Source organism: Eptatretus burgeri, unplaced genomic scaffold, assembly GCF_056783735.1.
Source record: "Eptatretus burgeri isolate ZD-2024b unplaced genomic scaffold, Ebu_testis_v1 Ebu_testis_scaffold_3175, whole genome shotgun sequence".
Taxonomy (NCBI): Eukaryota; Metazoa; Chordata; class Myxini; order Myxiniformes; family Myxinidae; genus Eptatretus; species Eptatretus burgeri.
In genome coordinates, this window is record NW_028225123.1 from 38,895 (window position 1) to 183,073 (window position 144,179).

Genomic DNA, 144,179 nt, shown 5'->3' on the forward strand with positions numbered 1-144,179 from the left:
CAGACAGTCCATATAAATGTTTCTCACAAACAGCCCACATAAATGTTTCTCACAGACAGTCCACATAAATGTTTCTCACAAACAGTCCATATAAATGTTTTTCACAGACAGTCTATATAAATGTTTCTCACAAACAGTCCATATTCATGTTTCTCACAGACAGTCTATATATAAATGTTCCTCACAAACAGTCCATATCAATGTTTCTCACAGACAGTCCATATATAAATGTTTTTCCATATCAATGTTTCTCACAAACACTCGATATAAATGTTTCTCACAAACAGTCCATATAAATGTTTTTTCACAGACAGTCTATATAAATGTTTCTCACAAACTGTCCATATTAATGTTTCTCACAGACAGTCTATATATATATGTTTCTCACAAACAGTCCATATAAATGTTCCTCACAGTCTCTAGAAATGTTTCTCACAGACAGTCCATATTATAAATGTTTCTCACAGACAATCCATATTAATGTTTCTCACAGACATCCCATATTAATGTTTCTCAGAGACAGTCCATATAAATGTTTCAAACAGACAGCCTATAAAAATGTTTCTCACAGACAATCCATCGAAATGTTTCTCACAGACTGTCTATATAATGGTTCTCACAAACAGTCCATATAAATGTTTCTCACAAACAGTCCATATTGATGTTTCTCACAGACAGCCCATATACATGTTCCTCACAGACAGTCCATATAAATGTTTCTCACAGACAGTCAATAGAAATGTTTCTCACAGCCAGTCCATATAAATGTTCCTCACAAACACCCATATAAATGTTTCTCACAGAAAGTCCACATAAATTTTTCATTCTCACAGACAGTCCAGCATAAATGTTTCTCAAAGACAGTCCATATAAATGTTTCTCACAGACAATCCATATAAATGTTTCTCACAGACAGTCCATATTATAAATGTTTCTCACAGACAATCCATATTAATGTTTCTCACAGACAGCCCATATAAATGTTCCTCACAAACAGTCCACATAAATGTTTCTCACAGAAAGTCCACATAAATGTTTCTCACAAACAGTCCACATAAATGTTTCTCACAAACAGTCCATGTAAATGTTCCTCACAAACAGTCCACATAAATGTTTCTCACAGAAAGTCCACATAAATGTTTCATTCTCACAGACAGTCCACATAAATGTTTCTCACAGACAGTCCATATTATAAATGTTTCTCACAGACAGTCCATATTAATGTTTCTCACAGACATCCCATATTAATGTTTCTCACAGACAGTCCATATAAATGTTTCAAACAGACAGCCTATAAAAATGTTTCTCACAGACAATCCATCGAAATGTTTCTCACAGACTGTCTATATAATGGTTCTCACAAACAGTCCATATTAATGTTTCTCACAGACAGTCCATATATCAATGTTTCTCACAAACAGTCCATATAAATGTTTCTCACAAACAGCCCATATAAATGTTTCTCACAGACAGTCAATAGAAATGTTTCTCACAGACAGCCCATATACATGTTTCTCACAGACAGCCCATATACATGTTCCTCACAGACAGTCCATATAAATGTTTCTCACAAACAGCCCATATAAATGTTTCTCACAGACAGTCCATATAAATGTTCCTCACAAACAGTCCATATAAATGTTTTTCACAGACAGTCCATAGAAATGTTTCTCACAAATAGTCCATGTAAATGTTCCTCACAGTCTCCAGAAATGTTTCTCACAGACAGTCCATGTTATAAATGTTTCTCACAGACAGTCCATATAAATGTTTCACACAGACAGCGCATATAAATGTTTCTCACAGACAATCCATATCAATGTTTCTCACAGACAGCCCATATAAATGTTCCTCACAAACAGCCCATACAAATGTTTCTCACTGACAGTCCATATAAATGTTTCATTCTCACAGACAGTCCATATAAATGTTTCTCACAAACAGCACATATAAATGTTTCTCACAGAAAGTCCACATAAATGTTTCATTCTCACAGACAGTCCACATAAATGTTTCTCACAGACAATCCATATCAATGTTTCTCACAGACAGTCCAGCATAAATGTTTCTCAAAGACAGTCCATAGAAATGTTTCTCACAGACAGTCCATATCAATGTTTCTCAAAAACAGCCCACATAAATGTTTCTCACAGACAGTCCACATAAATGTTTCTCACAAACAGTCCATATAAATGTTTTTCACAGACAGTCTATATAAATGTTTCTCACAAACAGTCCATATTCATGTTTCTCACAGACAGTCTATATATAAATGTTTCTCACAAACAGTCAATACAAATGTTTTTCACAGACAGTCTATATAAATGTTTCTCACAAACAGTCCATATAAATGTTTTTTCACAGACAGTCTATATAAATGTTTCTCACAAACTGTCCATATTAATGTTTCTCACAGACAGTCTATATAAATGTTTCTCACAAACAGTCCATATAAATGTTCCTCACAGTCTCTAGAAATGTTTCTCACAGACAGTCCATATTATAAATGTTTCTCACAGACAATCCATATTAATGTTTCTCACAGACATCCCATATTAATGTTTCTCAGAGACAGTCCATATAAATGTTTCAAACAGACAGCCTATAAAAATGTTTCTCACAGACAATCCATCGAAATGTTTCTCACAGACTGTCTATATAATGGTTCTCAAAAACAGTCCATATAAATGTTTCTCACAAACAGTCCATATTGATGTTTCTCACAGACAGCCCATATACATGTTCCTCACAGACAGTCCATATAAATGTTTCTCACAGACAGTCAATAGAAATGTTTCTCACAGCCAGTCCATATAAATGTTCCTCACAAACACCCATATAAATGTTTCTCACAGAAAGTCCACATAAATTTTTCATTCTCACAGACAGTCCAGCATAAATGTTTCACAAAGACAGTCCATATAAATGTTTCTCACAGACAATCCATATAAATGTTTCTCACAGACAGTCCATATTATAAATGTTTCTCACAGACAATCCATATTAATGTTTCTCACAGACAGCCCATATAAATGTTCCTCACAAACAGTCCACATAAATGTTTCTCACAGAAAGTCCACATAAATGTTTCTCACAAACAGTCCACATAAATGTTTCTCACAAACAGTCCATGTAAATGTTCCTCACAAACAGTCCACATAAATGTTTCTAACAGAAAGTCCACATAAATGTTTCATTCTCACAGACAGTCCACATAAATGTTTCTCACAGACAGTCCATATTATAAATGTTTCTCACAGACAGTCCATATTAATGTTTCTCACAGACATCCCATATTAATGTTTCTCACAGACAGTCCATATAAATGTTTCAAACAGACAGCCTATAAAAATGTTTCTCACAGACAATCCATCGAAATGTTTCTCACAGACTGTCTATATAATGGTTCTCACAAACAGTCCATATTAATGTTTCTCACAGACAGTCCATATATCAATGTTTCTCACAAACAGTCCATATAAATGTTTCTCACAAACAGCCCATATAAATGTTTCTCACAGACAGTCAATAGAAATGTTTCTCACAGACAGTCCATATAAATGTTTTTCACAGACAGTCTATATAAATGTTTCTCACAAACAGTCCATATCAATGTTTCTCACAGACAGTCCATATATAAATGTTCCTCACAAACAGTCCATATAAATGTTTTTCACAAACTCCATATTAATGTTTCTCACAGACAGTCCATATTATAAATGTTTCTCACAGACAATCCATATTAATGTTTCTCACAGACATCCCATATTAATGTTTCTCAGAGACAGTCCATATAAATGTTTCAAACAGACAGCCTATAAAAATTTTTCTCACAGACTGTCTATATAATGGTTCTCACAAACAGTCTATGTAAATGTTTCTCACAAACAATCCATATAAATGTTTCTCACAGACAGTAAATAGAAATGTTTCTCACAGACAGTCCATATCAATGTTTCTGAAAAACAGCCCATATAAATGTTTCTCACAAACAGTCCAAATAAATGTTTCTCACAGACAGCACATATAAATGTTTCTCACAGACAGTCCATATAAATGTTTCTCACAGACAATCCATATAAATGTTTCTCACAGACTGTCCATATATATAAATGTTTCTCACAGACAATCCATATAATGTTTCTCACAAACAGTCCATATAATGTTTCTCACAGACAGTCCATATATTCAATGTTTCTCACAGACAGTCCATATAAATGTTTCTCACAAACAGTCGATATAAATGTTTCTCACAGACAGTCAATAAATGTTTCTCACAGACAGTCAATAAATGTTTCTCACAGACAGCCCATATACATGTTTCTCACAGACAGCCCATATACATGTTCCTCACAGACAGTCCATATAAATGTTTCTCACAAACAGCCCATATAAATGTTCCTCACAAACAGTCCATATAAATGTTTTTCACAGACAGTCCATAGAAATGTTTCTCACAAATAGTCCATGTAAATGTTTCTCACAGTCTCCAGAAATGTTTCTCACAGACAGTCCATGTTATAAATGTTTCTCACAGACAGTCCATATAAATGTTTCACACAGACAGCGCATATAAATGTTTCTCACAGACAATCCATATCAATGTTTCTCACAGACAGCCCATATAAATGTTCCTCACAAACAGCCCATACAAATGTTTCTCACTGACAGTCCATATAAATGTTTCATTCTCACAGACAGTCCATATAAATGTTTCTCACAAACAGCACATATAAATGTTTCTCACAGAAAGTCCACATAAATGTTTCATTCTCACAGACAGTCCACATAAATGTTTCTCACAGACAATCCATATCAATGTTTCTCACAGACAGTCCAGCATAAATGTTTCTCAAAGACAGTCCATAGAAATGTTTCTCACAGACAGTCCATATCAATGTTTCTCAAAAACAGCCCATATAAATTTTTCTCAAAGACAGTCCACATAAATGTTTCTCACAGACAATCCACATAAATGTTTCTCACAGACAATCCATATAAATTTTTCTCACAGACAGTCCATATTATAAATGTTTCTCACAGACAATCCATTTTAATGTTTCTCACAGACAGCCCATATAAATGTTCCTCACAAACAGTACAGAGAAATGTTTCTCACAGAAAGTCCACATAAATGTTTCTCACAAACACTCGATATAAATGTTTCTCACAGACAGTCCACATAAATGTTTCTCACAAACACTCGATATAAATGTTTCTCACAGACAGTCCATATAAATGTTTTTCACAGACAGTCTATATAAATGTTTCTCACAAACAGTCCATATCAATGTTTCTCACAGACAGTCCATATATAAATGTTTCTCACAAACAGTCCATATAAATGTTCCTCACAGACAGTCCATATTATAAATGTTTCTCACAGACAATCCATATTAATGTTTCTCACAGACATCCCATATTAATGTTTCTCAGAGACAGTCCATATTAATGTTTCAAACAGACAGCCTATAAAAATTTTTCTCACAGACTGTCTATATAATGGTTCTCACAAACAGTCTATATAAATGTTTCTCACAAACAGTCCATATTGATGTTTCTTACAGACAGCCCATATACATGTTCCTCACAGACAGTCCATATAAATGTTTCTCACAGACAGTCAATAGAAATGTTTCTCACAGACAGTCCATATAAATGTTCCTCACAAACAGCCCATATAAATGTTTCTCACAGAAAGTCCACATAAATGTTTCTCACAGACAATCCATATAAATGTTTCTCATAGACAATCCATATCAATGTTTCTCACAGACAGTCCAGCATAAATGTTTCTCAAAGACAGTCCATATAAATGTTTCTCACAGACAGTCCATATCAATGTTTCTCAAAAACAGCCCATATAAATTTTTCTCAAAGACAGTCCACATAAATGTTTCTCACAGACAATCCACATAAATGTTTCTCACAGACAATCCATATAAATTTTTCTCACAGACAGTCCATATTATAAATGTTTCTCACAGACAATCCATTTTAATGTTTCTCACAGACAGCCCATATAAATGTTCCTCACAAACAGTCCATAGAAATGTTTCTCACAGAAAGTCCACGTAAATGTTTCTCACAAACACTAGATATAAATGTTTCTCACAGACAGTCCATATAAATGTTTCTCACAAACAGCCCATATAAATGTTTCTCACAGACAGTCCACATAAATGTTTCTCACAAACAGTCCATATAAATGTTTTTCACAGACAGTCTATATAAAGGTTTCTCACAAACAGTCCATATTAATGTTTCTCACAGACAGTCTATATATAAATGTTCCTCACAAACAGTCCATATCAATGTTTCTCACAGACAGTCCATATATAAATGTTCCTCACAAACAGTCCATATAAATGTTTTTTCACAGACAGTCTATATAAATGTTTCTCACAAACTGTCCATATTAATGTTTCTCACAAACAGTCCATATAAATGTTCCTCACAGTCTCTAGAAATGTTTCTCACAGACAGTCCATATTATAAATGTTTCTCACAGACAATCCATATTAATGTTTCTCACAGACATCCCATATTAATGTTTCTCAGAGACAGTCCATATAAATGTTTCAAACAGACAGCCTATAAAAATGTTTCTCACAGACAATCCATCGAAATGTTTCTCACAGACTGTCTATATAATGGTTCTCACAAACAGTCCATATAAATGTTTCTCACAAACAGTCCATATTGATGTTTCTCACAGACAGCCCATATACATGTTCCTCACAGACAGTCCATATAAATGTTTCTCACAGACAGTCAATAGAAATGTTTCTCACAGACAGTCCATATAAATGTTCCTCACAAACAGCCCATATCAATGTTTCTCACAGAAAGTCCACATAAATGTTTCATTCTCACAGACAGTCCAGCATAAATGTTTCTCAAAGACAGTCCATATTATAAATGTTTCTCACAGACAATCCATGTTAATGTTCCTCACAAACAGTCCACATAAATGTTTCTCACAGAAAGTCCACATGAATGTTTCTCACAAACAGCCCATATAAATGTATCTCACAGAAAGTCCACATAAATGTTTCATTCTCACAGACAGTCCACATAAATGTTTCTCACAAACAGTCCACATAAATGTTTCATTCTCACAAACAGTCCACATAAATGTTTCTCACAGACAATCCATCTAAATGTTTCTCACAGACAGCCTATATAAATGTTCCTCACAAACAGTACATAGAAATGTTTCTCACAGAAAGTCCACATAAATGTTTCTCACAAACACTCGATATAAATGTTTCTCACAGACAGTCCACATAAATGTTTCTCACAAACACTCGATATAAATGTTTCTCACAGACAGTCCATATAAATGTTTTTCACAGACAGTCTATATAAATGTTTCTCACAAACAGTCCATATCAATGTTTCTCACAGACAGTCCATATATAAATGTTCCTCACAAACAGTCCATATAAATGTTTTTCACAAACAGTCCATATTAATGTTTCTCACAGACAGTCCATATATAAATGTTTCTCACAAACAGTCCAGAAATGTTCCTCACAGTCTCTAGAAATGTTTCTCACAGACAGTCCATATTACAAATGTTTCTCACAGACAATCCATATTAATGTTTCTCACAGACATCCCATATTAATGTTTCTCAGAGACAGTCCATATAAATGTTTCAAACAGACAGCCTATAAAAATTTTTCTCACAGACTGTCTATATAATGGTTCTCACAAACAGTCTATATAAATGTTTCTCACAAACAGTCCATATTGATGTTTCTTACAGACAGCCCATATACATGTTCCTCACAGACAGTCCATATAAATGTTTCTCACAGACAGTAAATAGAAATGTTTCTCACAGACAGTCCATATCAATGTTTCTCAAAAACAGCCCATATAAATTTTTCTCAAAGACAGTTCACATAAATGTTTCTCACAGACAATCCATATAAATTTTTCTCACAGACAGTCCAGATTATAAATGTTTCTCACAGACAATCCATTTTAATGTTTCTCACAGACAGCCCATATAAATGTTCCTCACAAACAGTCCATAGAAATGTTTCTCACAGAAAGTCCACGTCAATGTTTCTCACAAACACTAGATATAAATGTTTCTCACAGACAGTCCATATAAATGTTTCTCACAAACAGCCCACATAAATGTTTCTCACAGACAGTCCACACAAATGTTTCTCACAAACAGTCCATATAAATGTTTTTCACAGACAGTCTATATAAATGTTTCTCACAAACAGTCCATATTAATGTTTCTCACAGACAGTCTATATATAAATGTTTCTCACAAACAGTCCACGTAAATGTTTCTCACAGAAAGTCCACATAAATGTTTCTCACAAACAGCCCATATAAATGTTTCTCACAGAAAGTCCACATAAATGTTTCATTCTCACAGACAGTCCACATAAATGTTTCTCACAAACAGTCCACATAAATGTTTCATTCTCACAAACAGTCCACATAAATGTTTCTCACAGACAATCCATCTAAATGTTTCTCACAGACAGTCCATATAAATGTTTCTCACAGACAATCCATATAAATGTTTCTCACAGACAGTCCATATTATAAATGTTTCTCCCAGACAATCCATATTAATGTTTCTCACAGACAGCCCATATAAATGTTCCTCACAAACAGTCCATATAAATGTTTCTCACAGAAAGTCCACATAAATGTTTCTCACAAACAGTCCATATAAATGTTTCTCACAGAAAGTCCACATAAATGTTTCATTCTCACAGACAGTCCACATAAATGTTTCTCACAGACAATCCATATAAATGTTTCTCATAGACAATCCATATCAATGTTTCTCACAGACAGTCCAGCATAAATGTTTCTCAAAGACAGTCCATATAAATGTTTCTCACAGACAGTCCATATCAATGTTTCTCAAAAACAGCCCATATAAATTTTTCTCAAAGACAGTCCACATAAATGTTTCTCACAGACAGTCCACATAAATGTTTCTCACAGACAGTCCACATGAATGTTTCTCACAGACAGTCCATATAAATGTTTCTCACAGACAGTCCATATAAATGTTTCTCACAGACAGTCAAAATAAATGTTTCTCACAGACAATCCATTTTCATGTTTCTCACAGACAGCCCATATAAATGTTCCTCACAAACAGTCCATATAAATGTTTCTCACAGAAAGTCCACATAAATGTTTCTCACAGACAATCCATATAAATTTTTCTCACAGACAGTCCATATTATAAATGTTTCTCACAGACAATCCATTTTAATGTTTCTCACAGACAGCCCATATAAATGTTCCTCACAAACAGTACATAGAAATGTTTCTCACAGAAAGTCCACATAAATGTTTCTCACAAACACTCGATATAAATGTTTCTCACAGACAGTCCATATAAATGTTTCTCACAAACAGCCCATATAAATGTTTCTCACAGACAGTCCACATAAATGTTTCTCACAAACAGTCCATATAAATGTTTTTCACAGACAGTCGATATAAATGTTTCTCACAAACAGTCCATATTAATGTTTCTCACAGACAGTCCAGCATAAATGTTCCTCACAAACAGCCCATATAAATGTTCCTCACAAACAGTCCATAGAAATGTTTCTCACAGAAAGTCCACGTAAATGTTTCTCACAAACAGTCCATATAAATGTTTCTCACAGACAGTCCATATATAAATGTTTCTCACAAACAGTCCATATAAATGTTCCTCACAGTCTCTAGAAATGTTTCTCACAGACAGTCCATATTATAAATGTTTCTCACAGACAATCCATATTAATGTTTCTCACAGACATCCCATATTAATGTTTCTCAGAGACAGTCCATATAAATGTTTCAAACAGACAGCCCTATAAAAATGTTTCTCAGAGACAGTCCATATAAATGTTTCAAACAGACAGCCTGTAAAAATGTTTCTCACAGACTGTCTATATAATGTTTCTCACAAACAGTCCATATTGATGTTTCTCACAGACAGTCTATATATAAATGTTCCTCACAAACAGTCCACATAAATGTTTCTCACAGAAAGTCCACATAAATGTTTCATTCTCACAGACAGTCCATATTATAAATGTTTCTCACAGACAATCCATTTTAATGTTTCTCACAGACAGCCCATATAAATGTTCCTCACAAACAATCCATAGAATTGTTTCTCACAGAAAGTCCATATTATAAATGTTTCTCACAGACAATCCATAAATGTTTCTCACAGACAGTCCATATTATAAATGTTTCTCACAGACAAGTCCATATAAATGTTTCTCACAGACAGTCCCATATAAATGTTTCTCACAGACAGTCCACATAAATGTTTCTCACAGACAGTCCATATCAATGTTTCTCACAGACAGTCCATATAAATGTTTCTCACAGACAGTCCATATAAATGTTTCTCACAGACAGTCCATATAAATGTTTCTCACAGACAGTCCATATAAATGTTTCTCACAGACAGTCCATATAAATGTTTCTCACAGACAGTCCATATAAATGTTTCTCACAAACAGTCCATATAAATGTTTCTCACAGACAGTCCACATAAATGTTTCTCACAAACAGTCCATATAAATGTTTCTCACAGACAGTCCACATAAATGTTTCTCACAAACAGTCCATATAAATGTTTCTCACAGACAGTCCATATAAATGTTTCTCACAGACAGTCCACACAAATGTTTCTCACAGACAGTCCATATAAATGTTTCTCACAGACAGTCCATATACATGTTCCTCACAGACAGTCCATATAAATGTTTCTCACAAACAGCCCATATAAATGTTTCTCACAGACAGTCCACATAAATGTTTCTCACAGACAGTCCACATAAATGTTTCTCCCAGACAGTCCATATAAATTTCTCACAGACATTTCATATAAATGTTTCTCACAGACAGTCCATATAAATTTATCTCACAGACAGTCCATATAAATATTTCTCACAGAAAGTCAATATAAATGTTTCTCACAGAAAGTCCATATCAATGTTTCTCACAGACAATCCATATAAATGTTTCTCACAGACAGTCCAAATAAATGTTTCTCACAGACAGTCCAAATAAATGTTTCTCTCAGACAGTCCAAATAAATGTTTCTCACAGACAGTCCAGATAAATGTTTCTCACAGACAGTCCACATGAATGTTTCTCACAGACAATGTTTCTCACAGACAGTCCAGAGAAATGTTTCTCACAAACAGCCCATATAAATGTTTCTCACAGACAGTCCACATAAATGTTTCTCACAAACAGTCCATATAAATGTTTCTCAAAAACAGCCCATATTAATGTTTCAAACAGACAGCCTATAAAAATTTTTCTCGCAGACTGTCTATATAATGGTTCTCACAGACAGTCCACATAAATGTTTCTCACAAACACTCGATATAAATGTTTCTCACAAACAGTCCATATTAATGTTTCTCACAGACAGTCCATATATAAATGTTTCTCACAAACAGTCCATATAAATGTTCCTCACAGTCTCTCGAAATGTTTCTCACAGACAGTCCATATTATAAATGTTTCTCACAGACAATCCATATTAATGTTTCTCACAGACATCCCATATTAATGTTTCTCAGAGACAGTCCATATAAATGTTTCAAACAGACAGCCTATAAAAATGTTTCTCACAGACAATCCATCGAAATGTTTCTCACAGACTGTCTATATAATGGTTCTCACAAACAGTCCATATAAATGTTTCTCACAAACAGTCCATATTGATGTTTCTCACAGACAGCCCATATACATGTTCCTCACAGACAGTCCATATAAATGTTTCTCACAGACAGTCAATAGAAATGTTTCTCACAGCCAGTCCATATAAATGTTTCTCACAGAAAGTCCACATAAATTTTTCATTCTCACAGACAGTCCAGCATAAATGTTTCTCAAAGACAGTCCATATAAATGTTTCTCACAGACAATCCATATAAATGTTTCTCACAGACAGTCCATATTATAAATGTTTCTCACAGACAATCCATATTAATGTTTCTCACAGACAGCCCATATAAATGTTCCTCACAAACAGTCCACATAAATGTTTCTCACAGAAAGTCCACATAAATGTTTCTCACAAACAGTCCACATAAATGTTTCTCACAAACAGTCCATGTAAATGTTCCTCACAAACAGTCCACATAAATGTTTCTCACAGAAAGTCCACATAAATGTTTCATTCTCACAGACAGTCCACATAAATGTTTCTCACAGACAGTCCAGATTATAAATGTTTCTCACAGACAGTCCATATTAATGTTTCTCACAGACATCCCATATTAATGTTTCTCACAGACAGTCCATATAAATGTTTCAAACAGACAGCCTATAAAAATGTTTCTCACAGACAATCCATCGAAATGTTTCTCACAGACTGTCGATATAATGGTTCTCACAAACAGTCCATATTAATGTTTCTCACAGACAGTCCATATATCAATGTTTCTCACAAACAGTCCATATAAATGTTTCTCACAAACAGCCCATATAAATGTTTCTCACAGACAGTCAATAGAAATGTTTCTCACAGACAGCCCATATACATGTTTCTCACAGACAGCCCATATACATGTTCCTCACAGACAGTCCATATAAATGTTTCTCACAAACAGCCCATATAAATGTTTCTCACAGACAGTCCATATAAATGTTCCTCACAAACAGTCCATATAAATGTTTTTCACAGACAGTCCATAGAAATGTTTCTCACAAATAGTCCATGTAAATGTTCCTCACAGTCTCCAGAAATGTTTCTCACAGACAGTCCATGTTATAAATGTTTCTCACAGACAGTCCATATAAATGTTTCACACAGACAGCGCATATAAATGTTTCTCACAGACAATCCATATCAATGTTTCTCACAGACAGCCCATATAAATGTTCCTCACAAACAGCCCATACAAATGTTTCTCACAGACAGTCCATATAAATGTTTCATTCTCACAGACAGTCCATATAAATGTTTCTCACAAACAGCACATATAAATGTTTCTCACAGAAAGTCCACATAAATGTTTCATTCTCACAGACAGTCCACATAAATGTTTCTCACAGACAATCCATATCAATGTTTCTCACAGACAGTCCAGCATAAATGTTTCTCAAAGACAGTCCATATAAATGTTTCTCACAGACAGTCCATATCAATTTTTCTCAAAGACAGTCCACATAAATGTTTCTCACAGACAATCCACATAAATGTTCCTCACAAACAGTCCATATAAATGTTTTTCACAGACAGTCTATATAAATGTTTCTCACAAACAGTCCATATTCATGTTTCTCACAGACAGTCTATATATAAATGTTCCTCACAAACAGTCCATATCAATGTTTCTCACAGACAGTCCATATATAAATGTTCCTCACAAACAGTCCATATAAATGTTTTTTCACAGACAGTCTATATAAATGTTTCTCACAAACTGTCCATATTAATGTTTCTCACAGACAGTCTATATAAATGTTTCTCACAAACAGTCCATATAAATGTTCCTCACAGTCTCTAGAAATGTTTCTCACAGACAGTCCATATTATAAATGTTTCTCACAGACAATCCATATTAATGTTTCTCACAGACATCCCATATTAATGTTTCTCAGAGACAGTCCATATAAATGTTTCAAACAGACAGCCTATAAAAATGTTTCTCACAGACAATCCATCGAAATGTTTCTCACAGACTGTCTATATAAATGTTTCTCACAAACAGTCCATATAAATGTTTCTCACAAACAGTCCATATTGATGTTTCTCACAGACAGCCCATATACATGTTCCTCACAGACAGTCCATATAAATGTTTCTCACAGACAGTCAATAGAAATGTTTCTCACAGACAGTCCATATAAATGTTCCTCACAAACAGCCCATATAAATGTTTCTCACAGAAAGTCCACATAAATGTTTCATTCTCACAGACAGTCCAGCATAAATGTTTCTCAAAGACAGTCCATATAAATGTTTCTCACAGACAATCCATATAAATGTTTCTCACAGACAGTCCATATTATAAATGTTTCTCACAGACAATCCATATTAATGTTTCTCACAGACAGCCCATATAAATGTTCCTCACAAACAGTCCACATAAATGTTTCTCACAGACAGTCCACATAAATGTTTCTCACAGTCCATATAAATGTTTCTCACAAACAGTCCATATTAATGTTTCTCACATACAGTCCATATAAATGTTTCTCACAAACAGCCCATATAAATGTTTCTTACAAACAGTCCATATAAATGTTTCTCACAGACAGTCCATATTATAAATGTTTCTCACAGACAATCCATATTAATGTTTCTCACAGACATCCCATATTAATGTTTCTCAGAGACAGTCCATATAAATGTTTCAAACAGACAGCCTATAAAAATGTTTCTCACAGACAATCCATCGAAATGTTTCTCACAGACTGTCTATATAAATGTTTCTCACAAACAGTCCATATTGATGTTTCTCACAGACAGCCCATATACATGTTCCTCACAGACAGTCCATATAAATGTTTCTCACAGACAATCCATATAAATGTTTCAAACAGACAGCCTATAAAAATGTTTCTCACAGACAATCCATCGAAATGTTCCTCACAAACAGTCCATATAAATGTTTTTCACAGACAATCCATATAAATTTTTCTCACAGACAGTCCATATTATAAATGTTTCTCACAGACAATCCATTTTAATGTTTCTCACAGACAGTCCATATTAATGTTTCAAACAGACAGTCCATATTATAAATGTTTCTCACAGACAATCCATATTAATGTTTCTCACAGACATCCCATATTAATGTTTGTCAGAGACAGTCCATATAAATGTTTCAAACAGACAGCCTATAAAAATTTTTCTCACAGACAGTCCACATAAATGTTTCTCACAAACAGTTCATATAAATGTTTCTCACAAACAGTTCATATAAATGTTTCTCACAGACAGTCCATATAAATGTTTCTCACAGACAGGCCATATAAATGTTTCTCACTGACAGTCCATATTATAAATGTTTCTCACAGACAGTCCATATTAATGTTTCTCACAGACAGTCCATATAAATGTTTCTCACAGACAGTCCATATAAATGTTTCTCACAGACAGTCCATATAAATGTTTCTCACAGACAGTCCATATAAATGTTTCTCACAGACAGTCCATATAATGTTCTCACAAACAGTCCATATAAATGTTTCTCACAGACAGTCCATATAAATGTTTCTCACAGACAGTCCATATAAATGTTTCTCACAGACAGTCCATATAAATGTTTCTCACAGACAGTCCATATAAATGTTTCTCACAGACAGTCCATATAAATGTTTCTCACAGACAGTCCATATAAATGTTTCTCACAGACAGTCCATATAAATGTTTCTCACAAACAGCCCATATAAATGTTTCTCACAGACAGTCCATATCAATGTTTCTCACAGACAGTCCAGCATAAATGTTTCTCAAAGACAGTCCATATAAATGTTTCTCACAGACAGTCCATAGAAATGTTTCTCACAAATAGTCCATGTAAATGTTCCTCACAGTCTCCAGAAATGTTTCTCACAGACAGTCCATGTTATAAATGTTTCTCACAGACAGTCCATGTTATAAATGTTTCTCACAGACAGTCCATATAAATGTTTCATACAGACAGCGCATATAAATGTTTCTCACAAACAGCCCATACAAATGTTTCTCACAGACAGTCCATATAAATGTTTCATTCTCACAGACAGTCCATATAAATGTTTCTCACAAACAGCACATATAAATGTTTCTCACAGAAAGTCCACATAAATGTTTCATTCTCACAGACAGTCCACATAAATGTTTCTCACAGACAATCCATATCAATGTTTCTCACAGACAGTCCAGCATAAATGTTTCTCAAAGACAGTCCATATAAATGTTTCTCACAGACAGTCCATATCAATGTTTCTCAAAAACAGCCCATATAAATTTTTCTCAAAGACAGTCCACATAAATGTTTCTCACAGACAATCCACATAAATGTTTCTCACAGACAATCCATATAAATTTTTCTCACAGACAGTCCATATTATAAATGTTTCTCACAGACAATCCATTTTAATGTTTCTCACAGACAGCCCATATAAATGTTCCTCACAAACAGTACATAGAAATGTTTCTCACAGAAAGTCCACATAAATGTTTCTCACAAACACTCGATATAAATGTTTCTCACAGACAGTCCACATAAATGTTTCTCACAAACACTCGATATAAATGTTTCTCACAGACAGTCCATATAAATGTTTTTCACAGACAGTCTATATAAATGTTTCTCACAAACAGTCCATATCAATGTTTCTCACAGACAGTCCATATATAAATGTTTCTCACAAACAGTCCATATAAATGTTCCTCACAGTCTCTAGAAATGTTTCTCACAGACAGTCCATATTATAAATGTTTCTCACAGACAATCCATATTAATGTTTCTCACAGACATCCCATATTAATGTTTCTCAGAGACAGTCCATATAAATGTTTCAAACAGACAGCCTATAAAAATTTTTCTCACAGACTGTCTATATAATGGTTCTCACAAACAGTCTATATAAATGTTTCTCACAAACAGTCCATATTGATGTTTCTTACAGACAGCCCATATACATGTTCCTCACAGACAGTCCATATAAATGTTTCTCACAGACAGTCAATAGAAATGTTTCTCACAGACAGTCCATATAAATGTTCCTCACAAACAGCCCATATAAATGTTTCTCACAGAAAGTCCACATAAATGTTTCTCACAGACAGTCCATATCAATGTTTCTCAAAAACAGCCCATATAAATTTTTCTCAAAGACAGTCCACATAAATGTTTCTCACAGACAATCCACATAAATGTTTCTCACAGACAATCCATATAAATTTTTCTCACAGACAGTCCATATTATAAATGTTTCTCACAGACAATCCATTTTAATGTTTCTCACAGACAGCCCATATAAATGTTCCTCACAAACAGTCCATAGAAATGTTTCTCACAGAAAGTCCACGTAAATGTTTCTCACAAACACTAGATATAAATGTTTCTCACAGACAGTCCATATAAATGTTTCTCACAAACAGCCCATATAAATGTTTCTCACAGACAGTCCACATAAATGTTTCTCACAAACAGTCCATATAAATGTTTTTCACAGACAGTCTATATAAATGTTTCTCACAAACAGTCCATATTAATGTTTCTCACAGACAGTCTATATATAAATGTTCCTCACAAACAGTCCATATCAATGTTTCTCACAGACAGTCCATATATAAATGTTCCTCACAAACAGTCCATATAAATGTTTTTTCACAGACAGTCTATATAAATGTTTCTCACAAACTGTCCATATTAATGTTTCTCACAGACAGTCTATATAAATGTTTCTCACAAACAGTCCATATAAATGTTCCTCACAGTCTCTAGAAATGTTTCTCACAGACAGTCCATATTATAAATGTTTCTCACAGACAATCCATATTAATGTTTCTCACAGACATCCCATATTAATGTTTCTCAGAGACAGTCCATATAAATGTTTCAAACAGACAGCCTATAAAAATGTTTCTCACAGACAATCCATCGAAATGTTTCTCACAGACTGTCTATATAATGGTTCTCACAAACAGTCCATATAAATGTTTCTCACAAACAGTCCATATTGATGTTTCTCACAGACAGCCCATATACATGTTCCTCACAGACAGTCCATATAAATGTTTCTCACAGACAGTCAATAGAAATGTTTCTCACAGACAGTCCATATAAATGTTCCTCACAAACAGCCCATATCAATGTTTCTCACAGAAAGTCCACATAAATGTTTCATTCTCACAGACAGTCCAGCATAAATGTTTCTCAAAGACAGTCCATATTATAAATGTTTCTCACAGACAATCCATGTTAATGTTCCTCACAAACAGTCCACATAAATGTTTCTCAAAGAAAGTCCACATGAATGTTTCTCACAAACAGCCCATATAAATGTTTCTCACAGAAAGTCCACATAAATGTTTCATTCTCACAGACAGTCCACATAAATGTTTCTCACAAACAGTCCACATAAATGTTTCATTCTCACAAACAGTCCACATAAATGTTTCTCACAGAAAGTCCACATAAATGTTTCTCACAAACACTCGATATAAATGTTTCTCACAGACAGTCCACATAAATGTTTCTCACAAACACTCGATATAAATGTTTCTCACAGACAGTCCACATAAATGTTTCTCACAAACACTCGATATAAATGTTTCTCACAGACAGTCCATATAAATGTTTTTCACAGACAGTCTATATAAATGTTTCTCACAAACAGTCCATATCAATGTTTCTCACAGACAGTCCATATATAAATGTTCCTCACAAACAGTCCATATAAATGTTTTTCACAAACAGTCCATATTAATGTTTCTCACAGACAGTCCATATATAAATGTTTCTCACAAACAGTCCATATAAATGTTCCTCACAGTCTCTAGAAATGTTTCTCACAGACAGTCCATATTATAAATGTTTCTCACAGACAATCCATATTTATGTTTCTCACAGACATCCCATATTAATGTTTCTCAGAGACAGTCCATATAAATGTTTCAAACAGACAGCCTATAAAAATTTTTCTCACAGACTGTCTATATAATGGTTCTCACAAACAGTCTATATAAATGTTTCTCACAAACAGTCCATATTGATGTTTCTTACAGACAGCCCATATACATGTTCCTCACAGACAGTCCATATAAATGTTTCTCACAGACAGTAAATAGAAATGTTTCTCACAGACAGTCCATATCAATGTTTCTCAAAAACAGCCCATATAAATTTTTCTCAAAGACAGTCCACATAAATGTTTCTCACAGACAATCCATATAAATTTTTCTCACAGACAGTCCATATTATAAATGTTTCTCACAGACAATCCATTTTAATGTTTCTCACAGACAGCCCATATAAATGTTCCTCACAAACAGTCCATAGAAATGTTTCTCACAGAAAGTCCACGTAAATGTTTCTCACAAACACTAGATATAAATGTTTCTCACAGACAGTCCATATAAATGTTTCTCACAAACAGCCCACATAAATGTTTCTCACAGACAGTCCACATAAATGTTTCTCACAAACAGTCCATATAAATGTTTTTCACAGACAGTCTATATAAATGTTTCTCACAAACAGTCCATATTAATGTTTCTCACAGACAGTCTATATATAAATGTTTCTCACAAACAGTCCACGTAAATGTTTCTCACAGAAAGTCCACATGAATGTTTCTCACAAACAGCCCATATAAATGTTTCTCACAGACAGTCCACATAAATGTTTCATTCTCACAGACAGTCCACATAAATGTTTCTCACAAACAGTCCACATAAATGTTTCATTCTCACAAACAGTCCACATAAATGTTTCTCACAGACAATCCATCTAAATGTTTCTCACAGACAGTCCATATAAATGTTTCTCACAGACAATCCATATAAATGTTTCTCACAGACAGTCCATATTATAAATGTTTCTCACAGACAATCCATATTAATTTTTCTCACAGACAGCCCATATAAATGTTCCTCACAAACAGTCCATATAAATGTTACTCACAGAAAGTCCACAAAAATGTTTCTCACAAACAGTCCATATAAATGTTTCTCACAGAAAGTCCACATAAATGTTTCATTCTCACAGACAGTCCACAAAAATGTTTCTCACAGACAATCCATATTAATGTTTCTCATAGACAATCCATATCAATGTTTCTCACAGACAGTCCAGCATAAATGTTTCTCAAAGACAGTCCATATAATTGTTTCTCACAGACAGTCCATATAAATGTTTCTCACAGACAATCCATATAAATGTTTCTCACAGACAGTCCATATCAATGTTTCTCAAAAACAGCCCATATAAATTTTTCTCAAAGACAGTCCACATAAATGTTTCTCACAGACAATCCACATAAATGTTTCTCACAGACAATCCATATAAATTTTTCTCACAGACAGTCCATATTATAAATGTTTCTCACAGACAATCCATTTTCATGTTTCTCACAGACAGCCCATATAAATGTTCCTCACAAACAGTCCATAGAAATGTTTCTCACAGAAAGTCCACATAAATGTTTCTCACAGACAATCCATATAAATTTTTCTCACAGACAGTCCATATTATAAATGTTTCTCACAGACAATCCATTTTAATGTTTCTCACAGACAGCCCATATAAATGTTCCTCACAAACAGTACATAGAAATGTTTCTCACAGAAAGTCCACATAAATGTTTCTCACAAACACTCGATATAAATGTTTCTCACAGACAGTCCATATAAATGTTTCTCACAAACAGCCCATATAAATGTTTCTCACAGACAGTCTATATAAATGTTTTTCACAAACAGTCTATATAAATGTTTCTCACAAACAGTCCATATTAATGTTTCTCACAGCAGTCCATATATAAATGTTTCTCACAAACAGTCCATATAAATGTTCCTCACAGTCTCTAGAAATGTTTCTCACAGACAGTTCATCTTCTAAATGTTTCTCACAGACAATCTATATTAATGTTTCTCACAGACATCCCATATAATGTTTCTCAGAGACAGTCCATATAAATGTTTCAAACAGACAGCCTATAAAAATGTTTCTCACAGACAATCCATCGAAATGTTTCTCACAGACTGTCTATATAATGGTTCTCACAAGCAGTCCATATAAATGTTTCTCACAAACAGTCCATATTGATGTTTCTCACAGACAGCCCATATACATGTTCCTCACAGACAGTCCATATAAATGTTTCTCACAGACAGTCAATAGAAATGTTTCTCACAGCCAGTCCATATAAATGTTCCTCACAAACACCCATATAAATGTTTCTCACAGAAAGTCCACATAAATTTTTCATTCTCACAGACAGTCCAGCATAAATGTTTCTCAAAGACAGTCCATATAAATGTTTCTCACAGACAATCCATATAAATGTTTCTCACAGACAGTCCATATTATAAATGTTTCTCACAGACAATCCATATTAATGTTTCTCACAGACAGCCCATATAAATGTTCCTCACAAACAGTCCACATAAATGTTTCTCACAGAAAGTCCACATAAATGTTTCTCACAAACAGTCCACATAAATGTTTCTCACAAACAGTCCATGTAAATGTTCCTCACAAACAGTCCACATAAATGTTTCTCACAGAAAGTCCACATAAATGTTTCATTCTCACAGACAGTCCACATAAATGTTTCTCACAGACAGTCCATATTATAAATGTTTCTCACAGACAGTCCACATAAATGTTTCTCACAGACATCCCATATTAATGTTTCTCACAGACAGTCCATATAAATGTTTCAAACAGACAGCCTATAAAAATGTTTCTCACAGACAATCCATCGAAATGTTTCTCACAGACAGTCCATATATCAATGTTTCTCACAAACAGTCCATATAAATGTTTCTCACAAACAGCCCATATAAATGTTTCTCACAGACAGTCAATAGAAATGTTTCTCACAGACAGCCCATATACATGTTTCTCACAGACAGCCCATATACATGTTCCTCACAGACAGTCCATATAAATGTTTCTCACAAACAGCCCATATAAATGTTTCTCACAGACAGTCCATATAAATGTTCTTCACAAACAGTCCATATAAATGTTTTTCACAGACAGTCCATAGAAATGTTTCTCACAAATAGTCCATGTAAATGTTCCTCACAGTCTCCAGAAATGTTTCTCACAGACAGTCCATGTTATAAATGTTTCTCACAGACAGTCCATATAAATGTTTCACACAGACAGCGCATATAAATGTTTCTCACAGACAATCCATATAAATTTTTCTCACAGACAGTCCATATTATAAATGTTTCTCACAGACAATCCATTTTAATGTTTCTCACAGACAGCCCGGATAAATGTTCCTCACAAACAGTCCATAGAAATGTTTCTCACAGAAAGTCCACATAAATGTTTCTCACAGACAATCCATATAAATTTTTCTCACAGACAGTCCATATTATAAATGTTTCTCACAGACAATCCATTTTAATGTTTCTCACAGACAGCCCATATAAATGTTCCTCACAAACAATCCATAGAATTGTTTCTCACAGAAAGTGCACATAAATGTTTCTCACAAACACTCGATATAAATGTTTTTCAAAGACAGTCCATATAAATGTTTCTCACAAACAGCCCATATAAATGTTTCTCACAGACAGTCCACATAAATGTTCCTCACAAACAGTCCATATAAATGTTTTTCACAGACAGTCTATATAAATGTTTCTCACAAACAGTCCATATCAATGTTTCTCACAGACAGTCCATATATAAATGTTCCTCACAAACAGTCCATATAAATGTTTTTCACAGACAGTCTATATAAATGTTTCTCACAAACAGTCCATATTAATGTTTCTCACAGACAGTCCATATATAAATGTTTCTCACAAACAGTCCATATAAATGTTCCTCACAGTCTCTAGAAATGTTTCTCATCGACAGTCCATATTATAAATGTTTCTCACAGACAATCCATATTAATGTTTCTCACAGACATCCCATATTAATGTTTCTCAGAGACAGTCCATATAAATGTTTCAAACAGACAGCCTGTAAAAATGTTTCTCACAGACTGTCTATATAATGTTTCTCACAAACAGTCCATATTGATGTTTCTCACAGACAGCCCATATACATGTTCCTCACAGAAAGTCCACATAAATGTTTCTCACAGACAATCCATATAAATGTTTCTCATAGACAATCCATATCAATGTTTCTCACAGACAGTCCAGCATAAATGTTTCTCAAAGACAGTCCATATAAATGTTTCTCACAGACAGTCCATAGAAATGTTTCTCACAAATAGTCCATGTAAATGTTCCTCACAGTCTAAAGAAATGTTTCTCACAGACAGTCCATGTTATAAATGTTTCTCACAGACAGTCCATGTTATAAATGTTTCTCACAGACAGTCCATATAAATGTTTCATACAGACAGCGCATATAAATGTTTCTCACAGACAATCCATATCAATGTTTCTCACAGACAGCCCATATAAATGTTCCTCACAAACAGCCCATACAAATGTTTCTCACAGACAGTCCTTATAAATGTTTCATTCTCACAGATAGTCCATATAAATGTTTCTCACAAACAGCACATATAAATGTTTCTCACAGAAAGTCCACATAAATGTTTCATTCTCACAGACAGTCCACATAAATGTTTCTCACAGACAATCCATATCAATGTTTCTCACAGACAGTCCATATAAATGTTTCTCACAGACAGTCCATATCAATGTTTCTCAAAAACAGCCCATATAAATTTTTCTCAAAGACAGTCCACATAAATGTTTCTCACAGACAGTCCATATAAATGTTTCTCACAGACAATCCATATAAATGTTTCTCACAGACAGTCCATATTATAAATGTTTCTCACAGACAATCCATATTAATGTTTCTCACAGACAGCCCATATAAATGTTCCTCACAAACAATCCATCTGAATGTTTCTCACAGACAGTCCATATAAATGTTTCTCACAGACAATCCATATAAATGTTTCTCACAGACAGTCCATATTATAAATGTTCCTCACAAACAGTCCATATAAATGTTTTTCACAGACAGTCTATATAAATGTTTCTCACAGACAGTCCATATAAATGTTTCTCACAGACAATCCATATAAATGTTTCTCACAGACAGTCCATATTATAAATGTTCCTCACAAACAGTCCATATAAATGTTTTTCACAGACAGTCTATATAAATGTTTCTCACAAACAGTCCATATTAATGTTTCTCACAGACAGTCCATATATAAATGTTTCTCACAAACAGTCCATATAAATGTTCCTCACAGTCTCTAGAAATCTTTCTCACAGACAGTCCATATTATAAATGTTTCTCACAGACAATCCATATTAATGTTTCTCACAGACATCCCATATTAATGTTTCTCAGAGACAGTCCATATAAATGTTTCAAACAGACAGCCTATAAAAATGTTTCTCACAGACTGTCTATATAATGGTTCTCACAAACAGTCCATATAAATGTTTCTCACAAACAGTCCATATTGATGTTTCTCACAGACAGCCCATATACATGTTCCTCACAGACAGTCAATAGAAATGTTTCTCACAGACAGTCCATATAAATGTTCCTCACAAACAGCCCATATAAATGTTTCTCACAGAAAGTCCACATAAATGTTTCTCACAGACAATCCATATAAATGTTTCTCATAGACAATCCATATCAATGTTTCTCACAGACAGTCCAGCATAAATGTTTCTCAAAGACAGTCCATATAAATGTTTCTCACAGACAGTCCATATCAATGTTTCTCAATAAAGCCCATATAAATTTTTCTCAAAGAGAGTCCACATAAATGTTTCTCACAGACAATCCACATAAATGTTTCTCACAGACAATCCATATAAATTTTTCTCACAGACAGTCCATATTATAAATGTTTCTCACAGACAATCCATTTTAATGTTTCTCACAGACAGCCCATATAAATGTTCCTCACAAACAGTCCATAGAAATGTTTCTCACAGAAAGTCCACGTAAATGTTTCTCACAAACACTAGATATAAATGTTTCTCACAGACAGTCCATGTAAATGTTTCTCACAGACAGTCAATAGAAATGTTTCTCACAAACAGCCCATATAAATGTTTCTCACAGAAAGTCCACATAAATGTTTCATTCTCACAGACAGTCCAGCATAAATGTTTCTCAAAGACAGTCCATATAAATGTTTCTCACAGACAATCCATCTAAATGTTTCTCACAGACAGTCCATATTATAAATGTTTCTCACAGACAATCCATATTAATGTTCCTCACAAACAGTCCACATAAATGTTTCTCACAGAAAGTCCACATAAATGTTTCTCACAAACAGCCCATATAAATGTTTCTCACAGAAAGTCCACATAAATGTTTCATTCTTACAGACAGTCCACATAAATGTTTCATTCTCACAAACAGTCCACATAAATGTTTCTCACAGACAATCCATCTAAATGTTTCTCACAGACAGTCCATATAAATGTTTCTCACAGACAATCCATATAAATGTTTCTCACAGACAGTCCATATTATAAATGTTTCTCACAGACAATCCATATTAATGTTTCTCACAGACAGCCCATATAAATGTTCCTCACAAACAGTCCATATAAATGTTTCTCACAGAAAGTCCACATAAATGTTTCTCACAAACAGTCCATATAAATGTTTCTCACAAACACTCGATATAAATGTTTCTCACAGACAGTCCATATAAATGTTTCTCACAAACAGCCGATATCAATGTTTCTCACAAACAGTCCATATAAATGTTTCTCACAAACAGCCCATATAAATGTTTCTCACAGAAAGTCCACATAAATGTTTCATTCTCACAGACAGCCCATATAAATGTTTCTCACAGACAGTCCATATTATAAATGTTTCTCACAGACTCCATATTATAAATGTTTCTCACAGACAATCCATATCAATGTTCCTCACAGACAGCCCATATAAATGTTTCTCACAGAAAGTCCATATAAATGTTTCTCACAAACACTCCATATAAATGTTTCTCACAGACAGTCCATATAAATGTTTCTCACAGACAGTCCATAAAAATGTTTCTCACAGACAGTCCATATAAATGTTTCTCACAGACAGTCCATATAAATGTTTCTCACAAACAGCCCATATAAATGTTTCTCACAGACAGTCCATATAAATGTTTCTCACAAACAGCCCATATAAATGTTTCTCACAGAAAGTCCACATAAATGTTTCATTCTCACAGACAGTCCATATAAATATTTCTCACAGACAGCCCATATAAATGTTTCTCACAGACAGTCCATATTATAAATGTTTCTCACAGACAGTCCATATTATAAATGTTTTTCACAGACAATCCATATCAATGTTCCTCACAGACAGCCCATATAAATGTTTCTCACAGAAAGTCCATATAAATGTTTCTCACAAACACTCGATATAAATGTTTCTCACAGACAGTCGATATAAATGTTTCTCACAGACAGTCCATATAAATGTTTCTCACAGACAGTCCATAAAAATGTTTCTCACAGACAGTCCATATAAATGTTTCTCACAGACAGTCCATATAAATGTTTCTCACAAACAGCCCATATAAATGTTTCTCACAGACAGTCCATATAAATGTTTCTCACAGACAGTCCATATAAATGTTTCTCACAGACAGTCCATATAAATGTTCCTCACAAACAGTCCATATAAATGTTTTTCACAGACTCCATATAAATGTTTCTCAAAGACTTCCTCCCGATGGCCGCCATTTTAGGTCCGATGGCCATCATTTTAGGCCCGATGACCGACATTTTAGGCCCGATGACCTTCTTTTTAGGGCCGATGGCCGCCATTTTGGGCCCGATGACCGCCATTTTAGGCCCGATGACCTTCTTTTTCGGGCCGATGGCCGCCATTTTAGGACCGATGACCTTCTTTTTAGGGCCGATGGCCGCCATTTTAGGACTGATGGCCGACATTTTAGGCCCGATGGCCGCCATTTTAGGCCGAGTTACGCTAAGGCTATAACAAACCCTCAACACGACGAGACAGGAGTGAAGTGAGATGATATGATGACCTAATGTGAGGGAGGATGAGATTTTAAAAAAACCTTCAGGGATTCCACGTCAGCCATCGACGAACCAGCGTTCCTCCTCTTCTGAAATGGCTGCTCGAAGTGGGCGGGGCTTTGTGGCCATGGCGACGGTTTTCGTGAGTTGGAAATAAATAATGACAGAACCTGAAGTTGCGACATGATGAGACTCAGGGTTGTTGGAGGTACGATAACTATCGCATCTTAAAACGTTGTGGACGAGTTATGACGAAACGAGAAGGATGAGTTGGTTTGGTGACAAGAACAAGACGATTCGATTTTTGGTTCAGGTCGGAATCCAGATCCGACCTATCAGTGGGATGTTCAGCCTGGCAGACGTTCCACCAACATCGTGTCATCAACTCGATCTGTTACGTGAGTTGTGAAAGAAAACACAGTAAAAGATGTATTTGTTCTCTTCCGGAGTTGTGTCGTTACATGAATGTGGAGAGGAAACCCCGGAGAGAATTAATCGAGATCAATCGGAGGAACAAACTGAATCACGACTGCAAGGAGTTACAAAACAATGTGGACGAGCTGGTTGGAATCAAACGTGATACCGACGCCATGAACTTCAGCGAAGACACAAAACTTGTGGTCAAGCTCAAAGAGACAGAGGATCAAGCTCATGGAAGAGATACATCGGCTGCACCTGAGACGGAACTTCCTGATCCCGGCAAAGGCAGCACTTGAATGGGAACAGGGAGTTCAGATAACAACAAGGGAATGTCAGGTTTGGAATAAGGGAGTTCAGATTACAACGAGGGAATGTCAGATTTGGAATAAGGGAGTTCAGATTACAATGAGGGAATGTTAGGTTTGGAAAAAGGGAGTTCAGATTATGAGGGAATGTCAGGTTTGGAATAAGGGAGTTCAGATTACAATGAAGGAATGTCAGGTTTGGAACAAGGGAGTTCAGATTACGAGGGAATGTCAGGTTTCGAAGAAGGGTGTTTAAAATAGAAAGAGGGAATGTCAAGTTTGGAAAAAGGGAGTTCAGATTACAATGAAGGAATGTCAGGTTTGGAACAAGGGAGTTAGATGACGTGGGTACTTAGGTATATTGAAATTAGGCAATTAACCCTACCCCACGCAGTCGAAATATTGGCGACCACGGTCTGCGAAGGGACCCGTGACCTTTGGAGTTGTCCAAAGGTTACGACCTGCAATTCCAGGTGTTCGGTGGGAGACGCTCTACTTCTCCACCTGGCGGCTGTTCCTCGCCACCGACCCCCGCCCCACAATATATACATACATATATACATATATATATATATATATATATATATATATATATATATATACATAAAAACACACAAATATGTAGATATAATATACTCTGTATATATATGCAATTGATGACTGATGACCATCAAAAAAAAATTCTGTGGATCATTTTCGTTCTGTGCAGAAAAAATACTAATGTTCTGTGCGGACAAACAAACAGACAGACAAACGGACCCAAATGCAATTCCCTATCGTTCAGCGAGAGGGTAACAATCAAAACTGGGTTTCATCCAAACCACAAAACAAAGTTTCCTTCAGTGAAGGTCCACTTACGGCAATCTTCTTCATCTCTTCCATCACCACAGTCCAATCGGCCGTCACAACGCCAGGTTGCAGTCACACAGTGCCCATTTTGACATCTGAAGTGGGTCTTCTCATCACAAGAAAAATCTACACAAAGGTCAAAGTTCATGTTTCAGCTTTTAGCGTCCAATTAAAATATTCTATCAACATGTAAAACTCCATCAAAATCTGCAGAGGATGTGTGTGTGTGTGTGTGTGTGTGTGTGTGTGTGTGTGTGTGTGTGTGTGTGTGTGTGTGTGTGTGTGTGTGTGTGCGTGTGTGTGTGTGTGGGTGAGTGTGGGTGAGTGTGTGTGTGGGTGAGTGTGTGAGTGTGTGGGTGAGTGTGTGGGTGAGTGTGTGGGTGAGTGTGTGAGTGTGAGTGTGGTGTGTGGGTGAGTGTGTGGTGTGTGTGTGGGTGAGTGTGTGTGTATGTGTGTATGTGTGTGTGTGTGTGTGCGTGTGTGTATGTGTGTGTGTGTGTGTGTGTGTGTGTGTGTGTGTGTGTGTGTGTGTGTGTGTGTGTGTGAGTGTGGGTGAGTGTATGTGTGTGTGTGAGTGTGTGAGTGTGTGTGTATGTGTGTCTGAGTGAGTGTGTGTATGTGTGTGTGTATGTGTGAGTGAGTGTGTGTGAGTGTGTGTGTGTATGTGTGAGTGTGTGTATGTGTGTATGTATGTGTGTATGTATGTTTGTGTGAGTGAGTGTGTATGTGTGTGAGTGAGTGTGTGTGTGTGTGTGTATGTATGTGTGTATGTATGTGTGTGTGTGTATGTGTGTGTATGTGTGTGTATGTATGTTTGTGTGAGTGAGTGTGTGTATGTGTGTGTGTGTGTGTGTGTGTGTGTATGTGTGAGTGAGTGTGTGTGTGTGTATGTGTGTGTATGTGTGTGTGAGTGAGTGTATGTATGTGCGTGCATGTGTATGTGTGTGTGTGTGTCTGTGTATGTGTGTGTGTGTATGTGTGTGTATGTGTGTGTATGTGTGTGTATGTGTGTGCGAGTGTGTGTATGTGTGTGTGTGTGTGTGTGTGTATGTGTGTGTGTGTGTGTGTGTATGTGTGTGTGTGTGTGTGTGTATGTGTGTGTATGTGTGTATGTGTGTGATGTGTGTGTGTGTGTGTGTGTGTGTGTGTATGTGTGTGTGTTTGTGTGTATGTGTGTGTAAGTGAGTGTGTGTATGTGCGTGTGTATGTGTGAGTGAGTATGTGTGTGTGTGTGTATGTGTGTGTATGTGTGTGTGAGTGAGTGTGTGTGTGTGTGTGTGTGTGCGTATGTATGTGTGTGTGTGAATGAGTGTGTGTATGTGTGTGTGTGTATGCGAGTGTGTGAGAGCACTCAAGGTCATGAGCAATAAGAATCCGAACTTGCACAACCAGAACCACTCTCGTCCCACGTAGGTGTGGGAAGAACTCAGCGCACACCCGTACAGCACACACACCACTAGCACATGGAATGACGGAACTCAAGGAAACTCAAAAGGAAAACCAGGAGGATTGCAAAGGAGAAATATCCCAGCCACATTGTTCGGGAAAACATCCCTTGTGCTCGAAGGAGAGAACGAAAGGAGCCCACAGCACCACTCAAGAGAACAAGGGTGAAGATGCTCAATAAAACCCGAAACCTGAGATTCAACAAGAAAGAAAAAAATAATCTCCTCACAGATTCAGCAAGAAAGGAATAATCTCCTCACAGATTCAACGAGAACAAAAAATAATCTCCTCACAGATTCAACAAGAAAGAAATAATCTCCTCACAGATTCAACGAGAACAAAAAAATAATCTCTCAATTTCAAGAAGAACGAAAAAAATAATCTCCTCACAGATTCAACGAGAAAGAAATGACCTCACATATTCAACGAGAACAAAAAAATAATCTCCTCACAGATTCAACGAGAAAGAAATGATGTCACATATTCAACGAGAACCAAAAAATAATCTCAATTTCAAGAACGAAGAAAATAATCTCCTCACAGATTCAACAAGAACGAAAAAATAATCTCCTCGCAGATTCAACGAGAACGAAAAAATAATCTTCTCAGGGATTCAAGAACAAAAAAAAACCTGAAAACATCACGAACGGGATTAGACCAATCGAGCTGAAGCAAACGATACTGAAACTGCACTGCTCCTGATTGGTCAAAGGACACCACGTGTGTTGTGTGGGCGGTGTTATACATGAGGATTTCAGCAAACAGGACTGGACCAATCACGTTCGGTGATGTACCTTGTGCTGCATCGCTTACCCTCGCGGCACGTGATAGCATTGGACCAATCACGTTCGGCGATGTACCTCGTGCTGCATTCCGACAACCTTTGGATCAGAACGATCTTTGATCAACGATAAAAAGCTTCAGAAACAGCTTTCGACATTTTTAACGATGATTCATTGAGAGTACCAGCTTCCGCGAGTCTTCATCGATATTTGTGTAAATTTGATTTCCGTGGGAATGTGATCTCATTGTGAACGGCTGTCCTGGTCACGCGGGGGTGCCGCATCGCGAAGCACGCACTCATTGTGACGTTCGGTCCTTTTCCAACTGCAATGGTTCAGGCTGGACCTGAACTTGTGATGAATATCAAGAAATCGGTAAACTTCTAAAGTAGGGATGGCCCGGACACTCGATTGGCTCAACACAACATAAATCCTCAAAATGATCCACCAAGAGAGAACTAAAAACCGATCAATTGGCGACCAGTCATGTGTGGAGAATCCCTCATCCGATCACACTCATTAGACTTTGGGACATCATCGCTGGACAAGAACAATGAGACCCCATCGGTGCCCGTTTGTCATTCTTCTTATTCTTTTCTGACAGCTGAACTCAAAATTGATTTCAGCTACAAACTCGGTTTAAACACTAACCTGGTGTATTTTATAGTGGGGACTTGTAAACTGATCGAAATATTAATACATTGACAGGATTCCACAAAAAATGCATTCCTTTGTTGAGATTACAATGGGGGAATATCAGGTTTGGAAGAAGGGTGTTTAGAATAGAAAGAGGGAATGTCAGGTTTACAATAAGGAAGTTCAGATTACAATGAGGGAATGTCAGGTTTGGAACAAGGTGGCGGACCTTGAGCGCCCTTTGGAAATATGGGGGAGACATATCTCAGACAGTGCGGGTGGGTGAGGTCGACAGAAAGACCACCGACCTGTCTGTGCTGAGAGTGAGAGACCCAAAGACTCAGCTTCCACAGCGTGAAGCCGAGAAAGATGAGAGGTGGGAGCTCCAGCCCATAGGGGAGAGCAGTACTCCATGAGGCTGTGGATGAAAGCTTTATATGTGGTCAGGAGCTCAGGTGTGTCAAGGAAGGACTTTGCATGACTGAGGATGCCCAGTCGGCGATGTCATCAACTTGGAACATGTCATAAACTCCTCATGGGGTGGAAAGAGTGATAACGATGATGCCATCGGTGAAGTGGTATCCCAGCCATAATAAAATTTATTTTTTTATCCACCGTGGAGGATCATTAGAGAGCAAACACACAGAAACGCACAACAAGGGGAGCATACACATGCAAATCCCAAGAAGCATAGCAGGATTACACTGACAAGATTGAACAAATTGTTTCACTCAAATGTTTCCTTCGCATGTTCAAAGTAATTTGGATACAATCAGAGTCAAGACAATCACATTTGGCAGCAGCAGTGCAAAACATCAATACAATTTCCATGTGGATGTAAATTTACTCCGAAAATGAGAAATTACAACTCTGTACACACTTTGGCCGGGGTTTAGTGGCATGGTATGTATATATATATATATATATATATATATATATATATATATATATATATATATATATATATATATATATATATATATATGCATATGTATACACAGCAGACCCTCCTCATTCGTGGGTTTATGTTCTTGGAAAAACCCAGCGTTGGGCAAAACCACAATGTGTAACGTTAAGACCTTGTGAGAACAAGGACAAATGTGTCCAAGAGCCGCGTCCTAAAGGTTTTGTCTTCACCAGAACAAGAACAAGAAGAGGAAGAAGAAGAAAAACAACAAAAAAACAACTTCCGATATTTCGTCACGTGCCTTGATTGAGCCAATAGCGAGACCCATCATGGACGATCGTCGTTCATGACGAGAAAATAGTGTATTTACGAAATTACAATACATTAAATGGAATAATCTTTAAATAGCAACGTGAACTTTTCGAAACTTAAAAGCAAATGTCCGAATATATTTCAAAGTTCATGATAGACGCTCTCAAAAGGCACCGTCTATGTGAGGATGTGTACAGGTGTTTAGTTTAGTATTTAAGGAGATCCGGATCCGGTTTAGTATTTAAGGCGATAATGGAGGGCGTTGTTGGTTATTGAGATGACGTCCATGTCCCTGGTCGAGGATTGTCAAGTCATCAGACTTTGTGAAGAAGGAGGTGATCTTTTTCTTCTTTTCCTTGGTCTGCACGTCCTTATAGACCTCCGTATAAGGTGCCATGACCACGTCCATCTCACAGTTGGATTTTCAATAACTTCTCCATGAAGATTTGTGAAAACCTCCTGAAGATATGTGCTTCATTTGGCTTTATCCCAAGTGTTCTCTTCTGCACTCCTCATCTTTCTCTAATTTCCCCTCCTCGCTTCAAAACAAACTATTTTTGCTCAGTTGGGCGAGGGGGAAATCAGAACTCATTCTGCCTCTTATTTTGTTAGATTATTGTGAGAATTAAGATTATTCCATTTAATGTATTGAAATTTCGTAAATACACTATTTTCTCGTCATTAACGACAATCGTCCATGACGGGTGTCGCTATTGGCTCAATCAAGGCGCGTGACGAAATATCGGAAGTTGTTTTTTTCTTCTTCTTCTTCTTCTTCTTCTTCTTCTTCTTCTTCTTCTTCTTCTTCTTCTTCTTCTTCTTCTTCTTCTTCTTCTTCTTCTTCTTCTTCTTCTTCTTCTTCTTCCTCTTCCTGTTCCTCTTCTTCTGGTGAAGACAAAACCTTTAGGATGCGGCTCTTGGACACATTTGTCCTTGTTGAAAGATCATGCAATACAGTGCAATATCGTTTTTGGCCCTATCTCTCAATGGTGAAGGATCATTTTAAAAATTCCATAAATTCTCGTGTCCAGATCCAGACTCAGATCGTCACCAAAATCGAATCAAGTCGTCCTTGTCACACACCCAACCTGTCCACCAAGTTTCATCCAAATACGTCTCAACTTTTTGAGATATCGTGCTATATATATATATATATATATATATATATATATATATATATATATATATATATATATATATATATATATATATATATATATATATATATATATATATATATATATATATATATATATATATATATATATATATATATATATATATATATATATATATCGGTTTCGCCCAATCTATCAACGGTGAACAATTACTTGAAAAATTATCAGATCCGGATCTTCACCAAAATTGAATCAATTCTTCCTTGTCACACACCCAACATGTCCATCAAGTTTCTTCCGAATCCATCCACAATTTTTGAAATATCCTGCACACAAACAAACGGACAGAAAGGTGTGAAAACATCACCTCCTTCACCTTCGGTGCCGGAGGTAACTAGTTCTCTTCCTCAGAGGCTTTGAGAGTGGTGCGGTTGTGACACCGTTAAGTTCTGTATGGGACAGTTTGCATCATGGATTGGTCCAAGTCCTCATCAATCACAAGGCTTCCCTGCATTTGAATGACTTCTGTTTTTGTTGATGTTGCAATTGATTGCATATAGTGATGTGCATGTTGTATGTAAGGAAGTGCTGCTGTGTGTGTGTGTGTGTGTGTGTGTGTGTGTGTGTGTGTGTGTGTGTGTGTGTGTGTGTGTGTGTGTGTGTGTGTGTGTGTTGGTGCGGTTGGACTGTTGTTTCTGTGGTTGGGTTTCCGACGACAGGATTTGATGAATGAATTAGGGTAGTGGTTTTCTCACACTGGTAGAGTGATGTGCAGTGTCTCCATCTGGCATTGTTCACGGTCACTGGAGTGTCCTTTTTTTATGGTCAACTAAGCTGCACAACTTATTTTGTGACAGGTGGGATGGCCACTTGGGTAGTCCATTTAGTTTGACCATGTGTGAGGGTTTACAGTACGCTGGTGAGTACAACTCGCCGTTTCTGTCCCTGGGGAGATGCACGTCCAGGAATGGCAGACATCCGGCTTGTTCTTCCTCACACCTGAATTGTATTGCTAGCCATGTTTAATTGATCTTTTTGATTCGCTCTTCGTGGTGCAACCACCATCCAACAACTCACATTTTCTACATGAATGCCATCGGTGTGACCTGCACCCTGCAAGCCTACATTACAAACCACCAGTCAATTGCAACTTTACACGCTTTCGCAGATAGATTCTGCACACTGATCCAAGACGTACATTCGAGACGGTCCTATTATGAAGCGGAGACAATTTCATCCCAGCTTAACTGCCTGATGATCCTCAATAACGACCTAATCATGCAAATCGAGAAAGCCATTCAAAAGACGTCTCAAATATGCCATGATTCCAATCCCCCACATCCCCAGGAATACCACTGGCTACGGCTTCCCCTCCACTCCCACCTCATGTTGATATGTGTATTGTTCCGTCCACCAAACAGTGATTACTCCATTTACATCTCACTCTCCGAAAACATGGACCAACTTATAGCCTCTCATCCCAACTCTCTCTTCCTCAAATGTGGTGACTTTGATTGTCATCATGCCAGTTGGCTGGGTGTGGGTACCTCTCTCACCTTTCATGGCACTTCAGCAAAAGACTTCTGAGACTCATTGGGACTGACTCAATCTGTCAACTTCCCGACCCGGATCTCAACCAACAGCACTCCTCTTCTGTATCTGATTTTGGCCAATTTCCCTGAAAATATGTGCTGTTCTTCCTCCACTCCACTCGGTTTATCTGACCACATGCTTGTCAAAGTAGACGTCTCTCTGGCTATTATTAGTGCCATTGAGTCTGGCATTTGACTTGGACTGACTGGCAGGGTCTCCAAGCAGCCATCAAACTGCTCGACTGGTCTCCCATCTGTACCTTCTCCAAGATAAACTCATCCTGGGAATTCTTTCAAAGAAACTTGCTCTCTCGTCTTCAGTTGTCATATCCTTCCTCCCGCCCTTGGTTTACTGAAGCTTGTGGCGAAGCAGTTGTCCTGAAACAACTTGCCGTCGCCTCATGGAATGCAAATCCAACTGAAGACAATCTCCGTTCCTTCCACAAAGCTCAGAACAAACGTGTGTCTACCCTCAGGAGAGCCAGAAAACAACATCTTTCTCATCTTGAGTATGAACTCTCAAATCTGTCTCCGTCCTCCAAATGCTGGTGGCATTCAGTTAAGTCTGTGTCTGGTGTATGTTCCCCCTCCATCCCCTCCCTTACCTCAAATGGCCACACAGCAGACACTGCGCGTGAAAAGCTTTAATGCCAAAACTTCATCTTTGCTTCTAAATCTTGTGTCCCAAACCCATCGCTTTCTGTACCCACCTTACCCAGTCACACCCAGCTGTTTCTGGACTGTGTCCATTTCTCCTGACAAGGTGGAGAGCTTGCTGTCACACCTCGACTCAGATTCTGCAACCAGTCCAGATGACATCAGCCCACGTGTCGTAAAAACCTGCTCTGCTGCTTTTGCTCATCCTCTCTCTGTTCTATTCACCCTCTCATTTGCTCAAGGTCATCTGCCATCTGCTTGGAAATCAACAAATGTTACTGCTCTGCATAAAATGTTTGTTTTTTGTGCAAAAACAGATCCTTGCAGCTGTAGACCCATCAGCCTTCCCCAATCAGCAAGGTTATGGAATCCATCATCGCCTCAGATATTAAATCCTACCTCTTCTCGAATGGCTTGATTTCGGATCATCAATTTGGTTTCAGACCAGGTCACTCTACCCTGAATATGGTGCTTCTGGTCTCCCAATAATGGATGGAGGTCCTCAATACCAGACATGAAATCAGAGCCATCTCCCGAGACATATCACGTGCTTTCAATCCAGTCTGGCATCCTGCCCTGCTCACGAAACTCTCTTCCTATGATATCAGAGGTCATCTCCACTCATGGCTCGCAGACTTCCTCTCTTATCGCAGCCAATGTGTGGCCTTAAAGAGAGTTCTCCCATCCCCTCTTCCTGTCCAGGCTGGAGTTCCTCAAGGCAGTGTTCTGGGTCCTGTGATTTTTCTGGTTTTCATCAATTATCTCCCCAACTGGAAAATCCTCTTCATCTCTTTGCTGATGACTCCATCCTCTACCATGCCATCTGTCATATCTCTGATTGGCAAGAAGCAGCCTCTCCACTCTCTGCAGATCTGGATAAAATCACAAGCTGGTCCAACACTTGGAACATGTGTTCCAATTCTGACAAATGTCACACTTTCACTATGCGTCTCCAAAAGGACTGTCTGGACCTCCCCCCCCCCCATATACTTTCTCAACAATCCTCTTGAAGAAATCCTTTCATTTAAGCTTCTGGGCTCCACTATCTGCCATGATCTTTTCTGGAGAGCTTGCTTTCCTGGGAAAAGCCACATTTCCAACATGGCCTCCAAAGCCAGTCGCTGACTGGGTATCCTCCATCACACAAAGTCCTTCCTTTGCACATCTGAGCTCCTGACCACTTACAAAGCTTTCGTCCGCAGCTTGATGGAGTACTGCTCTGCACTCTTGCCTGGTGCTCCTGCCTCTCACCTTTCTCGGATTCACGCTGTGGAAACCAAGGCATTTATCATCATACGTATCTCCCACGATGAGGCTGAGTCTTTGGGTTTTTTTCCCACCTTTGGAACAAACTCCCACACTCTCTTCAATCGCACTCTTCCCTCCAGGTCTTCAATACAGCTGTTCACCACCATTTCTTATCTGCTCCCATCCAAAACTATGATCGTTTCTACCCCTGTTTATTCACCCCAAACCCACCTCTTTCAAATCCCATGCTTTCCTACCTGAAAGTCCCTGTAGTGTCCCATCTTGTTTACCCCGTGCACCCCACCCTGTCGCTCACCCTTCGACAGATCTAATGTCTCGGTTCTCCACGGTTGTGTCCTTCCCTCTGCCACCCCTCTTGTCTCCTGCTACCCTTGTTGTACGTTCTGTGTGTTGGCGCTCATGCAAGCCTTGATATTGCACCCCCCCTCCAAAAAGGGGGTCTCGACTCTTGGCAAAACTAAATCGGTTATGCACAAGATCAACAACAGAAAAACGATGGATGCACAACTTTTATGGCGGTCACCTAACCACAACACAAATCCATTTTTTTCGAACGCGGCCTTTACTTCAATACAAGTGACTTCCAATTTCCAGAAACTACGAGATGTAAACCTCCTCTCAAAACAGGAAAGGGACGCGATGAGACCAACTGACTGTCATTCCACGACTCTACAGGTTAAAAAACCACGATTCTACAGGTTCTACAGGTGTCATTCTACGAGCCACATGTCCATACAGCCACAGCTGATGCTCACGCACTATGCAGGTAACAAATCTCATTTGAGTCTCCATCAACAACCTCTCATTGGACACGAAGTACGACCAGCGATAGCCAAGGATTCTCCGAAGAGACCTGGAACCGAAGGAAATAAGTCAACGTCTCACATCCGTAGAGCAAGACTGGAAGCACCAAGGACCAGAAGACTCGGATTTTTTGTCATTCTGCACAGGTACCGGCAGTGCCACACCCCATGATCGATTCAATCCATGACTCCCCAAGCCTGACCCAGATTTCTCTTGAACACCGAGCTTGAACGACTGTCTGCCAAGGATCTTCAAAACAACGTCCACATCAAACATCCTGTGTCCCTGGAGCAGGTTAGTGGTATCAAAATGGGATAGTGCTTGGCATGAGGGAGGGTAGTGGCAAGTGACACATTTTTGGTTGTTTAGGTTGATACCCTTAAACTTGTAAATAAACTGTAACCACTTTTGAAAATCCAACATTTAATAATGATGATGTGCCACTAAATTGTCAATTGGGACTTTGATACCATCGACTTATTCGGGGGTGTTGGTGTTAGTCAAGAGAGAGAAATCGAAAAATGAACGATTTTATTGAGTAAAGTTAGGGTAGGTTATATGAGGGAAGCAGAAGGGAAAAAAACCGATAAACTTGGCATTTAATAAGAGGAGAGGGAAAGGGAGGAAAGGGCAAATTTGTATAGTGGAAAGGTCAAAAATTGTCATTTTATTTGTTTATAGCAGGGGTCTCCAACCTGCGGCCCGCGGGCCACATGGGCCCCTTCGACGGATTTATGCGGCCCGCGGTGCCATATTAAGTTTGCATTACAATGCGTCCCGCGTTACTGCCAATTTGTCAGGGTCAATGATCAAAGCGTTCTGTAATTTTTATTATGATTTTGATTCATATTAGACACATGTGTTTTTAACACGATTATTCATTTATCATATTCGTTGGCAAGAAAAATATATTCAGCACTAATTTTTGTTGAAATTTCCGCATATTAATTATTATTTTTTTCGGAATTTAGCGTCCTTTTTTGGGGTACGCCCCTCCGCCCCTCACCACTTTGGTTTTGTGGCCCACTGCCTAAAAAGGTTGGAGACCCCTGGTTTATAGTATTGAATTGTATCCAATATGAACTTCTTTAATATTTTATTGATTTTATTCTCTATCAAATTTTGATTCAGTGCGGTAAAGTTATCTTATGCTCATTGAAGGCGATGGGCAGGTTCAGGCAAAAAAATATTTCTCAACTGTATTTACTGTTTGTAATGTTCAAATGTGTAAGGCACCTGACAAGGTAAGCAAAATGACTGTCTTCCTATCTGTGCAGTCTCATTAAGATTGACAGCCTTTCAGACCGATTTCCCCCAAACTAATCACATATGGGTGTTCGGCCTTTTTTTTGGTTTTGTTTGTTTTCTCTGACAAAGGGTTGACGCCTGAAACGTAAGCCTCTCCTTGCTGCCCACAGTGGTTAGCATACCTCTATCAATGTCCTGTTGATTTCACCCATTGTTCTATTTTCACTGGCACAGATTGACACTCATCTTCACCAGCAAGACTTGTTCTTTATTGTAATCTCATTAATTTTGGTCCTATTTATTTATTCATTTATTTATTTATTTATTTTAATAAAAATTGCTCACAAACACCACTGATCTTGAGAAGACGTCACCATTGACACATTGACTATTTTTGACAGCTATTAAACCTGGTGTTGGCTTAATGGTTAAGGCAGCTGGCTTAAGATCTTAGGGTCCTGTGTTTGAGCCCCTGTTTTTTCTCCCATTAAATAACACCAGGTGGTGTGACTCAGTCTGCCATCCTGCCAAGGTCGGCAAAAAGAGTACTAGCTTACTGGGAAGAATGAGCCATTCGCGTCGGAGTGGCGACCCATCCAGGATTGTGCCCAATAGCCAAGGAGACTGCTTAAGCATCACCAACGGTCCCGCACAGAGTATGGTCCTGATGGAAGGGAATGGAATAGCTCGCCCATATTTATGTATGACTAAAGTGGCCACCAGTCGGCTATCTTTTAATCAGATCATAAAATAAATTGAGGAGCACGTGTATGCCATCATGTGCTGTGCTTGTGCCAAGTTTGAACAAAATCGGACCATGCATGTCTGTGAAATGGTTTGGGACACATTTAACTAACAAAATGGCCACCAGTTAGCCATATTGGATCTGATATTTAAAAAAAAAATAATAATAACGCGTGCATATATAAGCCATCATTCATTATCTGTGTGCCAAGTTTGAACAATATCGGTAAATGCTTGTCTGAGAAATGGTTGAGGACGTGTTCAGCATCAGGTTTTTTACAACTAAGTTGGCCATCTTGAATCTGATCTCAAATCAAAATGGCGTGCATATGTAAGCCATCATTCATTATCTGTGTGCCAAGTTTGAACAACATCGGAAAATGCTTGTCTGAGAAATGGTTGAGGACATGTTCAACATCAGGTTTTTTTAACATCGAAAATGGCCGCTAGTCGGTCATTTCGAAAAAAAAAAAAAAAGACGTGTATATGTAAGCCATCATTCATTATCTTTGTGCCAAGCATTAATATTGTTGCGAATTTGCGCCCGCCGGCGTGCAATCGGCCACGTGACTCGAATCGCGGCACGTCGCCCACCGGACGGACAATTCTGTCGTGACCCTCTCGGACTAACGCCTTTCGGCCTCACCACGATCGTGCCAATCGGCCACCCGCGTGGGATAGGGTTGTTCGCCAAACTCGACCTACCTAAGTACCCACGCGGATGGTAGACCGGGCGATCGCACCTCGCCGCAGGTCGACTCCAGACACGGGCCGCTTAAGCGGTCCGTTCCGTACTATCGGGATAACCGAGCGGTGTTATCGTCGGCCTCGACGGTTCCGATTAATTATCGGGCGTATTAAGCCCACGACGAACCCGTTACGTGAAGCAAGGTGGATATTCAAACAAAGGAAAGGACGCAGCGAAACGGGGAACAATTCAACATGCAAGCACTTTATTCACACAGACACAGACACAAAGCACACGTATAGTCAAACAGAATCAGAATGCACATAAAGTTATTTTAAACAACAACAACAATGCAGAGCTACGACCGAATACGCGAACACACGGAAACACTTAAAACAATATAACTTGACGGACGGCGCCACCCACAGACATTTACACCAAACCCCAAAAGAAAATGGAAGAGCGACTTCCCTGATCGCGTCGAGTCCTCCTTTTGCGACCGCAACTCCGAGCCCCTCCGGCGTGCTCCGCGAGCTCGTGCCGCGTGTCGCTCGTGTGGTCCGCTCGACGGTACGGACGGGGTTTTCGGGGAAACAGACGGGGTTTGTTCGGCGCTGTTTTCCGCGCTCGCGCACGGATCACCGAAGCAAGGCAGGAACAACAAGCTCGCGACTCGAACCAGAAGACGACCATGAAGACCAACCCTCGACCAACCACTCACTCCAGCTCTCGACCAACCAACTCTTGACCAACCAACTCTTGACCAACCAACTCTTGACCAACCAACTCTTGACCAACCAACTCTTGACCAACCAACTCTTGACCAACCAACTCTTGACCAACCAACTCTTGACCAACGACTCCCTCAAGGTCCGTCCTGTCCGCCTTTTGTAGCGTGGGGCTCCGCCCTTCGCTCCGCCCCGTTTTCGGCCCCGCCTCCCTTCGAGCTTCTTGGAGAAGCCTCTCGAAGGGGGGGCGTGACCTCTCGCTTTCCCTCCACCCTGCGCCATGCGGGGGCCAGGGGAGTCAGTCTTGGCTCAGAGCCAGGGAATTATTCCCCCAAAAAGAAGCCCCCACCTTTTCTCACCTTTGACCCCTGCATCGCCCACAGAAAAAAATGGCTAACTCAAAGCGTCACAGCCCAGATGGATCACATAAATTCCCTCTATACAACGGGTTTGGGCTAACTACACATGTACTTACAGAGATATCTCACCTACGGGACCTGAATGGTGGTTTGCGAATTTCCACAACCATAACAATATAATTGGTAAATGCATATCTGATAAATGGTTGATGATGGGTTTGAAATGGTTATTTTTGTTTGTTGTTTTTTTACAACGAAAATGGCCACCAGGCGGCTATCTTGGATCCGATCTCGAAAAAAAATGACGTGCTGATGTTTCCCATCATGTGTTGTCTTTGTGCCAAGTACGAATAAAATCGGTCTCTACATGTCCGAGATATGGTTGCGGATGCACGCACGCACGCGTGCGAAAATTGACACCAAATCCATTAGCCCCCGTTGTGGTCTAAGTCCAACGGGGGCTCAAAATGTTCTTAAATGTGCATCGATGATTGTCAAGGACTTCTGCGAAACATGCATTCCTCCTTTCATGAAGAAAACTTGGACACGGTGGGATGCCATTTGCGCGATCATGTTTTTTGTGCCAAATCCACACCGCAATGCTGTCTTGCTGTAAATAAAGCTAATTAATTGGCCAACCCAATCGATGGATTGTCACAATTTGAGTTGGTTTTTTTGTTTCAAAATAAAACATATGTGGATCACAAGCTCGATGCAAATGGGACAGTCTGCTTTTATATTCCCATCCAAAGGATCCCTTGCTTTGATTTGGTGACATCTACTGGCTGACATTAAATTAGGATATCAGTTCAATTTAAATGTGACCTATCGGTGTAGAAAACCAGACGAATCACCCTGAAATAGGAGGTATTCGTCGACCTGCTCCTTAATCCTTTTGTTCACTTATTTTATGAGCCAAGACCAACGGTCTACAGACCCCCTTGGAATCTGTGAGACCATCAGTGTCTGAGGAAGTGGAGGAGGAGGAAGAGCAAGAGCAAGAAGGGGAGCCCTGTCACAAATCTATGAAAATTTTTTGCCGCATTCAAAGTGCAGCATCCAGGTGAAGTGCAAGGTATCATTAGAAACACATGAAAGGCTCTGAGTACAACAATGCGAGGACTTTCCTATCTTCACTCCAAGGGATGTCCTGACTAAGTGGATGTGTCACAATGATAGTTGTACATTGTGGTCATCATGTTTTCGGGAATTTGCCATGGGTCCACACACTCAAAAAGTTTCGGAACCACTCGCCTCGACACTTGTTTTTGTTAAAATTAAAAAAATAAAAAATATATCTTATTCAAAGAATAATTCCACCAAAAGTGGAAGTCGTGAGAAAACTGGGATGCCACTTCTGTTTAAAATTGGCTGTGGTTATGCTGTGATGAAAGGAAAGTGTGGCATCACCACCGTCATTGATGGAGTCATTGAGATGCAAAAGTAAGATGATCAACCAGGACCTGCGAAGTTGTCGAGCACGAGCAATAATTTTAACTTTTGCAAGTTTAACTTTTATCTTGCAAGTTTAACTTTTGATCGGTTAAGTTTAACCCATTTGCCCAAAATTTTTATTTGGATACTTAAGGCACAATCCAATTTGTATCCTTTGAAATTGACTTTCGTCTTTACTTTGCTGGAAATGAGATGGCCATCACTTGATGTGTTCAATTTCTTTTCTTTTTTTTTTGGCAGTATCTCATGGAAGGCAGTCACAACAAAGGATTTTTGGTGAAGGGGAATATCCCAGCAAGTAGCTGCACCTTTTTCATTGATATCCTTCTGGATACTCTCAGGTATGTTTTTCTTTTTCTTTTTTGTTTCCAGTGTTGAAGCTGGTGGAGGAGCTGGGATGTAGAATGAATCAGGACGTAACAGAACAAAAGGGCAATTCCACGGTAACTTGGGTTAGTTGCTTCACTATTTTAGTTAAATTCACATATTCTCAAAAGTCTGATTTTTTTCCCCTTTTTTATTCAGCTGTCCATTTTGTATTAGTTGTTACATAGTTACATGGTCTGTATAAACACTTGGAAACATTGTGTTGTTGTTCATTGCAATTGTTTACACGTTGATAACTTGCATTACACGGATCAGACATGCAGAATTATTTTTGAGGTTTTTATTCAAAAGTCTCTTCATACAGAGCACTCTGACAAAAGTAGATCCACATGTTTAAAATATCAAACATTTGTTGGTCACAAAAGTATGTGCTGGTTAAAGGTAATAAATGTGAACTAATTTATAATTCTGGCCAAATAGCAAAAAAATGGCAGTAACTTGCATTACTGTTTGTCCACTAATTGTCAAGATTAAATCCAACAATTTTTAAAAACAATTTTAATGATATAAAGTTCAGGTGTGCTGCATTCTACAACTTTTCGGGAAATTTGAAATGGCCATGGTTAATAGCTATAGTTTGTCCAATTTTACAATAGTTTTCCCTCTCAGGTAGAATATATCATGGTGTAGAATGGGCCATTTCCAAGTGCTCCCTGCTGGTTTCATCACTGAGACTCGGTACTCATTTCAGTGACCAAGAGCTACTACCTCCTCGAGAAACAAGATACCATCGTACTCCACCGCATACTGCTCTTCAACTTTGATTTGTGACGTTTCATCAGAGTGATTGCTTGGTACTTACTCTGCTGTACCATCCATTGTTAAAATGAAAACTGTCACTTTTTCCATTGACAAATTTCATGAAGTGATGACTGGCAATTACTCTAATTGGCACGGCTGTATTGAAGATAGCTTCGAGATGTAATATATCGTTGCGTTGTTGGATGTCTGATGAGGACAACTCTGATGGTCACATTCTGCATCCCAGAAGAGGCTGTCCATGACCGATCATTCTGCGGAGACAGATCCTCCGATGCCTTCCACTGGCCCTTTGGCATTGGAGTTTCAGAAAACGTTCCAATCCACCATCACTCTGTGCTTTCTCTCAACAAAAAGAATGGCTGCTGCAATTAATCGGTTCTTGAATTGGTATGCTTTCCATCTTCTGGTCAAGCCTCAATAAATAATCTTATCCAGGTCTGCAATAATTGTATTCTTTTGACTTGATCAGGCTGTCTGATGCAATCACACTTGAGTGATGTCATCCAGATTGCCACAAAGCAGCAGTGAAGAGACTAATCTCAAGAAAAAGAAAAAAAAAAACACAAAAATAACCCAAATCAATTTTTAAAAAAACATTTTTTTCTGGCTGCCAGACCATGTGTCCGCCCAGGTTGAAATTTAAAACATACATTCCCTATCGCTACTAGATCACAATTGTGAAGTTTCACATCGATCGATGAAGTGGTTCAAGAGAAATAATTTTTTAAAAAGATTTTTGCTCAATCCAATATGGCTGCCAGACCATGTGACCTATCAATTATTCGTGAATCAATACCCTGGTATCCCCAAAGCTTGGGGAACTGTGTGAACTTTCCCTTAGATCTGGCTTGCTGTTTTGGAGAAGGTTTTTTTTTAATTTAAAAATAGCTTTTCAGGTAAATCCAATATTGCTGCCAAACAATGTGACCTTTGATGTCATATGTGTGAACATTTTGTTCCTCAAAGATAGGCGGTCATGCTTGCATAGTTTCACCTCGATCTGTTTCGCCACTTCAGGGAAGAAGATTTTTGAAAGTTTTTATTTATTTATTTTTATTTTAAACGATATGGCTACCGATCCATGTGACCTATGACATCATCATTTCATTCTACATGAACGTTCACTCCTATGGTGAAACTTTCATCTCGATCCGACAAGCAGTTGCAGATAAAAAAAAACACTCATGTTCTGTACAGACAGGCAGACAAACTAAAAATCACTCAGAGTGACACTTGGCAAAACACCACGAAGTAGAATGGCGCTCGGTGGAGCGCATACCTCTGCCAGGTTGAACAGTTCAAATTTTGTATCCCAGTGATGGTCTGGATGTGAACCAAAATCTAATCCGCTTGTTCTTGTCATCCAACCAACTCATCGACCTTGTTTTGTCATCACTCTGCCACAACCTTTTGAGATATAATGATACACAGGGTGGTGCCGAGCAATCGTATGCAAATTCAGGATTTTAGAAAGTGATCCAAAGTTCTTGAGCTTTGGCCAATATTGACCTTTTGGCATGTGTTTACTTCAAAAATAATTGGTGGTTGCATTCAGTGAGCTGATGTGAAAATGCTCCTTAAATTTCAAATCGATCGGATGAAAATTGACAATTTTAGAAATTCCGCCTGTTGACCTTTTTCCTTCGGTGACCTCAAAAATAATAGGTGGTGGAATTCATTGACCTCATATGTAAATCCTTTTTAAAATTTCAAGTCAATCCGATGAAAATTGAGGATTTTAGAAAATTTGGCCGATGTTCATCTCAAAATGAATCGGTTGCATTCAGCGACCTGATGTGCAAATGGTCTTCAAAGTTCAGGTCAATCCGATGAAATTTGCGGATTTTAGAAAATTTGGCTCAAATTGGATGATTGGTCGATCAAATTTTATGAAACTTCAATGTGGGACCATCGCAGGGTCAGTGACATTAATCTCTGAAAATTTTGGAAGGATCGGTTGAGCGGTTTGGGACTGCTAAAGATGGCTTTATCGTCTTGTTGGAAGGTGGGGATGGGAGGGGGGAGGGGTGCTAAAGTTCATCTTACCCTCCTGTTGGGTGGGTGGGGGAGTGCATTCCAAATAAAGTTACAATACTATCATCCCAACATGTGATGTTTTGACAAATTTGTTAACAAATTGCTCCCCTCACCGAAATGTCTCATTTCTTGGGCTCCATTATTTATTCCAAATAATTCATCGGACGTAATCCATAACTTTGTATTTCTTGTGTTCCTCTGTGTTGTGTGTTTTGTGCACCTGTCAGTTGTTTTGAAGATCACGTCCATCCACGTCATGTGTATGTTGAAATCCTGGTGTTGGCTTCACGGTTTCAGGTGACTGGCTAAAGTTCTTAGAGTCTTGAGTTGGAGCCCCAGTCGTGCTGTTAAAAACATCAGGTGGGTTGATTCAGCCCGTCATCCTTCCGAGGTTGGCAAAATGATTACCAGCTACCAGCAACGGCACAGCCGCACTCCCAGCACTGATGTGTGAACAGCAGCCATCGGCTGCGTATGAAATATATCATAATGTGCTTATCTGGCTGCTATCTCCACACATTGGTGGGTTTCAGGAGATGGAATGGAGACCTACCAGGTATCAAAGTATCCTCTGTGTATGTTTGTATGTGTGCGCCTTTGACTAAGGTCACGTGCTGTTGTGTTGCTATATGTTAATAATAAAGGGGAACGATGGTAAATTTTCAGGAGCTTGATTTACCTTTCACAAGTGAACAATGCAGTTTTAAAGGAAGACTTTGTATTCAAGATTTGATGAATTTCAAAAGTTTGCAATCGCACGTGTGCCCCTCCGTAGCCATAACTGAGTAGACTTGAACATCAAGTTGTGACTTCGACATGTTTAAAAGCCACCGGTGAACTCAAGTTGCAGTTTTGAAGTTGAAACTTTGTTTTCCTTTTAATCATGGAGGACGCTGAAGTCACATAAACTACCGTATATTGAATAGTGGTTTTTAAAGTTGGTCTGTTTGGTGTTACCTGTCTAAAATTTTTGTATAATTAGGATGAGATCCTGGGTTATAGTCTTACATACTGTGCGAATTGTCCTTGTAATTCACATCAAAGTACACTGATATCAATCAGCTTGTCCTACATGTGAGATGCTCCATCAGTTTTGCTTGATTAGAAGTTTAAATCCAAGTATTTGTCAAAATAAAGCTTTTCAAAATGGTGAGCCATTTGTTTGCTGACCCTCTATCGAAGGGGAATGCGAGCGGCCTTCTCTGGCCGAGGCTGAGCGAAGCGTGGTCGTTTATTCCTGATACGTGAAACACCCTGCAACCCATGCGGACAGAAAACAGACGTTTTGGAACGCCAGCATCGTCATGTAACTTTGTTAAAACAAATTCATCATGGGTAGGCGCGCTCCAATGTTGACACTTTTGTGTCAATCGCTCAAGTGGTGGCAGAGAAAACTGATTTGAAAGTGAGGGCCTCGGCCGACGTTCTACAACATGGTCAAGGATGTTGTGGATGCCCAGAACTCATTTATATTTTTGAACACCACATATTTATGCTCAGATCTCCTGTAATGTACACACCACGGCAAGGCTCAGCATCGTTAAGTGCCCAATGGTGTTTGTTTTGCTTTCGGCTTTACAGCTGTAGGAATAAATAAACCGTCTTGTTTATCAAATGTCGTGCTACACAAATGGTTCATGTCGATGGATAATGTGGCTGCTTTAGCATGCTGGCTATTTTTCTCCAATCAAGAGCCAGCAAAGTCCATTGTAAGCCATTCGTGTTGGCATTCCATTGGAGGAAAATGCTCAGCACACAAAGGCAATCTGTGCAGAAGAGACTGACAAAAAAAATAAAAACACATCTTGTTTCAGCGTGATATAAATGGCGTGTCTCGCCTTTCCCATGCAGCATGGCTGGCGGCGTGGTGCCAATAACTACATTGTCTTTGGCCAATAACAGCAGCGAGCGGAGGAGGCAGCAATACCTTCGAAAGAACTTCTGCAGCAAGTCATTGAGTATGCTTTGTTTGCATTAATCTCTGAATTGCATTATTATACACTTTAAAAATGCCATGAAGCTTTCAATCCAATTTATTCTGCCATTTGCATACTGTACACAATATTGGTGTAGTGCTGTTTCGCTTGAGATTATATTTACCTGTGACTCATCTGGCGATGCTATATCATGTAAATGTGCGGTTGTTATCTCTCTTTCCATTTCCACTTTGTATTTTATTTTATTTTATCCACTGGAGGTTTAGTTGCATTGCAGGTTATTAAATCTGGTATTAAAGTTCTCTCTCTGAAAATGCTTTATGAGCTCTGGTTCCTTTTATTTGCATGCTCGTCTCATCTGTCAAAATAATTAATAAAAAATACATACAATTTTCCTGATTTATAGCAAAACAGGCCTTCCTGGTTCTGAGAACTATTTCTGCTGTGGACGTTGCAGCCGTTGTAAGTAAAAGGGTGTTCCACCGATGAGAATGGTGAAGACCATCAGTGAGGCGTACCATTCTGGCATATATACTCCAAGCTGTGGGATATAAAAATAGCAGCAAGGCTTGAACAATTGAGAGAGGGTTGGGGGGTAACGTTTTAGGTAAAGCTTCAAGTGGCTGTTTAAATCTAAGTACAATGAATGATTTCACACACATTACATTGGTAAAAATTGCAACTTTCCTTGAACTTTTAATCTCATGAGTATACATGTCACCTGCTATCAGTAAACTTTGTAGCCTGGATGTAGCTTGAGTGTAAACTGTAAATGAATGTTTGTGTAGAAATGTTCCCAGTTTGTTTTCGTCTTTTCCTTCCTTGGTCCAGCATAATCCGTATCCTAGCTTAGCGGGGACGTTATCCACCAACCATCTGTTTTTTCTAGCCGGTACGTCATTGGACAGTGATGCTCGGCTGCATCTGATCCGGTTTGAACAAGGCGCACCGAGGGCGTGTCCCCCGGTAATTGGATCACGTGACCATAAGGTAATCGGTATTCTTTTTACGAAGAACCCTAAGTCATGTGGTCGAAAATTTTGAAAAATAATTTTTTTCGGATTTTTCTAAAATTTCAAAGTCCCGTTGCTAGGCAACGGTGGTGTCCATAGCAACGGTGCTCAAAAGCATAGAACAAGATCCAGGTATGAACCTACCTGTCAAGTTTCATCAAAACCGGTTGACTCCTCTGGCCTCCAGAGCTGTCCATTACATACAACCCCACCCCCTCTTTGCAGAGCATTGGTGCTGCTTTAGCAGTCCCCTTAGCTTTTGGGCACAATCCTGGACAGGTCGCAACTCCGACACAGTATACCAGCATGCTGGCACTCATTTGCCAACCTCGGAAGGATGACAGGCCGAGTTAACCCCACCTGGTATTAATTCAACAGCTGAGCAGGATTTGAACTCAGGACCCGAGGATCCAAAGCCCACCACCCGAACCATTAAGCCAACACGAGCATGATATTGATTAGTCCTCAAATATTGTTATGTGTGTAGGGGTAAATGGAGGAATTTAAGAGTAAAGGAAGGATTATATAGTGCAGCATGGTCTGTGGATGGGTGGGAGACGTCTCAAAGTAAATGAAGTAGGGAAACTGTGAGCTTGAGATTGTTGTCACCACATGGGGGTTGGTGCTATGTTAACTCGGTAGGGTTTAAGGCTAGTTTCTCCCAGTATCTGATTGCCCTCTGTGACCGTTTCCTACGTTTTTGCATTTACAAGGCCAGCAATAAAAGAACCACGTTTTACAACGACAAGGGCCGCTCTGGTGATGCACCAAGCTGCTTCCTTCCCGCGCACGCCTTAATTGTCAAGAACCTCGGCTGTTCGCCTCCGTGTTGAAACCGTTTGGCTATCCATTCAGGCTGGTGTTAACCGCTCTTCCACAAAAATTTGGGTCGGGAGCAGGATTTTTGTTAACCCCCTGAACACGACAACTGGGTCCGGAGTGGGATGGTTCTAACTGGCCGTGGACAGGACAAAAAAAATTATATATGTATATATTTAGTATGTATTAATTGTTAACATGGTCGAAGGCTTGTGGAGCATCTGCAACACGAATCGCACACACGATTACAGAAAATTACCGAAGACATCACTGAAATGGACTTCAGATACATAGAGCGGCTGACTTTGCATGATGCGACGGAACTTCCTGCGGCACTCTGTGGACCAGCGACTTTCTCTCCTCAGTCAGTGCGGCAATTGAGGATAAACGTCCGCCCCACATTGAATTTCAATCGACTGTTTATCCGTGTTCTATAATCTAAATGATGAGCACAAAGTGAGGAAGCGGCACGTACCATTTTTAGTCTGCTTATGACTCGATCAGAGTTACAATCAAACGCCAACCTAAAAATTGGTCCAACGACTTGGGGCAGATGCTCCAATCATGATGCCACTGACAATTTACACTGCTAATTGAATAATTGTTATAGCTCTTGCCTAATTCAGGTCAGTTGCCTCTGAGCTGTTTACCCTGGCTTCGACTCTCAGCCCGACTATAAAATGTCATCCTGGCGTTTTGCATGTAGGTAAAGGGATCATATGTGTGTGCCATCATCCTTCGGATGGAGGTTGTTACTCGGGGTGTTCTGTCTATTGCCATGAATTGGTTAACGATGAACGTTCAGAATTGCACTGTATTTTTTTTGTGAAAAGTAGGTGAGCTATCATTGACACCCTGACCAAATTTCAAATTTCTGCTCTGAACTATGGGGGTGGGGTTGGGGGGGGCACTGCATCAGCAGCATAGCTGTGCCGTCAGTAATGATGCGAACCAGCAAGCCACTTGATCACACACAAAAAATGATGATTTAGTTCAAATTAAACAGTATTGCTACTTTGATATGAGGAATGAGCAAAAGTTGACATTGTCCCAAAAGATTGTTCCTTCAAAATAAATCCTCAGACCTTGAATATCCAAGCAATTGGGATGACCAGCTTAACGACTCAAGAAAATGGCCTGCTCAACAATGTAAAACAACATTGATGATAGTTTGCATTTACAAACTTTCATCAATTTTTCTTGATATATATTTCAATCATACCTATTCCACCCTCCCCCTCCAAGCATTATTCCATAAGAATGAGGATATCATTGAACATCCACAATGGGGAATATTGCTACAGACAACATCAGCTTTGTTCTCTAATGTGCGTGAAACCTCGGCACATGGTCAAACCTTGTGAAATCATCTTGTAAGATCTGCTGCGACCTGGCGACGGCGACGTTCTTCTTGGCTTTGTGGTGCTTGCAGCCATCATTTGCCATGCAGAATGGTTTCCAAACGACCTTTTCTCCCTCCTGGTCCTTTTCTGTGAAATTATCCATTGCTTTGGTCTTTGTTTCCAAGCTATTGTGATATTTTTCAATCGATGTTGCGTCGTTCTTTTCTGTATCTGCTTGGCAGTCCTTTCTTGTAAAGACTGGCCTTTCTTGGAAACATGACTTGCTGTCTTTGACTTTGTTATGGGCTCTGTTATTGGCTCTCTTCTTGCGCTTCTTCTTCCACTTCTTCTTCCACTTCTGATTGGCTTTAGCTTTGTTCACATCTTTGCATTTGCCTCTGATTGATTGATTTTGGTTTGTGGCAATAGAATGCAAGGAAAGAAAATCTTCTTTGTCCTCCACAACTCCTTTACCCTGGAATTCCTCCAAGTCTTGACAAACTTCATTGATAATTCCAGGAGAAGCATCTTTGTTTCCAAATCCTGCAGACTGATCCAAATGCTGAACAGCCTCGTCTTTGTGATCTTTTGGAATCGCGTCGTCTTGAATCGGTCCCTTTGCATCTTGGAATTGTGGGTGCCCAGATGGGATTTCTACCTGTGGTTTTTCATCAAACTGTCTCTCATCAGTTGCCATGTTATATTTTATAAGTGTCGGTTCAAAGGTGTGCTGTGCTGTCCCCACTTTCATTACTGGTTCATAATGCCTTGACCAAATGTCCCACCTCTCTGTGGAGGTGACCCGTTTGTTGACCTTCATGCGTTTGCGTGACCTCCATTCTTTATTGCATGCAGTGGGTGCATTTGACTTTTTGCTTTCAAATGAGATGGAAACTTTTCCCAACTTTATAAAACTCTCCCACGTCACCAAGTTTGAGGCTCCGACTGGTGGGATTGCCTCTTTTATCAGCTGAACAGAACCTCCCTTATCTACTGCACTCTCTTCATCATTCCTTGCTTCAAAAGTCTCCATTTGCAGTTTTGTTTTGGCATTGTCCTCAAGATGGACTTGCTTATTATGACTTTTGAACTGCGTGGCATCAGTGGGACTTCTCTGTTGACTAATGTTGGCAAATGCACCGAGCATGGAAGTGCAATTGTTTGCTTGTGCTGTGGCAGAATGTCCTTTATTCTCTTTGCCCTCATTGTCTTTCGTCATTGTCTTTCCATTTGCTTCAGGATCAAAGTGAATATGTTTGTGCGACCGCTCAGTACCTGGATGATGCTTTTGCTTATTGCTAGATGGTATCTGACGACTTGGAGTATCGCTTTCGCAGAAACCAAGTTTGGTTGTCACTGATGCGTCAGCAGGCTTGCTTGTTGTGGTGGTGGTAGTTGTGTTACAGAGTGACGATGTTTCATCCTCATGGCTTCCCTCCCCTTGTCCCCCTTCTCTTTCTTGATGTGAAAATGCGACATCATGAACACCCAACTTCGGGTCCTCTTCTTGTGAAGATATGTGGTCATCAATAATTGATTCAGAGCCACCAGTTGTTGACTGCTGCTCCTCATTGTTTTCTTCCGACTCTGGTTCCTCTTGACTTGGCTCTTCGGACGTTCGCTCGTCGCTGTCTGTACGTGTCTTGTCACTTTCAGCGCGGTGGTGGTCCCACAGCCAGTTTCCCATGTTTCTTCCAACGCTTGTCCCTGTGAAGTGGAGCATACACACAATAAAGGGAGAGGTAAGTTTGCATTGATTTTGTTGCATATGAAGTCCCTTTACATTAGTTTGAGAAATTTACCAATATTTATCAAAAGTTGATTGTGCCTCTGCTGCCGAAGAGGACGGAAGCGTGTTTACGGCTGTCCATCTGTGCGTTATGGTTTTGTTACCATGATAACTCGTGAACCACTGAAGGGATTTTCACCAAACTTGACATAACTATAGACAAAGATGAATGGATCAAATTTTGGGTTCAAAAGGTCAAAACTGAGTTTCACTTTCACATTGGAGACGGGTCATTGGTTTATGTCTTCGACTGCCTCCTTTCTGGCGCTCTTTGCTCTTTCCATGTTCTGTACCTCCCCTGCTCCCCCCAGGTTTCTGCAGGGCTCACGTGGTTCACTATCGACCCCCTTCTGGTGAAACTCTGAAAATCGAAAATCGCTGCTCACCTCCACTCATTCTTCCCTCGAGGTCTTCATAACAGCTAATCACCATCTCAGATCATTCTCCCTCCAATATCATGATATTTTCTACCCCCGTTAACTTCCCTCCAAGCCCACCTCCTGTATTTTTCTTTCCTGAGAGTTTGCTGACATTATCCATCTTGTCCACCCCTGTGTCCTCCCCAATCCTCATTCTTCCTCACATCCCTTATTTTTGAAGTCTCCCTCTATTCTGTCCTGAGCCCCACTGTTGTGTCCTGACCTGTCCTATGTTCTAGCTCCTCCACAAGCCTCGACCCTTGTCAAGTGTCCTTTCATTGAAGATCTGTGTTACCGCAATAACTTATGAAACACTGAGGAGGATTTTGAGCACACTTGACACACACACAGATTTGGACAAATATGAACTGATTAAATTTTTGATTGAACATGTCAAAGGTGATGTGTCCTTTAAAAATAAAAAAGTAGACCATAACTCGAGTTGAAAGCATCCGTTTTCTCTCTTCAACTTGTTCTCTTCGCTTCTCTTTTCTCGTCTCTCCCACTTTCCCTCTCCATCTCTCTCTCTCTCTCTCTCTCTCTCTCTCTCTCTCTCTCTCTCTCTCTCTCTCTCTCTCTCTCTCTCTCTCTCTCTCTCTCTCTCTCTCTCTCTCGACCTTTAATTTTTCAAGTGACCGTTTTCAATGAAATCTAATGTAACAGTGGGTTGACATCCTGTGTGAGTGGAGGCAAATCCATTGACACATTTGCGTCAAATTCTACTTTCTCGTTTCATTGCATTCTGTCTGGGTGAGCGGATTCATTTTGTTTCCTCTTTTGCAAGAGGAAACGAATGAGCCTCGTTATCAACATGATACTTTTACGAGGGGTGATCGGTTTGTTTGTGGCCCAACCTACTTGCAGACATGGTGGGATGATTAAAGTTGGGATGAGTATGAAAATCTATCCTTAATATTATTATTTGTCTTGCTAATTCCATATTTCTGGTTGTAGATTTGTCCTGAGCATCATCGACTCGAATTAGGAAACCCCCCCCCCCTCGAAATTCAGCCAAAATGGAGAAATCTGGACTCTGAGCTGTGATAAAGTACCTGCACAAGAAAGGATTGCCTCCCAAGCAAATACATATGGATATTGTAGCACTATTAAGGGATGATGCTCCTCCATATTCCATGGTAAAGAACTGGATAGGTGAGTTCAACCATGTTAGAACAAGCACCAAAAAAAACACAGATCAGGTCGTGCTGTAAAGGTGGCAATGCTAGAAATGGTGGACCAGGTACATGAAGTAGTGTTGAAAGACGCGAACAACCATCAGGAACATCGCTGAGACATTGGGTGTCCATTTTGGTTTGGTTCAATCAATCCTCACAGCAAATCGGGCATGGGAAAAGGTGTCAGCACGAATATGAGAACTCCTCGAATTCTAACATTGGATCAGAAAAGAGCTCGTCTGGACATTTCCCGTGATCTCAAAGTTGTGGATGGATTCGGATGAAATTTGGTGGACAGGTTGGGTGTGATGAGGATGAAATTATTCGATTTTGGTGAAGATCTGAATATCAGAATTTTTCCAAGTGATTCTTCACCATTTCATCATGGGACGGAAAATGATATGTCAGCATGATGTCTCAAAAACAGGGATGAGTCATGACAAAACTTGGTGGATGAGTCGTTTAGGTGATAAGAACAAGCTAATTCGGGTTTTGTTCAGGTCCAGATCCATATCCCACATTTTGGGATGCAAAATGTAGTGTTCAGCCTGGCGGAGGGATGCGCTCTACCGAGGTCCAAGTGCCATTGTAGTTTGGGATTGTGATAATAGTAGACTTCCTAGAAAAGGGAAATACTGTTAACAAGGAGGACTATTCTGATGAATCGCACCATTTGCACGATGCAATAAAGCAAAACAGGTGAGGGGAAACTCACCTGAGTTGTGTTGCTTCTCCAGGACAAAGCCTCTCCCCACAGCGCAACTTCCGGTGGCTACTGCTACAAGTTGTGGGTATGAACTTCTGTCACACCCATCCGACCGACCTGATTTAGCCCTGTCCGACTTCGATTTGTTCCCTCACCTGAAAGAAGCTCTGCACGGGAACAAATATGAGAATGTCAATGCTGTGATAGCATCTGTCGAGGAGTTCTTCAGAATGGACACAGCCAAGCTGGAGAACCGATGTACGAAGTGCTTTGCCAGGAAAAAAGATTATATTGAGAAATAAAGTTTAATAAAAGCGATTGTTTGGTGTTTTCTTTGTTGCGCCACCAACAAACTGATCACCCCTCGTATGCTCCTGTTAACTTAAAGGTCCCCAGACAAAATTTTTTTTGATGTGATAATATAGATTTCTAAGTAACAAACAAAGGGCTCAACATGGTTTTTAATTGTAATCATCTTTTGAACAGAAAAAGAACAATCAGAGATTGCAGACCCACGCCAGAACTTGTTTTGTGTGGTGTTTGTGTAACAAGGAAATTAGACGCAGGTGGAGGCTATTCAGCCCATCATGTCTGCGCCACATCAACACCACACTAATTTATCAACACAAGATCAAAATAAGAAAATGCAAATTTATTTTTTTTTAATTACCCTTAAAAAAAAAGAATGTACTGGTGTGTTTCGTAATTAATGAGACATAATTAGAACTGTCACTTTATAATTGCTGGCAGTGATGACTGGGTAACAAGATGTCCCGCTTTGATCATCGGACATTTGACCCTGACCCATGACATTTGGGATTATTCAACTGAATTCAGAATGGAATTAAAATAAATTGAATTCAAATCAAATGGAAGACCAAATAGAGACAGGCCTGCACTGCAGTAATCAAAAAGAACCCAAATAAACAAAAAGCAAAGATTAAGTTATCAGGAGGAACCTGGATTGGATTCACATTTCAGCTGCTACTCCTCTACCCTCAAACCTATCCAGGAACAGCCAAGTGAGTCTTCGTCAAAAATGACAAAAAAATAAACAACCCAGATCAAAAAAAATTAATAATTCTGGTTGCCAGACCGTGCATCTGATCAAGTTGAAATTTAAAACATGTATTCCCCATCACTACGAGATCATAATTGTGAAGTTTCACGTCGATTGATTAAGCGGTTACAGAGAAAACATTATTTCATATTTTCTTCAATCGAATATGGCTGCCAAACCATGTGACCTATCAATTATTCTTGAACAAACTTGTGCACACACGGCTTGGGGAACATTTGTGTGAAGTTTCCCCTCGATCTGTCCAGCCGTTCTGAAGATTTTTAAAATAGGTTTTAGGGTAAATCCAATATGGCTGCCAAATCATGTGACCTATGATGTCACGTGTGAACCTTTTCCTCATGGATCGGCGGTCATACGTGTAAACTTTCGCCTTGATCTGATCAGCCCCTTCAGAGAGGATTTTTGAAGGTTAAAATAATTTTTTTTTAACTATGGCTGCCAGAACAGGTGACTGATGACATCAATTTATTTTCTGTGGACCATTTTATCCTGAGATGACTCAAGTTTTTTTCATTCTGATCAGATGTAGCGTTCGACATATGCAATTATGACGTCATAATGAAGACACCTATGATGTCATGAAAAAAAAAAAATCACATTCCCCATGAGGAGTACTTGCCACGTGCCAAGTTTCGATTTTTTCCTTGGTGCAGTTTCAGAGATCCAGAAGTCCAAAATTTTGTTTCCCCAATACGGCTGCCACACCACGTGACCTATGACGTCATAATCATAAAAAACAATTATATTCCACTTGAGTAGTCGCTCCTTTGGTGAAACTTTTGTCTCGATCCAACAAGGGGTTGTGGAGAAAAACACAAGTTCTGCACGAACAGACAGACAGACAGACAAACGGACCCAAATGCAATAGCCTCTCCTTCGTCGAGGGTAATAAACTGCAATGACGTCATCGAGGGAAAGACTGTCAGCACGACTCGCTCCAGACGCGTCACAAAGTGAATTTGACGAATAATTTTCTGATCAAGAATTCCCAGATTACGACGATAACCAAAATTATGACGCAGAAGGTGCTGTCAGCCGTCCACATGTGGACCCACGATGGAGATGACGTCATTGGAGGGGCGGGGCCAATCAGGCGTGTTTTTGGGGGGGCGGGGCCATTTAGGCGTGTTTTTGGGGGGCGGGGCTAATCGGGCATGTTTTTGGGGGGCGGGGCGAATCGAGCCTAAAAAGGTGGCAAACATTAAAAATCTTTCTTTCAAAGATATTTATACGAGAAAAGAACGATTAAATGTGAAGTGAAGCCATATATATATATATATATATATATATATATATATATATATATATATATAAATATATATATATATATATATATATATATATATATATATATATATATATATATATATATACACACACATATATAATATATATGTATATATTCATTAAACCAAACGGTATTTTCTGTGCTGTGGACCTTGAAACCTTGTTTGGTTGATGTGCCGAGCTTACAAACCCATTGCCCTATAAACTACCATTCTGGTGAATCGAAGAATGGTCGAGAATCCACTTTTTTTGCAATAACCTGGTGACTGCACAGCTGTCCTCGTGCTCCACGCCACCCCGAACGATTGCATTTTCCTGGTGTATGTCGCTAGCTCAGCCGGTATAATCTTCTTTCCTTTCCCGTTCTCCTTCTCATTAATAACCCGCAGTAACAAAGTAAACGATGCAACATGGGCTCGAGAACGTGCAGTTAATGGGGTTGTCTATTTATTACGTACATTTAATGCTTCGTGCCGCAAAGTACATTCCATCGAGTTACCAATGATAATTATGAGGTCTTCATCGTTCACTATGGGACAACAATTTTTTATTTATTTTTAAATATTTTCCATTGTTAAACATCGCACGGCATTGACACGACCTATGGAGGGGGGTTTCAGTACCCATGATGCAGTGCGCGGGCGCCATCTTGGTTGGCAAGCGAAACGAGCGACAAAAGGTAAACAAGAGCTAACAAATCGGTAATAGAATCAGAATAACGAGAATAAACGTGATCGATCGTCGAGCTACTGATGCTGTCGTTGCCGGGGAAGTCGTCAGGGGAGAAAGAAGGAAACAAATCTGAAACCAAACGGTCGACTCGTCTCGCAAACGTTTCTGTCGTCCAGGAGTGAGCGACTTTATTACAATATATATATATATATATATATATATATATATATATATATATATATATATATATATATATATATATATATATATATATATATATCTCAACTCAAGTTAGTGTGGGCACTCACAAACACCGTCACTGTTTCACTGAGACCGTATGTGGGCGCCCATCCCCGCAGAACCAGCAGCAGCCGCCGTCGCCTCCATCGCAAACCGACCGCACATCGATTTGGAATCCCCAACGAACTCCTCGGTTACCATGGCGACCCGAAAGCGAGCTTTGCTCCCGGTTTTTTTCAAGGAATTTTTTTTTTCAAGGAATTTAATACGTCCGCCATTTTTACCGGCTTAAAGTCACGTGACCGTTACAAAAAACATTTTTAATTTTCTTGTGTTGATGTGGTGCAGGGATGATGAGCCAAAAGGTCTCCACCTGCGTTTAATCACCGTGTGTATGACATCACAAAATACACTTAACACATGAAAATGTGAAATGTCAACGTTCCCTGTCAGCGCACAGACGTAAAAGGTGATTAAACCACGCAAAGTGACATTCTCTCACGATCACACGAGCTCTGTGATTTCCACAAGTTCATTACACCAACCGATAATACGATGCATGAGTTACATGCAAAGTTTATTGCTTCTGCATTTGGAGATTTCTTACTGCCAGTCTGCTGTTTTCGGACTTCGCTGCGGTGATGTTTTGGGGGAGACAAGATGGCGGAAAGTGAACTTCCGGTGACTTCACTCCTCGGTATACAATCGCTGTGGACGGGACCAATCCAGGTGTAGAGATCAGTGCGTGGGACGGCCCTCATACAAAAAGACACAACTAGACCATGATATCTAGCTTGTGTCCAAGTTTCATCAAGATCGCATCAAACGTCATGGAGCTATGCTCTGGAGAGAGTCACAAACAGAAACACAGACACAACAAAAATAGTGGTCACTGCTGGCGCCCGCGAACCAATATTGGTTGTTGGAAAGTGCACGTAACCTTCGACTTGCTCTACATACAGGGACACGTTTCCTGCGCAGAATTTACGTCAAAAGCAATGGCGAATTATTATTATTATTGTCTGTATTTGGTCTTCAATCCAAACCCGTTTTGATGCCTAATAACTGTGGACCACGGTGTTTGATTCCTGACCACATCCTCACCTTCATTGTCTTTGCAGCTTGCCTTGTTGGACCTCAATTTCTTGCCGACGTCTGCGTCCAAGACTACCTAGCAGCAGCTCATCCGAGCCAGTATGTGACGTGTACACAGGGACAGATAATGTTGTGTGGTATTCCCAGCCAGGCCGCTGTCTCTATTCCATGAAACGGTGTCGTCCGCAAAGACGATGCAAACAACAACTCTCTCTACCCGGCTGACTGTCATGGGGCATTGCATTTGGTCAGATTGGCATTCAGTTGTTTGATATTATATTTAAATAACAAATAGCATATCTGCAAGAAACTGGTGTGGGCAAAAGACGTATCACTAAGATTGTGCTTGGGGTGCACCTACCAGCCTTGGGGAGGGGGTTGCCGGGAAAATAGTCGAGAGATGAGAAACGTTTCAAAGTTAGAAACCAGGCTTGTCCAGATCGTCACTCCATCGCAGGATACTCGACTGAAGGTGGCAGGAATTTGTGGGGTTTTTTTCCTTTTTCTTTTCAGGATACTGGAGATAACATGACGACTCTTCGTGAAAGACACCGTGGGATTTTGTAACGTCGACCAATGTCCTCAGAGCTGCCAGATGAGCCGTCCAGTTTAACGTCCATCCAATGGACGGTGCACAGACAAGCATCGCCCTGAACGCGAAACACCAAAGTCAAAAATTGAACTGTCTCCAGGTCCACACTCTCATCTCCGAGCCGTCTCACCTTGGTTTAAATCCCGACCGAGCTATAAACTGTTGACCTGGTGTTTCACAGGCAGGGTGATTCATCGACGTGTGTGTGTGTGTGTGTGTGTGTGTGTGTGTGTGTGTGTGTGTGTGTGTGTGTGTGTGTGTGTGTGTGTGTGTGTGTGTGTGTGTGTGTGTGTGCCGTTCCTCTGCCGGCATTAGTTGGTGGATGTTAAAGTTCCCACGGTGTCCTTCATGATGACCAGGCATGCTATTGCCGACACCCTGAACAAATTACAAATTCTTTCATCGACATCACAGTGCCCCTCGTAAATGATGCAACTTGCAGCCATGTGCGGCATTCAGAAGGAAAATGGATTCAAACCCAGACTCGATAACTCAAAGGTGAGTTACGCATACAGTACCTCTAAACTAGTCTGGCAAACGGGAAACTTATTATTTTTAAGGACGACGTAAAGGACGCATCCACCAGGCTTGAAGAATTGATGAAACGTGTTTGATAGGGTGGTGTAATACACTGTGAAAATTGCAGTAAACGGCAATAAATTCCATAATTAATTTATATTATTCACTTCAACATTGCAGAACACACATCACCTTCTTGTCGCTCGCAAAACCCTTGCGTTTAGCAGGACTTGGACGTGTTCAATAAGGTGGTGGATAACAAGGGCGATTGCATGAGACTGCTTCAACGGTGCTAAACTTCCAAAAAACAATTTTTTTTAAAACTATGTTTAATATCATTCTGTTAAGATTTAAGTACAGTGATGTGGAATTCTCACCCAACCTCGTCGTGATCGTTGTAGGATTCTTCCTCGTGGTGATCGTTGTAGGATTCTTCCTGGTTGATTGTGGAATCCAATTTAACTTCTCTCGGGTTTAAACGTTTGTCCGATTCGGTTTTAAAATCCTGTATAAAATCACAGACACCGATGCCCAATGTCCACAGACAAGTCTTTTCTTTTGAGAACAATTTATTTCTAATTATATCCACCGTACACTTCACACCCTCGTACACTTCTCCCTCAATGAACCTCTCTCTCTCATATATATACATTTTGAGAGTGGAGAGGGTTTTTTGAAAGCATATAGAACAAGAACAGAAAGTACAGTTTTATCAGACCGGTCACCTTGTACAAGTAAAGAATTAAGCAAATGTCCAAAGTGGCAAAGAAAGACAAGATTATATGTCGGTCTTAGGTCTTAACAATTAAATAAAAAAACAATAGAGAGAGAAAAAAAACAAACACTTTGACCTAATCAGACTGAGGCAAGGGTTTCTTGTATAAAGAGTAATTATTTCCCCAACACTCCCCCCTTGTTGCCTGAAAAGGCAACACAACTTAAGTTTCACGATTCTGTCACTTGGAAATACATTTTCTCTTGCGTTCGAGTGTGCCCATCTTCTTGGGTAGTCACATCCCCCTCGCTCACATCGTAGAGCTCAGTCCCTAAGCCTTTCCTGTCCCGCAAGCCAGGTGGCTTCATGTGGTTGTACAGCTTTGGACCTGGTCGAGGTTCCAGTAGGCCCCTAGGCCGATGGAAGATAAGGCTACCCGTTGGGCTGCACGGCTGATTTTCAACAACCTATTTCGGGAACAGAGCAGATGGGCAAAAGTGGAATGACAATTCCCGTGAATATTGAACACACTCATTGTGTTGACTTATGGATTTCCAAGTTCAGGTTCTATCTCATAAGAGTCGTAGGACTCAATTTCAGAACCTAAATAGGAGGGTGGTGCTTTGGCCACCATCAGCTTTTTAGCAGTATTCCTCTTTGGACAAGAAACAATCAATGCCAGCATTGTAATTGTTGCACATCTAACAAGCACCACTACAATGATGATCCACAATAACCCAACGGAAATCCAGTGCAACAGGGTGGTTCCCCAGCCTCCAAAAATCCCTTCAAACCAGGAATAAAGCCCACCTTTCGTAAAATAATTGTAAAACTTGGCTCCTTCTTGCTTAATCTTGTCAGCTATGTTTGTGATTTTCTCCGAGTGATCAGGGATATAAGTACAACACTCAGAGTTAATTACAGCACACGTTCCTCCTTGAGCCGCGAGGATGAGATCGAGCGCAACCCGGTTTTGCATTGAAACTGCACGCAGGGCGACTACCTCCGAGTTGATATCAACCATGCCGAGAGCAATTTTATTTGCTAATGATTCAAGCGAAGCAGCTAACTCTGCCAATCCCACAGACGTTTGTCCTACACCGTAGTGAGGGATTAGAATCATGAAAAACAATTCAGTTGACGTGAAACTCCCGTTTACCCCGTTTCAAATGCTCAAAAGGTGACTTAGATAGCAGGCGCATATGCGGCAAAATGAATGACAAGAAACAAGATCCACTCCAATTAAATGGAAGCCATGGGTATGCTCGATTTCCACACACCAAATCGGTATTATTTAAAGCGACTTGTGGTCCCATCGTGTGATTTTCATAAACATAATTACTGCATTCAGAGTTCCCTTCCCTTCTCTCTCCCCATGCCTCTTGTACCAAGCATAGTTCGGGTTTTTCTGTCGCCCGATCAACCATAAAATGTGGAGGCATTTTACTTAAATTAAAGTTTGGCCAAAACCAGTTCCTGAAATTTCGTTGTCGGAGGCAATTTCCATTTCCATTGGTAACGATGTGGTTGTCAAGGTTATTATCTTGTTTATCCCAGTTCTTTTCTTTTGCCCAGTATCCACACCACTCACTTAAATTGAATGGTATTGCCAAGAGAGGTATTCCAGTAACTGCTGAATGAGGTATCTTAGTACAAACCCAGCAATTGGTTTTGTTAAAAGCCTTCGCGTGTTTACGAGAAAGAGCCAGATAAGTGTTTATTCCATGTGGTGAACCCACTCTGTCGTTAAGCTTCTTCGGTCTCTGAATGCCCTAGGCTTAGTTTGGTGGGTAGTCTGACAGGACCATCTCCAAAGAACATGCAAATAACGTTGATCACAGACAGTACTTATCGGCTTTACAGACCAAGTACACATTGTACAACTTGCAATTAGTAGTTCAAATAATCCTGCAATGGAAAGAATCATTAAAGTTATCAGGAAGCAGTGTTCTCCTCGGGTTCTTTTTGGCCGTGTGCCAGTTTGCAGTGTGTGGCATGGATCCATGCACTTCACACTTCACAGCTGTATGGGTAGTTAGCAGTATTAGAAACGGCTCACACCAACGTGCTTGAAGAGAGTTCTTCCTTTTGTAAATCTTCACATAAAGTCTCTGGGTTTGAAGTTGTGATGATCAGATGTGGCTGGTTCTGGCAGGGCTTGCTTCACCTGTGTATAAAAAGTTCTTACAGCATGATTCAGAGAGACACAGAAAGCAAGCAACGTGTCGTCCATTTGATGCACCTTCATGTCTTTTACAGTCAAAGGAGGTGAGTTCGGTAATCTCATTGGTCTTCCCTTCAGAATCTTATGCGGAGATAAGCCAGTGTTTCGATTTGTGGTAGATCTCATAGTCATGAGAGCAATGGGCAGAGCATCTGGCCATTTTAATCCAGTTTGTTCACAAATCTTGGCCAGTTTATTGTTTAGAAAACAATTTTTCCTCTCCACTGCCCCCGCAGATTGCGGACGGTACAGGCAGTCAAAATGTTGCTTGATTTGCAATACCCGACACAATTATTTCACCACTTCAGCTGTGAAATGAGTACCTTGGTCACTGTAGATACTACAAGGTATTCCAAACTGACAGATGAAATCCTTCATCAACAGTTTAACCACAGTAATGGCATCTGCTTTCCTACAAGGGTAAGCCTCAACCCACTTGGTGAACAAATCGACGATGACTAAAGCAAATTCAAAGCCACAGCATTTTGGCAACTGAACAAAATCCATCTGGATATGAACAAAAGGTCCGAATGGAATTGGATGACCCCCTGGGGCCATCTGCACCCCCTTTGCTGGGTTATGTTTTTGGCAAATGTGACAGGTCCTACAATACTGTTCTGCAATTGGACTAAACCCCGGGGCAAACCACTGTCTCTCAATTGAAGTACTCATGCCCCCCTTGCTGGTATGCTCGGCCCCATGTGCCAATCGTGCGAACCAGGGTAACAGAGCTTTTGGTGCCACCACACGACCATCAGATGATCCCCATAATTTGGATTCATTTTCAAATTCACAGACAGCCAATATCCACAAATCTCGTTCTTTCGCACGAACAGCTGTCTTCAAAGTATTTACATCGTCAATGGTTGGCATCGCCCCTTGTCTCAATACACATTGTGATATCAAGAGAGTTTCAGTGTTGGCAGCAGTTTTTGCAGCTATATCTACCCTTGCATTTCCCCGTGAGACGTCATCAGATCCTCTGGTGTGGGCATTACATTTAACCACTGCAATTTGGTGAGGGAGAAGTATCGCTTCCAGCAGATTCGCAATCCATGCTCCATTCCTCACCTGCGCACCTGATGATGTTATAAAACCCCTTTCGAGCCAGAGGGCTCCGAATTTGTGTACAGCACCAAAGGCATAGCCGGAATCAGTGTAAATTGTCACTATTTGGCCTTTGGCTAAGTGGCATGCACGAGTGAGGGCGAATAGTTCTGCTTGCTGCGCGGAGCAGCTCTCAGCCAACCTCCCGCCTTCGATTACTTCGTGATCAGAGCAAACGGCGTAGCCTGTTAATAGGAATCCATCAGGTGCGCGTGATGACGAACCGTCGATATAAAATCAATTCAGAATTTTGGATTGGTGTGTCTCTCAAATCAGGACGCGGTAGACACGTGTGTACGATTACCTCCTCACAATTGTGAAGATCACCATCTTGTTCTCTTGGCAGCAAACTAGCAGGATTCAGCAGTGCGCATCTTCTAATTGTAATGTTCGTGGGTGCTGTGAGTGAGAGTTCGTATGTCGTTGCTCTTGAAGCCGACAAATGCTGTGTTTTCGTTTTTAACAGTACAGCTGTCACTGCATGCGGTACCAGGAGAATCAAAGTGTTTCCCGCGACGAGTGCTTCTGTCGCCTGCACCGCGAGCGAAGCGGCTGCTACTGCCTTTAGACAAGATGGGAATCCTTGCGCTCCCGGATCCAATTTAGTGTTGTAATATGCAACAGGCTGTAATTTATTTCCATGCTTCTGTGTCAGTACCGACTGTGCAAACCCCCTACTCTCACTTGCGTACAAATAAAAAGGTTTTTCATAGTCTGGTATACCTTGAGCATGAGCAGAGCAGAAAGCGCCTGCTTTAACGTTACAAAAGCCTTGTTTGCATCTTGTGTCCATGCCAGTGGACTGGGCGCGTTCGCCGAACCAATTTCCAGCAGGGGGCGCACTAAGGCTGCATAATCTGGTATCCACTGCCTGCAATAGCCGGTCGTTCCGAGGAAAGACCTCATCTGTTTAGCTGTAGTTGGCTTGGGCAGTTTTAATATTGCAGCTATACGTTCCGGGGATATGCGTCTTGTATCTCCCTTCAAAATATGCCCGAAATATTTCACCTGTTCTTGGCAAAACTGCAATTTGGCTCTCAATGCTTTGTGTCCCTTTCTGGCTAAAGCTCCCAACAGTGTCAACGTATCTCGCTCGCATGCGTCTTTCGACGCTGAACAGATCAGCAGGTCGTCAACACATTGAATCAGTGTGGATCCACAGGGAAAAACTACGTCATCCAAGTCGTCTTTCAAAGCTCGAGAAAACAGTGTCGGGCTCTCGACATACCCTTGAGGAAACACAGTCTTAGTGTATTGCCTTCCCTTATACGTGAACGCAAAAATAAATTGTGCCTCTTGGGCTATCGGTATACGAAAAAAAGCTGAACAGAGATCCACGACACTAAAATAGGTAGTAGTACATGGGATGCTTGCTAGAATGGTAGCTGGATTTGTAATTGCAGGATAAGCCGGAATAAGCCGTGTCATTCACTGCCCTCAACTCCTGTACGAATCTCCACGTTGACTTCCCAGGTTTTCTTACAGGTAAGATCGGCGTATTACATTGACTAACTGTGGGAATAATTATCCCTTGCTTCAATCGCGCTTCCACTACGGGTGCAATCCATGCTTCCGCCTCTGGACGCAAGGGGTATTGCGGTTTTCGAGGCAGTTTCTCTTCCGGATCTATATTCATCTTGACTGGGTGCATGCCTCTAATTCGCCCGACATCGTTGGCATGTGTTGCCCACAGACAAGTCGGGACTTGTTCGAGTAATTCAGGTAATTTTTCTGACCCATTTATTTCCGAGAGATCAGCCATCTCGAACACAGCTTTCACCGTTCCTTGACATTCTGACCAACAATATCCATCTGCTCCAATATTCCAAAGTCCGTTTACTTGGCTCGACTCCATCAAAGTCGCTTGTGATGCTTTCTTCAAAGAGGTTACCATGTGACCGATGTCCGTTTCTTGATAACCTTTTGCAATCGCTAAAGTAGCATGTGGTGTAACACTGGACGGTTGGTTCCACAATTTTAATTGTTCTTGCGTGAGATGCACCTCCAGGCCAATCCCTTGCTTTCCAATCCAAATTGTTCCCAACACTAGGTCAAAGGTCTGGTGTAATTTCGAAAGCGTTTCACTCGCACAGACCTTATCTTTTCCCTTGACGTTGCAATCTGCAATGCAATGTAGTCGAGTCTGCACCCCCTCTCTGTCCATGTGGTGTTGACTCACCCAGTCGTACTCCTCGGGTACGATTCTCTCCAAATGTGACACATATTCCTGCAAATATTTAAATGCTTCAAAATTAATCACAGTTCACTGATATACAAGATTCTCTGTATTTTCCTGCAATAAATTCAGCAAAGTTATATGCGATTCGTGAGGCATTTCTAAATATACTCCCCCAGGGGTACATTTCACTGTACAGTCCAGCTTACATAACAGATCTCTCCCCAACAGATTAATTGGCGTATCAGTTGCCATCAAAAATGCATGGTTTGCAGACAATGGTCCAATTTCCACCCGTAGCTGCTCGGTCAGTGGGATCGTGCAGGCAACTCCTGACATTCCCACGACCTTCACTCGTTCTCGCGATAACGGGGCATCCGGGAAATCACTCTTTCTGAGCCCAGATTTAGTCGCTCCCGTGTCGACTAAGAAAGGAATCTTTCGGCCTTCAATTTTCAATGTCAATTTAGGTTCGTCACATGGTTTCAAAGTCAGGAAGGGTAACTCAGACGAAGTCGCTTCTGTTCTTTGTCATAAAACGAATGGGTTTTGGGGTTGAAATGAACTTTGAGTTGGAGGAGGTAGAAATGAGGGCGGAGGAGGTGGGAATGAGGATGGAGGAGGAGGAGGGAATTCTGTGTGAGGTGCAGTGGGTTGAAATGAGCCAGCTTGCTCAAGCTGTGTTCCCCATCTGTCCTGCTGTCTGTAATATGGATCTCCATCTCTGTATTGTACCCCTCTTCTCTCTTCTACCGGTCCGTACGTACTATAAGTTCGACCATTTCTGCGGTTGCAGCACTCCTTGGCCCAATGACCTGGTTGCCCACATGCCTGACAGACCTCTCTGCGCGGGTCTCTGTATTGTGGTCTCCCACGGTTATAGGTTGGCCCTCGGTTTTGTGCATTATATCTCGCATTCCTTCCACCGGTGCATTCACCTTGACCTTGAACCTGAGACAGCATTAATGATGCTTCATCTGTCTCGTCAGAACGTTGTTTTTATCAATGAATGGCAATGCGTCACATACTCCATTAAATCTTTTACCTCCTTCGATTCCCAGCCGATACACACTCGCTTAATTTCGTTTTGGAATTTGGCTGTCAAACTATTTAGGAATGCATGAGCAAATGGTACACCCTCTTCTTTCAATCCAGAGTGGCATTTTTTTTTTGATCGAGTCTGCATTCTACCCTTGTTTGCAAGAGAAACTTTCTCTCTGCGCTGTGTTTCAGCTTCCTTCGTCTCCTTTTTAATTACTCCCCTGGCTCCCCATCGAGCCTCTTCTTGCCCTGTGGCATCATCTCCCTCTGTCTCGTCCGCTTCTTCGTCCTCGAGCGGTTGTGCTGTCAGAACTATGCCCTCTGGCCATGTATCTGACTCTTCTTCTTCATCCTCAAATCTGACAGGCACAGCTCATTGTCTCTTGGTTTTATTTTCAAGTCTTACCGGTATTTGCTTCGTTAATTCGTCTAGCTGACCCTTCAGGTTTAACAACCGTGCCTTTTCGGCTCTGTCACGACATTCCTCCATCCAATTTATATTTTCGCTCCAGTTTACATGCTTCTGGGCCTTCTTGTCCCTATTTTTCACCTTCAGTACTTTTCTTAAATTATCTAAACAATCATGATCAAACGTTCCATTCTCAGGAAAAGGTAATCTGCTATTTCTAGTCCAATTGCACCATTCTCCTACGTCTCTCACAGCATCAGGCCCATACTTATCAAACATAAATCTTGCACACATACCGCTCCGTGGTTTTTGAAAAGTTTCCTCGGTATACACAATTTCATCATTTTTCCCATTTCTATTTCCCATCTTTCAAAATCCCCTCTCAAATCACGAATACTTCAATGTTTGAAATACAACAAAACACAAAATACAATAATGCTCCAATTCTCTGTATGTACTCTCTGTTCGACAATGCGTTACCTGCTAAGACAGCGCACCCTCGAGGAACGCTCTCTGCTTACCTTTGCTCAAGCACTCGTCATTCCTCCAGCAGATTAAGCACATCCGAGTCACTGCACCAACTGATGTGGATTTTTCTCTTGGCACCTCGTAGTGATCGTTGTAGAATTCTTCAGGTTGTTGTGGAATCTTATTTAACTTGTGAGGGTTTAACGTTTAGCCGATTTGGTTTTAAAATCCTGTTCTCAAAATCACAGACACCGATAAATCAATGTCCACAAACAGTTCTCTTCCTTTAGTACAATTTATTTCTAATGTTATCCACCAGTTCATGTTCTCACCCTCGTACATTTCTCTCTCAATGAACCTCTCCCATGTATATATATATATATATATATATATATATATATATATATATATATATATATATATATATATATATATATATATATATATATATATATATATGCATTTTGAGAGTGGAGAGGGTTTTTGATAGCATATAGGCAAAAGTCCAGTCTTATCAGACCAGTCACCTTGGACTATCAAATAATTAAACAAACGTCCACAAGTGGCAAAGAAATACAAGATTAACACTAGGTTTTAGGCCTTAACAATTTTAATAAATGAAAAGTAGAGAGGCAAAAAACAACCACTTTAATCTAGTAAGACTGAAGTAAGGGCCACTTGTCTAAAGAGGAATAATTCTCCAACAAGGACGAGGTGAATCGGGAGACTAGACCCCCCCCCCCGCCCCCCACTGGCTGAGGTGAGCGACACGTTACTCGTCCAACCCAACCGGCGTTGGGGAGAGGGTGTCTGATCGTGACGTAATTAATCCTCCCCCACCAAAGGAGGAAGTGAAAGTGGTTGAATCCCTTCCTTAATAATCCACTGTACAGGACAGTGTGGACGATATGGAAGCATCTGTTACGGATACCAGGAAAAAGGCCAAAAAACGGTCAAACGTTGATGCATTTGGTGCTAAAGAGCAGAATAAGGTTCAGATCGTGTCAGGCTCGCAGGACCTCCGAGGTACGTCCCACATTGAAAACCCCTTGGTGGTACCGGAGTTATGTGCGGGTGTGGAAGCTTCGCTTCCTCCACTTGCCGACTCTGATCGAGACACAGAAAATAGTGAAGTGTCTCAGGATGTCTTAAGTGTTTGTCCTGATAGCCAAGCTTGTTCAGACGAGTTAATCGCTGTGTTGAATTGAAGGGGAAAAATGTAAATGTGCTTTTCTGCTTTAAAGGTATGTTTTCGGCACGGGTAAACATGGAGCAAGCTTATCTTTAGAGCTCGGACATTGTGGATGATCAGTGGTACACTGATGAGGTGTTCAGCTTCTTTTTGTGATGCAATATATGGTTTTGTAAAAGTGTAAAGTACTTTCACATACTTTTTGCAAATGTGTGTGTGTGTATATATATACATATATATATATATATATATATATATATAATATATAGTATATATATATATATATATATATATATATATATATATATATATATATATATATATATATATATATATATATATAATATACAGTATATATATAAATATACAGTATATATACAAAGATATCATTCTGTGATGTGTTTGACATGAACATATATATATATCTCTCTCTCTCTCTCTCTCTCTCTCTCTCTCTCTGTCTCTCTCTCTCTCTCTCTCTCTGTCTCTCGCTCTCTCTCTCTCTCTCTCTCTCCCTCTCTCTCTCCCCTCCTGCTGGTGGTTTGGTTTCTGGGCACGGTGTCATGGCCACCGTAGGCTCCTGCTCAGTGTTGTGAGTCCAGTGTTATTCTGTCCCCTGTCGTTTAATATTTTCATCGTTTTTTTTTTCCTCTTCCCCCTCCGCTTTCCGCTCGCACCCCCTTCTTCTCGACTCGCCTTCCCCCTCCTTTCCCCGTACCCTCCCCCCCCACCCTGTTGAGTTTGTAACTCACCCCCACCCCTTTTCCCCACGTGGTTCATAACGGTTTTGTGTTTATATTTTTCGTTCCCTTACCTTACCCCTTTTCTTCTTTGGGACAAGAGAGAGACAGAGAGCCCACAGCTTGTGTTATAGGTAAGCTTCGAGCCAGTAGCCTACTCCGTCATCGAGTGCGTTCCTGTTTACCTGTATTACGGTGTTTTTTTTTTGTTTCGGCGAAACACACGTCTGAGCGGTTATATGACTTTTCCCCTCATTCCCTCCCTCACCCCCTCCCCTCACTTCCGTTCGCTGGAATCATAGAATGTCGACACGTTCCCGCTACGCGGCCTATGAGGCCTTGACGAGGAAAAATGGTGTCGTGTGCGTTCCTCCAAACGAGGTCAGTGTTGATGACATTGTTACTGCCATTGGTAATATGGTTGGGTTTGAAAAAGTCCGTGCAGCCATCTTGCATTGCGGAATAATAGTTGGGTTATTAAATACCCGTTAAATATAATCGGATCCGGCGAGGTCGGGCGATAATACCCGCTCGCTTATCACTGCAGAACGGAACAGAACGCTTGAGCGGTTCGTGTCCAAGCCGACCTGCGCCGGGTACGGTCTCCCAGTCTCCCGCTTGCTCAAGCGGCTGGATCTGGGCTCACGTCTCTGGATGTGATAGATCGGGCTCTGCATGAGCATCCAAACTTCCCTTGGCCTTTGCTGACTCGACTCTACAGGGATGAATGGAAAATGCCTTAACTGCGATCAAGTTTGGAGAAACAAACCCCGACTTTGGTTTTCGAAGAGATCTGCAAGAAGTGAGGTCAACGAAATTCAAGCGTCTGGCATAGGCAATCGGGCGGCTCCTCGTTGAGATGGGTGACACGACCCTTGGGAACTAAGGCGGATTTGTTGAAGAGAGTCAATAAGGTGGTTGTTTGTGACCTTATCGAGGGTTATTAACTCACCCAGGTAGGACCTAATATCTCTGCAGACATGACACCTGATGAACTTAGGGAGCATGCCCACGCTCTGTGTCTCGTTGCCGCATATCAGGCCAACGCCATGAATCTTCAGAACATGGATGGCCATCCCGACCATCATGTGAGGGTGGCTGGTGGTGTTGACGAGGTGTAGAGAAAAGAAAGGGGGTTTACTCCGTGAGGTTCATCAGGTATACTTATTCCCTATCTGCTTGTGTTGATAGTGTTAGTGTGTGCCACCACTTTGTAATTATAGACCTTCCTCTACCTATTATTGAATGTGGCCATCTTGAGTCATGGTGAGACCGGGCACGTGCATGATGCAAATGGGTGTTTGGTGAGCTTGGGGGGAATAAAGGACTCGGGGTTTCTTGGAGTGCCAAATGTACGGAGTGTAAATGTAATGGAGTGTGTGCCAAGAGCGAGTGAACCGGAATGTCCGAGAATGAAGTGTGATGGTGAGCGAGAAAATCTGCAAGTCAAGTGCAAGTCAAACAGCCCGTGCAAGTCAAACTATCTCACAACTTGTGTTCAACAGTGTCAACAAATCCAGCACATGCCGGGCATCACCAAACACAACTAATCGACACAACAGGGATAGAGAAACACCTCTACCAATTTATCGAGCACTAAAGATCCATGGAGAAACGAGAAAGAAAGGTCTGGTTGAGACTCTCTACAACATGGGATTCTGTATATCATATGATCGTGACCTAGGAATTTCTACAGAGATAGCTAACAAAGTTTGTGCCATGTATGATAAGGAAGGAGTGGTTTGTCCCCCCAAACTTGCAAGGAACATCTTTACTGTGGCAGCAGAAGACAATATTGATCACAACCCGAGTTCAACAACTGCCAAAGATTCTTTTCATGGGACAGGTATATCCATGATGCAACAACCATCAGTTGAAAATGAAGGAACATCACGTGCTATTCCAGTGATAAGTGAGACAACTCAGAAGAGCAAAAAGATCCAGGCACTTCCTGCATCATACACAAAGTGCCTCCAGTAGTCCAACCTTGACCTGATCCAACTGTTCCTCATGCAAATGGACCGGTTATGCCAGAGAACCGAGTTCTGGCTCTTGGATTGTCAAAGGAAAATGACTGGTTGCATCATCTTTTTTAACAACACAAAATAACTGCCTGAATAAGGATTTGAACCCTGAACCCTCAGATTAAAAGTCTGATGCTCTACCGATTGAGCTATCCAGGCTCTGATAATTTAATCGCATTCGTGAAAATTAATTTCTTAATATATTTTCTAATTGCAGTTTTTCTTGATTGCTGAATCAATGTGAATGAAACTGATCAAAAATACCAAAACCACGAATTGCACAACCGAAAGAATAGAGTCTCCTTTGCAAAACTATTCCTGTTTTTACCTCTGCCATTGAAGGGGAAGGAGGTGATGTTTTCACCTATTTCTGTCTGTTTGGTACTTGCAAAATCGAAGATTTATCGAGTGTATTGATTCGTCGATTTCGTTTTTCTGTCTGTTCGTCTGTTTTTCGCCTTCAGTTCAAAATTTAAACCGATCTTCACGAAACTTCATTACGTGGTAGAGTTTGTCAGAAGGAAGAATCCTGTTGTTTTTGATGTCAAAAGGTCAACATCGGCCAAAGGTCAACAACTGGGGTGAGCTGTCTAAAACCCTCAATTTTCATCCTATTCACTTGAAATTTGAATAGGATTTGTTTTTCAGATCACTGAATTCAACCACCAATTATTTTTGAGGTCGACGTCGGCCAAAAGGTCAATACAGGCAAAAAAATCAACGTATGCCTACTTTCTAAAATCTTCAATTTTCATTCGATTGACTTGAAATTTGAACCGGATTTGCATGTCAGGATCGTGAATTCAACCAGCCAATTATTTTTGAGGTCAACATCAACCAAAAGGTCAACATGGGCCCAAGGTCAATAACGAAGGTGGTATTTCAAAAATCCTCAATTTTCATCCGATTGACTTGAAATTTGAAATGGTTCTATATTTCAGGTCAGTTAATTCAACCAGCCAATTGTTTTTCAGGTCAACAAAGAACAAAAGGTCAAAATAGGCCGAATGTCAACAACGAAGGTGGTATTTCGAAAATCCTCATTTTTAATCCCATTGACTAGATTTGAAGAGGATTTTCACATCTGGTCACTGAATTCAACCATCAATTATTTTTGAGGTCCACGTTGGCCAAAAGATAAACATACGCAAAACTGTCAACATCTGCCGAATTTCTAAAATTGTCAATTTTCATCCGATTAACTTGAAATTTGAAGAGGAGTTGCACATTTGATCATTGAATTCAACCACCAATTATATTTGAGGTCAAATTTGTTTTATGGATTTTACAAGTATCGTGCTCTGCACGACATCTTCTTGTATTAGAGAACTGCTGAAGAAACCCGAGCTGACCAAAGAAGACTTCGTTTCATTGGCTGCTTACCATGCATGCTTCAGTGCAGCAAGATTCTACATCTCCAACAACAATAGTGTCCCTCATGCCTCCTCATGCCTCTTTTCCTAGAATGCGCACATTCAGTGCAGCAAGATTCTATATCTCCTACAACAATAGTGTCCCTCATTCCTCTTTTCCTAGAATGCGCACATTCAGTCACCATGATACACCATGCAATGAATGTTGTTAAGGCTGCAACTGAACACCTCAATCCAAGCCAGGTTCCAGTTTTGGTAATGGACCAACCACTATTTGCTGTAGCCAAAACTCTATAATGGAACTTCCCTGCTACACATGGAGAAGATAAATATGTTATAATGTTTGGTGGATTACACATTGAAATTGCAGCTCTTAAGATCATAGGTGATTTGGCTTGATCTCGAGCAGTGGTTGGACAACTGCTATCTCCAGTGCTGGTATTGCTGCAGGTGGGGTATCTGATTCTCTGTTGAAGGTCACACATGCAACCCGAACCAGACATGCCCACCAAGTGACAGTTGCTGCCTTCTTTATACTCCAGCATAATGCATATGACAGATACACAACCACTGTCTCAGATGAAGAGCAACAATTGGAACTTGCAGCCTGGAGGGAGAAAAATGTCAACGGAACAACCACAGTTCCAATACTGGGCACTTGTTCTTCAACTCCATGCAACTTTGCATTCTTCAGATTATTGAAGCATTCAGGAAGGGAGATTTTCCTCTGTACTTGGAATCACTTGTTTTGTTCATTAAGTGGGTATTCAGCTTGGACCATATTAATAGCACATGAGCAGGTAAATGGCCTTGTGAAAGGTGAGGGTGGGGCCGTTGGCCTGACAGATATAATCCAAATGCCCTCGGCGATGGATGGTAGCAGGGCCTGAAATATCAAGGATTATTGCAGAGTTTGAAGACAGCCCCAGTCATGATTCGACAAAACATCATGAGCAAACCATGTCAGTTCAACCTAACTTTGCCCAGGAAGTGAAATCTCTTGTGGATGTATTTGAAGAGATGGGAAACCCATTTAAGGAAGACAGTGGTGATCTACTAACAGTGGATACTGTGGGGGAAAAATTTATATTAATGTATTCTAAATTGTAACAAATGGAGTTTTAGAAATGTAACTTTTATGCTACAAGTTGAATTAGCTGTCCTTTCTGGCCAAGAGACTTTTGCCCTAAATGATGATAAAAGTATTGGTCTGGAGCAGAGTGATTGAGCTGATAACAACGAACCTTTGCCTCAAAATGTACGAAGTGGCTTCTCGTCTAAAGGACACGTCTGCAGTCTGGGTTGATAGCCCCCACCACTCTCCCATGAAAGTATAAAATGCTTTGAAATGTAAAATTGTTTCAGTGCAAGTACCTGAGGAAGTATGAGAATCTCAGGGGCTTGTACTCCTTGGAACTGACCAAGTACCAAGTTAGAATAAAACTCTCTGATGTAATGTGGAGGTGAATTGAATCGGGTTGGTCTAACTGTGAACTAAAGTAAGAATAAATTAAATAGAAGATAAAAAATATTGCAATCAATGGGGATTCTTAAGTTCATTGTATGAGGGTGAAAAGTGTATGGTGGATAATTCGAAAATAAATAGTTTCACAAGGAAGGACTTGTGTGGACATCGGTTTTCAGTGTTAATGGGTTTTATGCAGGATTTTATAACCAAATCGGACAAACGTTAAACTCTGTCTGAAGTAAAATAGGATTCCACAATCAGCCAGGTAGAATCCTTCAACAATCACAACGGGGTGGGTTAAAAAAAAATCCACAACAGTTGGTGCCTGGTGACTCGGATTCGAACCGACGTCACGTGGGTGCGGTGCTCGTGACCGGAGGTGCTTAATCTGCCCGAGGCAGTGCCTGGAGGAACGACAAGTGCTTGAGCGAAGGTAAGGGAGAGTGCTCTCAGCAGGTAACGCATTTTGAACAAAGAAAAAGTTCATTGTTAAGAGGAGTCAGATGAAATGAGCATGACGAAGTGACATGCCACAGACCGCGCATAGGACGTGTGAGATATATGTTTGCATTGATACTTACCTGATTGGAAAGATACCCCATCAGTTAGGTAAGGCGGTATTCTCAGGGCAAGGTCTACCCATTGCACTTTCAGGAGGGAAGGGTGACCCCTGCGATTTCCCCAAATGTGGGAAAGTCGACTGTAAATTTTATAGGATGCAGGAGATGATTGACCGGCTGGGAGCGTGGCTGGTGATTTGCATTGAGATGCATGTGTTGCTGAGAGTAAAAAACGAAACTTGTGCGAGTCCAATATTCACTGCAATGAAACGTGTTCTGTTGGAATTTTGACGATATTTTTTAACAACTAAGGAAGAAATATCATTGGCCATCAGCCGTAAGCTGTATCGTACAGTTTCGTTCCACTCATCGGGGGGGGTGGAGGGGACGACAAAACCTTGATAATATGATAGTATCGAAATACATACGTATGCAAAAGTTCTCCACTCAAATAGCTGCAGTTATTATGTATTTTCATCTTGAAAATCGATTAATTCCCTGCGCTCTCTCATTTGAATTTTCTCCACTCGGATCACGTGTGGGCCACATGACGCTTCGACAGCCAATAGATGACATCGTATGCAAATTACGTCACCAAGATGGCAGCTCCCTGCTTGGAGGAAATCACCGGCAGCTGATCGGCGATTTATCGGTAATTTTTGATGAATATGGCCAGTGAGGACGCTCCCCAGTGTATTATTCACCAGGACAATGGAGCGAACGAAGAAGTCAAACGTTTTACGCCTGCAAGATGGGATAAATGGAGAGAAAGTGTCAACAAATGGCTCGTCTTAGACGGTCACGAACGACGTTTAGCCGAGAGTGCACGAGTGCATATTGAGTGTGAAGAAATCCCGAGTCATCTGGACTATCACGACACTTGCTACCGTCGCTTCATCGATGCAAAAAGAATACGTGGGGCTGAGAAACGTTGTTCACAAACCATGCATGATGACTCTGCGATTGTTGATGATTGCATGGATGAACCATCGCCAAAAAAACTGCGCTCTGCATCGAACATTGCTGGACATGTTGAGAGTTCACGGCGACACGTCCTTCCTGCTGTCTGCCTGATTTGCAACAGAGCAGATAAATACTGCAGGGTTCAAAGAAAGAGAGTGTTGGGTAGACTGCGCCAGGCTGAAACAGAAACAGCAGGTATGTAAACATTGTCGGCCTCGTGTTGATTAAATCTTCAGTCTCCCCAGGCCCTTTACTCCATCCCATTTCTTGTTTTTACTTCTCATGTCTCTTTCCTGTCTGCTCTGTCATCGCCTCCCATTAATTCCCAAAAATGCATTAAAATCAAAAGCAAAAGTGTGTGTTTGCCCATTGGTGACAAATCTACAACTTTTCTTCAGGAAAACTGATCGAAGTGGCAAAGTTGAAGAATGATACTGTTGGGAAGAATATCTTGCTCCACACTCAGGGTCGAGACTGTGTGGCAATTGAGGCTGGATACCACCACGAATGCTTCAAAAGCTACACTCGAGTTCCGAGTTTTGCCAACGAAAGAAAGGTATGTGCTACTTCACATTTATTTTACCTCAACTTTTATGTGTCAATCACTATATTTTTTGTATCTGATCACACTGCTCTTTTTGTTCTATCATTCTTTGAAGACAATGACAGTATAATTAATTCCAGCACACAATACTGCTTCATGTTGATGAAGTGTCCATATCATGATGGTTCACACAATTATTCATATGATTGTTCCCACAATTTTTCAGGACAGCTGCACCGTTACCCTATCCAGCTTCATTTGCTGCTTTTTGCGAAGAAATCATTGAAACCAAAATCATCAATGAAGAACAGATTGTCAAAAATGAGCAAAGTGAGGGAGCTGTTCATAAAGAAGGTGAAGGAGACAGATGACATGGATGCTTCAGGCTATATGTGAGCCTTTGTTCTTGGTTCTTGCCACCCATTATGGTATTCTATCGAGCCTGGTTCAAACCTGTGATAAAATTTCATTTGCCAGTGGTTTCATTTGCCAGTGCATTGTTAAAGGTTTGAGGGTGTCAAGGGATTTGAAGCAGTTGGTTACATAGTGCGTGGTGATATGGACTCTTAACTTGAAGGAACATTTTTGTTTGACTGATTCGACTCTTTCCTGTTTCATTGAACAGATCTGACGTACTGAAGAAAAGGATAGAACGCAAATATCCGATGTTAAGATCCTACGCGCCAAACAGAAGAAATACTTGTCAATTCGTCTTATGCGAAAGTATGGACCCTGCTCGTCTCATTGACAACCCCATGATGTTGTCCACATCGTCAGGAACTGATAATGAAAGTGATCGTGACATTGATCATCCTGGACAGTTGTCTTCAGACCACGATGAACGAAGGACCCTTTTTAGTGCTGGGCTAATTGTGAATTCAGCTATTGATGGGGTTAGTGATGTACGTAAGTCATGGCCACCATCATCGGTCAGTCTTGGTGTGGAGGTGATTGAATGTATTGTACCTGATTCACTCTTCAATCTAATTGCGTGGTGCTTAGGTGCTAGTGATGATCCGACTTTGTCGAAACGTGATGTGGTCCATGTGGATACACATTCAAAGATACTGTCCATTGCTCAGGACATTATCTACCTCGCATCAAGAGGTAAAAAGCAGACTCCAAAGTCACTCACCTTGGGGATGACTTTGCGGCACTTGACGGGCTCATCCCGTCTGGTTACCCTGATGCACAGATTAGGACATTGCACATCGTGGGATACTATCCACCGACTAGAAATAAGTCTAGCCCAAGTTCAGTGACTGGCCGCAAATGATATTCCCAAGAATTTTTCCAAGGAAGTGCCCACAGTTCTAGTTTGGGAAAATATAGACTTTTCTGAGGAGACATTGTCCGGCCAAGTCACCACCCACTTTACAAATGGGATCATGGTACAGAGATGCATCTCAAATACAGATACCCATAATAAATACGTGCCGAAAAGTGACAGCCGCTCATTTCAGTCCCAACCCAGCCAAATGGTTGAGTATTACCGGGAGATGAGGAAGGGTCCAAGGGTGCCTCTACCTGATGCCGGGCTCCAGTCAAATGATGCTGTCCTCATCACAGCAGAAGAAACTGACTTCTCGTTCAAACTGATTAAGTACAGTTGTAAAGAGCCACTTTGCAATTGGACTGGTTTTAATGTCCTCTTGCAGAGTGACAAGTGCCTTACTAAGTCAGCTCTGCACTATCTCCCTGTCGCAGAGGGCTCTCCCACCGATATGTCGACTGTAAGCGCGATCATGAAACGCAGCGCTGACATGATGGAGCGGCTGGAACTTTTGCACATTGTGCTTGTGTTTGACCAGGCCATTTATGCCAAAGCACAATAAATCAGGTGGCTGGACGAAACCCTGAGAAATCGTATTATTATACGCCTTGGGGAGTTCCACACATGCATGGCATTTATGGCCATGATTGGTAAGAGATATGGTGGATCTGGCTTCGAGGACATCCTCATTGAGTCAGAATTAGTAGCTCAAGGTTCCATCCGAGGTGTGATGTCGGGGCACTTCTACAACAGGAGCATTAGAGTGCACGAAGTAATGTTCGAAGCACTCCAGCGACTCCAACTTCAAGCTTTCCTGGGAACACTATCTCAGGATGTCCAGGACAGGTATCTTGCTCTCATACAACACATGCAATCTACGTTTTCATCACAGGCAGCCCTACAAGAGGTGATGGTGTCTGATGACTTCACCTCATTGAGGACCATGTTGGGGGGCATTCGTTGAAAAGCGTTGCGCAGAAAACCCAACATTCAGATTCTGGCATTCAGACTTGTCAATCGTGCAGACCTTGCTCACATTTGTGAGGGCTACTCGTGAGTCTGACTGGAAGCTTCATCTGGTAGCAGTCCGATGTATGATTCCATGATGGTTCTTTGCCTATGACAGGCAGAATTATGCCCGTTATATCCCTGTGTACTGGCTGGAAATGGTTAATCTTCAAACCACACACCCTGCCTGTCATAATGACAATCTTGTCAGTGGCCAGTGGACAGTACAACGACAAGACAGACATCCATTCTCGTCTATTGCTTGTGATCAAGCCATAGAACAAACCTGAAACCGTGATTCAAAGACAACTGGTGGTCTGAAAGGCCTAACTCTTAGACCTGGAGCTATCCAGAGGTGGATCCTGTCCCTGCCAGAGCGTTCTGCTATTGCAAGGCAATGCGAGACAATGGCCGGAATGTCTCCAGACTGCTCCAAGAGGAAGGGTTTGTACAAGGCACAGGTAAAAAAAGATGAATGTGCGGTACAGTCAGTCATGAAAACCATCCAGTACATGATAAATCTATTTCAGCATGAGACAGATCAACTGGTCAGCTTGAGTTCCGGTGTTGTTGCCTCAGACACTATCAAACAGGATTTGCTATGTGCAAGGCAAACTGTTGAGAAAGCCCTGTTGAGGTTCATGAATGACAGGCTAATTTCACAGAATGATGACATTGATGAGGCAGTTGTTACAACTGATCAAAATGCATCAAAGAAGCCTAAAGTACAACCATTGACACCTTATTGACATCTTCTCACCATTGACACCTTATTTCTCTCGCCTGAAGACGTTTGGAGACTTGTCTGTGTCTAAATCCACAAAAACGACCAGTGGGAAGGAAGTCATCATAAAAAATGAGAGGAAGATGTTCTCTCGACTCCTCACCATTGGTCAGAGTCTAAATGTCAATATTAGAGACATTCTTGCACATTCACTGGCTCCTGTTTCTCTTCCTCTTGCTAGTGTTGATGGATCATTGGCAAAAAATGTTAAATCGCATCTGTTGACATCAGTTGAGGAAAAATGTGTTGACCATCTCAAGGTTGGTATACCTGTCAACGCAGCAATCATAGTTGACGCAGGCCCAGTGATACGGTCCATCAAACCTGTTCCTTTCATGTTTGGAGGACTGGCCGATGCCATTTTTGATTCTCTGGCCACTTTAGGAAAGAAGTACAAGAGCCCTCGCATTGACTTCGTCTGCGACCGTTACCCCGACGTATGTATCAAGAACGCAGAAAGAGATAGGAGGGCAGTACGTGGATGCCAGACCATCCAGATATACTCCAAGGAACAGAAAACACCAAAACAGTGGTCCAAGTTCTTGTCCAGTGGTCAGAACAAAGAGGGGCTCCTGGCCTTCCTGGTGTCAGCCTGGCGAGATCTAAATCTACAAGCCATTTTTGGAAGAGATATAGACGTATATATCACGCATGGCCAAGATTGCCATCGTCTGCAATGCAGAAATGGTAGCACCACATTCACATCTGTTGATGCGCTATCCAGTGACCACGAGGAGGCTGACACGCGCCTGTTTCTCCACGCTCAACATGCAGGTACAACATTCAAGGATGTTGTGATTGTGAGCTGCAATTCAGATGTTGTGATCATCTCGCTATCACTGCAAGCTAGTCTTGCATTCAACATATACTTCACGACAGGGAGTAAATGGTGTCGGAGATTGTATGTACTCGAACAGCAACCAAGCATGTTTCTAGTGGTTTGTTAAACTTTTCTTATTGGAAATAGGGAAAGCATAAATCTTCCCAATGTTTATCTGTGCACTGTCAAAGAACTTGTTTTGCCAGCCTAAGGGCTGACACAGTTACACCACAGCTGGCCTTGTTGACTGTTTGAAGTGGCCTTGCTGACCGGGCAGCTGGGCTGCCTGGAATCTGTTGGATTACTGCCCAGAACTGCTAAAGCCCAACAACATGTAGGAGGCGACCTTGCAAATCCTGATAAGGGAAGGAAGGGAGCTGTTTCTGTACTCTATGTGCTCTCTTATCAGCAGTACTGGCAGGAGAATGCTAAAAACTAATGAATGGTAACAAATTCTCTTTGACATTCAGAGGTCACAGTAAACTGAATATAAGGCAGTGCTGAAAGCCAGCTCACCAAAGGATTAGGCTGGGTGGACTATTGTGTGCAAAGCCTGTTGTCTCCGTATGCATATGTCTGATGTGTAATAAAACCTTCTCTACCAAGATCGGTGGGAACAAAGCTTGATCTTAATCAGTGTGGACCTCACCTGGATCTCAACAATGGCAGGATACATGTCGCATTCTTTATGTACAAAAAATGGTATGTTGCCTCGGCACAGATGTTTGCAAATCCCTTATAGGCCTGCACACCTTCACAGGCTGCGATTCCACAAGTGCCTTCTATGGGAAAGGCAAGAAGAAACCCTTCTCAATATTGTTGGATAGTGAGGTGTTCAAAGGTGCATTTATGGAACTCGGGACTAGTTTTGACCTGAGCCCAACGATTTGTCATTCTCTCGAATCGTTCGTATGTCATTTGTATGGGCAACGCAAGTTGAATGATGTCAATGAGGTGAGGTACAAAATACATTGCATCAGTTCTGCATCAGGACCGAATCTTCCTCCAACTAAAGATGCTCTGCACATGCATGTCCTACGAGCAAATTACCAGGCGGCAATCCATCGACGATCTATTTGCCAGTGGATAAACGCCCCTTCTCCTGGAGGACATGGCTGGCAAATGGTTGATGGTACACTCGGCATCACATGGATGCGACTGAATCCAGGTCCAGATATTCTCTTACAAGTAAGCCATTGTTCTTGTAATGTTTCGAAGTGTGCAGGGTTGAGGTGCTCTTGTCGAAAAAACAATGTACCATGTACAGATATGTGTAAATGTACCAACTGTGAAAATGCCAACACCGAAAACAGTGATGATACTGATGTTTCTGATGATGATGAAGAAGAGGTTGCTTAGATAAACTCTGATGCAAATTGACCTTTGTTTGGGTCAATTTTTTTGTTAGGCAAAGTCTGTGTTTGTCTTAAGCTTTAACTGAGAAAATCGATTCATCTGCAGATTCAAGAGGATGGCGGCTATTGTATCGCAGTGTGCATGCCGTTGGCAATGACTTTAAAATGATACAGAAATGTGATTGGTATTTGTCACGTGATCACACAGTCTATGAGATGCAATGCTTGTTCGTGTGTGTGTTGAAGCCATGACAGAGTAATGCTAAACTGTGGGTTTTGCCTGTCAGAGTTTTTTTCTTCTTCCCACCGGATGTGGAGAGAACTTCCTGTTCCTTGTTCCTTGGTGTTTGTGGCGCACCCTCTCTACTGAATCTGTTTAAAGTGAAGTCCATTTTGGGAAAAAGTGTTGAAGTTTTATTTTAAAAAAAACCATAGGGATTTTGAATAAATTGAAATAACAATTGTGAATGTGGGATATATATATATATATATATATATATATATATATATATATATATATATATATATATATATATATATATATATATATTGTTGTGGTTGACGAAATTCACAAACCACCATTCAGGTCCCTTAGGTGAGATATCTCTGTAAGTATATGTGTAGTTAGGCCCAAACCCGTTGTCTAGAGGGAATAAATGTCATTCATGCGGGCTGCGACTCTTCAGGATAGCCGTTTTTCTTTTACTATCTTTATTTTGGACCAGCCGCCATTATTACCACCACCAACCACGTCTCAACAGCCATCACACAACAACCACCAACCACAACGCCGCTTCACAACAACAACCACCAACCACAACTCCGCTTCACAACAACAACCACCAACCACAATTCCGCTTCACAACAACAACCACCAACCACAACGCCACTTCACAACAACAACCACCAACCACAACGCCGCTTCACCACAACCGCCACGACCTTTACCGTCACAACTCGCCACCATCGCATCCACACCATCTCGCGCCACTCGTGGGCACCGATACTGGACTCGTGCAGGGCGCGCACCGAGCAGCGTATTCAAAAACATCACGGACTTTCCGCAGAAAACGGATCAAAAACGACTCACGCCCACTTTTGTTCCGTCCAATCGGAGAGCGTGGGCGATTTGGCCCCGCCTCCAGGGCGTTGGAGTGAGGTCGCGATATGCAAATTCATGGATCAAAAAGCATTCACGCCCACTTTTCCTCGGTCCAATGGGGAGCCAGTTAGAGGTGAAGGGTCGGAGGCAAAGGGTCAAGGGTGAAAGAGCGAAGCCACGGGGCTTATATAAACGGCTGCGTTCGTCAGTAAAGAGAGTTGTGCGGAGTTCAAGAGAGTCGTCGGTGGAGCTGGAAAGAAGTGAGAGAAGTCAAGAGTGAAGAGTTGGGACGAGCCAAGAGAGGAGACGGAGAGGGCGAGTAGACGGAGCTGTGGAGAGGTGACGGCGGCGAAGGCGGACGAGGGGGTGCTCGCGTCGGTGCCGGGAGCTGCAGAGGGAGAGGCCAGCAACGCGACCGAGGTGGAGGAGGAGACGCTCGCCGCGGGACCCGAGACAGGGTGAAATCCTCCTTCCCCCGAGCATCAGCAACCCCCTCCTGTTTCCCCCCGCGCTGAGATAGTGCGACAAAGGGGGCCCCCTTCCCACCCCCTACCAGACACTGTCCGCGAGGCCCGCGGAGTTGAGGCGCCACCGCCGCTCTGCGTCTCATCATCAGACAGTAGGCCCGACCCGGTCTCGGCCCCAGGCCCGCCTCATCCTGGAGGGTGGTTCTCTTTTCTTTTGCTTTGGGAATATGTGTTGTCGGCGCCGTCTGTGAAGTAAAATTGTATAAGTGTTGCCGTGTGCCCGGTAGTCGGATAGATCTGCATTGTTGCATTTGCTTTTTGTGTAATATTGCATTGTCTTCTTCTTTTACATGTGCTTTTGGTGGAATTGTATATGTGTGCTTTCCGTTCATCGCGAAATAAATGTGCTTATTGTTGAACTGTTTTCCCGCTTCGCTTCGTCTTTTCCTCTATTGAATCTCCATCTTGCTTCACGTAAAGGGTTGGTCGTGGGCTAAAACGCCCGATAATTAATCGAACCGTCGAGGCCGACGAATAACACCGCTCGGTTATCCCGATAGTACGGAACGGGTCGCTTAAAGTGGCCCGTGTCCGAAGTCGACCTGCGGCGAGGTGCGATCGCCCGGTCTACCCTCCGTGTGGGTACTTAGGTAGGTCGAATTTGGCGAGCAACCCTATCCCACGCGGGGGCCGATTGGCACGATCGCGGTGAGACCGAAAGGTCCACCCGTGACTAGTTCCCGGCGTTAGTCCGAGAGGGTCACGACTGGATTGTCCGTCCGGTGGGCGACGTGCCGCGATTCGAGTTACGTGGCCGTCCGCACGCCGGCGGGCGCGAATCCGCAACACTGGTGTCAGGTCGTGCGATATAAACTCATCGCCCTCCTCGCGGCACTGGTATCGGAGAACGGGAAAACGGGCTCTCCTGTCTCCGGCTAAATTCACGGGAATCGGTCCGGGGGTGAGAGGAGCGACCCCCGATTCCCTCCAAATTACGAGCGAGCTAAATTAACCCTTTAAGAGAAGCAAGATGGCGTCTCAAGGCGAGCGGGAGCCGGGTGTATTAGAAATGGATGTAGAATGTGTAGAATCCATGGCTCAGGATGAAATCCCCGTGCAGGAAATGTTGGTTGTACAGGAAAACGAACTCGCCCAACTGAACCCAGAGCCCGAAATGGGTGCGGCAGCGGCCGCGGTGTATGATACCTCCCCTCCCCCTCTCCACCAAAACCCTTCCCCAACCCCTGCCGAAACGGCTCACCCAAGCGCACCCGACATGGCCCAGCTATTCACCATGCTGGCAAAAATGAATGCGGAAATGACAGCGAAGATGGTTGCGAATGCACAAAAGATGAATGCGGAAATGACAGCGAAGATAAATGCGAACATAAACGAAAAGATGGATACAAACGCAAATGAATTTATAAACGAAATAAAAAGCATGAGCAAGCAAATGAAGGAAGAAACGAAAAAGCTGCGGGGTGAGACGCAGAACATGGGCCGATGCCTGCAGGCGGGCATGAAGGCCGTTAGCAGGGAGCTTAAAATGGCGACTCCACGTGTAGGAACGAACGAGCTGGGAGGGGGTGCAACGGCTGACAGGCCCGCGGTGGAGGCGGGTGAAAAAATAATTCGGGGGGCGTATTGGGCGAGGGTCGTGACGATGACCGAAAGGGAAAAATTAAATGGGGAGACCAAAACGTGTGAGACGAGACACGAGGTGACGACAAAGGAAATAAAAATAGAGACAAGGGAGGTAAAGGGTGAAGAGGTGACTGAGTTGGCAGAGACACGGCAGATGGGAACGATAGAGGGAAGACTGCACGATGAAGACGGGGTAAGTGACGCACACACACACACGGAGGTAGTGGAGGATCATGGGGTGAGCTGGCGGACTGGGTAGAGACCCAGTGCGAGCAGCTGGATGGCCTCCTCCAGGAACGAGGGGAGGGAGTATGCCCCCTTGAGGCGAGTCACGACCAGGTGAGTTCGGTCGTGCTTTGCGAGGTTGAGGGGACGAGTGCTGCGGACAGGTGCACAGAGAGCTTGGGGGGTATAGAGGCCCCGGAGACCCTTGTGGGGACACGAATCCCCAGTGTGGTTGTCCCTGTGTGTGTGGTGCAAGGTGTGAGTGCGTCCCCGTGTGTGGAAGCGACCCCGTGTGTGAGTGGTATGGTGGCGGTTGTGCCGGAGTACGTGCTTCCCAGCACGCCGTGTGTGGATGAGGCACCGTGTGTGGAAGAGGCCGTGTGTGTGGATGAAACGGCCAGTGTGGATGAGGCACCGCGGTTGAGTGCCCCCGCGTGTGTGAGTGAGGTACGGAGTGTGGATGAGGCACCGCGGGTGAGTGCCCCCGCGTGTGTGAGTGGTGTGGTTTGTGTGAGGGAAATGGCACGAGTGAGTGGAAGGCCGCGAGTGAATGGAGCACCACGTGTGAGTGGTATGGTTTATGCAAGGGAGACCGTGTGTGTGAGAGAGCGGTATGTGAGGGAGATGTCGGTTGGCATGCGGGAGCACGCAGCCGCGTCTCCCGGAGTGAGTTTAATGGAATGGAGTGTGAGCGTCGTTACACGCAGGTGTGCGTGGGTGGAATGGCGACGACGACGGCGACATGTGAAGAAAGAAAGCCGAGTTGCGGCTGTAGTTGTTTCGGGGACCGTGCCGGGTTCGCCCAGCCGCGAGCACGAGGTCCGTGCTGTGCAACGCACGAGGCCCCCACGTGCTCGCTTGCGAGAGTGAAGTCCCGGTCCGGAAACGCACGCGGTGGATTTGCCGATCCCGCGGACGGACAAAGTTTAGGCAGGATTATGGATTTGGACCGGACGGGTTCTCCACGCGATCGTGTGTGTTAAGCTCCAACGGGCAAAGCACATGTGTTCGCGTGGGGAACCCCTCGAGACGTGGGGCTTGTGTTTTTTTTATGCGCACGGTGACGTCATGGCTGCACGTGGGGTTGGAATCCGGCAGGAGGGGTATCCCTGCCGGATGGTACCGTCCAAGGAAGGACGAGGAACACGTGCAGCTGCATGACGTCACGGGCAGGTGCAAAGTGCGCGAGTTGCCGCGCTGGTGCTGCGCATGAAAAAAACAAACAAAAAAAAAACAAGCCTCACTTTCGGGTGCACAGGATTACTGGGCAAGGGGTGGAAGACCCCCTTGACCCGGGGCACAGGATGGAAACTAGTTAGGGGGAAGGGTTAGCTTAGCTAGACCGACTTCATGGGGCAGGGGTAAGTCCTCATGGAGTCCGTGGAATGGATTAGTTAGAGGGATTGTAGCCAGATTTAGGTTGGGAAATAAAATGATTTTTTGATTTAGAAGACAGTGACAGACTTGTGAATGTGTAGCGGGGACGTAGTTTAGCTACGTAGGTTAAATGGAACGTGCTATAGTTTAAGGGACGACGTGGGAGCACGAGTTAGTTAGGGGATGTAGTTAGAAGGATGGCAGAGTTCAGCGGTGAGTGTATTGAAGAGTTGGTGAGTGAAGTGGAAGCATGTGCTTGGTGAGTGAGTGAGGCCAGCGGGTCTGTGTGAATGGAGCGAATGGGGAATGCATGGTGCGATGAGTGATTGGGGGGAGGAGTGACTCCCGCCCAAGGGACCCCGGGGTCAGTGTAGAGTGAGTTTGGGGGTTAGTCAAATTTACAAAATGGAGGTCGTTTTGTTGTTGGTGTGAATGTAGGCTCGAAACCCATTTGGAGGGGTGCAGGAGCCCTGTTGACGGGCTGGGAGCGTGGCTGCGAAAAGTGAGTATCGCTGAGTGGGTACCCCGGGCACCAGGCTAGTCGGCCGTGGTCGGCCAAGGGCCCATGGGGGGCCGGGATAGCGTCGTGGGCACGGGTGCGCCTGCTTGGTGCGGGGGCCCGGGGCGCCATTAGCCGCGTGGGCAGTGTTGTGGGCACGGGTGACCCTCGGAAAGGGGCCTGGGAAGCCAGCCTGCCACGTGTGCGTTTCAGGGGAGGTGCCATGGGGGGCACTCCCCGGTGTTAGGGAGCTGGTAGGCTCGGAGGCAGTGTAGTGCCCGGGGGTGCCATAGCGGGAGATTCGGCAGAGGGTCGTGCCTGCCAAAGGGAGCCACGTGTCCCAGCCAGGAGACCGTGTGAGGGCACGGAGAGAAAATTGTGGGGCGAAGCCCGAAATTGTGAGGACACCAACACAGGCGACGGGAATCTGGGTTGTTAGAACCAATAGTTTAAGCGAGAGGCGCTTGTTGAAAGCCCCGGGGTAGTTTAACAGTTAATGGTTAGGGTAGATTAGGAAGTGTACCCCTCCGCACCATCCATCCCTTCGCTCTCGTTGTGGGCCGCTGGACCCACTTTGTGTTATAGATCGCTGAACTCTGGGGAGGCCATTCTGAGGCTTCGTTGGGCCTCGACACAGGACGCTAGCTCTCCCTTATTCCCCTCCGGGAAGGGAACGTTGGGGTTGGGAGTAGGCTAGGTGACAGGATAGGTTAGCCGAACAAAGACGATAAAGGGGGTTAGGGGACGATTTATAGTGGGGAAATAAAAAAAAATAAGTTGGGGCTAAATTGGGGTTTGACAAATTAAGGGAGTGGGTATGTACAGTGACAGGCAAAGGCGATAGGTGGGAGGGAGACAAGTAGGTAGGTCCGAGCCCGCCTTCCAAGTGGCCAGCACCACCGCACTCCCTCCACCAACCTCCACGGAACGGCAAAGGCTGGCCAACTTCATCGGCAGCTGTTGTTTTGCTGCGAGGCCTGTGCCGGCTGGATCGTCTGCTGGCTGTGTTGCTGCAAGGCCTGTGCCGGCTCACTTCATCTGCCGGCTGGCTGTTTTTCTTCAAGACCTGTGCCGGCCAGTTCGTCTGCCGGCTGTGTTTGCCTGCAGCGGCCTTATTCTGCAGGCTGTGTTTGCCTGCTGCCTTTGCCATGCCATGCCCACTGCCCCTGTTCACCAGCCCCGTTCAATACTTGCTTGCCCCCCTGTTCATAGCCATGTGCGCCAGGATCAAGGCAACAGTTTGCAAGCTGCGAGAACTGCCCTGTTGGCAGCTACAACACGGGCCTGCAGTGGCGGCCCGTGCACCGTGTTTGCATCCATCCATTCGTTGTGTTCATTGCGTGTGCCACTTGAGCTGGCACGGAGACTACGTTTGTGCAACCCATGCACCGTTGTGGTTCACTGCGTTCAGTTCAAAAAGGGAAGGCCTTGGACTGCGTGTGAGCAGCCGGCCACGTTCCCTGTCACCTGCATTGTTTTGAGCCAGAGACTGCATGCGAGCAGCCTGGCTCCCTGTTAACTGCTTTCTTTTTGCAGAGTTCATTGATCCTGGGCCATGGTTTAGTGTAAAATTTGTAAGTTAAGGTAAGATGTACTGTAAATATGAGTGCGCCCCCGGCATGTCTGTCCTAGCGCCGGCAATTTTATTTAAGTCGTCCGTGTGAGTGAGCTTGTTTAGGTAGTTACTCAGCCCTCAGGTTATTTATTTTGGGGACACGAATACCATGAATGTCGCACTCAGGGATCCGTAGGTAAAATGCACTAGGGGAAAACTACACATGATGGCACACGAAAATTTGACGACTCGAGACGAGTCTGTAAAAAGGGGAGGGGGTAGTGTTGTGGTTGACGAAATTCACAAACCACCATTCAGGTCCCTTAGGTGAGATATCTCTGTAAGTATATGTGTAGTTAGGCCCAAACCCGTTGTCTAGAGGGAATAAATGTCATTCATGCGGGCTGCGACTCTTCAGGATAGCCGTTTTTCTTTTACTATCTTTATTTTGGACCAGCCGCCATTATTACCACCACCAACCACGTCTCAACAGCCATCACACAACAACCACCAACCACAACGCCGCTTCACAACAACAACCACCAACCACAACGCCGCTTCACAACAACAACCACCAACCACAACGCCGCTTCACAACAACAACCACCAACCACAACGCCGCTTCACAACAACAACCACCAACCACAACGCCGCTTCACCACAACCGCCACGACCTTTACCGTCACAACTCGCCACCATCGCATCCACACCATCTCGCGCCACTCGTGGGCACCGATACTGGACTCGTGCAGGGCGCGCACCGAGCAGCGTATTCAAAAACATCACGGACCTTCCGCAGAAAACGGATCAAAAACGACTCACGCCCACTTTTGTTCCGTCCAATCGGAGAGCGTGGGCGATTTGGCCCCGCCTCCAGGGCGTTGGAGTGAGGTCGCGATATGCAAATTCATGGATCATAAGCATTCACGCCCACTTTTCCTCGGTCCAATGGGGAGCCAGTTAGAGGTGAAGGGTCGGAGGCAAAGGGTCAAGGGTGAAAGAGCGAAGCCACGGGGCTTATATAAACGGCTGCGTTCGTCAGTAAAGAGAGTTGTGCGGAGTTCAAGAGAGTCGTCGGTGGAGCTGGAAAGAAGTGAGAGAAGTCAAGAGTGAAGAGTTGGGACGAGCCAAGAGAGGAGACGGAGAGGGCGAGTAGACGGAGCTGTGGAGAGGTGACGGCGGCGAAGGCGGACGAGGGGGTGCTCGCGTCGGTGCCGGGAGCTGCAGAGGGAGAGGCCAGCAACGCGACCGAGGTGGAGGAGGAGACGCTCGCCGCGGGACCCGAAACAGGGTGAAATCCTCCTTCAACCGAGCATCAGCAACCCCCTCCTGTTTCCCCCCGCGCTGAGATAGTGCGACAAAGGGGGCCCCCTTCCCACCCCCTACCAGACACTGTCCGCGAGGCCCGCGGGGTTGAGGCGCCACCGCCGCTCTGCGTCTCATCATCAGACGGTAGGCCCGACCCGGTCTCGGCCCCAGGCCCGCCTCATCCTGGAGGGTGGTTCTCTTTTCTTTTGCTTTGGGAATATGTGTTGTCGGCGCCGTCTGTGAAGTAAAATTGTATAAGTGTTGCCGTGTGCCCGGTAGTCGGATAGATCTGCATTGTTGCATTTGCTTTTTGTGTAATATTGCATTGTCTTCTTCTTTTACATGTGCTTTTGGTGGAATTGTATATGTGTGCTTTCCATTCATCGCGAAATAAATGTGCTTATTGTTGAACTGTTTTCCTGCTTCGCTTCGTCTTTTCCTCTATTGAATCTCCATCTTGCTTCACGTAAAGGGTTGGTCGTGGGCTAAAACGCCCGATAATTAATCGAACCGTCGAGGCCGACGAATAACACCGCTCGGTTATCCCGATAGTACGGAACGGGTCGCTTAAAGTGGCCCGTGTCCGAAGTCGACCTGCGGCGAGGTGCGATCGCCCGGTCTACCCTCCGTGTGGGTACTTAGGTAGGTCGAATTTGGCGAGCAACCCTATCCCACGCGGGGGCCGATTGGCACGATCGCGGTGAGACCGAAAGGTCCACCCGTGACTAGTTCCCGGCGTTAGTCCGAGAGGGTCACGACTGGATTGTCCGTCCGGTGGGCGACGTGCCGCGATTCGAGTTACGTGGCGGTCCGCACGCCGGCGGGCGCGAATCCGCAACAATATATATATATATATATATATATATATATATATATATATATATATATATATATATATATATATATATATATATATATATATTCAGAATGTGAAGTCTTGGGAGGTGAGCTCTCGCTGGCTTTGTGATGATTTGTAATTACACAACCCGGCAGGTTTAAGTGCTGGGCAAGCTCTGAGGACGTGTCAGAAATGTTTCGAAGATTTGATCTGAGTTGTAACCATTGTACTTGAAAGATGTGATTTAAATGTAGAAACATGATTTGGAATGATTTTAATGATTTAATGATGTTTAGGACGTGGGGAGATTCACAGATAATAGATGATTCCCTCGGATGGACGTTGAAATATTGTTTTATTCGTCTGCGAATGTTGAGGTTGCCTGAACTTGTGCTGGGAAGGCAATGGCAACCAACCCAGTGTAACCCTTTGATCAATTCAGTCAAAGTAAATTCATGATTTAATTGGATAGATGCTGAAGATTTTATTTTTGATTTATGGATTTTAAAAGAAAATATTTTATTGTTTTGACCAAAAAGTTGTTTAAGAGAGATTGGATGTTTATTAGTCTGAAGTTTAAGATGCTTTTCCAAGACTGGGATAAAGATTGGGGAGGGTCGAGCTGCATGTGTAGACAGAGTGTTTGAGCTGCAATTTAAATGATATTCGCCTGCTGACAGATTTGACAAGTGATTTGACAATTTTTGTACAACTCTTTAAAATGATTTATTTGTTTTGATAAAGGAAAATAGATTCGTAATTGAGAAGGTCAGAGGAAGTGATAGATAGTTTGTGAATGTGAGTTGGAAAAATGGCAGCATGTTTGCTGTTTTGATGAGAGAGAAGTGGATAGATGTGGAATGTCAGAGATTTAAAATGTCGATGGAAATAGCAAATGAGATAGATGTTTTGGGAAATAACAAGGAAAGGGATTAAAATATTGATATGACATATAATGCAAGTTAAATGCTTCTATAAGAACCTTTGTTAGTCTTATTGAAATACATGTGCCCATGACGTTTATTGATTGGTGTTTGATTGATGCTTTGTTTATTTTGGAGTGTTGAAAGCAGTCTTTGAAGCAATGTACGATTTCGTCTCGTGAAGCTTGGGAAGAACTTCAACTGAAAGATTGGACGATGGGGAGAATCCAGATTTGGGTGATTGAGCATTCAACACGTGATCATGCCCCTTCCTGAGGAGATAAGATGGAGCAATGTGGGAAAAGAAAGAAAAAACCCACTGATGAGAAGGTTGAGCAAAGTCTAAACGTCGGCGTTGTGTAGTGCCTGCGTGGAGGAATGTTCTCAGCCACACTCTCGATTGCTGCTCTGCAAATACATCATGAACTAGCTGTGGTTGCTTCAATGTACGACAGGCCTGGAGTTCCACACCGCGAGTCGTTTACAACATGTGTTCCTTTTCATCTCCTTCAACCCAGTGTCCGGCCCAAGCTTGTACTTGCCAACATCTACCTTCTCCTCAACTCAAGGAGTGCTTCGATTGTGTTTCCCGTTGGGTGCTGCTCTATCTGCACCCTGACCTGTTTGTCTTCTGACTTCAGGTAGCATGTTTTCAATGTGTGACACATGCTGATGAACAGGTCATAAATTAAATGGAAACTCACTCATTTTCTGATGTAAGCACTCGCTGCCATTGTTGATTGAACTTGAGTAATGGAAATCTTTTCTCCTTTAGGAACGGGACATGGTAATCATGTGTAAGAAAAATTATTCAAATTTTCCTTTAAAAAAAAAACGGGGGAGTGTGGGGGAATAATTTATTTTAATGTATTCTAAATTGTAACAAATGGAGTTTTAGAAATGTAACTTTTTTTCTCCAAGTTGAATTAGCTGTCCTTTCTGGCCAAGAGACTTTTGCCATAAATGATGATAAAAGTATTGGTCTGGAGCAGAGTGACCGAGCTGATAACAACGAACCTTTGCCTCAAAATGTACGAAGTGGCTTCTCGTCTAAAGAACACGTCTCCAGTCTGGGTTGGTAGCCCCCACCCCTCTCCCATGAAAGTATAAAATGCTTTGAAATGTAAAATTGTTTCAGTGCAAGTACCTGAGGAAGTATTAGAATCTCAGTGGCTTGTACTCCTTGGAACTGACCAAGTAACAAGTTAGAATAAAACTCTCTGATGTAATGTGGAAGTGAATTGAATCGGGTTGGTCTAACTGTTAACTCAAGTAAGAATAAATGAAATAGAAGATAAAAATATTGCAATCAATGGGGATTCTTAAGTTCATTGTATGAGGGTGAAAAGTGTATGGTGGATAATTAGAATAATAAATTGTTTCACAAGGAAGGACTTGTGTGGACATCGGTTTTCTGTGTTAATGGGTTTTATGCAGGATTTTATAACCAAATCGGACAAACGTTAAACTCTGTCTGAAGTCAAATAGGATTCCACAATCGGCCAGGTAGAATCCTTCAACGATCACAACGGGGTGGGTTAAAAAAATCCACAACAATACCAAGATCATTATCGACTCCAATATCCACAGGACAGTAGAAAACGTAAGCCTGGTGTTGGCTTAGTGGTTTGGGTGGCGGCTTGGGATCCTTGGTTCCTGAGTTCAAGCCCTGTTGGGCCGTTAAATTAATACACCAGGAGGTTGACTCAGCCTGTCATCCTTCCGAGGTAGGCAAAATAAGTACCAGTGCACCAGTGAAAAGGACGGCTCATGGACACTGCATCAGCGGCATAGCCGCGTCCTAACCAATGATGCAATAACCAGCAGCCACAGGCTGCACTCAACAGAGAGAGTAGAAAATATATTGTGACGTCCACGGGACTTGAACAGTCCCGCCAACGTAGAATGAGCCGAAACGATGGAGGCGGTTTATTTATTTATAACCCAAACATGGCGGTTCTAATCGTTCTACCGCAAACGGGACGAGGAAGGTGGCACGAGTCGCTTTTCACTGAGTTGATGATGTTTATTTGTTTTTATTATTAACCAGAAATAACAAGACTCGGCAAGAAGAGGGATCCGGGGCGATTCGACGGGATGGTGTGGGATCGGGCGTGGGGAAAACACAGACAATTCCAATGAATATACAGATCTCAAACCCTCTAAGGCGCCAAGTACACACACACGCACACGCACACACACAAAACGTAGCTACTTCTGGTGGTCAGGCTGGACCGTGGTGTGGACGCAACTGTCCCTGGATCAGCGTCGGACGAGCTGGCCTTGCTCTCGTCGGGGGGGGGCAGGAGAAACCGTGGTGCTGTCGACCTCCTGGTCCTGGCCCAAGTCCGCTCACAGCCGCCAGGGAACCAGTTCTGGCGCCAAATTGCGAGCAGGAGAGGGAGGCAGGTCCGCCCGCCGTTCGACCCCGTACTGCGAGCCAGCAGAACCCCAGAGCCAACCAAGGTGAGGCACGAGGCTCAGCAAGGCTCCAAGACACGATGAAGAACACGATCGAATCAGCACAACAACAAGTATGCTTCCCGCGCAACAGCCTCCACACCAAAAAAACACGATCTTTTTGTCCCGATCTTCTTCCTCTTCCTTTTCGACCCCGAACAGAACCTTTTTATCCTCCTGTCCTCGTCACTTCCAATCGAGCCGTTTATTGGCCCACCGCCGTCGCCTTCTGCCAATCGTGATCACGGGGCGGAGCCATCCGCTGCACTGTCCTGTGACGTCACGGCCAGCCTCCAGGGACTACTAAAAGGGGTTTACGCAGACACACTTACCCTATCCCGTGTCCCTATCTAATTACGTGACAATTATCATTTCCCCCTTGAAGAAATGAACATTTACTAGACAACTTATCACCACTGAATTGCTACTTATTACATCGAGATCCTGGTAAACTCGAACAGCATGGCATACCTAATTAAACATCCTAATTACCCTTTGAATGCATACCCCCCCCCCCTCAAACGTAACAGTATTCAAGCTGGGAAAACAGCAATATGAGCAATTTGTCAAAGAGAGGTTTGTTGACAGAACAAAGCCAATTACAGATCCAATCAAGAAGAACAAATTCCAGTTGTTTTTCACATAAAACAGTCTTCAGAAACAGAAGTCTGTGGTGGCAACCATGAAGGAAGACTGCACATTGTTTTCCAGATTATATATTGCATGCCAAACCAGGGAAGGGAATCTTGAAGAATTCTTCAAGCATGAAAACCAGCCATGGCGCCCAGCACATGCCAAGATCTGGCAACAAAGCAGATCTACTTACAGTACTTGAATCTCCAGCAGAACCACCAGAATCAATCCCACAAGTGACTGCACTAGTTTTGGATGGTGCAGTCATAGTTCAAATGTTGTCACCAGGAACCTCCCAGACTTTTGATGATTACACCAAGACTGTGTTCCTACCATATATGCAACATTACCTTAATCTTGCGCACAGACTTGATATTGTGTGGGATGTTTGCAACCCAAACAGCCTGAAGAGAGCAACAAGAGAGAAGAGGGGAAAGGGAGTAAGGAGGAGAACTGATCTTTCATCAAAGGTGCCAAATAACTGGCAAAGCTTTCATCGTGTCAGTGAGAACAAAACAGAGCTCTTTCACGTGCTGGCAAAAGAGATTACAAGCACTGATTTCCAAGACAAAGAGGTTTACAGCACTTATGATGATCAAGTACTTTTATAACCAGTGAGAGATGACAAAAATCTTATTGAACCTTGCTCACATGACGAAGCAGACACGAGGATAGTACTGCATCTTTTGGATGTTGCACACGAAGGACATAAAAATATCACGGTCAGAACATCAGATTCAGATGTGGTGGTACTCATTGTGTCAAACGTGCATAATATTCCAGCAAATGAAATATGGATATCATTTGGTACAGGGAAGCATCATACAGACATTGCATCACATGAAATTGCTGCTGGATTGGGTCCATCAAAAGGTCCAGCAGTAGCAATGTTTCATTCATTTACTGGGAGTGACACCACCTCCTTCTTTGCAGGGATAGGCAAACGCAGAGCATGGGACACATGGACTGTATTTCCAGATTTCACTGATGCATTCCTGCAACTGGCAGATGTCCTTCAAGTATCCCTGACAACATATTTGATTTGCTGGAGAAATATGTTGCTCTGATGTACGACAGGACATATGGATTGTCTTAGGTAAATGAGGCCAGGCTGCATCTCTTTGCAAGAAAATCCAGAGCTTTGGAGAATATTCCACCAACACAAGCAGCTCTTCAACAGCATGTGCTTAGAGCAGTCTACCAAGGAGGACATGTATGGGGCAAGTGCTGCAAAAGGAGCCCAGACTTCCAAGTCCTGCAGACTGGGGCTGGACTGAAACGGACGGCTCATGGAAACCAAAGTGTTCAACTATTGGACAACCTCAAGACGCATGCCATGAGCGGATACATTGCAACTGCAAAAAAGCATGCAAGGGTCTGTGCAAGTGTTACAAGGCCGGTCTGCAGTGCACAGCTCTCTGCGACTGTGAAGGCAGCTGTTTCCAAGACTAACTACATGTGCAAACTAAAGCATATGTGTTAATTGACTTTTGAATTTATGATATATCTTCTTCTTCTTCTTTCGGCTGCTCCCGTTTGGGGTCGCCACAGCGGATTATTCGTATGATCCGCATAGTGATTTGGCTTAGTTTTTACGCCGGATGCCCTTCTGATGCAACCCTAGTCGCCTCTTACGACACAGGGAGAGGGTACACCTATTCTATCCGGGGCATACACCGGGCCCAGTACACTGGTACTCACTTCGCCGACCTCGGAAGGATGACAGGCTGAGTCAACCTCCTGGTGTGTATTAATTCAAGCGGCCAACGGGGCTTGAACTCAGGACCTTTTGGATCCCAAGCCGCTACCCAAACCACTACGCCAACACCAGGCTTTAAATTTATGATATTGTTTCGGTTGTGGAAATTCACAGAACACCATTCAGGTATCCCAGAGATGAGTTATGTCGATAAGTGTGTGTTCAGATTACATTTCCCTTAAGGGTATTATTCGTATAACCGAGCTGTGATTTTTGAGGTAGTGTTTTTCTTTTGCGATCTTTATTTTGGACCAACCGCCTCTCAACCACCACAACCGCATCTCAACAACCACAGCCACCTTCTCCAGAACCGCCTTCACCACAACCACCTTCTCCACAACCGCATCTCAGTAACCACGCCATCCCCACCACAGCGCCAGCCACAACAACCACAATCAACTTCTCCAAAACCGCCGACATTTCCACCAACAACGGCCTCCCCAACGAATAACATCTCTGCCACCCAACGCGATGGTTACTCGTAAACAGAAGTGACGGTTAAAAGTATGCACTTTTCAAGATCAACCAGAACACTCCCGGGTAAACAGAAGTGACGGTTAAAGTATGCACTCTACAAGATCAACCAGAACTCCCCTGGAATGTCCCCCCGCACGCCGTGAAGGGAGGGCGAAGCTCCGTGGCGATAAAAGGGTGCGTGGAGACGCCGACGAGTGGAGTGGAGGTGGGGAGAGGAGACGCCAACCAGCAGTGGAGGAGAGGAGTCGCCAGCAGTTGAGTCTGGAGTCAGGAGCTGGTGGAGTCCAGTCGGGTGGTGACGAACCAACGAGGGTCGCCCAGCGAGTCACCACGAGGGTGGCAGGTAACCAGCCCGGTCTCATGGAGCTCCTGCGGTCTTCACAGCTCCGTGAACTATAAAGACCCACGAGGTCCAGTTCTTGCCCTTTCCTTTCCTGGGGTTTTTCTTTGTATGAATGTTGTGGCGCCGTGTCCTGAAGTTGAACTGTTATAAGTGTACGTAATAAATAGACAAACGGCTGTAGGCTTTGTTACTTGTGTCCTGTCCCTTACCCCCATTGCATTAATTGCTTTGATTGCATACGTGCATGATTGCATACGTGCTTGATTGCATACGTGTTTGATTGCATACGTGTGTAACGAATAAATGCCATTGTGTGAATGTTTACCTGCTCGTTGCGTCCTCTTCCCTCAATTGAACTGCCATAGTTAAGTTCGGAATATTAGCTGGCTTTTTAATAGCTTTTTTTTAATAGCTGTGGTGACCCCGAACAGGAGCAGCTGAAAGAAGATATATATATATATATATATATATATATATATATATATATATATATATATATATATATATATATATATATATATATATGTTGTCTTATTTCATCGAGAAGTCGTTAAATTAACATTAGTTCTGGAACTATGAACTGCAATATAATATTTCTAAAAATTAGCCTGAGTCCTTTGGTCGGAACGAAATGCCGAATTAAAATTTAAATTTAAATACATATTTAATCTACTTTTCCGGTATCTTGTGACGTTGCTAACTTGAAATCCATATGTTTAGTTCCCAAAATCATGATTATATGATGTATTGTTGAAGATTCGGCGGTGGAAGGATTCGCACCCTGCTCTGGACACCAAATGTTGAGGATTCGGCGTCACTTAACAGCACTACCGTCCCAGGGGTTATAACGCCGGCTGGTTCGGCACAGGTCTCGGGTCACGCGCCTCAGATCACGATACCAACGTACACCTGGGCCGTACCAGTTGGGGATATAGAACCCGGCTCCAGACTGGGTTTGTCAGAGACCGAGCGAAGTCTGCCAGTCCGTAGCCCGTTTGGTTTTAAATACAAATCGAGCGATTGTCCCTCAGCACGGCACAAATCAACTCAAGGCGGCAACTTTCGTATGAATCAGCCAGATGTATTGGGGACACATCGGGGAAAAACGACACAAGCAAAGCATTCACGACAATGTTATAATTAATCTACAACCCGCTCTTAACGAGGGACATACGGATCCGGGTTTCGAAGGGAACCCTAGCGAGATAAACCTTAGGCCTGGACGACATGCAGACAAGACACGGAGAACTTGGTGATGCCTCATGGACGAGAGGAAAAGTGTCGAGGGCACGAATGCAGCTCGTGACAAGCTGATGTCAATGGATTCGAGCGCCCAAGCTCGAGCATGCAGCGTGGCAAGATGGCGGCGATTGCCTCCTTTTTGTCGCACCGCTCACGCACCAGCCTCAGCGCGTCCAGCCCTGTAAGGTCGACGGCACAGGAGCGAAAGATCTATGGTGTGTTCTAGCTGGTTTCTCACAAGGTCCAGTATGTGAATCCAGGCCCGGCCTGTACACCAGACCAGCTCAAATATTGGTGTTGGACTCTGCAGGCAGATCGACGGGATCAAAAGACGTGTCGAGCCGTGCAGGGAGCAAAGACAGTCAGAGGCTCCGTGGTTGGACTCAGGATGAACCTGGGGACGACCTGCACGCTGGGTCCATCGCCAAGGAGGAACAGCTCGTCGAGTCACTCCTCATGAAGCAGATGGCAGACCGACCAAACCACTCCTCATAGAGCAGATCGCAGACAGACCTCATGCAGTTCCTCTTACAGCAGATCGCGGACTCGACACCAGCAGTTTCTCTTGCCTTTCGGGGCGGGCTTTTTTTCGGACTGCCTCCGGGGACCCGTGATTGGTCCATCGTTCGAGATTGCAGCAGCTCTCCGCCAATGGGTTGCCGGCACGTCTTGACTGACTGTCAGAGCGCCGGGTGGGGGCTAGTTAGGAGGGGGGGGAGGAAGAAGAAGAACGGCTCCTCTCGGTACACCACCACTGTATGAACACTGGACAGCCTGCGACACCTCCCGACCCACATGTAATGTCCGTCAATCGGGAGGCCGCGGCGAGTCGTCCGAGAACGGACCGTCCAATGAGGAGGCGAGTGGCGACAAAAGGAGGTCTCGCACACCTGAGCACACAAAGGAGGGTGGGGGTTCTGGCGTGAAGTGAACATCTGCGCACAAGGTGGTGGAGTGTATAAAGCGTCTGCGCACAGACTGGTCGGTGCAACAGAGGGTCTTCTGCCAGCTTTCGCCCTACCGACTTCGTTCGCCTGGAGCCCGGTCGTGAGGGCGTCTGGGTCGAGCTGGGGTGTTTGAGGTGTTTGAGGTCAGCAAACAATATCATGGGCTTTGTACTGCTCACTGACCTCAAACAAGCAAAGGTGTTTGAGGTCAGTGAGCAGTACAAAGCCCATGATCCACAGGAATTCTTCTCTGTGTCAGCTAACAAAGCAGCCCTTCTGAGTTTCTTGTGTGAGACATGGAGCAAGAGTGAACAGCTAAATTCAGCACTGGGCTAAACTCGCCTTTACTTAGGTGGAGGTTTCAATGAAGAAACCAAGAGCATGCTGGTCACTGAGGGATCAGCCTCCGACATCACTGCCTTGGAGTCTACACAGCAGGAGGCTGAGACTAGAGTAATTCCTCACTCTATTCCTCTCTCCATGCACTGCCCTCACTCCCCCACACCCCCAGGAATACCTCTGGCTTCGGCATCCCCTCCACTCCCACCTCATGTTTATATGTGTGCTGTACCGTCCACCTAACAGTGATCAGGTCATCAACCAGGCATCAACACCTCACTATCTGAAAACATGGACCAATTTCTATCTTCTCATCCAAACTCTCTCTTCCTCATATGTGGCGACTTCAATTGTCATCATGCCAGTTGGCTAAGTGTGGGTACCTCTCTCACCTGTCATGGTACCTCAGCAAAAGCTTTCTGCGACTCATTGGGACTGACTCAATCGGTCAACTTTCCTACCCGGATCTCAACCAATGGTACTCCATCTCTTCTGGATCTGATTTTGACAAATTTCCCTGACAATATCTGCTGCTCTTCCTCCGCTCCAATCGGTTCTTCTGACCACGTCCTTGTCAAAGGGGACATCTCTCTGGCTGTTATCAGAGAACCACCTCACCGCCGTCGAGTCTGGCATTTCACTCAAGCCGACTGGCAGGGTCTCCAAGCAGCCCTCAAACTTATAGACTAGTCTCCTATCGCTACTTTCTCCAAAATCAACTCATCCTGGGAATTCTTTCCAAGAAACTTGCTCTCCCTCATGCACAGATTTATCCCCTCTCGTCTTCAGTTGTCTTACCCTTCCTCCCGCCCTTGGTTCACTGAAGCTTGTGGTGAAGCAGTTGTCCTGAAACAACTTGCCTTTGCCTCATGGAAAGCAAACCTAACTGAGGGCAATCTCAGTTCCTTCCATAAAGCTCGGAACAAGTGTGAATCTACCGTCAGGAGAGCCAGAAAACAGCATCTTTCTCATCTCAAGTCTGAACTCTCAAACCTCTCTCCCTCCTCAAAATCCTGGTGTCATCTAATCAAATCTGTTTCTGGTGTATGTTCCCCCTCCATCCCCTCACTTACCTCAAATGGCAGCACTGCTGATACCGCACGTGAAAAGGCTGAATGCCTAAACTCGGTGTTTGCAGCTAAATCTTGTGTCCTAAACCCATCACTATCTCTACCCACTTTACCCAGTCGCACCCAACTGTCCCTGGACTCTGTGTCCTTTTCTCCTGACAAGGTGGAGAGCTTGCTGTCAAACCTCGACTCAGATTCTGCAACCGGTCCAGACGGCATCAGCCCACGTGTCCTCAAAGCCTGCTCTTCTGCTCTTGCTCACCCTCTCTCTGTTCTATTCACCCTCTCATTTGCTCAAGGCCATCTGCCATCTGCTTGGAAATCAGCAAACATCACTGCCCTGCACAAAAAGGTGCAAAAACAGATCCCTGCAACTTCAGACCAATCAGCCTTCTCCTAATCATCAGCAAGGTTATGGAATCCATCATCGCTTCAGACATCAAATCCTTCCTCTTCTCCAATGGCTTGATTTCTGAGCATCAATTTGGTTTCAGACCAGGTCACTCTACCCTGGATATGCTGCTTCTGCTCTCCCAAAAATGGATGGAAGCCCTCAATGCAAGACAGGAAACCTGAGCCGTATCCCTGGACATATCACGTGCTTTTGACACGGTCTGGCACCCTACCCTGCTCACCAAACTCTCTTCCTATGGTATCCAAGGCCATCTCCACTCATGGCTCACAGACTTCCTCTCCTGTCGCAGTCACCGTGTGGCCCTAAATGGAGTTCTTTCATCCCCCCTTCCTGTCCAGGCTAGGGTTCCTCAAGTTCGCGTTCTGGGCCCTGTTCTTTTTCTGGTTTTCATCAATGATCTCTCCGACTCTCTGGAAAATCCTCTATATCTCTTTGCTGATGACTCCACCCTCTGCTGTACCATCGGTCATCCCTCAGATTGGCAAGCAGCAGCTTCTTCGCTCACTGCTGATTTGGATAAAATCACAAACTGGTCCAACACGTGGAACATGTCTTTCAATCCGGACAAATCTCACACTCTCACGATGTCTCTTCGAAAGGACCGTTTAGAACCCCCCCCATCCACTTTCTCAACAATCCTCTGTAAGAAGTCCTTTCTTTCAAGCTTCTGGGTCTCACTATCTGCCATGACCTTTCCTGGGAAAGCCACATTTCAAACTTCGCCTCCAAAGCCAGTCGCCGACTGGGAATCCTCCGTCGTGCAAAGTCTTTCCTCAGCCCACCTGAGCTCCTGACCACTTACAAAGCTTTTGTCCGCAGCCTGATGGAGTACTGCTCTCCCCTCTGGGCTGGTGCTCCTGCCTCCCAACTTTCTCGGCTTCATGCTGTAGAAACCAAGGCATTTCGGATCATTGGCATCTCCCGCAATGAGGCTGAGTCTTTGGGCCTCTCATTCAATCACTGCAGGTTGGTCGGTGGTCTTTCTGTCTTCTACCGTCTCCTCTCCAGTCTCGCCCCCCCCTGCTCTCTCTGCGATTTGACCCCACCACATTTCCGCAGGGCGCTCAAGGTCCGCCAACAACCCCCTTCTGGTAAAACTACCAAAATCACGAATCACTGCTCACCTTCACTCTTTCATTCCTCTTTTTCCCACCTTTGGAATAAACTCCCTCACTCTATTCAATCCCATTCTTCCTTCCGGCCTTCAAAACAGCTGTTCACCACCACCTCTTATCCAAATTCACCCCATCCAAATCCTCGATCTTTTCTACCCACGATAATCCACCCAAGCCCACCTCCTTCAAATTCCCTGCTTTCCTTCCTGAAAGTCCCTGTAATGTCCATCTTGTATTCCCCATGTTCCCCATCCCATCCATCTCCCTTCCACAGATCTCCTGATGTCTCTGTTCCCCACTGTTTGGTCCTTCCCACTCCCTCCCCTCCTGTCTCATGCCCCCCTTGATGTGCGTTGTGTGTTAGCTCTCATACGAGCCTCGACAAGGTATACAAAATTAAAAATATGCTATTTATAGCGTCGAGAATGAAGGTGTTGATAGGGTGGTCATTCATGGCAATGACACAGATATCATCATCATCTGTGTCTACTATGCTGCCAGCATTCTGGAAGACCTTCCTGAACTGTGGGTAAGAACTGCTGCAGAGACATATCTGCCCATACACCAAATGGCTATGGCACTCGGACCTTCAAAATGTCGTGCACTCCCCTTCATCCACAGCCTGAGTGGAAGGGACACGACCAGCTCCCCATTCTTCGCTGGCAAAAAGACCTGGTTGAACCATAGCTACACCATAGACATACCTGAGCTCGAACACTTTGGTGAGCAAGGTCAGAACCGCAACCAGATCACATCAGACCTCATCAACCAGGCAGGCAAACTTGTCATTGCCGTGTACACCAACAGATATGATGACTTCGAGGACTGTGATCTTGGAAAGCTTGGAGCCTATAAATTCCTGAACAACAGGTCAACCATGCTGAAACTACTCCCACCAACAGAACATACATTCCTTCTACATCTACAGCGTGCAGCTCTTGCAACTATTATAGATAAGACTGCACATGTTGCCAAGCCTCAGCTTCCCCCATTTGTGGATTATGGTTGGGCTTTGGAGGATGGCAAACTAGTTCCAGTCCTGTCAACTCAACCAGCCTGGCCACAGACAATTACAAAGGCCAATGTATGTGGCTGCACCAAAGACTGCAACAAGAACCGTTCCTGTGACAGGAAGAACGTGGCCTGTCACATTGGATGTCGTGGCCAGGGATCAGCCAACAAGTGCAACCGAGTGAAATACACTGCAGCATTTGACAGCAGTGACAGCAGTAACTCAGACAGTGACAATTAACTGTATACCATCAGCTGTTCACATGGACACTTGGATTGCAGCATTATATTGAGTGGTAGACCTGTTCATATGATGCAACATTGTTCATATGATGTATTGTTATTGTTGATTTTCTGTGTCATGGTCGCCTTAAAATAACATATTAACATGTAATAAATGGTATAAAACACATCATATCACTCTGAAACCATCATAAATAGATTTCGTCGACTCCCCTGATTTGCGACAAAGTGACCTTGACCTTTGACCTTGACCTTCAAAATTTTATGCGCTGAAAGGGACCTCTATAGGCCTCTGATATGCGAAGTTACAAAAATTTCCAATGATAACTGTGCTCTGCAGAGTGATTTATACGTGATTACAGACAAAAAAAAACAACAAAAAAAAAACATGAAGGTCAAGGCCAATGCCACCAAAAATTAATCAGCTGAGCGCCAGACCATGCACTATATTCCCATGAAGTTTGAAGACGATCCGATCAAAATTACTCAAAAAATAAGGGTTTCATCGACTCCCCTGATTTGTGACAAAGTGACCTTGACCTTTGACCTTAACCTTCAAAATTTTATGCGCTGAAAGGGACCTCTATAGGACTCTGATATGCGAAGTTACAAAAATTTCCAATGATAACTGTGCTCTGCAGAATTTTTTATACGTGATTACAGACAAAAACAAACAAACAAAAAAAAAAAAACATACAAGCTGACTCACATATCTTGCAAAAACTTCGTTTTGGCAAGATAAAAATACAATTTTCATGAAAAATCCGTTTTTTCGTCATGACGTCATCAAATGACGTCATAGCGTCAAACTTTTGACAGATCTGGAAAGCACTTATCAAGCGCTTTCATATGAGGTATTACTCGATATGGTATCTAAGATTTCAAAATTTGACCTTGGGGTCAAATATGTTTGACCTGAGGCGCTAACCATGAAGGTCAAGGCCAATCGCCACCAAAAATTAATCAGCTGAGTGCCAGACCATGAACTATATTCCCATGAAGTTTGAAGACGATCCGATCAAAATTACTCAAAAAATAAGGGCTTCGTCGACTCCCCTGATTTGTGACAAAGTGACCTTGACCTTTGACCTTGAACTTCAAAATTTTGTGCGCTGAAAGGGACCTCTATAGGCCTCTGATATGCAAAGTTACAAAAATTTCCAATGATAACTGTGCTCTGCAGAATTTTTTATACGTGATTACAGACAAAAAAAAAAACAAAAAAAAAAAACATACAAGCTGACTAACATATCTTGCAAAAACTTCGTTTTGGCAAGATAAAAATTCAAACCGCGTGCAAGAAACAACAACCACACATACCGTTTCTTCGTTCTCGCGTGCCCGTCCGTGCGTGGCCTGGAAGTTCGCATATCGCAGTTACGATTATTCGCAATTTAGTTTTAATGGCCAATTATTCAATTAGCGCCAACGTATTTTGCCTTTTCGCAATGTCGTCGCAAGGAAAAATACAAAGAGAAGAGAAGAGAGAGAAAAAAAACCTTCCTGCAAAAAAAAAAATTACTTCCTGCTTCGGAGCATACCAGCTCACTCTGATGTTCCCGAAATGTATGCACCGTCTAATATGAAAACGATCGTAACTTGGAGCATTGTGTTTATCTGTAAATGCGCATAAGAAATCGAGAAATTATTACAATACACGAAGTCATCACTATCCGGAAGTCCGTACATTGTAACCCGTAATGGGGAACACGGCTGAGGTTCCCTTCCCCCATCGGCCACGCCCACGCATCAACGTGTCTTGTCATTGGTTGGTAAATAAATGGCCATAACTTGGGAAGCACTTGTCCGATTAATATCAAACCTTGAAAAGGCACATCCTCAGGTCCCCAGCAATATATCTGGCAAGTTTCAATTAGATCGGACCAGTGGTTGTCAAGAAACAGTGGTCACAGACACACACACAGACACACCACACACACACACACACACACACACACACACACACACACACACACACACACACACACACACACACACACACACACACACACACACACACACACACACACACACACACACGCACACATTGCTGGAATTATAGAGAGATGGCGGAATCTTGGACGCCATATTGAATTGCAGAGTGACAGCAGGCTGTTGGAAAGGTTGTCCAACCGGAAGTTGTTGCCGGGGGTCTAAGGACTCCAGCCATGTACAACAAACTTTTTATGGCAGATCGTGTCTGTTTTTGCAAAAAATGGGGGGGATTGCCCCCTGGGTAAAGAGGATTTTTGACGGAATTTACGTGATTTTCCCAAAAATTGACGAAGTCGGCCATTTTGACACACTTCCGGTCATGTGATCGGCATGACCTCCGCACTTTAATATCCCTACCTTGCCTAATGTTGTATCCCAAATTTGGTCGCATTCTGACTAGTGGGTCGAGAGGAAGATTTTGAAAGGAATTTGGGCGACTGCCCCTTTGACACACTTCCGGTCATTTGATCGGCATGACCTCCGCACTTTAATATCCCTCCCTTGCCTAATGTTGTATCCCAAATTTGGTAGCATTCTGACTCGTAGGTCGAGAGGAAGATTTTGAAAGGAATTTGGGCGACTGCCCCTTTGACACACTTCCGATCATGTGATCAGTATGACCTCCGCACTTTAATATCCCTCCCTTACCTAATGTTGTATCCCAAATTTGGTAGCATTCTGACCGGTGGGTCGAGCGGAAGATTTTGAAAGGAATTTGGGCGACTGCCACTTTGCCACACTTCCGGTCACGTGATCAGCACAGCCTCCGCAATTTAACATCAGGACCCCCATCCTCATGTTGTCACCAATATCTGGCAGAATTCTGACCGGTGGGTCTGGAGAAGAAGATTTTTGAAGGAACTTTACGCAATTTTCTCCTTCAATCCATGTGACCGGAACGAGCTTTGCAATTCCTGTTTGCAGTCAGGAGAGGAACGTTGCTGCCAAATTTCAGCCGGATTGGCCCGGTGGTTTGGCCGGAGAAGTCAAAATAGGAGACGGACGGACATACGGACAGTGCGCGATGACAACACCTTTTCTGGAATTTAAATTGAATTTAAATTCCATATCAGCTGATAATAAGAATAATATTCAGAGTGTAGTGTACTGAATTTCCGAGCTGCCTCTTTCAATAGCAAGGACTGGAAGCATTGGACAGAGTTGTACTTGATGCAGAATCCTTCGCTGTCGAAATTACAATGGCTTGAAAGGATTCCACGAAAAGCACACAAAACTGCACTGCTTTGTAAAATAAGAGGAAGGGATCGGAGGGAGGGCGGGGTTACTCATGTCAATCAGCCAGATGCGGGGCGGAGCTACGAGACATTTTCCAGAAGACCAATATATGGGCGTGGTTAACGGTGGAATATTATGAGGAAGTGGGTGACAGAATGTAGGTGCTATTCAGAATGTTGGATCGTCCATAAAGTACGTACAGTTCCATTACAATTTGAGCACATCTTTTAAGTATGTACAACAACTTTTTTAAATCAGTGGTCGAACTTCTTCATTTCAAGCAGCTTGTGTAATCTAATCTGCAAAGGTCATTCCAACCACCGACTCACCAACTGATATTTAAGATCGGTACCATCCGGGTGATGGAGAAAGAAGAAATTTTGCGAGCCGATGGACATCAAAGCTGATACAGCGGGAAAACTCACAGAACCATCGGAAAACATCCGTAAATGAAAATATAAACGAATGAAAATTTAAGTAAATTAAAAATCAAATGCAGGTGAGCAACATGAGACAATGGGGGAAGCACGGGTCGTTATTGCTTACAATGTGTAAGCAAGCATAACTCGCTAGTGTATTTTAAAAAGTAAAGAAACAAGTCAAAAAAACATTTTTAAACAAGGAAAAGAGCAGAGATTGCAACAAAAAGAAACAAGTCAAAGAGCCCTCGGAACAAAACTTCAAATTGAGGGAGTTGAAGCCGAAAAGCTGGAGATTACACCTCTTTCTTTCTTTCTTTCTTACATTACACCTCTTTACATACTTTTTGGAGTAACCTCCCAACAACATTTTTGAATTTTTAAAAATGGTTCCAATATTTGTTAAACAGTGGTTTGCCATTCACCCATTGGTTGGAAATCTCAGCTGGCCTCACTTAACTCACAATTGTTGTCCTGATACATCATACGGCCACCATTTTGTACTGAGGGCCCAATTTTGTGATCATTGCCAACCATAGCACATGTCCGGTGGTGTCATATTAACATATTCACAATCGACATACCCCATCATGTATTCTGTGCAGACGAACATTCTAAACATGCAGGCAATGATGCAGGGACAAGCCAAATACAGAATGCTACGTGGAGTCTAAGTTATGTTCTCGACATTGTGTTCTGTCCGTGGCTTGTCCCTGCAAGTCGGACAAAGGGAAAGCCTTTTGGTACTGTGGAGGATGTGGTCATGTACGTGCGATGATGAGACCAACCAAGTGCTAAATCTCACACTCACACACACGTACCATAGAGCACCCACATAACCACAAATGTTTGAATATTGTGTTGGTGTTGACCGATCTCACCCAAGTGTTGAGAAATGGGGAACTGCACTGAACAATTAAAATCAATATTATATATTTTTGAACATGAAAATATTTAATAAAATGATTATAAACTCCCTCGATGTTAAACATATTCCACACCCGATATATATATTTAAAAACTGTGCGTGAGTAAACTGTTGAGAGTGTTTTTAATCGAAATAAAAACACTCTCTGTGTATCGGGGGGATGTGGCAGTTTGTTCCCCCGAGCAACCACATTCCTGCTGTCACCACAGGACCTCACGAGTCAAGCCACGCCCACACGCCCGTCATGGAAAATTCCATTGGAAACGTTCTGCCCACACGCCCAAGATGGAAAATTCCATTGGAGACGTTCCGCCCATACGCCCGTTATGAAAAATGTTCCGCCCACACGCCCGTTATGGAAAATTCCATTGGAGACCCGTTATGGAAAAGTCCATTGGAGACGTTCCACCCACACGCCCGTTATGGAAAATTCCATTCGAGATGTTCCACCCACAAGCCCATTATGGAAAATTCCATTGGAGACATTCTGCCCACACGCCCGTCAAGGAAAATTCCATTGGAGACATTCCGCCCACATGCCCGTTATGAAAAATTCCGTTGGAGACGTTCCGGAAAATTCCATTGGAGACGTTCCGCCCACACGCCCGTGATGTAAAATTCCATTGGAGACATTCCGCCCACACACCCGTTATGGAAACGTCCATTGGAGACATTCCACCCACATGCCCGTCATGGAAAATTCCATTGGAGACGTTCCGCCCACACGCCCGTCATGGAAAATTCCATTGGAGACATTCTGCCCACACGCCCGTCAAGAAAAATTCCATTGGAGACGTTCCGCCCACACGCCCGAGATGGAAAATTCCATTGGAGACATTCCGCCCACACGACGGTCATGGAAAATTCCATTGGAGACGTTCCGCCCACACGCCCGAGATGGAAAATTCCATTGGAGACGTTCCGCCCATACGCCCGTTATGAAAAATGTTCCGCCCACACGCCCGTTCTGGAAAATTCCATTGGAGACCCGTTATGGAAAAGTCCATTGGAGACGTTCCGCCCACACGCCCGTTATGGGAAATTCCATTCGAGACGTTCCACCCACAAGCCCATTATGGAAAATTCCATTGGAGACGTTCCGCCCACACGCCCGTCATGGAAAATTCCATTGGAGACATTCTGCCCACACGCCCGTCATGGAAAATTCCATTGGAGACGTTCCGCCCACATGCCTGTAATGGAAAATTCCATTGGAGACATTCCGCCCACACGCCTGTTATGGAAAATTCCATTGGAGACGTTCCGTCCACACGCCCGTGATGTAAAATTCCATTGGAGACGTTCCGCCCACACGCCCGTTATGGAAAATTCCATTGGAGACGTTCCGCCCAGATGCCCATCATGGAAAATTCCATTGGAGACGTTCCGCCCAGACGCCCGTCATGGAAAATTCCATTGGAGACGTTCCGCCCAGACGCCCGTCATGGAAAATTCCATTGGAGACGTTCCACCCACACGCCCGTCATGGAAAATTCCATTGGAGACGTTCCGCCCACACGCCCGTAATGGAAAATTCCATTGGAGACGTTCCGCCCAGACGCCCGTCATGGAAAATTCCATTGGAGACGTTCCGCCCACATGCCCGTCATGGAAAATTCCATTGGAGACGTTCCGCCCACACGCCCGTTATGGAAAATTCCATTGGAAACGTTCTGCCCACACGCCCGTTATGGAAAATTCCATTGGAGACGTTCCGCCCACACGCCCGTCATGGAAAATTCCATTGGAGACGTTCCGCCCACACGCCCGTCATGGAAAATTCCATTGGAGACATTCTGCCCACACGCCCGTCATGGAAAATTCCATTGGAGACGTTCCGCCCACACGCCCGTCATGGAAAATTCCATTGGAGACGTTCCGCCCACACGCCCGAGATGGAAAATTCCATTGGAGACGTTCCGCCCATACGCCCGTTATGAAAAATGTTCCGCCCACACGCCCGTTATGGAAAATTCCATTGGAGACCCGTTATGGAAAAGTCCATTGGAGACGTTCCGCCCACACGCCCGTTATGGGAAATTCCATTCGAGACGTTCCACCCACAAGCCCATTATGGAAAATTCCATTGGAGACGTTCCGCCCACACGCCCGTCATCGAAAATTCCATTGGAGACATTCTGCCCACACGCCCGTCATGGAAAATTCCATTGGAGACGTTCCACCCACACACCCGTTATGGAAAATTCCATTGGAGACGTTCCGCCCATACGCCCGTTATGGAAAATTCCATTGGAGACGTTCCGGAAAATTCCATTGGAGACGTTCCGCCCACACGCCCGTTATGGAAAATTCCATTGGAGACGTTCCGCCCACACGCCAGTGATATAAAATTCCATTGGAGACGTTCCATCCACACGCCCGTGATGTAAAATTCCATTGGACACGTTCCGCCCACACGCCCGTTATGAAAAATTCCATTGGAGACGTTATGCCCACACACCCGTCATGGAAAATTCCATTGGAGACGTTCCGCCCACACGCCCGTCATGGAAAATTCCATTGGAGACGTTCCGCCCACACGCCCGTTATGGAAAATTCCATTGGAGACTTTCCGCCCACGCCCCACACACCCGTCTTGGAAAATTCCATTGGAGACATTCTGCTCACACGCCCGTCATGGAAAATTCCATTGGAGACGTTCCGCCCACATGCCCGTTATGGAAAATTCCATTGGAGACGTTCCGCCCACACGCCTGTAATGGAAAATTCCATTGGAGACATTCCGCCCAGATGCCCGTCATGGAAAATTCCATTGGAGACGTTCCACCCACACGCCCGTCATGGAAAATTCCATTGGAGACGTTCCGCCCACACGCCCGTAATGGAAAATTCCATTGGAGACGTTCCGCCCAGACGCCCGTCATGGAAAATTCCATTGGAGACGTTCCGCCCACATGCCCGTCATGGAAAATTCCATTGGAGACGTTCCGCCCACACGCCCGTTATGGAAAATTCCATTGGAGATGTTCCGCCCACACGCCCGTTATGGAACATTCCATTGGAGACGTTCCACCCACACGCCCGTTATGGAAAATTCCATTGGAGACGTGAATTGTCACTTTTCTCCACAATGTTGAGAAAAATGTACATTTTTTGGAGTAACATCCCAACAACCTTTTTGAACATTTTAAAAATGATTTTATTATTTGTTAAAAGGTGGTTTGCCATTCGCCCATTGGTTGGCAATCTCAGTCGCTCAAAGTTCACTCACGAGTGTGAAGGCCTGATCAATCATGCGGCCGCCATTTTGTACTGAGGCCGCCATTTTGTACAGAGGCTGCCATTTTGTACGGAGGCTGCCATTTTGTACTGAGGCTGCCATTTTGTACAGAGGCCGCCATTTTGTACAGAGGCCGCCATTTTGTACTGAGGCTGCCATTTTGTACAGAGGCCGCCATTTTGTACAGAGGCCGCCATTTTGTACAGAGGCTGCCATTTTGTACAGAGGCTGCCATTTTGTACAGAGGCCGCCATTTTGTACAGAGGCTGCCATTTTGTACAGAGGCCGCCATTTTGTACTGAGGCCGCCATTTTGTACAGAGGCTGCCATTTTGTACAGAGGCCGCCATTTTGTACTGAGGCCACCATTTTGTTCAGAGGCTGCCATTTTGTACAGAGGCCGCCATTTTGTACTGAGGCTGCCATTTTGTACAGAGGCTGCCATTTTGTACAGAGGCCGCCATTTTGTACTGAGGCTGCCATTTTGTACAGAGGCCGCCATTTTGTACAGAGGCCGCCATTTTGTACTGAGGCCGCCATTTTGTGATCATTGCCAACCACAGTACATGTTCGGTGGTGTCATATTAACATATTCACAATAGACATTCCCCATCATATATTCTGTGCGGACAAACATTCTAAATCAATAAAACATTCCAAACGATGCAGGTGATGATGCAGGGACAAGCCATGTACAAAATACAATACAGAGTCTACATTATGTTCTCTGCTTTGAATTTTGTCCATGGCTTGTCCCTGCACGTCAGACAAAGGGTAAGCCTTTTGGTTCTGTGGAGGATCCGGTCATGTACGTGCGATGATGAGACCAACCAAGCGTGAAATAGTGAACAAGGGTCTTCAATTCAACTCACTTACTGTTTGAACACCACACGATGAGGAGGAGGAACATGCGGACAAGAACAGACATCGGTTTCGGACAAGTCTGACCGTAACGAGCTCTCTCAGCGCCCACGATCTTCATGGCGATGTCCCAGGTGTCTGCATGACCGTTCCATCGTAAACGTCTCTCTTGGACGCCTTCGTTAAAGCACCACACGGCTCCGTCCGCCAAGGCAAATCCGCTCATTCCCTCTCGCGCGCTCGTCCGCCCTGACCCCGCCCTGACCCCGCCCTCCGCGTTTTGATATCAATCCGCGACAGGAAACCCCGCCCCTTTCTCTTCCCCTCCCCTTAACCCCGCCCCTCTCTCTTCCCTCCCCTTAACCCCGCCCCTCCACAAGCCCCGAACACCTCGTCTGCGATCTCCTCAACAGTGCAGGCTGTGGGGTCATTTGATGAGATTAAGGGAAGGGGTGGAGTGGGAACTCTCCAGAAAAATCAGCTTCACGCTTTGAAGCTTTAAATTAATAATGTTTAACCGAGAAAATCATCTTTAACCGAGTCCCAATTAGCTCGTCCAGACAGCGGGTCTAACGGACGTCATCGGGAACTGACAACGTGGGGACATCAGTGATGGGGTATGAACCCTAAAACTTGAATAAACCCCAATAAGAGTGAAATAACCTGAAGGGGGTAGATGGGGGTTTATGACGGGAGAAAACGGGAAAAGAGAGGACATGGAATTAAATAAATAGGGAATAGGAAAATGGGGGAAAGGATGGAGGAGAGAGGGAACGGGAGGGTGAGGAGAGGAAGGAGAGAGGAAACGGGAGGGTGAGGAGAGGAAGGAAAGACAGGGAGTGAGGGTGGGAGAAGGAATGAGGGAAGGAGTACGAATGACAAGTTCCCTCACAAGGAACTTCAACACAGAAGGACATTAGGTCCTCCAAGCTTGCGCAATGGTTGCCAACCTATGGTTGTTCATACTCGATCCGTTTTAAATACTGAACGTCAACGAAGATGAAGAGAAAACCCGAGGGAACGACAAACAGAACCCCGAGGGACACTGGGCCATCATGATGGGCCATCATGCTGGGCCACACACTGGGCCATCATGCTGGGCCATCACGCTGGGCCACACACTGGGCCATCATGATAGGCCACACACTGGACCACACACTGGGCCACACACTGGGCCATCATGTTGGGCCATCACGCTGGGCCACACACTGGGCCATCATGATGGGCCACACACTGGACCACACACTGGGCCACACACTGGATCCCATGCTCCAAACAATGGAGCTCCCAACAAGAATTCCTGATGTTCACGCCGGCTCGGACTCCGTGCACGGAGATGCACTCGGGCTGCGGGATGCACGCACACCCCGGTGATCATCGTGGTGTAACCGCTGTTCCCAACCCACAAGGAAATATTCCCTGTACGGTGTGTTTGTTGGTGGTGTTTTACAGTCATATCCCATGTCCCCTCGCTCCTTGTCTATGAACCATTGGCGGACAATGAAATATTTAACCACATATATCAATCACCACCAACCACATACCTAACACACACAGACACACACACACACACACACACACACACACACACACACACACACACACACACACACACACACACACACACACACACACACACACACACACACAGCACCATATATACACAACCTCTGACACCACCAGAACTCACACATCATCCACACAACACAATACACACCTACAACTCCCATCAACACGCCATCACTATTCACACACCACTATCTGTGTACCACGATACGTGGAACCTACACACCGGCTCGGACTAATACCATACAAACCATACATCAAACCATACAAACCATACATCAAACATCAAACCATACACCACCATCCACACACCATCACCATACAAACACAACAACCCAACGGACAGCGAAGCCGATTCAGCAAGAAAAATCACAGAATCTTATTATGACATCATAGATCACGTGGTGTTGCAGCCGTGTTGGAAAAAAGTAATAAACGTTGGACCTCTGTAACCCCGAAACCGCCGCATGGAAAAAATTTAAACTTGGTACATGTGCAGTACCCCCCTTGGGAAACTCGTGTGATTTTTTTTATTAATGATGATGTCATCGGTGGCTTCGTTGTGACGTCATAATTGCATATGTCGAACGCTTTATCCGATCAGTATGAGAAATTTTGAGGGTCATCTTTGACGAAATTGTGTGGGGGAAAACATTGATGATGTCATCAGTCACATGGTTCGGCAGTCATATTGTTTTTAATATAAAAACCTTCAAAATACTCTTCTCTGAAACGGTCGAACAGATCGAGGCGAAACTTCACAGGTATGATCGCCTATCCATGAGGAACAAAAAGTTCTCCATCTATGACGTCATAGGTCAGATGGTTTGTCAGTTCTGATTTTTTTAGAAGAATAAACCTTTTAAAATACTGTGACGTCCACGGGACTTGAACAGTCCCGCTAACGTAGAATGAGCCGAAACGATGGAGGCGGTTTATTTGTTTATAACCCAAACATAGCGGTTCTAATCGCTCTACCGCAAACGGGACGAGGAAGGTGGCACGAGTCACTTTTCACTGAGTTGATGATGTTTATTTGTTTTTATTATTACCAGAAATAACAAGACTCGGCAAGAAGAGGGATCCGGGGCGATTCGACGGGATGGTGTGGGATCGGGCGTGGGGAAAAACACAGACAATTCCAATGAATATACAGTTCTCAATCCCTCGAAGGCGCCAAGCACACACACACACACACACACACACACACAAAACGTAGCTATTTCTGGTGGGCAGGCTGGACCGTGGTGTGGACGCAACTGTCCCTGGATCGGCGTCGGACGAGCTGGCCTTGCTCTCGTCAGGGGGGGCAGGAGAAACCGTGGTGCTGTCGACCTCCTGGTCTTGGCCCAAGTCCGCTCACAGCCGCCAGGGAACCAGTTCTGGCGCCAAGTTGCGAGCAGGAGAGGGAGGCAGTTCGCCCGCCGTTCGACCCCGTACTCCGAGTCAGCAGAACCCCAGAGCCAACCAAGGTGAGGCACGAGGCTCGGCAAGGCTCCAAGACACGATCAAGAACACGATCGATTCAGCACAACAACAAGGACGCTCTCTGCCGCCACAGGGAACCACACCAAAAAAACACGATCTTTTGGTTGTAATCTTCTTCCTCTTCCTTTTTGACCCCGAACAGAACCTTTTTATCCTTCGTCCTCGTCACTCCCAATCGAGCCGTTTATTGGCCCACCGCCATCGCCTTCTGCCAATCGTGATCACGGGGCGGAGCCATCCGCTGCACTGTCCTGTGACGTCACGGCCAGTCTTCAGAGAATACCAAAAGGGGTTTACGCAGACACACTTACCCTATCCCGTGTCCCTATCTAATTACGTGACATTTATCATTTCCCCCTTGAAGAAATGAACATTTACTAGACAACTTATCACCACTGAATTGCTACTTATTACATCGACATCCTGGTAAACTCGAACAGCATGGCGTACCTAATTAAACATCCTAATTACCCTTTGAATGCATACCCCCCCCCCTCAAACGTAAGAATACTATTCCACAGAACTGCTTGACAGATCTAGGGGAAACTTCACCCACATGTTCCCCAAGCCTTGGGACCAGGGTGTTCACAAATAGTTAATAGGTCACATGGTTTGGCAGCCACATTGGATTGAATGAAAATCTTAAAAAAAAATTATTTCTCTTGAAATCGACGTTCTTTCATCAATCGACGTGAAACCTCAGCATTATGATCGAGTCGTGATGGGGAATATACGGTATGTTTTAAATTTCAACCTGATCAGATGCATGGTCTGGCATCCAGAATCATTTAATATTTTGATTTAAATTTAAACTTTAAGGGATTTAAATCAAACTTGGTACAAGTCTGTATAATGATGTAATAATGTGGGCGGAGGCATCTTTGGTGAGGTCACGACGTCGAAGAGTGCCCCTCCAGTTTGCTAATGCTCTTGTGTATCACAATACATCTATCTATGACGTCACTGACAGTTATTTTTGCCATGGCAACAATTCATCGAAGCATCTCATTTCAACACGATAACTCGAGCAAGGTCGATGGCACGCCATCGCAAACCCCCCACGCTTCACGCCCAAAGCGAAGTTGAAAGTTCGACTTGGAATTACCCAATATCAAATTTCGAGTTAAAATGTTGTTTTTTTGGCATCTGGGAGCTGGCATCTCATTGTCACCTTGGTAACCATCTCATTGTGTGCACGTCGAATGCATCCGAGGAATTGCTTGCAGTCTGCTGGTAATTATATGAAGTGTATAATTTTTGATAATGCCGTGGCTCATGTAATATCCGGGTCCACAGTGCACCTCGAGTCTAACGAGTATAACGAGTCCTCAAACGACTCTCTCAGATACGGAATTGGCCGGTAAGGGATCTTGTCACAAGCAGTTGTAAACTACAAACACTCAACAGACACTCTCTGACGCTCGTTGTCGCTCACTCACGTTCACTCCCTGGCGAGCTTTTATGTCACAATCAACATTCTTATCCGACATGTGTTTGAATGAGTCAGAGAGACATCCACCATCCTCTAACCTCTATATTACCTATCATACTAACATCATTACATTAAACTTACTAGTGCGGGCCCTGAGGTGCGGACCCGTAGGTGCGTGCCCGTAGGTGCATGCCAGTATGTGCAGCTTCGTTCCTTCGCTCTCGTAAACGACGACTGGATTGGGGCAATTTTTCAATTAGATCGGACCAACCGTGTCATAAATGGCCATAACTTGCGAAACACCTGGGAAACATACTCAGGTCCCCAGCGTCAATTGTGACGTCATATCAAACGAAGAAGAAGAATTGTGACGCCCCCTCTCTCTCGCCTCCCCCTCTCTCCCCCCAAGTCTCGCCCCTCCTCTCTCCCCCTTCCTCTCTCGCCCCTCTCGCTCGCCCCTCACTCTCGCCCCCACTCTCACCCCCACCCCACTCTCACCCCCCCTCTCTCGCCATCCTCCTCTCTCCCCCTCTCTTGAATTGTGACGCCTTCTCTCTCTCTCACACCCCTCTCTCCCCCCTCTCTCGCCCCCTCTCTTGCCCCCTCTCTCGTCCTCATCTCTTTCCCCCTCTCTCCCCCTCTCCCCTCCTCTCTCCCCCCCTCTTTCCCCCTTCTCTCTCCCCCCTCCTCTCTCGCCCCTCTCTCTGTAAATGTATTCACAAATGTCTACAAAGCACAACAATTAATTCAAACCTTGGGAAAAAAACAGCTTTCAAACCCTTGGGAAACAGCTGTTTCCCTTGGGAAAATTCAAACCTTTGGATTAATTAATAATCTGAACAATTAATTCAAACCTTGGGAAAAAAAAACAGCTTTCAAACCTTGGGAAACACTTGGGAAACAGCCGAAACGGATGAAGAACGACATCAAACCTTAAAAATGCACATACTCAGGTCCCCAACGTCGATTTTGACATCATACCAAACGAAGAAGAAGAATTGTGACGTCAATCGTGTAAAAAAAAACATTAATTGTGAAGTCATTCGTGACGTCATAGCACCGTGTCCTGTCATTGGTTGACAGACGTTATTGGTCATTATTGGTTGACAGAATGTATAGGTTGTTATTGGTTGACAGACATTGGTCATTGTATCACGTTATTCTTTTTATTACTGCCAATTATTGTGCTATTATTATTATTATTATTATTACTAGTGCGGGCCCGTAGGTGCGGGCCCGTAGGTGCGTGCCCATAGGTGAGTGCCCGTAGGTGAGTGCCAGTATGTGCAGCCCTCTCTCGCCCCCTCTCTCTCGCCCCCCACTCTCATCCCCCCCTCTCTCGCCCCCTCTCTCTCGCCCCCCTCTCTCTACCCCCTCTCTCGCCCCTACTCTCATCCCCCCCTCTCCCGTCCCGCTCTCTCGCAGATATTGGTCGACAGATAAATGGCCGTAACTTGGGAACCGCTCGTCCGATTAATATCAAACCTCGAAAAGGCACATCCGCGGGTCCCCAGCAATATTGCTGGCAAGTTTCAATCAGATCGGACCGTCAATCGTGAAAAAAAATAAAAATAATATAAATAAATAAATAAACATTAATTGTGACGTCATTCGTGACGTCATATCACCGTGTCTTGTCACTGGTCGACAGATGGCCGTTACTTGGGAACTGCTTATCCGATTAATATCAAACCTTGAAAAGGCACATCCGCGGGTCCCCAGCAATATTCCTGGCAAGTTTCAATCGTGCAAAAGAAATAATAAAAAATAAATAAATAAGAGAGAGAGAGGGGCGTCACAATTCAAGAGAGGGGGGAGAGGAGGGGCGAGAGAGGGGGATGGGAGAGGGGGGTGAGAGTGGGGGCAAGAGAGGAGTGGGGAGAGAGGAGGGTCGAGACTAGGGGGGAGAGAGGGGTGTGCAAGAGAGGGGGGAAAGAGAGGGGGGCGAGAGAGAGAGGGGGCGTCACAATTCTTCTTCTTCTTCGTTTGATATGACGTCACAATTGACGCTGGGGACCTGAGTATGTTTCCCAGGTGTTTCCCAAGTTATGGCCATTTATGATACGGTTGGTCCGATCTAATTGAAAGAATGCCCCAATCCAGTCATCGTTTACGAGAGCGAAGGAACGAAGCTGCACATACTGGCACACACCTACGGGCACGCACCTACAGGCACGCACCTACGGGCCCACACTAGTAGGGGGTAAATTAACAGAAAAATTCGGGGTTGAACTTTTTCGTGAACTTTTAGGGTATTTGGGGCGGCCATTTCGGGGGGTGACCCCCCCAAATATTGCTTGGCCTATATCTTCGCTCCTAGACATCCCAGCCTCATAATTTTGGTGTCTCGGATAGGGTTTATGGGGGCTCTGAGTTCAATTATGGTGGTTATGAGGTGATATGAGGTCAAGGTCATCGGTCCAAGGTCACCACAGGGTCATAAATGGCCTCAAACGGTCAATTAGCCAAAATAATTGAACTATATCATGTAGTACCACTTTATATGGGTTTTTGTGGGTGTGGAATTCAATGGTGACATTCTTTTTTATTGGAGGTCATGATCAGGGTATAAAGGTCATGGTCAAGGTCATTTGGGTAGGCAATTGTAATGTATTTCAAGTAATATATATGCAACTCTCTGGGTATACCCATCTATCTATAATTCCAGCAATCTCTGTGTGTGTGTCTGTCTATCTGTCTGTATGTGTGTTTGTCTGCGACCGCCGTTTTTCGACAACCACTGGTCAGATCTGATGGAAACTTGCCGGGAATATTGCTGGGGACCCGAAGATGTGCCTTTTCAAGGTTTGATATTAATCGGACAAGCGGTTCCCAAGTTACGGCCATTTATTTGCCAACCAATGACGAGACACGGTGCTATGACATCACTATTGACGTCACAATCAATGTTTTTTTTTTTTTGCACGTACAGGCACGCACGTACGGGCACGCACTAGTCTATCTATAATTCCAGCAATCTCTGTGTATGTGTGTCTGTCTGTATGTGTGTGTGTGTGTGTGTGTGTCTGCCACCGCTGTTTCTCGACAACCACTGGTCCGATCTAATTGAAACTTGCCAGGTATATTGCTGGGGACCTGAGTATGTGCCTTTTCAAGGTTTGATATTAATCGGACAAGTGGTTCCGAAGTTTTGGCCATTTATTTGCCAAACCAATGACAGGACACGTTGCTGCGTAGGCGTGGCCGATGGGGAAAGGGCGCCTTAGTTACCAATGACAGGAGAAGTTGCTGCGTAGGCGTGGCTGTTGGGGAAGAGATCCTCAGTTATCAATGATAGGACACGTTGCTTGGCATTTTGCACCCAAAGTATATCTCTTCTATCTATCTATAATTCCAGCAATCTCTGTTTGTTTGCCTTTCAGAAGGTTTGAAATTAATCGGACAAGTGGTTCCCAAGTTATGGCCAAGTTAGAGCGCGTTCCCCATTACGGGTTACAATGTACGGACTTCTGGATAGTGATGACTGACTGTATCATAATAATTTCTCGATTTCTTATGCGCATTTATAGATAAACACAATGCCCCAATCCAGTCGTCATTTACGAGAGCAAAGGAACGGGATGTGTGGTTGTTTGAAAGTTTTTTTTTGTACGTACGGCCACGCACGTACAAGCACGCGAGAGCGAAGGAACGGCCTGTGTGTTTGTTGTTTCTAGCACGCGGTTTGAAAGTTTTTTGCACGTATGGCCACACACGTATTGTCACGCGAGAGCGAAGGAACGGCCTGTGTGTTTGTTGTTTCTAGCACGCGGTTTGAAAGTTTTTTGCACGTATGGCCACACACGTATTGTCACGCGAGAGCGAAGAAACGGCCTGTGTGTTTGTTGTTTCTAGCACGCGGTTTGAAAGTTTTTTGCACGTACGGCCACACACGTATTGTCACGCGAGAGCGAAGGAACGGCCTGTGTGTTTGTTGTTTCTAGCACGCGGTTTGAAAGTTTTTTGCACGTATGGCCACACACGTATTGTCACGCGAGAGCGAAGGAATGGCCTGTGTGGTTGTTGTTTCTGGCACGCGGTTTGAAAGTTTTTTTTTATTTTTGCACATACAGCCACGCACGTACGGGCACCCACTCCTTATAATTAAATACACCTGGTATTGGGGCGAAGTGAGCAGTCGTGATCGGCATTGCAATTGAGCAAGTCTGTTTATTTTAAGGGGGCTGATTGGGAACGGCGACCAAAGCTGCATCAAGAGACCGTGCCGTGTGCTTCCCGGCTACGCTCGGCCATTCATTAAAGACCATGCGTGCGGTACCGAATCATCGCAACATATCAGCTGACTCGGCCTTCCCATCAGCTTGGTATTGTGGCAGTGGACACGTGATCCAGCTCGGGGTTAGTGACTCAGCCGGCAATTGCGACCATTGTTGACGCAACCCGCTGTTGATTCCGGGACAACCCCATGGCTGTAACAATATAAATCAAATTACCTTTCACCCAACTACGTACAATGGGTGAAATATGAGGTAAGAATCCAATCAAAGGTTTTCGGCGAAGTTTAATGATGAACGAAGGTCGGTACAGGAACGAATGAAGGAAACATGAGGGAAAATGAGGGTTATTAAAACCCAGCAATCTTTAGTTGGCTCCTTCCAACCAATCAGCAATCCAAGCAATCAGCAGATAACAACGGGATAAAAAAGAGAGTGACCTAACCATCTAGTACTCCTCGACGTCCTCTCCCTCAACAAAGTCGGCTCCAACGTCCTCATAGTCCTTCTCCAGTGCGGCGAGGTCCTCCCGTGCATCCGCAAACTCTCCCTCCTCCATTCCTTCCCCAACATACCAGTGCATAAAAGCACGTTTGGCGTACATCAGGTCGAACTTGTGATCAAGCCGTGCCCAGGCCTCCGCAATGGCCGTCGTGTTGCTCAACAAGCACACGGCCCGCTGGATCTTGGCGAGATCACCTCTGGGTAGGACGGTAGGAGGCTGGTAGTTTATGCCGACCTGGGAAGAGGAGAAACAATGGCTAGTAAGTGAGTGCAATTACATGACCACCATTTTCGAACTGTACCCTGTTGGTGAACCTGGGTCCAGACGTACCTTGAAGCCAGTGGGACACCAATCCACAAAATGGATGGAGCGGTTCGTTTTGATGGTAGCGATGGCGGCGTTCACATCTTTGGGCACGACATCTCCGCGGTACAGCATGCAGCATGCCATGTACTTGCCGTGACGAGGGTCACACTTCACCATCTGATTGGCGGGCTCAAAGCACGCGTTGGTGATCTCAGACACCGACAGCTGCTCGTGGAAGGCTTTCCCCGTAGAGATTATGGGTGCGTAAGTGACCAATGGGAAGTGGATTCGTGGGTAGGGTACCAGGTTCGTCTGGAACTCGATCAAGTCGACATTGAGTGCGCCGTCAAAGCGTAACGAGGCGGTGATGGACGAGACAACCTGCGCGACAAGGTGGTTCAGGTTTGTGTAGCTCGGACGTCGAATGTTCAAGTTGCGATGACATATGTCATAGATGGCCTCGTTATCCACCAAGAAGGCACAATCAGAGTGATCCAGAGTGGCGTGGGTCGTCAGAATAGAGTTGTACGGCTCGACCACTGCGGTAGACACTTGAGGTGCCGGGTACACGGCGAACTCCAGCTTGGACTTCTTTCCGTAGAAGACGGAAAGGCACTCCATAAGCAGGGCGGCAAAGCCGGAACCCGTGCCACCCCCGAAGGAGTGGAAGATCAGAAAGCCCTGCAGGCCCGTGCACTGGTCTGCCTAGGGAGGTTGAGTAAAGAGCAGGTTATTGGTGACAGCCATTGGTACTGAGAGGAGTTATTCAGTGACAACGATAGGACCTACACGAGGTGCTTCAGAACTTTGTGACATCCCCTTGGTAGAGCAGTGATGTTTGTGGATGTGGAAGGTTCTTCTCTGGACTTCAACATCACCGTTGGACCAACAGGAGGCCACAACGTTCTTCCAAGCCCAGATTAAATAAATAAAATACTTCTTTTGCCAGTGTACCTGCTTGCGGATGCGGTCTTCAACCAGGTCCACGATGTCCTTTCCAATGGTGTAGTGGCCCCGTGCGTAGTTGTTGGCTGCATCCTCTTTACCCGAAATGAGTTGATCGGGGTGGAAGAGTTGTCGATAAGTGCCGGTGCGGACTTCGTCTATAAACCGGTACAACCTCGACATCAGGATGAAGGTAAATTACCTCACAAGCCGGAAGTTAAGAAAGAGGAATAAAAGGGAAAGATAAGGAGGAAGACGAAGAAGAAACTTAACGACAGGTTGCTCACCAATCACGGTCGGTTCCAGATCGACAAAGATGGCACGAGGAACGCGTTTCCCAGCACCGGTCTCGTTAAAGAAGGTGTGGAAAGAGTTGTTGTCATCCCCCATGGTCTTGTCACTGGGCATTTGTCCATCAGGCTGGATCCCATGCTCCAGACAATAGAGCTCCCAGCACGAATTGCCGATCTGTACGCCCGCCTGGCCTATATGGATGGAGATACACTCGCGCTGTGGGACACACACACACACCATGGTGAGTCTCGTGGTTTAACCACAATTCCCAATCCACATATTCCCTGTACGATGCTTTGTCCAAGGTGTTCTAAATGTATACCTTTTCCCTTTTTGTACCATGTGGCTGAGCTATTACATCATTGTATTGAAACTATTACATCATTCAATTGGGACCATACTCTGTACGGCTGGGAACCCCCCCTCCCCCACTCCCACACCTCCATAAACTTCGTCCATAGACCCCCCCACACCCCCAATTTTTTAATGCCGTAAACAACTTTGGTACATCACCGGTGATGAAGGTTGTGGTCAAGTTTCATCAAAATCGTGTGTGTAGTGAAGAAGTTGCAAGTATTTGTGGACGGAGAGACGGACGGACGGACGGCGCGCAATCCCGTGAGCTCCCCGGAACTACGTTCCAGGTGAGTTAAAAAGGTGTCTATCCACATACAACTACCAGGTGTACCTACCACATAGCTGCCAACCACACACCATCATCCTACCCACAACCTACAAACTAGCATCCACACACCACCACCCACACATCACTACCCCCACACACCACCACCCACACATCACTACCCTCCACACACCACCACCATCCACACACCATCACCCACACATAACGACCCTCCACACACCACCACCATCCACATATCACTACCCTCCACACACCACCACCACCCACACATCACTACCCTCCACACACCAACACCACCCACACATCACAACCCTCCACACACCACCACCATCCACACATCACTACCCTCCACACACCACCACCACCACCCACACATCACTACCATCCACACATCACTACCATCCACACACCACCACCACCCACACATCACTACCCTCCACACACCACCACCAACACCCACACATCACTGCCATCCACACATCACTACCCTCCACACACCACCACCATCCACACATCACTACCCTCCACACACCACCACCACCACCCACACATCATTACCCTCCACACACCACCACCACCACCCACACATCACTACCATCCACACACCATCACCCTCCACACACCACCACCATCCACACCCCACCACCATCCACACATCATTACCCTCCACACACCACCACCACCCACACATCACTACCCTCCACACACCACCTCGATACAAACACCATCACCCACAGACGCATAACACCCTCCACACACAAACTCATCAGAATGAACTGAAGAGACTGTAATTACCGGTAATTATTAATTCCGAGCCGTCTCCCCGTCACAAACAGCACAGAGAAAACAAATGTAATGAAGAGATTTATCAAACCCCGACATTGGGAATGTAAATGGACAAAACAACGAACACCCCAAACCGAGTAAACTGAGAGGCCTTCCATCGTCCCAACCCACCATGATGGCTTCCTTTGGAGGGTGAGGATTCTTCTTCTTCAAAACGTTTTCATTGGTCCACAATTCAGTGACGTCACGCGGCGACGCCGACAGAGCAAGAGAAGAAGAATCTTCGTCGAAAATATGAAGAAGAAGAAGAAGAAGAAGAAGAAGAAGAAGAAGAAGAAGAAGAAGAAGAAGAAGAAGAAGAAGAAGAAGGAGAAGAAGAAGAAGAAGAGGAAGAAGAAGAAGAAGAAGAAGAAGAAGGAGAAGAAGAAAAAGAAGAGAAAGAAGAAGAAGAAGAAGGAGAAGAAGAAGAAGAAGAGGAAGAAGAAGAAGAAGAAGAAGAAGAAGGAGAAGAAGAAGAGGAAGAAGAAGAAGAAGAAGAGGAAGAAGAAGAAGAAGAAGAAGAAGAAGGAGAAGAAGAAGAAGAAGAGGAAGAAGAAGAAGAAGAAGGAGAAGAAGAAGAAGAAGAGGAAGAAGAAGAAGAAGAAGAAGAAGAAGGAGAAGAAGAAGAGGAAGAAGAAGAAGAAGAAGAGGAAGAAGAAGAAGAAGAAGAAGAAGAAGGAGAAGAAGAAGAAGAAGAGGAAGAAGAAGAAGAAGAAGGAGAAGAAGAATAGAAAGAAGAAGAAGAAGAAGAAGTAAAACTTTTTTCGCAAAACAGGTTTGTGAAACCGACTAGAACATTTTACTCGAAACGAAAGGATGAAATAAAAGATCCACGGAAGAGTAAAATCCCTGAAAACCGAAACTCCAAACTCAACATTGTTCAAAACCGATATATTTACATCATGTACAAGCTGAGACCTGAAAGGGTCTTCCTCGACCCCTCATGGCTTTCTTATCTCTTTTTACATCATTGACATTTTTAATACTTAAACACCGATTCAAACTACTGTAGTTGCTGAATAAATCACCGGGGACAAACGGGCGCTGAATATCAAGGGTCAGAGGTCAAATTTGTGGCCAACCAAGACCGTTTGATGAAAACCCACAAGGGTGGACACGTGTCCTGAACTTGTTTCCCACAATCAGAACATTTTTGTATTTCCTGGAAAAAGGGGGAATACTGGGAAACTTCCATTGTGATGACCTCTGACACCGAAGGTGGACGCAGGTGAAGTTTTCACCCGTTTGTTTGTCCGTCCGTGAACAGGACACTGTGTCTGAAAAAGTTGCGGACGGATTCGGACGAAACTTGGCGGACACGTTTGGAGTGAGACAAGGACGGACTGATTCGATTTTTGTGAAGATCCGGATCCGATAATTTTTTTAAAAGTGATTCTTCACCATTGAAAGTTTCGGGCTGAAAATTATTAGCGGTAGAGCATGGCATCTCAAAAAGTTGTGGACGAGTTATGACAAAACTTGGTGGGTGAGTTGGGGAAGCGACAAGAACAAGCCGATTCAATTTTGGTTCAGGTCCGAATCCAGATCCAGCCTATCAGTGGAATGCAAAAATGAAATGCCTTAGTATTGTGGTTTGATTGGTTTTTATTGTTCAGGATAATCGTGTTGATCTCTGGTCCCTCTTTCATGAAGTTTGTGCTTTTGTGAAACCTCAACATTTCTTTGTAGAACACCATCCTTCTCAACGAGGTCGACTTTCATCTCCACCTGGTCAGAACTTGAACAGAGACGCCATTTTAATGGGGTGTCTTCCAACCAAACAAGGTATGCCCACTGATCTCCATACCAACTGGATAGGTTGCCAACCATTTACTTTTTCATCAAATAGAGCGAATCGCTCAACATCAATGCCCGACCTCACTCCAGCTCTTGTGGCTGGATGGAAGCAAATCCTCGCAGCAATGTTCCAACATCGAGTGAAAGCCTTCCCAGAAGAGTGGACGCTGTTATAGGAGCAAAAGGGGGGACCAACTCCATATTAATGTCCATGATTTTCGAATGTGATGTTGGACAAGCAGGTGTCCACATACCTTTGGCCATGCAGTGTACGTCACACCATCAGAGAAGCAAAGCAGTCGAGCAGACCATGTGGCAATTCACAGTCCAGCACGACCAATGTCTTTTGTCGCCAACATGTGGTCAGTGCTTGGTGGTCAGTTTGAAGGGTGAAGTGATGTCCACAGAGGTATGTACTCCACTTTTCCAATCCAGACACAGGCTGGAGCTTCCTTCTCAACTGTCGAGTATTTCTTTTCAGCAGGAGACAATGTGTGGGATGCGAAGGACACTCAGATCCCACACAAAAAATCCCATTCACAGACAGGTGAGCATGGACACAGCATCATACTGATTTATACACACTCGTTATCCCATAAAAATCCCATTGAGTAGAGAGAGCATGGACACAGCAGCGTACTGGTTTATACCGACTCGTTATCCCATAAAAATCCCATACAGGGTAGAGCGAGTATGGACACAGCATCACACTGGTTTATACCCACTCGTTATCCCATAAAAATCCCATACAGAGGAGAGCGAGTATGCACACAGCATCGTACTGCTTTGTACCCACTCGTTATCCCATAAAAATCCCATACAGAGTAGAGAGAGCATGGACACAGCATCGTACTGGTTTATACCCACTCGTTATCCCACAAAAATCCAATACAGAGTAGAACATTGAAAGAACATCTTGGGATCTCTTCTCTTCTCGTCTCAGGTTACCAATTAGTTTTACAACATTAACCCTAATCATCGTGTTTGAACCACAAATCCCAAAACATTTTTTCTCCATCTTCCTGTGTTATCGACGAGATGGGAATCATTGCTGGAATGCGTGGGATTTACCAACTTCTTGATGGATTCCACCAACCAATCCATCACCCTCGTAACTCATTGAAGGTTTAACTAGAAAAGCGGAGGAATTCGAACTTAACTCCATGAACCATCGAGCATCATTGATCAGCAGATGACGAACGAGGTCTACAAACATTTCCACATGAGAATGGGGACCCTTCCTCCGAAGAACATGAAGAAGTCTTTGTACATCATGGGAGATGTCAAAAGAAAAGCTTTCACCCACAACGACCTGCCAGGGTGAGTCAAACTTCTCGTCCATCACCTCCTTCCATGAATCGGGAAGCAAACTGGGGAAGGGAGGGACAGGAACACGAAGGTCTCGGGTGAATCAACGGTAGTTTCACTCACATCACAAGAAGTCGACATTGAAGGTGCTCAACTGATCTCTTGATAGGGGTAACCAAGGTACCCAGGTAATCTGTTTATGACAGACATTAAAATAATGTATATACTGTATATCTATCTAAATTCCAGCAATCTGTGTGTGTGTGTGTGTGTGTGTGTGTGTGTGTGTGTGTGTGTGTGTGTGTGTGTGTGTGTGTGTGTGTGTGTATGACCGCTGTTTCTCGACAACCACTGGTCCGATCTAATTGAAACTTGCCAGGTATATTGCTGGGGACCTGAGGATGTGCCTTTTCAAGGTTTGATATTAATCGGACAAGTGGTTCCGAAGTTTTGGCCATTTATTTGCCAAACCAATGACAGGACACGGTGCTATGACGTCACAATTGACGTCACAATTGTTATTTTTTTTCACGTACGGGCACGCACTAGTACATATGAATATTAGAAGATGGGGGTGAGGTGCCACCTCGTTGTTTGTTGGATATTTCTCGCAGGCAGTGATGCACAAGTTTCTTGGTCTCCATCCTCATCTCCTCAGTCATTTCCGATTGCTGTGCCATGGATTGGGGGGGTGGGGGGTGTGGTGTAGAGTACCTATATATAGAGAGTAGCGACAACTCAGCTATAGGCGCCATTTTGTTTCACTCTGGACGTTCCGATGGTAGTGGGTGACCCTGCTTCAATAGCACTTTATAGCCTGAAGATCCACATGAAAATCTTAGCAGTAAAGCCTTTCTCACTGTCGTTGGTGACCACTGTACCCCATTCATGGAACGTCTCGACATAGCGTGTAGCTGGTCTTTTCCGAAGATTCTTGCTGTTCGTGATTCTTGCTTGAGTTTTGCTTTTTGAATCGCCCGATACCGTTTCTTTGTCTGACGAAGTTGAGCCTTCAATGCCTTAATCTTCCTTTGCATTTTGATTCTGGGTTTAGATGTACTTGGTGGAACACTCGTTGTTGGTCCACTGTTTTCGTCTTCTGTGGCAGTGTCTTCAACTGAAAAAAAAACGACAAAGGAAAGAAAACAAAATATCTAATTTGTACCCTTCATCTTGAGAAAAACATATGCAAGTCATATTATCCGTTTTCTAAATCACAATGGTAACACGATGAATCAGTCTACATACCGTAAATCCCAGTGTGTAAACCGCCCCCTGTGTATAAACCGCACCCCAACTTTTGACATAAAAAAAAATGTGGGTAAACGGGTTGTGTCAGTGAAAATGTACCATGGAATATAAGACTATTTTTGGAAAAATCTGCATATCGAACTTGTAAATTACAACACACACTACCATTGAGCAAATTTTTGCGGTGATTGCGCGATCCGCGGCCGAGGGGGGAAGGCTTTAAGCTCCCACCCCCCCCCCCCCCACACACAATTTTATTAACTACCAAAACACCAAAGTCTTTTTAGGGTTAAATAACTACAGACTTAGTTCAAAGAAAATGATTCATAACTTCAGTTTACATACCTGAACTTGAAGTTGATGTTGTTTTGTCTGCTGGGTTAACAGAGTACGCATGGTCTAAAGCAATGCATGATTTCTTGGTAGCACTAGCAGTATTTGGTGTACAGGAAAGGCGTTTTAGAGGCCTCCTGGGTTTTGGCACACTGCGATGACAGAATATGGTTGGTACTGCCTGCCACTTCAGTTTTTTCTTCCCATCTACTCTCTTGTTTTCAAACTGGGACTCATCAAAGTGAACCTGCAGAAGAAAAGATACAATATTTCTAATCTTGAATATTTCTTAGTCCTAATAATAAATTATAGAAGTAGAAAACATCATTATAACAAAATAGAATAGTTCTCAAAATTAATTTCTAAGATCGAGTATGCTACTTCATCATTGTATGCTACTCTCTACTATGCTGCTAGATTAGAAAAATAACTGTATTCTAACTTAAGATTGGTACTTGTCGAGCCACGGCATGCACCATTTTCGCTATACACCAAGATAGTAATGGGCCTATGAAAGTATGAGTGGAAATTTGAAGCCAAATTTGACATTTTGGACCAACTTTGAGTTTGAACCAAAAATAAAAATGCTGCAAAAGTTCTAGATCTACTACTAGTAGATCTAGACTCTATTAGTTTTTGAGACCCACGGCCAACATTGATGAATGACCTTCAAACACAATTTCACAACATATGAAGGAATGTTTTTTGAATTATTTTTATGTATTACAAAGAATTGGATTTTCATAACAATGTCATAATGATTAATAATAATGGCATTCCAATGAATAAGGTGCGCAGACACAGTCACTTCCTTCATACATACGCTGATATTAATACATGGGACTGATACAGCCCTTCTCTTACCTCGCACAAACATGATGAAGAACTCGGCTTCCATCCCACTCTGCTCACTTTTTGCTCCCATATCTTCCGTCTTTTTGCATCTGTTGGAAACCTATACATCCTGTACCCCTTCTCAGATTTGTTGCTGCACCCAAAGGCGCAACAACCCGTCATTTTGACTAATAAAGTTTCACTCAGTTTCAAACTCGGTCTCTCCGAGCTCACTCGGTGAAGATCTGGATTCGATGCGGAGCTTGGCGCTCGAGTGTGAAACAAAATGGCGCCCATGTGTCACGTGACCATCAAATTCTGGTCCTCCTATGTCGCTACTCTCTATATATAGGTACTCTAGGGTGGTGGTGTGCAGTTGTGAGCAACAAATCATTTTACTCTCCGTCTCTCGGCATATTTACTCCCCTTCTCTGTCTCTCGGTATATTTACTCCCCTCTCTGGCCATTTTGTACTCTGTGGGTGTGTAAGACGAGGAGAAGGTTCGAGGTAAGAATTCCCGATCTCTCCTCACCCGGACAAAGGAGAAATCCTGAGCGATTTTATCATGGCGTTTCTCCTGATCACCTTCTTCCGCCATTACTTGTTATTCCTTGTCACCGCCGTCGCCATGGACACGGACGAGCTTCCTGTCCGCTCATTTGTTGTCAACGCCGTCGCCATTCCTCAGATCTCCTCATGTGTGCCCGGCTGTTCTGCGCTTCCCTCTCCCACCACTCTTGTCTCAGGCTGCCTTTGTTATATGTTCTGTGCGTTCGTCCTTATATGAGCCTCGACAATATATTCCCAAAAATAAATAGTTGAATCTTCCTTTAAATTTGTTGTGTGTTGTTCCTCAATCAGCATCGAAAAAGGTTATGATGAATAGACCATTAACACTCCGCCTCTCCTCGCTCCCTCAGTGCGCAGCTCGGTCGGGATCTATACACCGCCTGAATGGAGTTTATTTTCTCTTTTTTTCAATTTTAATGTATTTCGAACAAACACAAACCGTTTTTATTTTGTACTCAGACAAAGATTGGTATTGCCGCTAGTAAACTGAATGCTCTTCCATTCTCGTAGTGCTTATACACCGCCTCGGCATTTTTTTGGCGTCGGATTGCATCGCCATCGAGGAGGGCCGTGCGCATGCGCAGAAAACTGTGTGAGCACAGGCTCCGCCCCTTGTACAAGTTGAATCTCGGGGGTTGAATCTTGATGGTATTTTACACGTTGTGTTTGTTGTGCGTTTTCCTGAATCATGGCGGCGTCGGATCTGATCGTCCTGATTGTGATGTTACCTGTGGGTAAGGCACGTGTCACGTGGTGTTTTATATTTAATAATATAAAATAATAATAAATTGTACTTTTTCATGTTATGTACGTGTGTGTGTCCGTGTGTATGTGTGTGTGTGTGTCCGTGTTTGTGTGTGTCCGTGTTTGTGTGTGTGTGTGTCAGTGTGTGTGTGTCCGTTTGTGTGTGTACGTGTGTGTATGAGTGTGTGTATGTGTGTACGTGTGTGTATGAGTGTGTACGTGTGTGTGTATGAGTGTGTACGTGTGTGTGTATGAGTGTGTACATGTGTGTGTATGAGTGTGTACGCGTATGTGTGGGTTTGTGTACGTGTGTGTACGTGTGTGTACGTGTGTGTATGTGTGTGTACGTGTGTGTATGAGTGTGTGTATGTGTGTACGTGTGTGTATGAGTGTGTACGTGTGTGTGTATGAGTGTGTACGTGTGTGTGTATGAGTGTGTACATGTGTGTGTATGAGTGTGTACGCGTATGTGTGGGTTTGTGTACGTGTGTGTACGTGTGTGTATGTGTGTGTGTACGTGTGTGTACGTGTGTGTGTGTGTGTATGAGTGTGTACGCGTACGTGTGGGGTTGTGTGTGTGTGTGTGTGTGTATGAGTGTGTGTCCGCGTATGTGTGGGTTTGTGTACGTGTGTGTGTGTATATGAGTGTGTGTACGCGTATGTGTGGGTTTGTGTACGTGTGTGTATGTGTGTGTACGTGTGTGTATGAGTGTGTACGCGTACGTGTGTATGTGTGGGTTTGTGTACGCGCGTGTGTGTGTGTGTGTACGTGTGTGTGTCCGTGTGTGTGTACGCGTGTGTATGTGTTTGTGTACGTGTGTACGTGTGTGTGTGTGTGCACACGTGTGTGTGTGTGTACGTGTGTGTATGTGTGTGTGTGTGTAGAACGCCTCGGTGAAGTGTGCTTACCCACCCCATTGTACTTTTTCCGCATATGGACACCCCCCCACCCCCTGTCCACTGCACTCACCCACCCCCTGTCCACTGCACTCATGCCCACCCCCTGTCCTCTGCACTCATGCCCACCCCCTGTCCACTGCACTCATGCCCACCCCCTGTCCACTGCACTCACCCACCCCCTATCCAATGCACTCATGCCCACCCCCTGTCCACTGCACTCACCCACCCCCTGTCCACTGAACTCACCCACCGCCTTGTCCACTGCACTCACCCACCGCCTGTCCACTGCACTCACCACCCGGGTACCACGTGCTCCATGGGTCAAATGAGCTCGTCCTGTCTCCCAATTCCACGTGTACCCTCGTGTACATGGAGCGAACTGAATCTTTGTACTTTGGGTGATCCGAGGAACACATGAGATCGAGGAGAGACAGATGTACGGGATGGAAGAGTGGGTGATCTGGGCGGTGGGGGGGGGGGTGAGTGAGATGAAAGAGTGGGTGATCTGGGGGGGTGGGGTGAGATGGAAGAGGGTGTGATCGGGGGGGGGGAGAGTGGGTGATCTGGGGGGGTGAGATGGAAGAGTGGGTGATCGGGGGGCGGAGGTGGTGAGATGAAAGAGTAGGTGATCTGGGGCGGGGTGGTGAGATGGAAAAGTGAGTGATCTGGGGGTGGTGAGATTGAAGAGTGGGTGATCGGGTGGGGGGGGTGAGTGAGATGAAAGAGTGGGTGATCTGGGGGGTGGGGTGAGATGGAAGAGGGTGTGATCGGGGTGGGGGAGAGTGGGTGATCTGGGGGGGGTGAGATGGAAGAGTGGGTGATCGGGGGCGGAGGTGGTGAGATGAAAGAGTAGGTGATCTGGGGCAGGGGGGTGAGATGGAAGAGTGGGTGATCGGGGGGGTGGTGAGATGGAAAAGTGGGTGATCTGGGGGTGGTGAGATTGAAGAGTGGGTGATCGGGTGGGGGGTGAGATCGAAGAGTGGGTGATCGTGGGAGGTGAGTGAGATGAAGAGTGGGTGAATTGGGGGTGTGTGAGATGGACGAGTGGGTGGTCTGGTGGGCGGGGGGGTGAGTGAGATGGAAGAGTGGGTGATCTGGAGAGTGTGTGAGGTGGATCACCCTCTCTTTCATCTCAACTCACGTACGAGTTCACAAAGACTTGGTGGAGGAAATCTTTCATTAACTATTACCATCACCACCTAAGGTTGACAGAGGTGAAGTTTTCACTCCTGTCTGTCTGTCTGTCTGTCTGTGAGCAGGATATTTCAAAAAGTTGGGGACGGATTCAGACGAAATTTGGAGGACAGATTGGGTGTGTCACAAGGACGAATTTATTAGATTTTGGTGAAGATCCAAATTCGCATTCAGATCCGAGAATTTTTCATATGATTCTTCACCAGTGAGAGACGGGGCCAAAAACAATATATAATCGCACAAAATCTCACAAGGTTCTGGATGGATTCTGACCAAACTTGGTGGATACGTTGTGTGTGTGGGACAAGGACAAATCCATTCAATTTTGATGAAGATCAGGATCTGCAGATGAGAATTTTTCAAGTGATTCTTCACCATTGAGAGATCGGGGCTAAAATGATACATTGTACAACATCTCACAAGGTTATGGATGGATTCAGGCCAAACTTGGTGGATGAGTTGGGTCGGTAACAACAACAACAACCGATTCGATCTTGGTTCAGGTCCGGATTCAGATCCAACCTATCAGTGGAATACAACACGTAAACTGTTCATCCTGGAGGAGGTATTCACTCTACCAAGTGTAGTTTTGGTTTGTTCCGTAACTACAAGCTTCATGATGAATTATATCTCAAGGACACTCCTCAATTTCACGACTAAAGCTTGGAAGGTTGTTCCCTCAAGTCATCGCATTCAATCCCCTTTGTCCATTGTGTCACGATTTTCGTTCTCCTTCACATCTTTACTCCCACTAATCAGTCGCTCCTGACATTCCACAGGCCTCACGCTCCAGGTGAAAGTATCTCCATCTCGAGGAGAGATTGGTGTTGGTGATACGAAAATCTTCCTATGCCAAGGTCAGTAAGTTCCAATCTGCATTCTTCAAAAGTAAAAGGTTTGCTCAGAGGTGGAAGTGTGGGTGATCTGGGTATACGAATCGGGCGAGGCAGCCTCTCTCACTGCACTGAAGGTGCAGCAGGTGCCCAGTGGACTCTTTATTACCGGATTCTCACTGAACATTCTGCCTCTTTGTCACTAAACTACACCTTGGAATCCCTCCGAGACAGGATGACAAAACTAAGACGATTAAGCTCTGGCGATCTGAGAAGGCCCAAGACTGCACGAAAAAAACCAATTCAACAAGTAATAAAGACATAAGATGTCATTGCCCCCACTGTTGTCGTAATTTCGCTATGTGGAGTTAAAGGGATAGCCCATATTTATGTACAACTAAAATGGCTGCCCTTCCACCAGTTAGCCATCTTTGATCAGATCCAAAATAAAGCGAGGTCCACGTGTACGCCATCATGTTCCATGCTTGGACCAAGTTTGAACAAACTAAGGACCATGCATGTCTGAGAAATGGTTGGGGACACATTTCCGTAACAAAATGGCCCCCAGTCGCCCATCTTGGATCTATTCTCGAAGATAAACGAGGTGCATATGCAAGCCATCGTTCGTTATCCGGGTGCCAAGTTTGAACAACGTCGGTGAATGCTTGTCCGAGACACGGTTGAGGACGTGTTGAAGATCGGGTTTTGTTTGACAACTAAAATGGCCGCCAGTCGGCCATCTTGGGTGGAATGCCGAAAAGAAACGACGTGCATATGTATCCCATCATGCGTCGTCTTTGTGCCAAGGACGAATCAAATCGGTGTTTACTGTGTACATCTCTGAGGTATGGCTGCGGACGCACACACGCACGCACGGACACGAAAATGGAGACCAAATCCGTAAGTCCCCGTTTCAGACAAAGTCCAAAGGGGGCTGATAATCTGTACTAATAAATGTCAGTGTGTGTCTGTCATTCAGCCAGTCCGTCCGTGAGTCAATCTGTCCGTCTGTTCGTCAGTCCACCATAACTCCAAAACTATGAAACCGAGCGGCCCCAAACTTTGCGTGCATAATAAGGGAACTCCAAGGTCGTGCATGAGTGAAATTTGTGTGTTTGGGTGGATTTAAACATCCCCCTTTAAAGATAAATGAACGGCCTTATTTAATTATCCATTATTAAGGCTCATCCTTGGTCATCTCGCTGTCCCTCGCTGGGGTCTTAATTTGCAATTTTTTGGGGGCCTGCTCAGCAATGCCTTCACTTGGAAGAGGCCGTAACGGTTTATTAATGAAAAAGTTCTTTTTCACTTTCCTCATTCACATCATCGAATGTCTGAATATCATTTCCACGAATTGCTGGAGACATTGCAATTCTTATAAACGCCTGGATACGCCGGCATTCGTGGCTTTATTTCATTTCCGCACATGCCATAACCTCTGGAATGTCTTGATCTTTGCAGAATTTCAAAATTTAAACTTCTTAGTTGATCTCAACAGCATCTCGATTGCTAAAAAAGAAAGTGTTCATTTGTTCAACTCGGACATTGCTTGACATTACAGGTATCTCTGGGTGCATGGTGTTTATATGACCGATCGATAATCGCTTGCCAAGCTAGCCAGCCTTATTTAATTAGCTTATTCATATTTGAAGTCTTTAATTTTTAAAAAATGTCCTTTTGTCGATGTTTTCGATCTACTGTTTGCTGTTGAGATGTCCAGGGTTGTGTTCAGTTTTCAAGCAGCTAGCTAGCTAGCTCTTGCCAAGCCAGCCATTCCTTATCAAATGTTTCGTTGAAGTGCTTGCTTGAGTGCTGAAGCAACTTGGCGTGTGCTCTTTAAGCTTCAATCTCTTCAAGCTTCGATCTCTACAAGCTTTCTTGGCGATACCGTGACATTTCTGGAGTTAAGGAAGGCAAAAGAAATTAGATAATTATTATGAGTAAAAAAATGTTTTCAGTTGTTACAAAGCAGTGAATCGCCACATCACAGCAGGTGAGCCCAAAGGTAACTTTCGCATGCTTGCTCTAAGCTGTATAGCCTGGGTTTGAATTCCAACTCAGCTATAAGGAGTCATTTTGGTGTTTCACAGGCATGGTTATTCATCAATGTGTGCGCTGTCTCACGGATGGATGTTAAATTGGCCCTCACGTCTACCGGAATCCCCCATATCCCCTTCCCTCTCCCCCTCAACTCTCCCCTCTCCGCCATCTCCCACCCCTCTGATTTTCTCACCCACCCCTCTCCCTCTCCTTCTCTGAGCCCTCCTCTTCTCCCCTTTCCTCTCCCTCCCCTCTCTCTTCCCCTCTCCACTCTTCTCCACTCTCATCCCTCTCCCTTTATCTCCCCTCTCCCTCTCCCACCCTCTCCTCTCCCCCCTTTACTCTCCCCCCCTCTTTCCTCTCTCTCCAACCTCCTGCCCTCTCCCTCCCCTTCCTCTTTCTTCCACCCCACCCTCTCCCTCCTCCACCCATCTCACTATGTTAAGGGAACTGTTGAGGACTGACAGCTTAATTTTGAATTTAAAACGGCTTCCCCTGAGTGTAGCCTGTACAAATCAGATTCAGAGTGAGCCAACCGGATGAGTGCAAAGGTCGCTGCATGAGCGAGCATGCATGCTTGCAGGCAGGCCTTTTTTCTTTTTCTTTTGAATACCTTGTCGAGGCTCTTATGAGAGCTAACACAGAACACACAGCAAGGGGGGCATGAGACAAGAGGGGCAGGAGTGGGAAGGACAAAACAGTGGGGAACAGAGACATTAGGAGATCTGTGGAAGGGAGAGGAATGGGGTGAGGAACATGGGGAATAGAGGATGGACATCACAGGTACTTTCAGGAAGGAAAGCAGGGAATTTGAAGGAGGTGGGCTTGGGGTGGATTAACGGGGGTAGAAAATATCGAGGATTTGAATGGGGGATGACAAGAGGTGGTGAACAGCTGTTTTGAAGGCCTGGAGGGAAGAATGGGATTGAATAGAGTGAGGGAGTTTATTCCAAAGGTGGGAAAAAAGAGGAATGAAAGAGTGAAGGTGAGCAGTGATTTGTGATTTTGGTAGTTTTACGAGACAGTGGTGGGGACAAATCGCAGAGATCAGGGGTGGGGGCGGGGGCGAGACGGGAGAGGAGACAGTAGAAGACAGAAAGACCACCGACCTGCCTGCGGTGAGAGAGTGAGAGGCCCAAAGACTCAGCCTCATTGCGGGAGATACCAATGATCCGAAATGCCTTGGTTTCCACAGCGTGAAGCCGAGAAAGGTGGGAGGCAGGAGCACCAGCCCAGAGGGGAGCGCAGTACTCCATCAGGCTGCGGACGAAAGCTTTGTAAATGGTCAGGAGCTGTCAGGTGGGCCGAGGAAGGACTTTGCACGACGGAGGATTCCCAGTCGATGACTGGCTTTGGAGGCCAGGTTTGAAATATGGCTTTTCCAGGAAAGATCATGGCAGATCGTGAATACCAGAAGCTTGAATGAAAGGACTTCTTCAAGAGGATTGTTGAGAGAGTGGATGGGGGGGGGGTTGGGGGGGTTCTCAACGGTCCTTTCGGAGAGACATTGTGAGAGTGTGAGATTTGTCCGGATTGATGTCCCGAGCAAAATCCCAGGAGAAGTCGCTTTAATGGTGCGTTTTGCATCTGTCATCAGTACAAGAACAGAATGTATGTCCATTTCCTGAGGTTAGAAGGGGTAAATATCGCGAGTGCTTGGGAAAATGGCTACATTTACCCGGGGAAAGGGGTGACATCGCCCGGTCGCGTTATCACAGCCATGCTGGCATTGGCTTCACCAATATTCCACCGAGTGCTGGTTACCATCCGACATGCTACAGACGGTTCACCGATAAAAAGAGACGGCTTGCGAGTAAGAAACGATGCTTGCATGTTTTTGATGGAGCTACTGAAGTATCTGCAGTGGATGCTTCTGTTCAAAAGCCTGGTGTGCTGTCATCACCAAAGAAGAGTCTGCGATCAACATCGGCATTGCCAATCTCTTCACAAGGCCACATCCTCCCACGTATTTGCATCGTTTGCAAGAAAGAGTCACGTTATCTTAACCGAGTCCACGGGCCAAAGCGTGATAAACTAGTTAAAGCTGAAACACTCCATAGCAGGTACGTTACCGAGCTATTTGTTATGAGCTAAATCAAATTTGATCTTTTTGATTTGCCATTCTGTCTGTGTACGACAAGTTTGTTGAAGAGCAAAGGAAGTTTCATCCCACCTTCGATTTCTGGACGTCATACTTGGAGATGGTGACTCTATTGCTCCTTTTCATTCGAGCCCCTCGGGAATCCAACTGGGAGCTCCATCTCCCTGCAACCAGATCTATGTTGCCATGGTTTTTTTTCGTACGATCGAGTACATTATTCCTCGATATTTGACGGCTTATTGGGTTGAAATGATTGGCCTTCCGGAGACCCGTCCTCAGTGCTATGCCGAACTTCGTGAACGTGCTCAGTGGACAGTCCAACGACAAGACCACCATGGTTTTTGCCTCTATAGCTTGCGACCAGGCTATCGAGCAGACTGTCAACCCTGATTCGAAAACATCAACAGGAATCACCAACTTCAGCCTTGATGGAGCAGCCGTTCACCGCTGGATCCTTTCACAGAATGAACGTGCGGCTATAACCCGACAATGTCAGAACCTAGCGGGTAGTCATTCTGAATCACGTCGTCGGAAGGATTTGGATACAGCTCGTAGAATAAGGGATGAGAGACACATACAGAACCTCATGTCTACCACCACCTCAATGATGGATCCTTTCGATCCGAAAGCTGATTTGGTAAGCATTAGTTCTGGGATCATTGCAAGCCCCACTGTGAAGCATGATCTCCTCAATGCCTATGAAACCGGTGAACATTTACTCTGCGGTTTTATGGAATCCCGCTTGTTGACGAACACTGTCGATTTCTACTCCATCCTCAAGGCTCAGAAGCTCAAAACTTTCACTGCACAAGTGAAAAGTACTTCGAGGGTAACATCTAAGGAAGAAATGACCCTGAAAGCTGATCGTAATTTGTTCGGACGACTGCTGATCATTGGTCAGACGCGGCAACTCGACATGCGAGAGGGACTTTCATATTCGCTAAGTCCTGTCTCGCTTCCCCTTCCCAGTGTGGATGGTGGTCTTGGAAAAACCGATAAATCCGCGTTGATGGATTTGATGGAGCGTAGGGTAGACGATGTCCTAGCTCTTTCAATGCCTCACGACCCTGCTGTTATAGTCGATGGCATGGCTGTGATTCAGGGACTTGTCCGTTTACCGGAGACATTTCTCAACCTGGCTCAAAATATCCAAGCTGCCCTCATTAAAATAATGGTGAGTTTTGGCAGCTCTAGGATAGATAGATGTGTGTGATCGATACCCTGACATCTCAATCAAAAATGCTGAGCATTCTCGACGAAGTACCCAAGGTACTTAAGTGTAACCAGATTGTTGTACGGCCCCGATCAAAAAGTCCCAAGTCAGTGGAAGAAGTTTCTCGCCAGTGGTAAGAATAAAGAAGCACTGATTGGTTTTCTCTTCACCACTTGGCGGTCAACCAGTCTGCCTAACCTCGGGCACGATTACAGCATTTATGTGACACATTCTGACCAGTGTCACGTGCTGAAAGCGACATCAGGTGAGATATGTGTACAGTTAGTGGATGAGTTGCAGTGCGATCACGAGGAAGCGGACACCCGCCTCATGCTCCATGCAAAGCACGCCGGTTCCAGCGACCGTGATATCGTCATTCACAGTCCCGATACTGACGTCACAGTGATCGCTGTTGCACTCGGTGCGCAAATACAGGCGAATTTGTTTTTTTTCAACTGGCGTGAAAACTCGCGCCCGTGTGATCGACATCGAATGCATCAGAAGTAACTTGGGGGAGGAATTGTCTCAGGCTCTCGTTGGATTTCACATCCTGACCGGATGCGACTCGACAAGTTGTTTTTATGGTAAAGGAAAAACGAAGACCTTTTCAGCCATCTCCAAAAACGAGACTTTCGTGCGAGGCTGGGGTCCGATTTCGATATAGCAGCAGAAACCGTGACTTCATTGGTGAGGTTCGTTTGTGCTATTTACGGTCAAGAGTCGGCAGCGGATGTGAATGACACAAGATACAGAGTATTTTGTTTGGCTTCGTCACCAGGAGAACAGTCTATGCCACCTACAAATGACGCCCTGCACCAACATATTGTGACGTCCAAGGGACTTGAACAGTCCCGCCAACGTAGAATGAGCCGAAACGATGGAGGCAGTTTATTTGTTTATAACCCAAACATGGCGGTTCTAATCGCTCAACCGCAAACGGGACGAGGAAGGTGGCACGAGTCACTTTTCACTGAGTTGATGATGTTTATTCGTTTTTACTATTACCAGAAATAACAAGACTCGGCAAGAAGAGGGATCCGGGGCGATTCGACGGGATGGTGTGGGATCGGGCGTGGGGAAAAACACAGACAATTCCAATGAATATACAGTTCTCAATCCCTCTAAGGCGCCAAGCACACACACACACACACACACACACACACACACACACACACACACACACACACACACACACACACACACACACACACACACACACACACACACACACACACACACAAAACGTAGCTATTTCTGGTGGTCAGGCTGGACCGTGGTGTGGACGCAACTGTCCCTGGATCGGCGTCGGACGAGCCGGCCTTGCTCTCGTCAGGGGGGCAGGAGAAACCGCGGTGCTGTCGACCTCCTGGTCCTGGCCCAAGTCTGCCCACAGCCGCCAGGGAACCAGCTCCGGCGCCAAGCCGCGAGCAGGAGAGGGAGGCAGGTCCGCCCGCCGCCCGACCCCGCACTCCGAGTCAGCAGAACCCCAGAGCCAACCAAAGCGAGGCACGAGGCTCGGCAAGGCTCCCAGACACGATCAAGAGCACGATCGACTCAGCACAGCAACCAGGACGCTCTCTGCCGCCACAGCTTCCACACCAAAAAAACATGATCGTTCTGGTTGTAATCTTCTTCCTCTTCCTTTTCGACCCCGAACAGAACCTTCGTCCTCGTCACTCCCAATCGAGCCGTTTATTGGCCCACCGCCATCGCCTTCCGCCAATCGTGATCACGGGGCGGAGCCATCCGGTGCACTGTCCTGTGACGTCACAGCCAGTCTTCAGAGAATACCAAAAGGGGTTTACGCAGACACACTTACCCTATCCCGTGTCCCTATCTAATTACGTGACAATTATTATTTCCCCCTTGAAGAAATGAACATTTACTAGACAACTTATCACCAGTGAATTGCTACTTATTACATTGAGATCCTGGTAAACTCGAACAGCATGGCATACCTAATTAAACATCCTAATTACCCTTTGAATGCATACCCCCCCCTCAAACGTAACAATATTCTGCGTGCTCACGATCAAGCCACCATACATAGACGGGCGCTATCCCCCTTGATCAATGCTCCTACTCCATTTGGCCATGGCTGGCGAATGACAGGGGACGAATTGTCAATTCTGTGGATGACACAGGACCCTGCCCCAGAAATAATATTGCAGGTCGTCAACTGCGCCTGTAAAATGTCAAACTGCAAAACAGGACAGTGTTCGTGTCACTCCTCTACCTTGTCCTGCACAGATATATGCAAGTGTCGGAATTGTGAGAATAGTTTGAAAACACCAACCGAATGAACAGGACGACGACGCCGATGATGATGCTGATGACGGTTAGATGAAAATAACTAATGCGCGGATTCAGTATAACTAATGTCACATAACCACAGCTTTTCGTCGACATCCATCTTCCTAGTCCTTCCAGTAATGATCTAGTCGTGGCATGGCATTTCAGTAACGCATTTCCTTGATGTAGCAGCTATTGTCTCTATGACAAATAAGGTTCATTTTATAAGGTTCATCATCCATTCACTTAAGGCTCAGTAAACAAATCCCGAGGACCAATAAGTTTCCACCTTGCCATTGCGAGATATTGATAATTTTTGATTTAGTTTCCCACCGATGTGTGAATTTCCATTCGTGTTTCAGTGAGATTGACAGATTGTGATACATGGCTTAATCAGTCATAGGAAGATAATTAAGAATGAATTAGTAATTTTGTGAAGATGATTCTGTGTAGTCTTCCCTTAGCAGAATGTGGTGTAGGTTAGTTAACAGCTTCGCTGTTCACATTTCCATTTCTGTTTGCACAGAAAGTGTATAAGATGAGAATGTTATCCGTCTTTTAATGACGAAGTGCCTAATTACTGTCAGAGTATGATGGCGATAATCCATGAATGTTAAGTAAGCAGGTGGTTGTATCCGTACGCGCAGTTTCAAATCTCTAGGTCAGTCGATGTGGAAGATGAAGCCTTCTCAATATCGAGATA

The 144,179-nt window shown here is 43.6% G+C and overlaps 5 protein-coding genes, 2 long non-coding RNA genes and 1 other non-coding gene across 28 annotated transcripts in view; 3 read left to right on the forward strand and 5 right to left on the reverse strand.

The window, feature by feature from the left end:
- Positions 1-23,859: 23,859 nt before the first annotated feature.
- LOC147006435 (uncharacterized) lies at positions 23,860-30,426 on the reverse strand. 2 transcript variants are annotated; one of them, XR_015054828.1, is made up of 3 exons: positions 30,281-30,426; positions 29,772-29,930; positions 23,860-28,419 (listed from the first exon to the last, which is right to left on the reverse strand). It is a non-coding gene; the product is annotated as an uncharacterized LOC147006435 (long non-coding RNA). The 2 variants fall into 2 exon arrangements; XR_015054827.1 differs by having other exon boundaries at positions 30,192-30,426.
- A 172-nt stretch (positions 30,427-30,598) lies between these two features.
- On the forward strand, positions 30,599-53,980 carry LOC147006436 (uncharacterized). 6 transcript variants are annotated; one of them, XM_085868795.1, is made up of 4 exons: positions 30,742-31,088; positions 43,279-43,379; positions 48,076-48,182; positions 53,437-53,980. In XM_085868795.1, exons 1-4 carry the CDS (start codon positions 31,008-31,010, stop codon positions 53,541-53,543), a joined length of 396 nt encoding a protein of 131 aa, XP_085724921.1. In that variant the 5' UTR covers positions 30,742-31,007; the 3' UTR covers positions 53,544-53,980. The 6 variants fall into 6 exon arrangements, 2 of the variants coding, with proteins under 2 accessions (XP_085724921.1, XP_085724923.1); XM_085868797.1 differs by having other exon boundaries at positions 48,127-48,182; XR_015054829.1 differs by lacking the exons at positions 30,742-31,088; positions 53,437-53,980 and adding an exon at positions 30,599-30,735.
- LOC147006437 (uncharacterized) lies at positions 48,242-114,062 on the reverse strand. Of its 5 annotated transcripts, none has more exons than XM_085868794.1 (4): positions 58,774-58,927; positions 57,133-57,219; positions 51,351-53,043; positions 48,242-48,702 (listed from the first exon to the last, which is right to left on the reverse strand). In XM_085868794.1, exons 3-4 carry the CDS (start codon positions 53,021-53,023, stop codon positions 48,666-48,668), a joined length of 1,710 nt encoding a protein of 569 aa, XP_085724920.1. In that variant the 5' UTR covers positions 53,024-53,043; positions 57,133-57,219; positions 58,774-58,927; the 3' UTR covers positions 48,242-48,665. The 5 variants fall into 5 exon arrangements, with proteins under 5 accessions (XP_085724920.1, XP_085724918.1, XP_085724919.1 ...); XM_085868792.1 differs by having other exon boundaries at positions 57,126-57,219; XM_085868793.1 differs by lacking the exon at positions 57,133-57,219 and adding an exon at positions 55,435-55,592 and having other exon boundaries at positions 58,774-58,921.
- Positions 58,359-61,626, forward strand: LOC147006438 (uncharacterized). Its single transcript, XR_015054833.1, has 3 exons — positions 58,359-58,472; positions 59,827-61,200; positions 61,313-61,626. It is a non-coding gene; the product is annotated as an uncharacterized LOC147006438 (long non-coding RNA).
- On the reverse strand, positions 73,094-73,166 carry TRNAK-UUU (transfer RNA lysine (anticodon UUU)). Its single transcript has one exon. It is a non-coding gene; the product is annotated as a tRNA-Lys (tRNA).
- An 8,754-nt stretch (positions 114,063-122,816) lies between the features above and the next one.
- LOC147006440 (tubulin alpha chain-like) lies at positions 122,817-128,268 on the reverse strand. 3 transcript variants are annotated; one of them, XM_085868806.1, is made up of 6 exons: positions 128,117-128,268; positions 126,198-126,307; positions 124,591-124,813; positions 124,313-124,461; positions 123,383-124,063; positions 122,817-123,286 (listed from the first exon to the last, which is right to left on the reverse strand). In XM_085868806.1, exons 1-6 carry the CDS (start codon positions 128,124-128,126, stop codon positions 122,996-122,998), a joined length of 1,464 nt encoding a protein of 487 aa, XP_085724932.1. In that variant the 5' UTR covers positions 128,127-128,268; the 3' UTR covers positions 122,817-122,995. The 3 variants fall into 3 exon arrangements, with proteins under 3 accessions (XP_085724932.1, XP_085724933.1, XP_085724935.1); XM_085868807.1 differs by lacking the exon at positions 126,198-126,307 and having other exon boundaries at positions 128,117-128,243; XM_085868809.1 differs by lacking the exons at positions 126,198-126,307; positions 128,117-128,268 and adding an exon at positions 126,036-126,148.
- Positions 128,269-128,619: 351 nt separating this feature from the next.
- LOC147006441 (uncharacterized) lies at positions 128,620-132,524 on the reverse strand. 2 transcript variants are annotated; one of them, XM_085868811.1, is made up of 4 exons: positions 132,122-132,524; positions 130,767-131,001; positions 129,757-130,287; positions 128,620-129,232 (listed from the first exon to the last, which is right to left on the reverse strand). In XM_085868811.1, the coding sequence occupies exons 1-3, from the start codon at positions 132,185-132,187 to the stop codon at positions 129,932-129,934; spliced, it is 657 nt and encodes a 218-aa protein (XP_085724937.1). In that variant the 5' UTR covers positions 132,188-132,524; the 3' UTR covers positions 128,620-129,232; positions 129,757-129,931. The 2 variants fall into 2 exon arrangements, with proteins under 2 accessions (XP_085724937.1, XP_085724936.1); XM_085868810.1 differs by lacking the exon at positions 132,122-132,524 and adding an exon at positions 131,619-132,109.
- Positions 131,976-144,179, forward strand: part of LOC147006442 (neural cell adhesion molecule 1-like) — a 52,149-nt gene continuing 39,945 nt past the window's right edge. For 2 of the 8 annotated variants that reach the window (XM_085868803.1, XM_085868800.1), the window contains exons 1-2: positions 132,000-132,096; positions 135,777-135,854. Coding sequence is in view for 2 of the 8 variants with exons in the window: in XM_085868798.1 (XP_085724924.1) it covers positions 132,805-132,889; positions 135,777-135,854 (163 nt within the window). In the remaining 6 variants the exon portion in view is untranslated. Of the gene's footprint in view, positions 132,097-132,649; positions 132,894-135,776; positions 135,855-144,179 lie in introns of those variants that run through there. The other 6 variants (XM_085868804.1, XM_085868802.1, XM_085868799.1 and 3 more) reach the window with 5 other exon arrangements.

What these genes read in the sequence shown, in the direction of transcription:
- LOC147006436 (XM_085868795.1), top strand. Translation starts at nt 31,008, where the DNA reads ATGTGTGGAGAATCCCTCATCCGATCACACTCATTAGACTTTGGGACA. An exon ending in ATCCTTCTGGATACTCTCAG is followed by an intron (nt 43,380 to 48,075) that starts GTATGTTTTTCT and finishes TTTCCCATGCAG; the next exon opens with CATGGCTGGCGGCGTGGTGC. An exon ending in CTTCTGCAGCAAGTCATTGA is followed by an intron (nt 48,183 to 53,436) that starts GTATGCTTTGTT and finishes TGCTCCCCCCAG; the next exon opens with GTTTCTGCAGGGCTCACGTG.
- LOC147006437 (XM_085868790.1), bottom strand. Translation starts at nt 114,052, where the DNA reads ATGAGCGGATTTGCCTTGGCGGACGGAGCCGTGTGGTGCTTTAACGAA. An exon ending in CATCGTGTGGTGTTCAAACA is followed by an intron (nt 53,044 to 113,841) that starts GTAAGTGAGTTG and finishes TCCACTTCACAG; the next exon opens with GGACAAGCGTTGGAAGAAAC. An exon ending in TTACAAGATGATTTCACAAG is followed by an intron (nt 48,703 to 51,350) that starts GTTTGACCATGT and finishes TATATCCCACAG; the next exon opens with CTTGGAGTATATATGCCAGA.
- LOC147006440 (XM_085868806.1), bottom strand. An exon ending in CTCCAAAGGAAGCCATCATG is followed by an intron (nt 124,814 to 126,197) that starts GTGGGTTGGGAC and finishes TGTGTCCCACAG; the next exon opens with CGCGAGTGTATCTCCATCCA. An exon ending in AAGACCGCATCCGCAAGCAG is followed by an intron (nt 124,064 to 124,312) that starts GTACACTGGCAA and finishes CAACCTCCCTAG; the next exon opens with GCAGACCAGTGCACGGGCCT.
- LOC147006441 (XM_085868810.1), bottom strand. Translation starts at nt 131,885, where the DNA reads ATGGGCGCCATTTTGTTTCACACTCGAGCGCCAAGCTCCGCATCGAAT. An exon ending in CTTCATCATGTTTGTGCGAG is followed by an intron (nt 131,002 to 131,618) that starts GTAAGAGAAGGG and finishes TTTCTTCTGCAG; the next exon opens with GTTCACTTTGATGAGTCCCA. An exon ending in AACATCAACTTCAAGTTCAG is followed by an intron (nt 130,288 to 130,766) that starts GTATGTAAACTG and finishes TTTTTTTTTCAG; the next exon opens with TTGAAGACACTGCCACAGAA.